The sequence below is a fragment of the Gymnoscopelus braueri genome (assembly GCF_963280865.1).
Source record: "Gymnoscopelus braueri genome assembly, chromosome: 8".
Lineage (NCBI taxonomy): Eukaryota > Metazoa > Chordata > Actinopteri > Myctophiformes > Myctophidae > Gymnoscopelus > Gymnoscopelus braueri.
Genome location: NC_137609.1, coordinates 24003697 through 24147066, shown reverse-complemented (window position 1 = coordinate 24147066; position 143370 = coordinate 24003697). Strand labels below are relative to the sequence as shown.

The 143370-nt window shown below is 40.7% G+C and overlaps 4 protein-coding genes across 5 annotated transcripts; 2 read left to right on the top strand and 2 right to left on the bottom strand.

Moving 5' to 3' along the window:
- Window positions 1–30993: 30993 nt before the first annotated feature.
- On the top strand, window positions 30994–72723 carry srrm3 (serine/arginine repetitive matrix 3; the record flags this gene model as incomplete). Its single annotated transcript, XM_080435288.1, has 13 exons — window positions 30994–31277; window positions 43608–43709; window positions 53508–53603; window positions 54601–54681; window positions 55478–55546; window positions 57941–57976; window positions 58197–58247; window positions 59289–59396; window positions 60321–60483; window positions 66128–66417; window positions 67618–67866; window positions 67977–68090; window positions 72341–72723. 13 exons carry the CDS (start codon window positions 30994–30996, stop codon window positions 72570–72572), a joined length of 1875 nt encoding a protein of 624 aa, XP_080291414.1. The 3' UTR covers window positions 72573–72723.
- A 3722-nt stretch (window positions 72724–76445) lies between these two features.
- Window positions 76446–83024, top strand: hspb1 (heat shock protein, alpha-crystallin-related, 1). Its single transcript, XM_080435650.1, has 3 exons — window positions 76446–77143; window positions 80067–80130; window positions 82130–83024. The coding sequence occupies exons 1-3, from the start codon at window positions 76537–76539 to the stop codon at window positions 82287–82289; spliced, it is 831 nt and encodes a 276-aa protein (XP_080291776.1). The 5' UTR covers window positions 76446–76536; the 3' UTR covers window positions 82290–83024.
- Window positions 83025–102017: 18993 nt separating this feature from the next.
- ywhag1 (3-monooxygenase/tryptophan 5-monooxygenase activation protein, gamma polypeptide 1) lies at window positions 102018–118320 on the bottom strand. The gene is made up of 2 exons (XM_080434576.1): window positions 118084–118320; window positions 102018–104213 (listed from the first exon to the last, which is right to left on the bottom strand). The coding sequence occupies exons 1-2, from the start codon at window positions 118168–118170 to the stop codon at window positions 103557–103559; spliced, it is 744 nt and encodes a 247-aa protein (XP_080290702.1). The 5' UTR covers window positions 118171–118320; the 3' UTR covers window positions 102018–103556.
- A 6729-nt stretch (window positions 118321–125049) lies between these two features.
- LOC308090519 (scavenger receptor cysteine-rich domain-containing group B protein) lies at window positions 125050–138528 on the bottom strand. Of its 2 annotated transcripts, XM_080435729.1 has the most exons (12): window positions 138409–138528; window positions 135360–135484; window positions 134157–134189; window positions 131973–132002; window positions 130927–131229; window positions 130655–130723; window positions 129178–129492; window positions 128954–129034; window positions 128554–128637; window positions 128014–128328; window positions 125790–125864; window positions 125050–125381 (listed from the first exon to the last, which is right to left on the bottom strand). In XM_080435729.1, the coding sequence occupies exons 2-12, from the start codon at window positions 135460–135462 to the stop codon at window positions 125065–125067; spliced, it is 1725 nt and encodes a 574-aa protein (XP_080291855.1). In that variant the 5' UTR covers window positions 135463–135484; window positions 138409–138528; the 3' UTR covers window positions 125050–125064. The 2 variants fall into 2 exon arrangements, with proteins under 2 accessions (XP_080291855.1, XP_080291856.1); XM_080435730.1 differs by lacking the exon at window positions 138409–138528 and having other exon boundaries at window positions 135360–135647.
- Window positions 138529–143370: the final 4842 nt, after the last annotated feature.

The following is a 143370-nucleotide window of genomic DNA, read 5'->3' as shown; positions in this document are numbered from 1 at the left end:
TATGATTATTCATATGTGTGTGTGTGTGTGTGTGTGTGTGTGTGTGTGTGTGTGTGTGTGTGTGTGTGTGTGTGTGTGTGTGTGTGTGCGCGCGCGCGCGCATGTGCGTGCGTGTGTGTGTGTTCTCTCATGTCAGTTTAGATCTACATTATGGCTGCATGATTATACTGCTGAAATGCTAATCTTGATTATCTTGCTAGACATTGTGATATGATTACTATATGATTTTCAGTCCCTATAACTTGGAGCAACATTATTATATATATTTTTGTCTTTTGTCTATCTTCTATCTTTCATTTTGAATATTGAACTACATTAGATGATAAGTTAAATGTAATAATATTGCATTGTTTTGATGATTATTGATTGTGGAAACTAAAATAAGGACATCATTTTACACAATTAATTGTGCAGCCCTGGCCTGATCTCATAGGTGACGTCCCTTTTGGTGTGTCAGTGGCTGCCCCAGAGTGCGTCAAATTTAATTGGATATCGTCGCTGTTGGGCAGTAACCTTGTATCTCCATAGTTAATCTTTCTCTAGTTAATGAATTTTCAAAAATAAGTGCCCTATTTTATACTTTGTTGCATCATTACAGTGTTGCACAAAAGTAGCAAAAATTGCTGATCTACACATCGATCTACATCGATCTAAATGCGCACAACGCATTGCATTTTTGCTGTTTTTGAAAGATTTTGAACATGTTTGCCTATAATGACAAATGACGAGCCCAAAATAGGATTGCCAGGTTGGACTAAGACTGTCTGTAAATGGTAAATGGTGCATTTATAGAGGCGATTTATCCAAAGCGCTTTACGATCTGCGTTATATTATTCACCCATTCACATACACATTAACACACCGCAGATCTACAAGCTCATCGCTATGAGCTTGTAGATCTGCTATTTTCTAATAGCTGTCTGCTGTCTGTGGATTTTATAATAACCAATTAAAAGTATTAACAAGAGCTTGTGACTAAATAATAACTACTTTGGATCCGTTGGACCACATTATTCTTTCCATATCCTGAATAGTAACGGTTTTGGGCGTACAAGGTTTCCGCCCGACAGCAACGATACCAATCCAGATATCTGATTGGATGCCTGGATGCCTTCATCCTCTGTTTGACTACAGAGAAATGATGCATAACTTCTTATCCTCAGTCACGTTCAAAACATTATTAACAATGTGTGCTTGAACTTGGCAAATTAACAACCCCTTGATTTTTCTATTGTATTTTGTTTTATTAAGGGGGTGTTAAGATCGAATCTCACAGTTAAAAGGGCTTTGGGGAACTGGGGTTTTATTGTTCGGCGAACAATACAATTTGTCCCTAATTACAAGGAAGTCCATGGACTGTAACATTCAGAATGTATGCATCCATGCCTAAGCCCTCACATTCTGCTTTTTTGTCTTTTTTTTCTATCCCTCAGTCAGTTGCAAATATATTTCTCATGGAAATAACACACACACACATACACAGTACACACACAAAATACACACCCAACACAGCAGTGACAAGTGCTGTGTTGTTTGTGAATTCGCATTTTAAGCCAACATGGAAAAAGTTTATATGTAGATTTTTCTCACAGTTACATTGTCAAAAGGCTTAACAGGCCCACATTGTTTATTTATTTTTTCCCATGTCCAAGTCCCCTTTAGGTCCTTCCAAAGTGTTTTAACATATTTTAACTTAATAATGGTCAGTACTAACTGGCTGAACCACCAGGCAACCCATATGCTGACATTTAACCAAGGCAACAAACCAACACACTTTAACCTCAAACCCTCAATCAGGTGAGGAAACACTCCCAAGAAAATGTATGCGTAAAGAGGTGGTGCCATGGTTTTGCACTTTTTCTGTTTTTCATCTGTCTATGAGGTTGATAGAACTTCATTAAGCCCCCTGGTGGTGTTTTTATGGTGTTTTATGTGTTCTCTGACTATTTTGAGTTTCTACCTGGAGGCTGAAACCATGAGGGTCAAACGTGCCAATAGAGAAACAGCGCTTTAGTGACATAGTAAAAACATACCCTCCCCCTCATTATCATAACACAACAGGTGTGGGCAAGAGGAGGAGGAGGGACTAGGACAGGTGGGTGGTGCTAAGGTGGTGGAGGAGGTGCTAAGGTGAGAACCAGGTATACTTAATGAACTGAATGCGTGTCCACATAAAAACATAATTTTAACAATTTCTGTACACTTTTGAAAAAAATCTTCCTCCTAGTATAACCATAATACCTAAAAAATCACTGAAAATCACGGCACCCCGTCTTTAAGAGTCACAGGCAGCATTGCTAGCTCTACTCCTCAGTCAAGTGCTTTGGTGCCCTGCATTATCTGTAGTAACTAGTCTCTCTTTGAGAGAGAGATTACAGGTAATGGACATTGATAGCGGCTAGTGAATTATTTAGAAGCTGTATCAGACAATGTCTGCTAGACACAGTCCCAGACAGGGATTTCAAACCCTGATATTTGACTGATATGGAAGTACAGGCAGAGAGATAAGATGGCATGCCCACCAAGGCGTCTATCTTCCACTTAATCAACCCTCTCCGTCTACAGGCAGCACTTGAGAGAATCTCAAGCCACTTTTTAAGAGGGTGAGCAGTATGGGAGATACTAACGTAGCTCTGACAATATCAGGCATAGAAAAGCATAAATATGACTCGGGTGACAAAACGGCTGTTTCTTTCCACATAAATATCTATCAACAATATACCTTTGTGAAGGTTAAGTAGAGAGAGAGAGATGTGCCGTTACTGAAAGAGGATCGGATGGTTATTTGGTGGATTCATTCTTGATAAATCTTCGCCTCAGCTCTGAGTGACATCCAACGGTAGGCATGGCATAAGAAGACATTGCTATTATCAACAGAGGACATTTGACTGACACCCGATACCGTCACTTCCTTTTATGTCCCCAAACATCTGTCAACATTCTGATAAATCAGGCCATAAACAATGACTCCCGATTTGTAGAGTGAGAGCATCGGCAGCATGGGAAGCATTTTTATCAAACCTGTGACAAGAGTTACTGTAAATTAACACTTGTGCTTCTGCTGTGTTTTGAAAGTCTAGAGGATGATGTAGCTAAAATCAAAGTTGCCAACATTGATTTAGTGATGATCTCTCTATTACAATTAATATTATTTGTGATTTAGCATTTCAGTCATGATTGGAAATTTTAAAAGATCTTCATGCTAATATCATAATACAATGTTCCCGGTTCGATTGCAGTTGGAGATCCGTGTTGCGTCTCCCCCCTTCTCTGTCCTTGGCTTCCAATCTCTCTACACTGCCTAGGGCTGTTCTTGAGTGTAAAACATTGTTTGCCTCATATATTCAATATTGATTTTACAATTTACAGCCACAAAATATAGGGCGGGGGCCTTGTTGAAAGTCTGATTTTGTAATCTACTATTAGATGTCATGAAAGTTTGGTGTATGTATGTATGTATGTACTGTATGTATGTATGTGTGTATGTACTGTTTTAGTTAAATGGGGTATCAACGCCCTCTGCAGGTTCATAAGCTCACTTCATAATGCGTGAAATGGAAAAAGAAAAACAGTTGGTGACAGAACAAGCCCTTTTATCAGCCACTCTACAGTCCATGACAACATGAAAAGGGAGCTTAATTTCCTGCCCAAATTCCCAAAAATAAGAACAGATTAGCCTGTATGAGTAACCTTCATTTTCTCCAGACAAAGTGAAACCAACCACTGTCTGTAGCTTACAAGGTCATCTAAAATTGGGACAATAAGCTCACTAACTACCTATCTAGCTCAGGTTGTTTTAACGCTTAGTTTCAGCCTCTCTCAGGCTTCATGAATACAGATGCTTTAAAGTTGAAAAATACCTTGATTTATAAGATTGTGTTGTGTCAAGGTTTGATTTACTTTTGTCACAAATATAACATGCCCATATATGGAGACCACTTTAAACTAGATTTATTTTTCTGGAGTCATGCTATCAGGATGTATCAGTCAGATTTTTCAGTTTCCATTCTGATTGGCTACGATTGGCTTCCAAGTGTTGCGGGTGGGGCCCATTTAGCAAAAAAAAAGAAACAAATCCTGAACACAGCATCCAAACTGCCCAGATATTTATTTTCATGTATGTTTCTGGGAAGGACTGGCCATCACCGAGATTGGGCGGACCAAATTGGCACCTATATGTCGAAGAAGAATCAAACCCTACACTGAAGAATCAAAGGTTTTATCTACAGTTTACAAGAGATGTGTTCATCATCATGGAAAAAAACATCTATCAACTATCAACTAACAATGTTTAAGATCAAACCAACCGATTAATTGATTGATAATTCAATTATGAGGGGACAGCTTGTGGCCAAGTGGCCATTTGTATGTCAACACAATTTTGGTGGTGCAAATATATATATATATATATATTTTGCATTGTATCATATTATAGAGCATAATAATAATAATAATAATAATAATAATAATAATAATACAATGCAAAGTCATTGTAGAGATGCCCAAAAAAAGTCAATCATTTGCGATGAAACAGAGCTCACCTGGCTGGGAGCTCAGCCAACCCAAACAACATATAGGCAATGCAAACAGCAGAGAGGTGATGAACATTCATGGCCCCCGGCAGCCGATTTCTTTTCCGGGGGAGAATGTTTGGCTTTATTGCTCCCTATGGATCTCTGCTGGGAAAATTACAAAAAAGCACATTGTTTTGAGGCGGAGGTGGAGGTATTGAGGTGAGAGGCAGTACAGGCTCTGATCTCCTCTGAGGCTGCTTCACCCTCGTTAAGCCATTAACACCGGGAAAGCATCTGTGTCATTTTAGATTTCTTTGGCTATTAAAAAATAGCAGACATACAAGCTCATAGCGCGGCACTCAATGAAAAGTTGTGCAAATCTTTGAATATATATATTTTTAAAGCATTTTACACATTTGAAACTCAAATCTTTGCTTCTGGGGGGGGGGGGGGTAGATGCGTTCCCGAACTGAATGGGTTAAGTCACAGGGCCGCGATAGCAGGCAGGAACTGTGGAGAGAAGATGAAGATTAAGTGGGACATTTTGCTATTGCTATTTGTGTTCAACCGAGAGCATTTGTCGCTGGCAATATGGAGCTACTATTTACCGGTATTACCACCAAGGCCTGCTTATGTTACCAATCTGATGAAAGAGACACACTGACAGCCTGTGTGTCTGTAAGCCTCTCGGTGCCTATAAAAGGTCTTTTGTTGACTTTCACTTTAAAGGGCTGTCATTTCAAAGTCTCGCTTTCGCGCAATAAGCAGTCGCTGGCTTTTATAGCTTCCTTAAATCGGCAATGTAGCATCTCATCCTTTTATGATGCTGTGCAGTGCTGTTATTGGATGATAATTGTTGTGGGTAGGGAGGAGAATGTGTTTCTCTTTTCTGCTTCTCCCTGACTTCAAGGTTACAGTTGGAGTGAAAGGAAGCAAACATGCTCCTCCTTGGGGATGGATGAGCAAAAGTGTGTCTTTAAGAGAACGTTTTCCTTTAGTAACCTATGTTATTATCTAACTGGTAAAATGCATGGACAGCGAGTCCTTTGGCTTTATATCAGAATGTATCATGGTCATGCACACCAAGGTCCATGCGATATGCATCATGACCCAACGAAGATGCTTTGACATTGAAACGTTGTCACGTTTATTTACCTGCACCCTGTTAATAAAAGAATGGCGAGTTTGTTCCAGTGCCTTCTTTCTTCATGCCTTACGAGTCCTGCTCCTGAGATGCACAGGAACAGCCTGAACTTGGCTTGAGGCGAGGTGGAACCCCCCATTGTTCCTACTATGCAATAATTGCAATAACGCTTTGCTACTTCCATACACAAAACAGTGTAGGGTAAATACCTACTGAACATCTTTTGAAAAGCTGGAAATCTCTGTCATTTTCCACTTTAGTTCAGCTTCATGGTCTTCCAAGTGAAATACGAAAAATGTAAAGCTTATTTTCAATTCAAGTGTCTGAATGTGAAAGTAAACCACACATATCATTGCACTGTTTATCTCTTACTATTTTCACGACGCCTGCAGCCTCCTGAAAGTGAGTGCCATTTATTGTTACCTGCATTTGTATGTTATCAATATTTTTTATATCTGTGACTATGACCGTTGCGCTGAATTCAAGCGCTAACGTCGATTACATTTGACACGGAACATAAATCTTACATGCAGTTTTCATCATGCAGTTACCGAAATATTAATTAGGCATACATTATTTTACAGTTGCAACTGTACCCTTCTGTTCTTTGTGTAAAGGGCCTGGCATTTTGAAATCTCATCACAGGACTGGTGTGGGTTTGATTGCTAATGCATGAATAGTCAAGACATGCCCTCTAATTAACATATGGTTGAAGAAATACAGGAATAAATAAATAAATAGGGAAATTATGAAATTGGGGCATGATTAAATATGAAAATGAATTAATAAAAAACGACATAGCACGATTGAACATAATGTGCAATGTGTGTTGTGTGAGGTTTAGCGCAAAATGTATTTCACGTGCCTTTTACTCTTTGATTGGTATGATGACAGTAAAGTTTAACCCTTGAGTAGGGCGTGCACCCAGCAGTGTGCCTCAATAATGGACTTTATGTAAACTGTACAACGTATAAGTACATTGAACATGGGGATAGAGGCCTACCTAACAGCCAGACCCATGAGCGATGTTTGGAAGTTTGGAAGCAGTTGGACTACTGGTCTGTTGTGGGACCTGAGACAACCAAATGCGCGCGCGCACACACACACACACACACGCACGCACGCGCGCGCACACACACACACACACACACACACACACACACACACACACACACACACACACACACACACACACACACACACACAGACACACACACACACACACACACACACACACACACACACACACACACACACACACACACACACACACACACACACCATTCACAGCAGCACCTTGGGCAAAGTGCTAAATCTGACCTTTATCAGCCAAGCAGAAGCAAGCGGCCCTTGGCCACCAGTGTGCACGGGGGTCCTTTGTGTCCCTCCTTCAATGGGAAGTGTCTGAGTGTCAACAGGCCTAGAGCTCTAACAAGGACCAGATGTGTGGCAGGCAGCTAGTTGGGCAGACCATGTTTAATGTCCTTGAATTTGACGGAACACTGTCAGGGACAGATTCTGAGGGACGGAGGTTGGCTTTCACTGATGGTCTCTCCCCACCTTTCTTTCTCTCTACATTTCTCCTCTGTGTTCTCTCCCTGCCCACACCCCACCCCATTGATTCATCCATTAAAACCGGGAAAGCATCTGTGTCATTTTAGGTTTTTGCGTTGGCAAAAACAAAAAGATTTTTGACATTTTTTTTTTAAGATTTTTGATTTTTTTTTTAATGATTTTTGGAAAATCTTTGAAAGTGTGAGAACTACTGATTTAGAAGGCATTTGTAGAATCGGCCTCATGTCTTAAAGGGTTAACCCTGCGGTGTAGAGCAGATCCTTTACGGGGGCTTATAGGAGTTGGCTGTCGGGGGAAATTTCATGCCTGCTGCCTTTTCCATTAGGGAGAAACTGTCAAGTCCACCTCCTTGGGGGCATGCTGGTAAAGTTCTGGAGCATGAACCCTATAGGCCCTTTTTAAAGCCTGTGCCATAGAGTCAGAGAGCCTGAACATGTGAAGTCAGGAACAACACAAGTTATTTAGTGCATCCAGTGGGCTTTGGGCAGTCTGCTTAAACCGACCTACAGGCGGCAGTGTTGATTTTGACAGCAAATTTAGATTTAGTATCAGTCATAGTCTTTTGAATAAAATTCCATTTAGTTTTAGTCATATTTTAGTCATCTGAAATGTTTTAGTTTTTGTCTAGTTTTAGTCGACTAAATCTACAGTTGATTTAGTTGATTTTGGCGGTGCCTTGATGGCGTCGTAATGGCTGATTTTACACTTGGTTGCATGCTGAAAATAGCAGATCTACAAGCTCACAACGCGTCGCGCTGTGACGAGTTGTGAGCTTGTAGATCTGCTATTTTCAGAGCGCAACACCCGAGCGCAACCTAACGATCTCTTCTCCACTTGTCCCTCACTAAGATTTTAGTCTAGTTTTTATTTGTTGGCAAAATAGTCAATATATTTAGTCTTAGTTTTAGTCATAGTTTAGTTTTTATTTAGTTTTCGGCAGTGAAAAAAGGTTGTCGACCAACATTTTTCGTCATAGTTTTAGTCGACGAAATCAACACTGACAGGCGGTCAATTATAACTATGTTAATAATTATTAATATTATATAGCAATAACACTACAAATGTTATTAGGCTATTGTGAGAGAGAGACAATTAGGAATAAGTCATTGAAAGAAAGAGAAATACCTTTGCTCCAGTTATCAAGTGTAATTCAATCCTACAGTATAATGTTTATATTGACTAGGCTGTTACCAAGTAGCCTTTCAATAACTCTCCAAAGAATGTCGGCCAGGGAGCTATAGCAACCGGCCAAGGAGAAAAAGCTGCCTGGATGGAGTGAAGATGACAATAGACCATACAATGTACACATTGGAACATGAGACATGGAAATGTCAAGCTTTTATCAGATGAAGAATCATCAGCACAGGGTCTGGAGGAGCTCTAGTATTATGGATTCATGGAGCACTTTACCTAGGTTTACCAGTCAGTATGCTACGTTCAGCCGAAGGTTTCATTTTAGATACACCACCTATATTAAACTGGTCTCATCCACACTTTCTTGAGTGCACGGAAGGGAAGTCCTCCCCATAAGATTTTTTTTTCAGCAGTGTGGTGCTACAGACGTCACAACTGCTGAGCAGGTCAATTTCCTAAGTGAGCCGGAAAAACCAGAAGAGGCCGAGGTTCGCTAGGGACTTTAGCCAGAGTGCCTGGCAGGAAACAGATGGCTACAGTCGGGGGAGGGGTGCGCAGACACACACGCAGCCTTGCCAGAGGATATTAGAGCAAGCCTGGATACACTCATCCGTTGTCCACCACTTCCCCTGGGATTAATAAGCCTGCCATGGTAGTATGCCCACAGGGAGAGTGGCGAGTCCGGGGACTCAGATGCTAGTGCTCCAAGAGAGCAATTCTACCACAGCTGGTTTCCCATTTTGTCTTATCATCCTGCCTCCTCTTTGGATCATTTTTCGATTTTATATTGTTTCTTCTACTTTTTAAAGTCCAGATGTCACAGTTCTGACAGTTTTTTTTCCTTCTTTTTTACACATAGTAACAGAGAGAGAGCAAAGAAAGACATTCAGATAAAGGTGAAGGTTGTGACTTTCCCATAGAGAGTACTTGGATCACAGGTGTTCATTGACCAGGATATGTGTATACAGTCATAGCAAACCGGGTGGTCTGCTTCATGCCAGGCATAATATGGAAGGAATACTTTTCCATCTCTTTTCATTTTTCTCACCTGCTGTCTACAGTGAGATTTACCGTAGGGTGACTTTACCCCCCACTCATAACCTTGGATTTCAAACAAAGGCTGTGGTGATGCTGCTTAGTGCCAGTATTGACCTTCTGGTCTATTGGACCTGGCGACATTTTCTCACATCACCTCTGGTGCAGCCAAGGGCTCTGGCTAACCTTTGAGGCGCCAAGCAATAGCCGTCTGAGGGGGGGGTGGGGGGGCTCACCTGATCTTTATGAGTCCTTTGGCTGTGTGTACACCCCCCATCCTGCCCACCTTCACTTTCATTCCGCTGAGTCCTGTAGACGCCATCTCGCCATCTTTAACTTCAGCCTCTCTCTGAGTTGACAAGCCAGGGTCACTGCTGTCCTCAGGTCCCCAGAGAGATGCCTAGTCTCCACAGCCTGTCTCTGAGGGTAGGGTTGCAGCAGGAGCAGAGTGTCATCGCGCGTGCGTGCGTGCGTGTGTTCCCTGTAACAACATAGTGGTCTCCTGTCTCTCTACACTAACCTGTCTGAAATAAAGCATAGAAATGCCACAAAAAAAAAATAATGCTATTGAATTGCATTATTGAGAACTACTGTTCTAAACCACTGTTCTAAATCCTAATAGTTTTCAGAAAATCTAAAATGACACAGGTGCTAGACCCGGTTTTAATGGGTTAAGACTCGAGACCCTTCCTTGGAGAAGGTTATTTGTACAGGGCCCTGTATTCTGCAGACGTCATTCAATACCTCCTGCCTCGCCTGGCAACACATCTCACCACAGATTATCACCAGTCTATTGCCGTGGATGGAGGATAAAACACAGAAAAGCTTTATTAAAGACAAGCATGTATGGTATAGTTTCTGTGAAGCCAGTGCAGTGTAGCCTGGTGGAGTTTCCCACTGCATAGCAAAGTAGTATGTACTGCCCCATGCCATCTGTCAGATGTGAAATCTGAGCAGGCACGGAAGACATGTGTGACAATACTGTCACAACCCCTGCAGCTTCACTCAGCTATGCATGGAGACCGCAGATTGAGATGTAAAAGTGCAGTGAGGAGGGTAATACAAAGGGAAGACGTGACTCTCTTGTTCCTCTTGTTTTATTATTTCACTCCATTCCCTCCAGGTGCAGAGTTGCTGTACGTGAGTCAATGTGTTGTGCAATTGGGTATAGTGCAGTGTGCAAGGAACTGATGACAGGTGGCCATTGTCACCCAGTCACAGAAACATATCTGTTGGATTGTTTTCATCCCTCTCCCCTTGGTTCCATCATCTGAAGTAGGACAGCCTTCACTCCTTTAACCCAGAACATACCTGTACTGCAAAGTGTCAAATCAACCCTGAGAGTGTTATTGGAACCTGCATCAATTTCTACACTCTCAGAGTTAAATTAACACTCAGGATTTTGCAATGTGCTTTTGGTTTTTCTCACAACACATGTGGCTTCCTCACATCAGGCTTGGATGAGATCAGAGACGATAAGAGAAGCTAGAAGTAACCAGGTTATTGACTCATTTCTCCATCAATCAATCTACTTACCTTGCTTTCTCTCTCCCTGTCTCTGACATTCCACCTTGCCCTATCTTTCAATCTTCTGCTGTTTTCCCCCTAGGCTCTCAATATCAATATAAATGTCAATATCTGTGGCAGATTACTTTTCTTTAGATCCAACTATGGCTCCATTAGCTATTTGTTCTGTAGCGTTCAGCTACCCTGTGTAAGGCTAGTTGCTATGTGCAGGGCAAATTTCAAGCTCCAATTCTAATCAAGATATCTCAAAATCTATTCTACCGATTGACATGAAACATGCTGAGTGCAATCATGGTGATGGTACCCAAACGATTGACCCTATAACAATTTCAGTGACCCCATGACCTTTTGTGTAGTGCCACCCTCACAGGGATGGCACTTTGGTCTAGTTGCCTGATTTATATTTGGTTGCGCATCGCGTCACGCACCACAAATAGCAGATCACAGCGTGTTGTGCTGTAACACATTGTAAGCTTGTAGATCTTCTATTTTTGGTGTGCAACACCAGCCCGCAACTAAGTATAAAACTTCTCTAAGGACCAGCACGGCTTCTAGGGGCTACTAGCAGAGCTTTTAGACCTTAGTCTTGTTCCGATTTGAAGACCTATTGGCCTCTCAAACCAAAGCCTTTATAAGAAGTCTTAATCAAAATAACACTTCTAGCAGGTTGACCACAGCTCTGTGGGATCTCTACCCAGTAATGTTAGTTAATCTCCTGATCTCTACTACATGTACAGTAGGAACAGAATACCTTCTCACCTTTATAGGATGTGAACCTGTTGATGAAAGGAAAAGAGGGAAAAATGGTAGAGAAATTAATGGCACCTATCAGTGGTGTAACGTAACTAAGTACATTCACTCAAGTACTGTACTTTTTACAATTTTGAGGTACTTTTACTTTACTGGAGTATTTCCTTCCTTCTCCAATACTTTTACTTCTACTCCACTACATCTCAGAGGCAAATATTGTACTTTTACTCCACTACAATTATCTTTAGTTACTAGTTACTTTTCAGATATAAATTATTACATTATAATACATACAGTAACCACTTTAGCCCCATTTTATACTTAGGCTATTTGAAAATAGACAATCTACAAGCTCACAACGTGTCGGGATGCGACGCGTTGACAGTGCACACAATAACAGTGCAGCATGGGAAGAAGGTGAGGTGCAGCAGCACACTGAGTATTATGTCAGCAATAGTTCTGTCCCTCTACTGAAAATACATTGCAGAGACAGGTTGACAGTTCCAGAGGTCAGTGAAATAAAAATGGTTATGCTACAAGATCATGCTGGTCATCTCTAGTGAGACAGGATTTACATGTACTGTACCGGCTTGCAGATATTTGTTTTTACATATTTTTAATATTCTATTTTTTTGTTGTGTGTTTTTGTTGGGGAATATACTTTCCCCCCCAAAAGTGATGCTTGCAGGCAAGCAGGCAACTTTACATAGCTGCAAACTGCATGATTGCTGCCTTGAGCACTTTTAGAAGTTGACAAGCTGCTATGGGAATTCCATTTCAAAACTGTGTATTGAGTGTTTAGCAATGAAATTATGATCTGAATCAATATTTTAGCAGTGCATCGATCAAAATTATGACTGTGGCAATTGCGTACTACGCATGACGACACACTCACCACGGCTATCTGCCAGATTGAAGTGACAGCAAACCTCAGTGATTGTAGGAAATGCATTTGGATATAATGTAGGGTTCCTGTAGCAGTTTCATGACTCCAAATGCAGTCCTTTTGGGTGTTAATTTTGTACCCTTAGTGAGTCACAGACATTCATCCATTATAAGTAGTTCATTTTAATCTTGTCGGTTAACGGTTAATGTTGGCTAACGCGGGTCGGCTATTGGTCATACATTTCTCTCAAAATGTGTGTCCCTAGTACTCCCTGATGGTTACCTAATAAGTACAACAAGCACACATTATAGCGAGTGTATTGTTGTTGTGTTTCATTATTGCCCTACTTTACCGCTCTTCCAAGCTCTGCTACATTTCTTTTTCACTGTACTGTTCTCTAATTAGCAGAAAATCAGCTCATTAGAAAGTGAAGGCTACAAGCTCCTTACACACTGTCGTGTAGATGTTCCAGATGTCATTGCTGTTACTGCAGCCATACGCTGTCGCTGGCATACCGAGCATCTTCCCATATGGACCCTATAGTAGCCTACCTGTTCTTCATTTCCTGGCCTGTCACACACAGTTGTCCAATTAGCCAGCTCTCTCGGCCATAGCAAGACTCACTTTCACACTCCCTGTCTGTGAAGGCCTTAGCATAGACCTATGTGGAAAAGAATCATGGAAAATGATCTACTCTAGTTGATGGATCACATTCAACAAGAACCGTGAAAGATTTCATAAATCTGATTTAGTAATTGCTTTGTAGTGTTCATTTAGATAAATTACCAATATAAAATAATCCCACAATAAGATTAGGACTACAGTGATAGATGATAAATATCAATATATATTGCCCAGTCCTACTTTAGCTCCATGGAAGCGAAAGTTAACTACAAATTCTGTTTCAAAAAAGCGATGTATAAACTGACTACCATTAACTGGCATGTCAGTAAAACAAAATCACTGAGAGCATTTAATGCTATTCCCTGAAATTACTTTGACAAAATGAGCTGTGTTCTTTATAGCCAGCGGCCCCATTTGATGTCTGACCAATCATGAATAATGATCCTCAGATGACATGACATGGTCCTGACTTTTCAGTGCTGAGTTTTATGTTCCTCTCCTCCTTTTTCATACTATGTGCTGAAGTCTTGTCACTTTATCAGTTTTGGGAAACGTAAAACTGCTCTTGATTTGCTTGCCTCGTCTCTGAAGGCTTTTGCTGTCTGAGTGCCATGACTCAGTAGAGAGGGAAAAAGGGAATTTCATGACCAAGTACAAGCACATACTGTATTACCTGGAATTGGTCTTCTGAATTTAACCCATCCTAAGAAGTTGGCAGCTACTGAACAGCACCCTGGGATTATGCCCCTAGCTCTCTCGCTCTGAGCAGGGCGTCCGCCCGTCCTGTGGTGGTGGAGGGGTTGAGTGGGAATTTACATAATTGGGGGAATGTAGGATTTAATCCATCCCCGCCGGCGAGGTTGATCTTTATATTGAATTAATCTTCATAGATCCACAGATATGATTAAATGGTATCATTACATAAATGGAGTGACTAGAAAGTGTAGAAACGAGTGACTACATGGGTTTTTGATATTTAGCTGGATATGTTCATGCAGACTTTATTCCAAAACTGAATTTCCACTTTGTGGAAAACGTTGCTGGTATTAACAGAAATCGCTGCAGTGATTTAAGGAGCATATTATATCTGAAAGGAATAATTTTATGCAATGTGGTAGCCTAATTACAGTAATCAGAGACAGAAGATGACTCAAGATCGTCGACTGCTTTATTGCCATGGCAACTCTTGCAAGGAATTACATTTTGTGAGAATACACTGAATGCCGCACGCACGCACGCAGGCACGCACGCGCACACACACACACACACACACACACACACACACACACACACACACACACACACACACACACACACACACACACACACACACACACACACACACACACTCACTCACTGACATGCATATATAATTATGATCATATGATTTCAAGATCAGTAATGAAGAGTGTGATACTGACATCATCAGATTGTGTATCATGCAGGTTGATTGAAATGTAGTCTCTCAAGCCAGACTACTATTCCACAATTATTGAATGCTATCTAGAGTCTGTAACTGCGCCTCCTGAGAGCCATGAACAGAAGCTGCCATGTGTTCGTCATTTCTGCTCACGAAAATATATTGTAAATATCTATATATATTCGTATATGCGTAGACTAATTTGATTTACAGTAGGACAAATTTACGCCACTGTAAAATGGAAGTAGGGTGGGAGGCGGACATCTGCTGTAGTTCCTTTGCATTTTCAGTTCCGTTGCACAGATGGAAGCATTTGTAAATTGTGTGAGTCAACAGTCTGTCTCGAGAGACAAATTGAAATGCAGGTTGTTTAATGAAAATACATGTTTGATTTCGAGCTTCTAGTGGCCTATTCGAGCCTCTATTTTGAGCCTTTAGTCGCCTATACACAGCAAAATCCTTTTACATTGACTGAAAATGTAAAAATGGTGAGTTAAATCAAAACTCTGTGTTGTTACAGTAGTTGCTCTTGCAGGCTTTTGTTGTCTTGCTGATGGGTATGGGGTTGAGGGTCTACGTGTGTGTGTGTGTGTGTGTGTGTGTGTGTGTGTGTGTGTGTGTGTGTGTGTGTGTGTGTGTGTGTGTGTGTGTGTGTGTGTGTGTGTGTGTGTGTGTGTGTGTGTCCAAGGCTAATCCTGTAAAGGCCGCTGGACCGACCGGGGCCAAAGTTTTCACATTGCAAAAGTTTTGTATTTTCTGAAAGATTTTACTTACGTACATTTTATCATGGAAGCCAAGGGGGTCAAGGTGAAACCTTGCCCAAATTTGTAGTCATACGTCATAGAAACATCATACTGTAGATGACTCGCATCATAGACTTGCCACATGAAATCCGAGATCCACAAGTGAGCCATGCCATTATTAGACCCCGTCTTGTTTTTCTTTTACTCTTATTGACCTTCTGCTGTGCAGCAGCCTCATTCCTATAAGAGGGCTCATCAAGCCCTGCAAAGAAACATCAGCAGCAAGTCACTGATGGCCTTTATTAGATCATTAAAGTACAGGCAATATAGCAGGGTCAATAAGACACGGCCACCCAGAGCACCTACTGTATGAACGGGGATGTGGGCTACATATAGTTTGGTTCAGCCTGACTGTCTGAAAGGAAATCCAATATCCTGTGACACAATGGTGGCCAGCCCCATCAGCTTGTCAAAGAGCTTGAGGAGAATGATTTTGTAAAGGCTGGACTGTAGTCTGTTGGGGGTGGGGGTGGAGGGTGGGGTAGCACATTTTGCAGTACATTGTTGAGATCAAGAGAGACACCATCTGTATGTTCCGATTTGTGTAATGTGAGTCTAATTATTCAGAGTCCAGATTGTTGTTTTTTGCTGTGTTTTTACCATTATTTAAATTGATTTGTTATTCTTTTATATTGATTTTGTGGGTGAGCATTTAGGCTAACAGCCTTCAGGCCTGCTAATGCTATCAATGAAACAGCAAAGTGCGTCATGCTATATTTCATACTTTGGTTTTGGCTTCATGTTACCATTTGTTGTGTCCCCAGCACTCAACCTTAATACTGAATACTATTACCAAAATTGTGTTGCAGCCAGTAAGACAGCAGTGAGGCTAGCTGTGTAAGCAGGTTGTATTCATACTGTAGGTCATGGATTATGAATACTATGTACAGCTGATCATTGATTATTCCTCACTCTCGTATCTGCAGATATGAATGAATATATTGTAAGTTGGTTGCTATAGTTAAGTCAATTTGAAACAATTAAACGTGAAATGTTAACTAATCACACAAATTAACCATTTATTTTTGTATGTCCCTGTAAATGGGTTTCAAAAGTCTCCACACCTGAATAAAATCTTTGTGACTGTGTATTGGTGGAATATACCCATACACAGATCAAAGAATAAAACACACTGCACACTTGCTCTATTAAAGACAATCATTTTAAATAGCTCGCAACGTTTCGGTCAATAACCTTCTTCAGGCATCATTTGAATTGATAATTCCTGAAGAAGGTCCTTGTACAAAACATTAAGAGTAATTGAAATAATTTTCTTTATTGAGCATTGAAGACAGTGTGCATTTATTTTTTTATTCTTTGACTTATAACTGGTTCGAAATATTGGTGTTTTATTGTAGTTGGAATGTTGGAATGCAAACTGAATAATTCCAGTTAAGAATAACTTAACTTTTTTTTTTAGTTTTTATCCCACGATTTTGTAACCCCTATTTTTTCACCCTAGTGCCAATGCCTAAGCGTGTAATCCTGGGCACTACCTTCCCTCTGCCAACCTAGGGAGGCCAGGGCCGAGCTCATGCCTCCTTCAATGCATGAGAGCCGTCTGACCTTCTTATCACCTGACAGGGGAGAGTTTCCCTGGTTGGACGTAGCGCGTGGAAGGAACACGTTATTCCAACCAGTTCCCTTCCCCTCCATCAGGCGCCCCGGCTGGCCAGGGGGAGGCAGTATAGTGACCAGGATTACTGCATGTTTTTTGTGAGGGTACCTACCCTAGGAGACACGGGGAGAACATGCAAACTAAGAATAACTTAACTTAATCGCGTCTCATTTCTCTACGTGCTAAATGACATAGAGCTAAAGTCCCTGGTGTAATTAACCAGAAGTTTCAGCTGATGACTCATCAGCATTCAATCTGCTATGTTTTTCCTCATTAATTTGTGCCTGTTCAGTTGCAGTAGGCGGTGGCTGCTGGTGGCTGGTGATTATAATAGAGGAAATATGTGGGTGGTAAACCTGTATTTAGAATCAGCCCTATGGCAGATGCAATGAAAAACAATACCTCTGTAAACTCCTGACAAGTTCTAATCCGGTGGGAAATGAAAGGTGCATCATATGAAACTCTTGAGAGTTATTTTCTCAGCTGCTGTTGTGGTTGCTGTGTGTTCTCGTACAAGTGGTAGGCTGTTAGTCAATGTTGTTGTGTGGGATGTGGGAAGTACATAAGGCTGCACTGGAGAATGTTCAGAGGCAGTGGAGGTGTAGGGCTGTGTGGAGGAATCTCAGAGGGATGCTCCTGCAGTCCGAGGGTGATTGCTGTGAGGGAATAAATGTCTGGTGGTAATTGACAGGCATCACTTTTTATCAGGGAAGCTGATCACTCCAGCGCTCCAGAGTGGCATGTCAATTAGGGGCAGCAGCAGCGCAGGTAGGTGGAAGGGGCGACAGCCTCCTTTCTGGGCTGCGGCAGACGAGAGATTCAAGTTGCTGCAGGCGCTGAATCTGTTCAGCCCTTTTCGTCTTTATGGCTGGCTCACATCAACCCACACTACACGGCAGACAGGTGGATAAGAAGATTACCTCTATCTCTCTCCATTTCCTGTCATCTGATGTCTTTAAAGGTATCATGACATTCATTTTCACTTTTTTTATTTTCAATGTTTTATTTGGGGTTTTATGACCTCAATTACACCCAAAAAACCTGAACTTAAAACATTCAGTGGATTTTCTGTGGTCTGGGGTTTTCTGAATAATTAGGCTGAAAAGTAATCTGAGCTTGGCCCTTCGACAGTGAGGTCACTGTCGAATAATCCCGCCCACTCTCCTCCTCGCCCCTCCCCTCCCCTATCCTTTCCTTTGGGGGGGGGCGGAGCAGAGGCGATGATTGACAGGCAAAATCCCTCACCAGCGACACCCGCAGGCAAAGATTTATTTTTTCATTGCAGTTGAAAAGGCTTTAGAAATGTGAGAGAAAAACACCTGCCATTGATCACTGGAATGGAATTTTCACTTAAAACTTTTTGTACACTTTTGAAGGACCAGGACAAAGACTTTGAATGTGGTGTAAAAGTGAATGTCATTAAACCTTTAAAGGATGTGTCATAAAGACGTCTTGTTGAGTGCCTAATAATCCAGGTGCTGGGGAATAAAAAATGACCTACAGTATCGCAATAAGATGAACAAAACTATTTTCTGGAGAGGAAATCTCTACCTCTGCCATAACATACCTAAAATACTTGTTCTGCAGAGGAGTGCGTGCACCATTGCTTTCTTGCTTCCTTGCTTCAAAGAAAAACCTCATGGTCAATTTTATGGAAATGTATGCAGTTAATCATGAATGGATAATTCTAGTTGAGACTCAAGTTATTAGTGTGGGCCATCAGGAGTAAGGGTTCCGAGAAAAATATGAGAAATCGTGTTGAGAGATCATGTGGATTTGCCACAACATATGGACTGCTGACAGTACACTACTCACAGCCCCGCCACTGGCGTGGACAGTCTAGTGTGTCTGCTTGACATTTGAGGAATTCTATAATTGATGGATGGTTTGGATGGAAAGAGCATGGGGCAGTCTAATCCGCTGTTCTGACATTTTGAGCGAGAGAGGTAGAGAGAGCGAGAGAGAGAGAGAGAGAGAGAGAGAGAGAGAGAGAGAGAGAGAGAGAGAGAGAGAGAGAGAGAGAGAGAGAGAGAGAGAGAGAGAGAGAGAGAGAGAGAGAGTGATTGAGGGAGGGAGGGGGGGGAGGTCATGGTGGGAGTAAATTGCTTTAACTGTATCCTCGGATAAAAAGAAAGGGTTTATTCTTTTTTCCTTATTAAATTCGACTGGCCAATTTCAGCTCCCCTCTAAGTAAGATGAACAGTCTCAATGAGAAGTTTAACTCAAGTTCTATAACAACTTGAAAAGAGAAAGTCCCAGAATTGGTTTTGTATCCCTCTGGGATATTATACTTGGGATGGAAGGTACTTTTTCTTTTTACCGCAGTTCTTCTTTGGGGCTTATTCCCACAAAACAATAAGGCTCAAAACTGAATCTGTAGGTTGGAGATGCTCTCACTGCCACATAAAGTCCAATTTGAGGTCTCTCTCTCAAAACACGCTCACAACGCTCGGCTAGTTTCGACCAAAGATCAAAGTAGTTGCTGAGAGAACAGTATGTCAAATTAGATTCCACCTGGAGGAATGAAGGACACACGATGGATTTTTTCTCCTGCATTTGATTATTATAGTACAGTATAATAGAAGAGACATTTCCAAAAATACTGGTCTGTCACTAATGCCTGGAGTACATCAGATGAATGTAGGTTTATTGATTTATTTTTAAGATTTATTTTTGGCATTCTATGTTTTACTTCAGATACAGTGAGAGAGAGAGACAGGAAAGGTGGCAGAGAGAGCTGGGTGACATGCAGTAAAGTGCCTCGTGTCGGATTTCGACAGCTGTGAGAAGGAAGTTCAAGTTCAAGTTATGTTTTATTGTCATTCATCAGAAATGCATAGCAGAACGAAACTATGTTGCAATGCTCCGTTAAAAACACAACAGTTCAAGACACCAACTAAAATATAATAAACTCTTAAGTAACTAGTAAAATAATTGAGACAAGACAATTTAAAATATAGAAATGTACTTGAGGTATTACACACGTATCCCTTAATCTCAATTGCACATGAAACCCTTGACCTAGAACTTAAGATATCACATAAACTGATATTGCGCATATTATATTAAAGTGTATTTCCAATGTGAATATAATCATGTATCAACTTAAGCTGATAAGTTGTAAAAAATAAGGAAGCGCTATTCATATGGTATGCGCCCTTACACACACCAGTGTGCCCCAAGTTTTATTGATTTCAAATGGAAAATTTCAATGCTGATGCATTGCTGCATTGCAGCTACAGTACATTTGCTTTTCTATTGTGATCTTACCACGATAGTAACATTTTATAATAGAAATAATGATACATTTATTGCAGAAAAAGGTCAAAGAAGAATGTATGTATATTGTTTGACCAAAGGCCATGCAAACTTTGCTTACCTGTGATATTCTCAAGTGTATAGTGGCATATATATGATTGTGTATTTTTATATGATATAATTCTTTGTTATGATAAAATGGCCAATACTAGCCTTAATTACGATTTTCTCCAAGAAGATTGTTACATTCTGTAATCAATAAACCCAATTATGGATGTGGGAAAGGAAGGGACATGGTCAGACAGACACTTAGTCCGTTTCTCCCCTGCCAGTGACCCTGCTAATCTGGTCAGCAGTGCAGTACTATGCTAATCACCTCTCCCTGGGGATGCTGCACACTCGTATGCAGAAAAGAACACAATACTGCACGCACACACACCCCTCGTATGGTCGAGTATGTGAGCTCAAGCCGTATGGGGGAATGAAAGAGGCTGCGGCATCAGCCAGCTGGAGCAGAAGAAAAACAGCCAGAGAGCAGAGAGGAGATAAAAACAGGAGTGCTTGATCCCCGCGGGGCGAGGAAGGGCAAACCACACAAAGCCTCATTCTGATGCCTAACGTGTTCTGGAACATTATCAACGCCATGCGCTGGGTAATGATCAGGGTTGGGAAAGTTAATATAATCCATTGCAGATTGCTCATTACCCTCCTAAAAGTGTAATACAGTATCAAAGTTCTCAATCATTTCTAAAACTAGGATATTGTATACTGTAGGTACAGTAGTATATGCACATTATAAAACAGTCAATATCCTAGTACAACACAACATGATAGTACTCAAAGTTGTTTGCTGTCAAGAATCTTTTACTCAAGTTCTTCTATAACACCAGTGAACGTTATCATGTTTTTATTACAAACCAACCGCCAAAACAAACTCATTCTTATGAGAACATCTTTGATTGATTGAATATTTTATTAGGCAAAAAATGTAAAACAGCACAGTTACATTTAAAATACTTTGTCTAACAGGTCCGTTCATAAAAGTCCTTGCGGACTTGTTTCCAATGAGGGCCTTGGTATTTAATTCATAGGCATATATAGTGGCACCACAGTTCAAATATCATTACAAAATAAACAGCCAAAAACAATATATAACACTATGTACAACAAAAAAAATAAAAAAGAGGGGAAAAAAATATGTACAAGAACAGGGGGGGGGGGTCTGCTGTCTAACGGGAAAATGGTACTACCTCCACCTTTGGCCTCCTGAAAGGTGATTTTTTAAGGCTCTTTTAAATGAGCCCAGCGAACTGCATTTTTTGAGGGATGGAGTTAGACTATTCCAATCCTGGGTGGCAGTGCTGTAGAAGGAGAATTTGCCCATGTTTGATTTATGGGTGGGTGGTACCAAATTGTTGTTAACGCTCCCTCTGGTATTGTGACTGTGGGTGTCGCTAACCTTTTGGAGGTATTTACTCAGATATGCGGGAATTGGGGGCATATCGGGCAAATTTGCATTTACAATTTTGAAGGCCAGTCCCATTTTTAGTTGTTTAACCCTGTCTTCCACCCTGAGCCAGCCTAGGCTGGCAAAATGGGTGGGAGAAAGGTGGGTCATGGGCCCCAATCCGAGGAGTAGCCGAATCAGTTTGTTTTGGGAGGTTTGAAGCTTAGTCTTCAGTGACACTGAGGTGTTGGAGTACCAGGAGGTGCAAGCATAGTCAAAAAGTGGTTGAATCAGGGCCCCAGAGAGGGTCCTGAGGGCCTGAGGGTTGACAAAAGAGGAAACTCTGCCCATAAATTTGGTTCTCTGGTTTACTCTTTTGACCACCTTTGTAGCCATGCTATCACCTGTCAGGTATTTGTCAAGTACACAACCCAAATAGGTAATCTCTTCTTTGCTAGAGATAATTGTGTCATCGACTTTGACCTTGAAATCATTTACATCCATCTGTCTGAGGGAATGTTTGGTCTCATTATCTAAGTTACCATCAACATTAAGAAATATGCAAAAATGTGATAGGCATTGAGGGAAATATCGCGTTTGATTTCACAATTGGTTATTTATTATTTGAATTGTAATTTTATTTAATTACCCAATTGTTCTTTGTAATAGTAGCTGCTTATAGTTACATTTACATTGTAAATTGGTTTCATACTGTAACTGTTAGATGTCCTTTACAACCCTACCAACTATATAACAAGACTGTATGCAATAGGTCATATTATAAACTGTACAGCTGTGTCTTTCTCTACATTAGTATACTTGCTGCATTGGAATTAGGACAGAAATGGTTTATTTCTGTCACACACTCTCTCTGTTTCTCCACAAAATACCAGCCCATCAATATCAATTGTCTATTTTTCACCCCCTCCTAGTATCAGCATTCAGCACCTATTTCTCTCTCTCTCTCTCTCTCTCTCTCTCTCCCCCCTCTCTCTCTCTTTCTTATATGAAATTAAATTAAATTAAAAAAAAATGTGTTTTTCACACTTTTAGAACATATCCATAATGGAGATATTAAAGGTAGCAAAAAAGGCCATTGCAGCTGGACCTTTAAGAGGTCAACATAACTGAGCAGTAGTTCAGAGTATGCTAACATTAGACTTGTTTATCTTATATGTGTATGATCCCCACATGCTGAATTATGTGGAATTGCTAGTGGCTCAACACAACAGAGTGTAGGGTTTTGGCCACAGCTGAGAGAGGGCATTTCCAGTAGTAAATGCTGTCTGCAGAATTCCCCAACATAGTGGCTCAAACAGTGGACTCCATCGCTCTAGTTTACCTCTGTACTTTAAGTCACTCGCTCTTCCTTCCTGTTAGCCGCAACATCTCTCTCAACTGCACTCAGAGCTCCATGCCTATATCAGCCCTGCACCACAACCCTAAAAGGTCCCACAATGGGAAAATAAGGGGGACCACTTTACAGCAAGTCTACTCTTTTCTTTTGTTGCTGGTATGATTCTGTCCCCTCTCTCTCTAATGCAGTTGAATCAGTGGTGGAGTATGTCTGGGCAAGAATTCACTGAAACAGACCAGCTAGATGCTGAAGACCTCAGGCAGTAAATCAATGCTTCAGACATGTTTTCTACCACACTCCTCTGCTATTTAGTGCTGCATGAGTGCAATCTGCTGTTGTATTCTGCATAAGCACAAAAAAAGGCATTTGTTTCTTCAAGCTCCAGCCATAGTAATTATATTCAGCGGAACAGTGCTGAGTGGCATCGAATGGGAAATTGCAGAGAGTCTTTCGAATTTGTGATCCCTCAGTCAGCAGACACTTAAAACACGGTCATGTGTCGCGTTGTGTATTACTGTTTCCCACCCCCCTGTTTCCCTTCCCTCGAGCCCGCTCTGCTCATTTTGCATGCACCCTCCGTCCCCGTGATAACAACAAAAGTTGACGCTGCTTGTTTTCCGGGCAAAAATACACGTGATCAGAATGAAAGGCGGACGACCTTGAGAGGAGGAAAACATCCTCTAGGTGCCAAACTGCTAAAAACAAAACACAAGCTTCCAGCCAAGGGCCAGATTATTCTGGAGAATGAGTGTGAGAGAGAGAGCAAGAGAAAGAGATAGAGGATGGAAAGAGAGAGGGAGGGAGAAAGGAGACATACAGAGTGCATGGGAAGCTTACTAAAAATCCAAGCAGTGAGATAGCAGCCCAGGAAGGTTTTCAATTGTTCTCCGTGTCAGTTTCAGTCAAGGTCATGCTCCCTGTTACTTCCACCTGGCAATCATGTTTGAGGTGCAGCCACCGTGCTGAGTGAGCTCCAATTATTGGAGCCTCGGCACTCAGACGCAGTGACCCTCCGCACATTGCAAGAGAGAAAAAGACACAGAAAAAGAGGTAGGTGGAGGAGAGATGGAGAGAGAAAGGAGAAGGTAGAATATGTAGCGTTGATAATGGGCCCCTGTAAGACCAATCCCAACCTTTTTCTTTCTTTCTGCATTTCACTTTGTGTATTAAATGGCTGGTGATTGGTATTTTTGTATTCACACATACAATTGAATGAAAAGTAGAAGCAGCAAGGATTCTCTAGCACAAAAACCCAAATGGAAGAAATATGCCAAGTATGTATAGAAAAAGGCAGAGTGACAGCAAAATATTTATATTTTATATAGCTCACATCAAAGCTGCCCCCACCCTCTCCACGTTTAAAACCACACTCAAAATCCACCTTTTCAGCATTCCCTACCTAATTCTAATCATCTATCATTTTTACGGGGCCAAAATCCGCCACTAACGCTTTGTCGGCAGAGGTCCAAAGTTCATGTGTAAAAAGTTTCATGCAGATTACTCAAAAGTCCCAGGAGGAGATTTTAACTATTGCAGTTTTATGAAAATTATTCATCTACACTTAAACCCAGGATTTTTCAGCTATTTGCGTGAAACTGTATCATCTGTGTGACCTCCTTTTTCACCGGTTCAGGTCTGTCGGTCCAATGGCTTCTCTCTACAGCATCTGCCTGACAACCGCAAGGTCGCCGGTTCAAGGCTCACTTAATGCAGACTTCATTTAAAGTGCATTGCAAACAACATCAATGAATACATGTGCAATTGTTAAAGATAACATGAAATGCTTATTTGAGAGTATTTTTTTTCAATGTATGACATACTTCATTGTGAAAATAGCCGATCTACAATCTCACAACTTTTCAGATAGCAACGTTTTGTGAGCTTGTAGACCGGCTACTTTCACTGGTTTCTGTTCTGAGGAGACGCACAATTTCTCTATCGGTAGATGGTTAGGGAACCAGTGATCTAGAGTAGTTAGCAAAACAGAGGCTTGGTCCATCAGGGACGGAAAGAGTTATATATATCAACAGACACTACCAGGGCTATCATATCTCTAGCTCAGTGAGAAGAAAGGCAGCCTGTGAGTCCGGAGGTCACTGGTTCGATCCCTGTCCCCGACGATGTGTTGAGGTGATCATGATTTGGCATTCGTAGGCTTACGCGTAGTATTTCTTGAGGTTAGGGGTAGGCATAGTTTTACTGAGGTTAGGGTTAGTGAGGGTTTAAAATGCTCATTTGTTAATTGCATGGTCTTCTTTCTCTCAAGTCTTCTATGTTTCTATGGCTTATCATTGCTTCTTTCTTCTCTCTGCAATCGCTGGCCCCGTATTATCGCTGCTTGCAGCTATATTTTTCTTAGTTCTCTTGTTTTTAACATTTAAACTAGTTTTTCCTAATAGTCGTTTTTATTTCGTTTGTTTTATAAAGCGATTTTGAGTACTTAGAAAAGCGCTATATACATTGTATGTATAATATATAAAATGTTAGGTGTCCATAAGTGCCACTAGTCTTGTTACACTGGACAGTACAATAACTGATTATTATTTTTTTTCTTCTTTTTTTTTATCCCACGATTTTGTAACCCCATTTTTTACACCCAGTGCCAATTGTCTATGTAATCCTGGGCACTACCTTCCCTCTTTCAACCTAGGGAGGCCAGGGCCGAGCTCATGCCTCCTTCAATGCATGAGAGCCTACTGACCTTCTTGTCACCTGACAGGGGAGAGTTTCCCTGGTCGGACGTAGCCCGTGGAAGGAACACATTATTCCAACCAGCAGTTCCTTTCCCCTCCATCAGGCGCCCCGGCTGGCCAGGGGGAGGCAGTATAGTGACCAGGTTTAATAATTGAAAGGTTGATGCTAAATCTCACTATTCATATTTGCCAAAAAGATTGTATAGTGGTACAATGGTACAATGATGCAATTATAGGTTCAAAGCTTTTCATTACCTTTCATTACATAAATTGTATTGGCAGCTCTATTTCACATTTCTGCAGTCCAATGAAACAAACATAGTGTCAGGGTTAAGTGTTGAACGAGGATTCAAATGCAGACACTGAAGGCAGCAGGTCAAATCCAGCAATTTATTAATAAACTCAAAAACGAGGCAGGAAAATAACACTGAACACACGGTAGACATACGAGGAACTAACAAGGACCACACTCAAACACAGGGTTTAAATAGACACAGGGATAACAGGACACAGGTGAACTCAACTGACAATCAACACTGGGATAGGCTCGAGGACTAAGAGGACACAGGTGGAAACACAGACAAATCACAAGACAGGTTAGACAAGGCAGGCACAAAACTACGGGGGCGGACAGGAAACAATTAGAACAATACTACAAAATAAGAACCAGAAACACTTCAAAACAAGACACAGAAATGCATATCCTGACACGTAGCCTAATGATCATGAAATCATAGCAATATAATGTATGTACATATATCAATATGCCCACAGGGGATAAAGAGTTGGTTGTTCTCACAATTTGTAAATGTCTGATAGATTCTTTTATTTTATGAGGAAGGGCCAACACCGGGAACTTTTTGAAGAAAGCACATTATAGTATCTGGATAACATCATATCGATGCTAAATCCCATCCCTAATGTCTTGTTAGAGTAATTGTTCCTTAAAGATGTCATCATCCTGGGGACACGATGACTGCCACGCTCTTGTTAATTGAGCTTCCAGTGCCCATCTATGCATGGCATGAAGCACCGCTGCGTGGGATGTCTGAGACCGTGTAACTGAGGGATTATATGGCACTTGCGCGGAAATCACAGCAGCTCTTGTGCACATTCTGCGAACGGCACTGTTGCACATTTGCTATAATTGGTGCCTAGTGTTGTTTACACTAGGCCTGTTTTGCCTTCCGAGGTGTGATGATGTCAGCAGAACACGCGGCTGCGGTGCCGACACAGCAGGAGCTACTGCGGCAGCATCTAATCAAGCAGAGATCAGCGGTTGCACTTGTATATGATGTGGGGAATAGACAACATAGGCCGTCCCGCAGAGGGACGGATCTATTTCAACTTCCCTGGAGAGAAGGCACAAGCAAATTACTGCTTTCTTTCCCATAGCCACTGAACAACATAGCTGCAAATGGAATATTGAATATACAATCCCATGTCACCTCTCTGCAATTGGAAATAACTGATGCGTGTGGCCTATCAACGTCACTCAGCATAGTGAACGATGACAAAATCTGGACGTGGGTCATGACAGTCTTATGTGGCGCTGCCTGCAACATTAGGAGAAAAGGCAGATGCCACCACTAATACTAGACTCCAGATAACCTTCAGTCCCTGTGGAGGACTCACATGCAATTAGCCATGGTTCTACCTTATCAGCCCTCTGTGACAAGGCTCCCCTTCTGCCGTGATTGTTTCATTACACAATTAAATGATTTAGTTGTTTTAGCTTGAGAGAGAACAGATTTCCTGTCTTCCCTGTGGGAAGAATAAGAATGTCTGCAGAATAATGTGTTAGCATAATGAGACGGCTTGACATCTACAGCATGGTTTAACAGAGAGTGATGCTGGGCCTAAACTATTTTAGGCTCCACATCTGGCAGTGTGGGGAATCACATTCTGAGATGGGAGGAGGATCCCCTTCTGCTAAATTCCTTGTGACATTTTCATTATTGCTGCAGCTTGTTAGAGGTCAGTTTCAGATCGGTGGACAGCGTTGGGTACATATGGCGGTAGCTGCAGGGTGTGAGTGTCACCAGCACTGACCCAGCATCCTAGACACGATGTCCAGGAAGCTTGCAATTAGCATGGGCTATGGCTCTCCCTCTGGCTGACATCCAAGCCTGAATTGCCCAGCACATGCCAAACACCAAGTACCCTGGGCTACTATCCATAGCACCATGTCAAGTTAAAGAAATCAGTAAGGCTACTGCGCAATCAAGAGCAAAATCATTGTGAATAACCCTGCTTGATCTTATCCTCTCATGTGTACTTGCACACATTCCGCACAAGGAATTGACAAGGTCAAATCGATGCCTCTACTCAACATGATAGTACTCTACAAATTATTAGATCACTGTGGGGTGCAACAGTTAATCGAACTAATTGATTTAATCGATTATTAAAAAGAAATGTTTTGAATAACATAATGGGGGAAATAGATTAACAATATATATTTTCTTTTTCTTTTAGGGAACAAGAAATGAGAAAATATAAGTTCTATATAGCAGCTTGTAAGCCTGCTAGTTTCATTATTTAATTTTTTTTTGTAGATAGGCTATTTTCGCATGACACCGTTGTAAAACAAAGTATAAAACAGTGCTTTTTGCAAGTGATTAATCAGAATATTCTATTTAGACGATTTTAAAAAATCTAGTAGGTGTAAAAAACCCACGCCTCTCGATATTTGATTAATCGAAAAACGATTCGATAGAATAATCACAAAGAAAATAATCGATAGTTGCTAGTTCCCAGATGGCTAACCTCCTGCATACCTGATGGTAATTGTAAGTTCCTTTTCAAAGAGAAGGGCTTTTGTCCTCTATGGGCAGTGCATGGTTGGCGACTGTGTGCCAATGCAAGCTTGTCATGGAATATTAAGTGCCAGTTTACTGGGTAATAGATTCACAGATGATGTCTCCCGCTGTCCCGCCACCTGTTCCATCATCAGCCATTGCATGTGACAGTTATAAAAGGAAAACATGCACATCATATTTATCCAGTCAAAGACTAACAATGAGTTGAAATGCTGGATTAACAGCTGGATGTGATGCAGAGAGAAAGCGACCATGTTCACAATCATTAGGAGAAAGAAATGATTGGATGGTAGCTGGGCAAAGGAGATTTGCATCCAGTGTCAGTGTCACCCGTCTTAGCTTTGCCCATGAGTGTCAGTGATGAAGTACCTGACGTGGTCTTTTTTGACTCCTCAGTGAAAAATGAAGCCATTAGTTTTATGGTAGAGGAGTAGTGGCGCTGGGCAGTGCTGCACTCAAAGCACGTCAAGGCCTTCCTTCCTCTCTCCCTGCATTCTCTACCCTGGCCAAACCAGGCCAATCTGTCTTAATCGCTGCTCAGTCCATGCAGCACTTTTACCAGATGACGTTTTATTCCCCAAAATGACAACCTCATCATTTCATCAGTGCAAGAGGCTGAAATAGAAAAATGTGGAAAGTCAGAACCATTGGATTAGATTTCAACTTGGGAAAAATAATGCATTGCTGGAGGATAAAGTCAACTGTTTCTACAATAGAAGCAATCCAATAATAGTGGGGTAGATTTATATACAACGTGTTTCTATCCACTACCCCTCTGATTTTGTATTATGTACTATAGGTTACATAGTACATACAGTACCTATCTCCGTAACCATGCACCCTATATACTTTATTTTATTTATTTATTTACATTACTGACAACCATTTCCCAAAGCATACAGTGGTTGTTTTTTATTTTCAAGGATCCCACCACCAGACAACAACTTGCATTGACTTGAAACTTGCTTGAGATTAGTACTCCAACACATTAAATATCATTGTAGGTTATTTTTTGTCAAAGTGAAATTATCAGTACATTTTAATGCATTTTGATTTGCATCTCTGGAGAAACAATTTATTTACAAAGTTCAAATGACTTATTAACCACACAATGATGTTTAGTCAACAAGTTCAACAACAATTTAATGACTGGGGTATCGCTTATCGATTATATGATTAATCAAAAAAGTTATGAAGCCAGTGTCATCACTGGTAATGCATAGTGACATATGGCCAAAATCCCAAATAACCTGTGTGTTTATGTGCGCATGCATGGGCCTTTGCATGTGTGTGTGTGTGTGTGTGTGTGTGTATGTTTGTGAAGGGAAATGCTCAGTTCAGGCAGAAACACTGCAACCTGTCCCGAGATGTTACCGTCAAACTGCTGAAAGCTCACTTGTCAGTTATGCCAAGAGCTCAGAGGGTAACCTCTGGGGGTAAAATGCTGAAAATGCTACTATTATTGTAAGATACTACTTGGGGACCAACGTAAGATGGGAACGATACTAGTTGGGAATGCATGCCCCACCCAGTTATGCAATACCCCTACCGTAAGACGTTAGGCGTTACCGTTACCACTGCTAGAAACGGGCAGCGTATCCCTGATATTGTCAGAAACGGCTGATGTTGTATTGATGACGTACATGGTCATACGCAAATGAAGTTCTATTGTACATGCTGCCACTTATATTGGCAAAGCGGCACACACATTACACAAAGCTTCGCCAGGCAATCAGTGAAGCGTAGCTGACAGGTCGGGTTGGCTAATCAGGGACGCCGGTGCCCACAGCAACCAAAACAAATTTCAACACAAATGCACACATGTGTACTCCAGCCTGTGAGTACACATACCGTATGTGTACTAACCTTTTATGTATAGCTGTCAAACAGCCAGTGCAGATTTTGCACACAACACTGTGAGCAATGACTGATATTTAATTTAATGAATGATGAGTGCAAACATAATACAATATATGTATATGTATATGTATATGTATATGTATATGTATATGTATATGTATATGTTTATGTTTATGTTTATGTTTATGTTTATGTTTATGTTTATGTTTATGTTTATGTTTATGTATATGTATATGTATATGTATATAATCTTACACACACACACACACACACACACACACACACACACACACACACACACACACACACACACACACACACACACACACACACACACACACACACACACTAAAATAGAGTTTAATTAAAGTGGAGTGCTGTCAATGTTATGAATGAATGGAAGAAAAACTATATTATCCACTGTTGTCTGACAACCAACCAACCTAGGCACTATCTATTCTAGGTAACATTGGCACATCTAACATCTCTCTGTTCTCCCCATGCGTGTTCACAGAGTTTAGAGACCATGTATGATGAGACGAGGGTGCCATCCCCCAAAGATGGTGCAAATGGGGTCCCCCAGCCGGTGGCCCCGGTGGCAGGGGTGGCTACAGGCCCAGGAGAGCCGGTGCTGACCCAAGTCCTGAGACCCAAAGGCGAGGAGGGCCAACCAGAGGAAGAGGAGGATGGGGAACCCAGGGCAGAGCCTGTCCTCGTAAAAAAGCCACACAGAGAGATTTTGGACCATGAGAGGAAAAGGAGGGTGGAACTCAAATGCATGGAACTCCAAGAGATGATGGAGGAACAGGGGTAAGACAATAGACACTGTCCTATGTAACACATTGTTGAAGATTTGTGATGTTTCAGGCTTTCAGCAAGTACTTATATATAGCAGGAACCGGTTATTTGTAGTCAAGTTGACACAGTTATGTGCACAGGAGCCAGCCTGAGCACCTGCCCAAGTGCCTTCACAGGAGAAATTGCTTTCTTTGGGTCTCATTTCTTTCTCTCTTGTCGAACCAAACAACAGCTTTGCTCTCTGCCCTGATCTCATTCAATACAAAGGCCACACCAGGTCATTTTGTTGCATTTTCCCCTCCTGATACCTGGTTTTAGGATGTGCCTTGCATGTATATCGAAGCCAGAATTCTTCTGGCTTTTCTATTAATCATACCATTGCTACTGTCTTTTTTTCCTTTTTTTGGTCAGTTTGTAAATTCTATGCTTTTTGTGGTGTGAGGTTACATTAGGGCACCTGCCCTCCCAAAAGTTTGTTCACAGCCCTAAACAGGTAGACACCTGTTTTTTTATTGGGAGTGCAAATATTAAATATTTCCTCTCTAGTAGAGACCGTGACTTTGGCAGGTACCCACAGGGATGCTGAGTGCTCAGGCAGTATCCAAATAGTACATAAACAATCTGATAACGTGCCAAAAGGCATTTTCATTGCACTGCAGGGAAAGGAGGGAAAACCTGCCCCTGCAGAGTAAGTTACCGAAGCCAAGCTCTTTATAATTGGTCTATACAAACATGGTTATTTAATAGCACTTCTGCTGCAGTGGCATAGTCAGAGCAAAGATTGGATGTGTGGAGGTTTGTAGTGGCTGCTACGATAACATTACCGTACGTCATATTGTCATGTAATGTCATGGAAGACATTGTAACATATTTGCAGCCAACTCTTAAACTGTCTGATCAGTGGCTCTGTTCTCCGGGTTGTGGCTGTCAGAATGAGGTTGTCATAGAGACAGAGAGTGAAGGACAAAGGCCCAGGCTTGTCGAGTGGGTTTCATCAGCATGCTCTGTCTCCTCCAGCCCCAAGTGAGGGAGGGCTTCAGTGTGCTAATGCTACGGTCATGGTGGATTGGGAATTGGTGTGGTGACTTGAGTCTACTCTAATCCTCACAGCTTCGCAATCTCAGGGATTCTCTCAGGCTGGTCTAAACAGAGGCACACGTGCACACACGCACGCACGCACGCACGCACGCACGCACGCACACACGCACGCACGCACTCGCACGCACGCACGCACGCACGCACGCACGCACGCACGCACTCACATCCACGCGCACGCACACACACACACACACACACACACACACACACACACACACACACACACACACACACACACACACACACTGCTTTATGGCTAAACAGAGCTTAGCCATAAAGGAATTGTGACCTTGTGTTTGTACATTGCAAACAAATCTGCTCATTATTATTTGTAATATTTGCCATACAGCACACAAAAATGTCAAAAGGGTGATAGTTCCTGATAAATTCGAATCTTGGAGTTTGATTGAAGTTAGGAATTTCTTTCTGGTTCATACTGTATGGTACATACATTCAGCCGTGTCAAACGCATCCCTTATGAAGAATGTTGAAACAGACCTAAGCCTCCAGCTCTGCAATGCAAAATATATGCCATTCAATAGATTTGAATCAATATTAATGCAAATCCAAGCTGATGGTTTATCTTCATTGTGATCTCTGGACTGCCTCCAACCAGTCCTTTATCTTCTCCAATCAATAATACTGTACAATTTCTACGTAGCTTAGGAGTCCTGGGGCTCATTCTGTGCAGGCTTTGAAGTCTGGTGCTTCTGCAGCTACGATTGACTTTTAGATTCAGCAGTTGGCAGCAGTGATCCATGCATATGGAATGGTTCACAGAAGATCGCACGGCCAGTAGTCTTGAAAAGCCATATTTATCTTCATTTTTACAAAGTATTTTTTGTGGCTATAGAACAGAGGCTATAGCTGTGGCTGGCCAGATGGACAGATTTCACCCACAGTATAAGCCAGTGTGCCAGCTGTCACCTTATGGATGATGAGCCCATAGGGGGAAATCAGAATCGGAATATTTTTTTGCACATAGGTAGAGGAATGTGTATTTGCGAGATTGTTACATTACATTGAAAGCGAGTAGAGTTATCTAGATAGCCGTAGATCGCAAATTTCTGTTGAAGAGATTTTGGTCTAGAAGGAAAAAAGTGGTACAAAAAAGTACAGAGCCAACTCAGGTCCAGTTAGTGTACTGTAGAGGGTTTAAGTGGTTATGTGTAAAGGAGCCATGTGTAGCAGTCCTGGTGATAGCTGCTTGGCATTTGGTAAGAGGTCTGTATGACCCTGTCCTATGCTCACAAGAGGGACAAGAAGAGGTTGAGAGAACACCTGAACTTGAAGGACAACGGTTGTCTTAATGTAAGAAGTGTATTTTGTAATTTAAAGGACCCCCTTGAAAACGAGATGGTCATCTCTCGGATGGAACGAAATCATCCTGTGTTTTAAAACGTTTTTGGGAATTAAGCACTTGCCTGCCAAAAACGTTTTAAAACGTTTTGTTTAATAATTAAAAAATGTTTAAAAACATTTCTAATTTTTTTTTTTTTTTTTTTTTTTTTTTTTTTTCCCGTTCTTCACAAAGAACCAGGAGATAACGCGATCCAAAGATTTGCTGCTCCATTCACTTCAATGTTAAAAAATAAACAGAGAACATTTTCAAAATTTTCCTGTGTTTTACTATGTATTTTTGAGTGATACATGCTATTTTCAAACATCAAACAACAAATGCCAACGAGGTCGCGATGACCTTGTTGACATTTTTTATACCACACCTGAAAACCCTCAGTGATTATCAACCATCAGGGGATCAGTCATACTGGAGATAAATATTCTGTGACTACTTGAAAAGGTAAGAAATCGTTAAAATGCAGTGAATGTGTTAAAGGGATAGTTCACCCCCAAATGTCTTTTCTTCTATCGATTAGTCACCCCATGGAGACTTTTTTGGAGATATTTTTTAGTCGCATTCCTAAGCCAAAAATATGATGACCAGCAGACTGGTAGGCGACACTACCGGAACTGCTGCCGGTCATCAAATTACTGGCTTAGGAATGCGACAAAAAAAAAGAAATCCATGAATTCAAGTCTCCATGGGGTGACTAATCGATAGAAAAACATTTTGGATTTTTTTTTAAACTATCCCTTTAAGCTGAGTCTCATTTGCCGATTTGGTTCAACACATTTATTGACCGCCCCACCACCCCAAATTTCTACTATGCCTCTAATGAGAAAATACATGCTTGGATAAAGGGATAGAGAGAGGGATAGATAGGGCAGCTATGTGCTAGGCATTAGACACAATTAAAATGGTGGCTGGAGCCTGTTTTCAGATTTAAGCTAGGATGCTCAGCCTCCACACTCCCCCTCCCCACCCTACCCACCCAGCCTTGGTGAGAGATTAGGCTAGGGGACAACACCAGCAGCAGTAATATACTCCCCTCCTCCCACAATCCACAGCCCCTTGATCCGCCTCCATCCTTCCAGGGCTGAGACCAGTATGAATAGTTTTGTCATGTGTGATGGCCTCACCATGGGAGCCAATTAGGTGGATGGCCAGCAATTAAAGGAGTCTGTTCATTTAGTTATACGAGGTCAGGTAGTACCCCTCCCCCATTTATTGGCACTTACAGTCAACTGCCTCAACGGGGATTCCTGCCCTGTTTTGAACATTAGGTGGGCTGGAAGCTATGTACCAGCAGCGGCCCATTTATACAGGAATAGGTGCTCATCTGTGTGAAACAGCTTGAGGTCTTTCATTACATTACATTACAGTCATTTAGCAGACGCTTTTATCCAAAGCGACTTACAATAAGTGTATTCAACATAGGTAGGGAACGAAAACTACTAATCACCAGAAGTCTTTAGTGCATTTTCTGCAAAAACAAGCAACCAAGAGTATACCTAGCGCTAAGGTAAAAGTGCAATATATCAGCTACCTATTTCCTTTCAGTGGCTGCCATGCACAGGATGAATCTGGCTTGCCAGGCGGCAGGTTTCCAGACCTGATATGGAAGAAACATTTCTGCAGGGTGTAATGATGACTGACCAAAAACAAAAGATTAACCTTTGTCCAGGAAATGATTCTCTATTGTTTGTACTGCATTTGCCTACTTAATGGAAATGCTACCCAGTGAGTGGTAGTGGGCCAAGGGGGCAGCTTCATGTGTAAGCGTCTTAGACTCTATTTTGGGGTGTTTTTAGCCAGCTAATTGAGCCATAATGACTGTGCATGACTAGTGCCCCTGTTGAGAGTCTTCAGCATTTCCCTAGCTCTGTAATGAGCTTTCTTCACAGAGCCTCACTCGCCTTACTCCACACACACTGTAAGCGGCGCCGATCCAGCACTCCTCCCACTCGTTTACTTCAGAAAGGCTTCACAAGTGGCGACATGAACCACTGTGTACAGTATATGTGCACGGCAGAGCTTGTGCATGCAAGAATGACAAGAGTGTTTTAAGTAAGAAGCAGGGGAGATACTTACCCTGCCTGCCTCAGAAGCAGACAGATAAAGAGGGTGTGACCTAGCCTGGCATGGCCAGACTAATATCACTGCATAGATAGTTAGTCTGTAATCTCAGTGTGGAACCTGCATTTCCAAGGGGAAAATAAAAAAATGCCTCTGGTGATAAACCCACCGCATATTTGCATACTGGGCCCTGATTGGTCCCTCACTACTTCGGAGGGAGTGAAATCCAATCACAACTGAGCGGTGCCAGACCAAATCTGCTGAGGGCAATTATTTTTTTGCACTGGCAGATTCATCTGGTTTCCAGGCTAGGTGTGACCACGGGCTGTGGAAAATTATTTAAAAAAAGTGTTGTCTTAAGAAGGAGCAGAAAAGAATAATGAACCATTAACAGATGCTATTGCTTCATGCACGACAGCAACATACTGTAGAGTCTTATCATTGTAATAGATGTACTGTATGTCCCTAGTACAACAGCCTAAACTTAAATAAAAGGGGAAAAGAAAATGACTCGACCTAGTTGAGCGCTAAATTGGGTACGCTTTGTGTGTGTGTGTGTGTGTGTGTGTGTGTGTGTGTGTGTGTGTGTGTGTGTGTGTGTGTGTGTGTGTGTGTGTGTGTGTGTGTGTGTGTAGAGAAGTAAATGAACAAAAGCTATATATTGTAGTTTAATAGCCTACACAGTTGAATCCAATGTTCAGTTAATTTTGGAATGACAGTCATTGTCACTGTCAGTCAGTGGAAAGACGAAGTGACACAATATATCACCAAACCGCTCGATCTAAGCCATTGTCCTCTCCACAATTGAATAAATCAACACCTGTTATGCTGTGTTGTCAGAGAGCGCATTAGGGCAAAAGGGAGAATGACCCACTGATACAACAGTGGTTCCCAAACTGAGGGTCGGGATCCCCAGGGGGGTCCCCAAATTATTTTGGGGGTTCCCCAGATGATTGATGATTAGCATTTTTTATCACTCAACAGTAAACACACCAACATACAGTAAGTGCATACAAGATATCTGCACATTTGTAAAGTTACAATTTTATGACTTGACAAGACCCTTTTAATACCAAATTGGGCAAATTGTCAAATATTACGTAAGAAAGAGGAAAACATTGTGAAAATAGCCGATCTACAAGCTGGCTAGGCGTTGTGATCTTGTAATTCGGCTATTTTCACCATATTTATCTGTGGAACGGGAGTCACACTACAGTAAATGTAATGCCTACAATTCCAAGTGCTTGTCAGGGTGGGGGACCCCCCACCCAGTTCAAATATGATTACTCTGGGGGGTCGCGGACTCGCAGCCTGATACGTTTGGGAACCCTTGCTGTACAACGTGGCCTCAAATGCTTGTTGCTGCTGGAGGTCAGAGTGAACACATGCAGTCTAAAAGAGAGGCAATGGCAGATTGTGGTCGGCCATTCATTGATCTGCTTACACTGTATTGATGATGAATAGAACAGATCTTTGTTGAGAGGGAGAGAGAGAAAGTCTGTTTTATCTCAGTTTCTCTCTCTCTCTCTCTCTCTCTCTCTCTCTCTCTCTCTCTCTCTCTCTCTCTCTCTCTCTCTCTCTCTCTCTCTGTCTCTCTCACTCTCTCTTTATCTGTGTCTATCACTCTCCATCCCCCTCCGTGCCATTTTAAAAGTGTAACCAGAAAATCTATGACTGAAGAGCGCATTGATCGAAAATCCTCTCCACTTGAGAGTTAAAGCCATTTTCCTATTAGGTCACTTTAATTTGGTCCCCGAAATAGAAATGTGGCATTTTTTCCCTTCTTGTTCTGCAGCCTCCCACGCTCCCACAGCCATTCAATCTCTCTAACTACACTGGCATTACTTTGACACTCAGCTCTTTGCGGTAGGTTTGATAGCTGCAGTGTTTCTGAGGGACGGCTCTTAAGTCAGAGGAGTGTGCACACGTGAACACACAATATAGCCTGAGTTATACTTAGTTGTGCACTGAAAATAGAAAATCTTTCTTTTCTTTTTTTCCACAATATTAAATACATTTACAAGGTATGCCAAGATGATCCAGTGAAACAATATTTGGTGACGGGCAATAAGGGAACAAAATGAGATCACAATAGCTTGCTTAGAAATAATGGGTAAATCTACACCAGGAGAGCCAAAGATGGCTATCTTGGCAGATGGAGTTACATTAATAGTACCTCAGAGATTGTATCAAAAATGTGAGAGCTTGGAAAATGTCCAGAACATGTGGGCCAATGTCCTGGGTGATTGGTGGGACCTGCCACACGAGTCGCTCAATTCTGGGAACGTTTTAGCAAGCCTAGCTTTGCTATATTGAACCCTATGTAATACTTTAAACTGGAGTCTGAAGCTCACAATGCGTCACACATTGACACATTGTGAGCATGATTGGCTATGTTTTATTTAGTATAACTCAGGCTTAACAGACACCACACACATAGTCGCGACCCCACTGAATCAATGACTATCAGTGTAAGGATGGTCGCTGGGCCACAACTATTAATTTCCCAGGATTGTTGGCTAATGGGGAAGTGTGTAGGTGCTCGGAGCTGTCTAATTACTTCAATCAGGTTCTTTAATCGAGGTGATTTGTCATGGCTGGTGCAGCGGGGAGCCCCCCGCTCTGATCGATGTTCCTGTCCCTCTCCATCCCAACTCACTGGGTCTTTGCATGCTGTAGGCATCAGTCCTAGCTAAATGGCTTTCATTTGGCGTAACACAGCTGACTCCGTCTTTCAAATAAGATGATCTGATACGCACTTGCACGTTCATGCCTCAATTTGCAATTAATTTTTATTTTAATAAAATTACCGCCTTCCTGGCTAAAGAATGGCAAGTCCAATTAGGCCTCTGCTCTACTTTGTAAGGAAAAGCTGATTGTATGTGGCTTTTACAGGTAGCACTTTTCACACTGTAAGAATACAGCTCAAAGTGCTGGGAAATACAGTGAATCTTTTTTTTTTTTAAACGAGCAATAAATTTAAAACTAAAACATAATTGTTCAGTACAATAAAATTACCCTATAAGATTCGAATTAAAAGCTAAATTGAAGAGATGGGTTTTCAACTGCTTAAAGATGTTTACAGAGCTTGCCTCCCTGATTTCTGGAGGTAATGTATTCTACAGATTAGGGGCAATGAATAAATGCAGCATTTTCTTCTGTGTTTTGATTGTATCATCCAGTAATCCTGCAGTAGAGTAGAGGACCTGAGTGCTCATGGGGGCATATAATATATGCCCCCATGAGCACTCAGGTCTTATGTTCTTATTATGTTCATATTGACCACCTACTTACTTACAATGTAACAAACATTCAGTACTGGAACCACTTGGGGAGGGAGAGCAATGCATTTACATTGGTGGGCTTAGCAATGAAGTGATGGAGGCAGGTCAGAGACGGGAGGAAGGGAAATGGAGGAGAATATTCTCTGAATAGCCAATACAGGCCTTCGTTCTACATTTTGACCTCTCTTTTTTGCTTTTTGCCAGGCTGTCAGCAAAGGCAGCTCCAGACAATAGCATCGTCACCCATCATCAGCACAGTGTGAAGACAAACGCTCTACCTCCCAGGACCTATTTAGTCACAGATTCACATTACCAATCCTATTATTATGTCTTCATAACCCCTATTTTTACACATCCCTTTCAGGGGCATGTTATGACAGACAGTAGAAAATAAACACATTGACAGTTAGTATAGTACTGTACAGAAGCGGCGAGTGGTTAACATATGGTGATGGCTCCTGCTCTGTGCATGGAAAGCAATGAATATAAAATCATCGTATTTGCCCTCCATTGTGTTGCCCTGACATCTGCTGTGCTGAGAGATTGCTGTACAGCGAGACCTGACAGTACTGTCACACTGGCTTGCTTCTGTTCTGTTGCTCCCCCCCCTCTCTCTTTCCCTCTCTCACTCTGCCCCTAATCACATTCACTGAGCCATAGCTCAGCTGATAGCATCCGGGTTTGAATACCTATGTATTGAAATGGCTGTATGCTCAGAGCAAGGCAAACACTCCTCAAACCACTGCTATGGTCACACTGAAATGAGGCGATTTATGAGGTCTCATAGAATTCATCTTGCATCCACTGGTAGTTGGGAGAGAGTGTAGATGGCTGAGGGAGAGTGTACGTTTCAGCACCTATGGGCGGACAGCTCCCTAGTACATTTATATGGCCTGTATGGCAGGCCAGGATATCTCATGTTACAGATGCGATTAAATGGATAAATGGATAGATAGACTCAAAGAGAGCCACGGTTAATGGCCTTAATGCTTCTCTTAAAATGTTAACTCTTTGGATATACGTCCAAATATATGTATTCTCTCAACTGCTGCTGTATATGCTCAGCTGTATGGTAGACGACAGCCCAAGCCTTTAACAAGAGATTTGCTGCCATGCAGTCACAATGTGACCGTTCACATTTCAATCCCATCGTTGCCTTTTATAGTCTGAATTCTGCTTGTCTGAGAGGGTGGTATCTTGCTTCTCCCAGGACGTTCACATCTCCCACCACCACTTTTTATCTCTGTCTCTGTTGCTTTGTTTTTAACTGACTATGTGCTGTAGAGCTATGGACAAGGAGAAGTGAAGAAAATGTGGTTATCTACTACAGTACAACGCAGCATACAACAGCGAAGGGCTCTGAAGTCACCCAAATTATATTGCAATAGAACAATAACATGAAAAGCGGCTTAGAGAGGTTTTGAAGTTTGACGTTTATTTCGCAATCATAGCATAATCATTTTCATTCTCTCAGTATGCATCTGTCTCCCCTTCCCTCTCCATCACTCATATTCTTTTAGTAGCTCTTTATAGCTCATTATCACAACAGACAATGAGCTCTGTAATTAGCTTAAACAGATTGTGAAGGCGGTGTGAATTTACTTGAAGAGCAGTGTGCAGTACAAGAATGCCATGTACTGTTGAATGATTTAAGAATTCCTGATTGGCTCCTCATTGTTCGCCAATTTACAATGGTACAATAATTAGATGCGAGAGAATGGCATTGAACAGGATGGAAGTAGTGGAATTCGAAAGCCTAATGTATAGTTTGTCATGCGGCCAAATATAAATTAGGCTGTTAATACAGACAGGATTTGGGGTGTTTGGGCTGTTTTCCACACACAGGTTTCAACACTTCTGGAGTAGCCAGCCTGCTGTCAGTGACTATGGCTTGTGGTGCTTGTGTGCACACTGGAGGTGTTCAGTGTGATCGATTAAGTTATTGCCTTAATCGATCACTGCCTCAAGTGAAGTTAGCCACAACAAAGCAAGAACCTGTTATTGGTTGTTTGTCGTGTTGGTGAGGAAGGAATTTAATCGTAATCCTTCATATTCACTTAAAGTTGCTCTGTCCAGATACACCATCAACTAGCTGACTAAAATCGAAGGGTGAAGTGGAAAATGGGAAAAATGCAAAGGGAATATTATAATGTTCCCAATAGCTTATTTAATATAAGTCCACAGAGTGCTGTCTATCTCAGCTGGATAGTTCCTGTTGTTATACCAGAGTTGTTCTGATGTAACGTAACTGTGCTGCTGTCCTACAGAATAAATCCTGACATCCAGTCAGGACCCTGAACAAGGGACCTGCCAGGCGTGGGAGGAAGTGACACAGTGAGTCATGAGAATGTCCTCAGCCATGTGTCAATTAAGTCAGGGCATGGAGAGTACCGTCATCGCCATTTGTTCCGAGTCTTGCCTGTGTGGTGTGGAGTAACACAAAACATCTGGCAGTGGAAAAGCGAAATTTTGAGTAATTGCAAACTGTTGTAGCCATTGAGGCCCGAGAAATTGGCTTGGAATAATACCATTCCTACGATATATAGTTCCATTCCTACGATATATAATTGTGGTGCCCACTATGGTCAGAAGAGATAGCGCTTTTGGCAGTGTGCTCTACAGAGGCCCCACAAAATGCGAGGTTTGATTCAATGTTGCATTTATTATATATGGCGTTTTTTAATAGGCCTCTGCCACTAATATTGGTCAAATACATTGTCACATGACACAACTAATTTGGATGAAATTGGTCCATTGGTCAGTTAAAGTTTTTGCATTTGTGATGCCCGCATGGATCAAACTGAAATCACTTTTGGTGCTGTTTTGAGTAGAGGCCCCTCAACATGCAATTTTGGAGTTGATTGGATGTTGCCTGTATGCATTTTATGTAAAATAGGCCCTCCCACTAACTTTGGAAGCCAGTTCCAGCTAAACAGTATTAAATACCAAAGGCGTATATGCTATGTTTTTATCATATGAATGTGTCACAATATTTGTCAAATTTAGACAAAATCAACTCACATCAAGACCTCATGGGAGGCTGATATTGGTGTGGAACTGTCTGATGAGATCTGGAGCGAGGGTTTGAAGAGGATTCACTCGAGCACAGTCAATGCCAGATTGCAGCTTGTCCAGTTCAAGGTCATGCACAGATTAAGGTCAAGATGAATAAAATGTATCCAACTGTTTCCGATACTTGTGACAGATATAACATCTCCAAGGGTACGTTGGGTCACACTTTCTGGTCTTGCCCAAGGATTTTTTTATTTTGGCAAAACATTTTTGCTTGGTACAGCAGAGTATATGGTTTTCATATCGAACCTGACGCACTAACTGCATTGTTTGGTTGCTCAGAAGCCTCTCTTGATCTGCCGTATTCTGTCCAGCAGACTCTTATGCTTGGCACACTGGTAGCAAAGAGAATTATTTTAACAGAGTGGAAAACCGCCACCGCTCCTTGCTTTACCAGATGGCTTAATGAATTTGTATCTTTGATACACCTGGAGAGGCTTCGTTGCAACAAACAGGACAGTCTGGCAACATTTGAATATATATGGGGTCCTGTCGTGACTCATCTCGACTCTGTGTGACTGCTCTGTTTTTATATATATATATTTTTACAAGCTCGATTGTTAATGTGTCCAATTGTATATTGTGGTCTGTTGTACTCTGTCTGCCTATACATTACCTCATTAAGATAGGTTAATTACTCATGCTTACACATTATAGTCTGGTGTTTGTTTGTCCTGTTGTGTCTTGTCTTATGAAAAAATCAATACAAATTAATAATTTAAAAAAATTGACAAAATCTGTAGGAGTAGCAGCAAAAAGTGTGTTTTGAGTACATATTCAAAAGGACGTAAACTCTAGTTAAGTGGAAATGGGCGTGGCCTACAGTATATGGGGAGTTACGTCTGGACCCAAGGAATTCAGTGACCTAAGGAATCCAGGGACATATTGATTCTACAACATACAGTATGGTCCAAAAGTTATAGGCCAAAATGTAAAGTGGGCTGTTATAGCACCGCCATGAGGCCGATCTGTGGTATTATTTTTTCCTGCATAGCACATCAGACTGTGAACCTCTCTACCAAGTTTGGTAATGAAATCTCTTACTTTTACTAAGAGAAGAATATTTGGATGGGAACTGACTCATTTTCAGATAGACATACAATTCAAAATGTAATGCGCTAATACATTTATCATACAAAATACAAAATACAATACAAAATCATATAGCTTAGAATACAAGCACACCATTCCGATGAAGCTGGTCGTATTCCATAGGATTGTTGCCTTTATTCCCAGGTACAGTACATTTCTTCCTTGGTCCATTTAGCTGTCTCTGTTGACAGTGCCTTCCTGGCACACTGGTAAAGAGACATATTTTTGAAACTAAGCCCAAAACTTATATAAACATTGCTAACAAGTAATGACATCCACGATTAATGAGTCTGCATGTTTGCCTGTGTGTATGTGTGATAGGGCTTGTGTGTGTGCTTTCACTGACTGTTGGTTCTATTTTCATGTTCATCTATATAGGTACACGGAGGAAGAGATTCGACAGAAAGTGAGCACCTTCAGGCAGATGCTGATGGACAAAGAGGGTGTGATCACGAGAGAGGGCTCGCACACACAACAACTGTAAGTTACACATGTTCATGTATGTGTGTGTGTGGGTTGGTATATTGGTGGGGTGAGGGGGTGGGGTTGTTAGATATTTATAGAAAATTTGAAATTATATATTTTTTTTTTGCTCACATCCAGCTGTCTACAGAACATGTCATCGGTACAGACTTGTAGCATGAGTAGTAGATGCAGGGGAATTCCCCATTATCTCCTAATTATTATTAAGTAGGTAATGCTTGATATTCAGGTTAAAAGCAGGTTGAAGCTTGATATAAAATTAAACATATAAAAAAACAATACAAGTGCTGTGTTATATTATAATTGGCTTATACAATCGTAACATCCGGATTTGATTTGCCAAATACGGTCACAAACGTAATATTCTGATTTAATTAGCCAAATCCGGTCGCAAACGTAACACCCAAATTTGATTGGCTAAATACGGCCACGAACTTAACCTCCAGATTTGATTGGCCAAGCTTCGCGTGATCAGTGCTACTCCATTTTCACGCCTGAGAATCTGCTATAACAAAAAAATCACATACTGTATGTTTGTTTGCTTAAACAATTTAACCCTATGCCAGCATAATGTCATCAGGTTATTTCAAGCCATGTTACGTATTAATCAACCAATAACATTTTAATATCAGTTCTAAACATTGCTAAAATATAGCGTAATGAGACACATGCTAGAATCTAGATTGACGTGTATCATTCCTCAAAAGCCTTGCTCCTGCATTCTGTACTCTAAGAGACCTTTTCCACTGAGGCAGGGATAGATTGAGTAGGTCAGATCTACCTTGGCAGATCAACCAGTTCCTGCTCTGACTACAGACTCCCTTGCATGTCAAAATGTCTCTGTACCTGTCGTTGAAATTGCTTAAAATGTTATCATATATATAACATTTATATATTTTTATAATAGATGAAGTAAAGAGATAATTTATTGCACGCACGCACGCAGCTATCATCAGGTTGTAAGTTGACTATTGGGCTCCTGAACCAGTCTGTCAATGTCTCTGTGTGAATGATTGAGGGAGCCAGTGTAGTGGTGGTACAGTAATAATGCGACCTGTTGTCTCCCAGCTAATGATGGATAATGACTCTGATGCTCCCTGTCACATAGGCTAGACTAATGACTCTCTCTCGCTTTCTTCCCAGCACCTCAGCAAGGACCTGACATTTAACTAGACCGCACTGTAATAACAAACGACAAAAAGGGATAAAGGAAAGGGAGAGAGAGACGTAAGGAGGGAGGGGAAGCAAGGGGGAGAGCATTGGAGAAAGACAAAGAGTGCTGTCAAGTATTTACACGTTGAAAGATAGTGTGCAACCGCTCATAGCCCAAAGAAAGAGAAAAATGTACACACAAGGGAGTTGTCTAAGGCAGCAGGTCATCATTGCTTCTAGGGGATGGTCCATTTGGAGTGGGCTGAGCTTGCCTTATAATACTGACACATTCAGCAAGACCTTGCTAGGGAAAGTAAAGTGCTGTGATAGAGATACTAGCACAGACTGGAGAATTAACAATTTACCACAGAGCAGTGGCAAGTTTTTGGTATTTTGGGGACTCGCCATGCGCTCATGTTGGAGAAGAGGCGCTGTAGGGGGTGTCATTTGCAAATCACCAGCCCACTGCAATTTTGGTGTCAAACCAGGACAGCACGTTTTTCCCTGCATATGTTTGGTATTTTGGGGACTCGCCATGCGCTCATGTGGAATAAGAGGTGTAGTAGGAGGTGTCATTTGCAAATAACCAGCGCACTACAATTTTGGTGTCAACAAGGACCACATTTTGTGCCGTCTGCCTCCTGCCCAGTGTATCGTGAGGCACGCGCTCACTTTAGCTGGATGATCTCCAAAATCACATGCACTACAACAGGGGTCAAAATTCCGAACTGTGCTACCGAAAAATCGTATATCTTCTCAGTCTTATACTTTATGCACCCGAAATTGAATCTGTGCAACCTCAATATGTACTTGCGAGCATTTGGTCGTCAAGTGAACCAAAGTGAGCGCTACTTTTCTCCTACCATCTGGACAACAAACGTGCCTTTTGAAGCTTACAGTTGGCACTCTGGTGCTCTGTAGCGTGGAGATACAGTAGTTTGCTCATTGGCAGAGTAGAGACATCACTGAACGCAGTATTACAGTATGCCCTCCATTATACTACGGGATTGTTGACAGTCTCTGTCAGTCCAGTTTCTACAGAGGCACACTGATTTATGGCAATACTACTACTACTAGTATTTAGGTTATTATATTTACATTGGCAATTAATTTATAACTTAGAAATTCAAATTATATTAAACAAATGGGCTGCGAAAATTATCAAATAAACACAGTTTAAGAGCTGATTGAAATCAGTAGAGAGGGTCTTTGTAGCTAGAGGCACCAAGAAATAAAGTTAATTTCAAGCCCTGCCTTAAGAGGTTATGCTTGTCTGTTTCACCTTGGTATGAATCTCTCAACCTTGAAAAATAAATATTTTAGTTCAGTATTTATGTATTCTAACCCACAACAGTTACATCCAATTAAACTGTTGTGCATCATGATGCATGGAGCATGTTGAAGGTAGGCATATACATCATTGATATAGATTTTTGTCTTCATAAAAGGCTTGCTGATTGGCAACTAAATAGATTATTATACATGCTGCCAGCCAAGTTCTGTTTTGCTTGTTGCTGGACATCATGGAACAATTGCTTACGTTCAGGTGCAAATTAACTGCTTTTCTTTTCTTGGCTTCCTGTTTGATTTTGTTTTTGACATTACTCATTGGGAATTACTTATTGACTGTTAAAGTTAATTCAACTTAATGACAAGTGGTCATTTGATTTGACCTACAACACACCCACTGACAATATTGAGCCTACATCCAACCCATTTGCTACTGCACTGTTGGTATTCTACCCTTCTCTGTACCTGAAAATATGCAAAGTCTGTCCCCATGCCCCATCTGCCATGCTTCAAGCTGAATCGTTTCCCCAAAATATGATCCATGTGATCTTGACACATAAAGGTGAGGCAACATACCTGACTACTTGAACCTTGACTGAGAGGCTGCAGTAAAATTCAGAATGTTAATTTACCGTGCCTATGCACAGCCGTGCCAATAACCACTCGTGTGTTGTTACTTAATTAACACTCCGGATTTGGCTGGTCCTGCCATTTTGTTAAGAGCACTCTTGCAGGGGAGAGAATGGTTCCTTGATCATGACACACACTATGGTGACCGCCTGTGTGTCAGACTGCTCAACTGGGGTTCTCAATTTACTCCAGTTTTATTGACAGGGAAGGGCCCACAACTTAATGGTCAAGTCATTAGCAATAAACACCCTGCAGTAAGCATGGCTGGGCCAGCTCATATCTCTGTTCACCAGTGCTCTTGTATTGATTTCTTTCAGAGTAGACGGGAACAGCGAGCGAGAGGATGTGGTGTGTAAGCCTTTTCAGAGCCATCTGAGCTCAGAACACCTTTGCTATTCGATCAGAGCAGGATCAATGTGGCCCTGGGCTTCTAGAGTTGTTCACTATCTGTTACAGACATTTCCTCATTATGAAAAGGAAATGTTTCCCCTTTCAACATATAAAAATGTACTGCTGCCCTTGAGGTAGGTTATATATTACACTGTATAGTAGGCCTACACATGCCACATGCCAAGGTCTTCCCCCAGGACTGTGAAATTGCTCTGCACAGCTCTGCTATATCTGAGCTTAAATTTCCAGCCTGATTAAACTTCCATCCTGCCACCAAAGCATCTCTCCTTATACTGAAAAGCATTCAACCCCATCAACTTAGCCAACACCCCCCTCGATCAGAACAATTAAATATAACTCCTAGCAGTCCTATCTGGGCATGGGATATGAATGAGTTGTGCTACTTTGTGTTGTGGTCCTGAGGAATACCATGACCATAGTCCATCAGGGGGAGCTGTCCTATTAGAAAAACTGCTTGGCTGCCTCCCCAGGGCCCATTCAGCACAGGGGCACTCATTCATCTGCCTAACAGGGATGCTTCCCTAATCACTACTAAGTTTGGGCAGATGTCTCCAATGTAGTGAAGCCTACAACTTAAGAGACAGAGACGGGGTAGCAAATGAGTGGATTTTTCCCATATGTATCTGCATTAAGGGCCACTAGATAGTTTCAAATCCTAGTAATTGCATGTGTGATTCAACAGCTCTGTCTTCAGTGCACCTCTGGTCATAAGCAAAGGGTACTGTACACGGCACAGAGCTGAAACCAAAGTAGATTTGCATTGTTTTATGTATTTTAAATGCCATCCAATTCATTTCCATTAAAAGCGAGAAAGAGATTCTCTGTCACGCCCTCGCTCCTTGAGGTTGTTCATTTTGGTATTCAATTGATTCAGCGTGTGTGGATTTCAGTTTTAATTTTTTTGTTGTTCAAGTAATGTTCTTGAGATTATTTCATGGCTGAAAATTAACGTGTGCGTGCGTGAGAGCAAAGTGAGGACTTAAGGTCCTTACACACTGGCGAATATGCGAATATACGCAAAATTCGGACTCGTTCCGAATAATTAAAAGACGCTTTTTCGCTTCTCGAAACTGATGTGGACGCTTGCATTGACTTTAGAAGGTTTTAAAAAAAAACGTATTTATTCGCATGAAGAAATCGCCCCGGTGTGTAAGGACCTTTACTGCTGGCAGTGTATTTGGCCACCCTGCTTGGCCCAGTGGTGCTCAGCCAATTAAAAGCTCTCTATTCCCTGCCTCTTCCTAAAAAACAGAGCCTTCTAATGGCCTCTGAAATTCAATGCCCCCCTTGCTTGTCTCCTCTCTCTTTTGCGCTCTCTCTCTCTCTCTCTCTCTCTCTCTCGATCTGTAGAGATCACGTAAAATACCCTGTGTTACACTGTGTTACAATACTGTACACAATACTTTGAATTTCCCCGTCATTAATTAACCTATAATATTATTTTCTATTTTGTTAGCTTTCCAACATGCTACAGTAGTTAAAATATTTGGCTTCTCGCATTATTATGATTATTATGATTATTATGATTATTATGATTATTATAGACACATCCTGTGTCAGCTAGACACAGGATCTGACACAAATTTTAACCTGATGGTCAAGATTCAATTTATCCCCTGAGCAAGCCGGTCGGCTCTATTAGCTCAATGGTAAAAATGCCAGCACTTGCGCAGAAAACCGGGTTCAAATCCGGGGTAGAAGAGGAAAGTTACATAGTGCTGCTTTAATGCTGACTTTCACAGGTCTCACTCAAACATGGCTAGGGCTCCTTTCAGATGTACTGTACTGTATGTTGTGCGTCACAGTCAGATTTGTCATAAAAATCAAACATGGCTTGATATAATCATGATGGCTCCGACTCGATCGGGAGACGACAGATTTGAATCCTAAACCCCTGCACACTACAAGATAATGTGTGCTGTCTGTCCGTGGTTATCTGGATAAATTATGCGCTGTCTTGGCCACAGGACCGGACCTAGCACAATTTGCGCCCCTAGACAAGCTTTCTCTTGCTCTCTTAATTTTAATATACATACACATAGCTGCAAAGCTGGCATATCTTTATATTTTGCACATTTCTCCCTTTCTTCTTTCCTCTAAACTGGGCATCTGATGGCATAATAGACCTTTTTTTCTTATCCATTTAGATTTTGTGTTGAAATTAAATACTGACATTCAAAGTATCAATTGTGGTTTATTTGGTAGCATTTCGTAGTGTGTGTGACTGTCCAACAATGTTGGAGAGGTGCGCTCTATGATGAGATGAGGTTGTCAGCCTACCAACCGCCCTGCCCCCGCTCCCCTCCGCAGCTCATACCTCCAGTCAGGCTGCAGGCTCCCAGTCCCATGCAGGCAGCAGACAGGCTGTAGGCTAACAAACACATCACAAGGTTAATTCACCCACACTGTTATGTGACTTGCAAATGAGATAGAATGCAGATTGTGCAAGTGTCATCATTCAGAATACCCCCCACCAAAAAACAAAAACAAACCCTAATTTCTTTTTATTTTATAAATGTCTTTAGTTGGCCTAATATAGGAGACATAGGCGCCCTAGACGGCCGCCTATGTCTCCTATATTAGGTGCCGGCCCTGTTTGGCCAAATTGGGGTAGGCCTATAGGGCTAATCAAGCTTTAAATCGTGTAGTCTGTTCCTGGCTTCAGTGTCATTATTCATGCCTGCTCGCTCTCTCTTTTCTGTGGGGCTGCATTCAGAAATGATCAGGATTCTGTGTCTGTCATCATTATTCTAATGCAATCTCTGCACATACTTGCAGCATGCAGAGACACTATGCTCACCATGCTATGGAAAGGCCAAAGCATAGTATTTTCACATTGTACTATCAGATTGAGCTGTCTGTGTATAAGAGCCCAACCGATATATTGGTTTAGGTGATAAAAAAATCGGCCATTATTTGACCTCAGTATTGACAATTATGCAGCCGATTTTTTTGATATATACCGCATATATAGCAGTGTGTTGGGTAGATCAGCTACCGTAAATTTCGGACTATAAGCCGCGACTTTTTTCCAATTTTTCGACCCTGCGGCTTATATAACGGTGCGGCTTATCTATGGATTTTTACAGCTAACGGCCACTAGGGGACCTCCTAAATCTATGGATTTTACACCCGCGGCTTATAGTCCAGTGCGGCTTATATATGTACAAATCATTCAATTTAGCTGCTGCGGCTTATACTCCTGTGCGGCTTATAGTGCGAAAATTACGGTATTTTAGATTTTTTTAATAGGGCTTGTAAAGTTGGCCGGATGGTCAAGGCTCCAAGAATCGACAAAGTCCAAGAACGTAGATTTTTGGTATTTTATTTACCTCCAAAACTAATAATCAGCCCCATGCAGGAGTGTAACAGTCAAGGTCTGAGGCAAATAATACTACTTCAAAATAAATACTGGCCACATACACTTTCAAAAACCAAAAGTAAGAAATAAACACTTGATAACTAAACTAAGGAAAAACAAAACAAAACCAAGAACTAAAGATACTGAAACAGGCAATGCCTTTTTACTCAAGGCCCTTGCAGCTCTCCCCTGGTGTTGTCTCCTTAACAGCTACAAGTAAACTGAGCATTTCACTCTGAGCATTTTTTCACTCTACAATTCCAGCCTCCCTTATATACCAGGTAAGACCCACCCACAATTAGTAACTGGCATAATCATCAACTCAAACAAAGCAAACCATGGCCCATGAGTTAGACTACGCAATTACAGATTTTCTGAGCAAACTTGAAATGCATTTCTAGGCATCAAATAATTCACAAAACAATGACCATAAAATTAGACAATACAGAAAATATAGAATAGCCTGCAACACTGGGTGCTGAACAGACACACCTCCCAGACAGCTTGATGACAGTCAATTATTAGAAGCAGCTGTGCAGTGTGTGCTTGTAATGTCCAGTTTTACACTGTGGAGTCCTTAGTGTCTATAGGGCACGGGTTGCCCCGTGACAGGGCTTAAGTGGTTAAATAAAATCAAGTTCAGTTTTCTGTATGTGTATTTTATATTTACATGTTCAATGTTCGAGGTGTTCTTTATTATTACGTCTTTTGTGTACAGGTAAATAAGAGTAAAATGTGTTTTACTTTGGTTCCTCAGTCACTGTAGCAGCATCAATAATAAGACAACTGGCTCTCAAGGGGGCGGGGGGCGGGGGAAGAGTTGTTTATTTTCACCATTGAGGTTTTCAAATCTGGTGTAGGACTGATTCAGCTCATCTGGGAGAGACGAGGTGCCCTTCACAGTTCACACTGCTCGTAGTGCTACGTTTAAAGTCAGTAATGATGTGCAAGCCATTTAGCACTAGCCTCTACCTCCTCCTTCCCATGTATAATTTTGGCTGTATTCAATGTTTTCCTCTAAGGCTGCAACTCTCGATATATTTCTTAGCGATTATTCTATTGATTACTTTTTCTATTAATCTAATAATCGAGAAGCATGTTTTGTAATATAGAAAATATATGTCAACAAATGGATTAACCACATAATCCCTATTTTATGCTTAAAACATTCTGAAAATAGCTAATCTACAAGCTCACAACGCGTTGCATCGTTTCTTTTTTACGTTTTGCCTATAATGACATAACTTATTTTATAAAAATTATTCATTATTCTTTTTTAAATATATTTTTGGGGTCTTTTATGCCTTTATTTATAGTGTGTAGTGAATAAAGACATAAAACAGGGAGAGAGACATGGGGAAAGACGTGCAGCAAAGCTCGCCTGGAACGGGACTCGAACCTGCAAAGCTAAGTGCCTGACTGTCAGGCTAAGTGCCCGGACCACTAGGCCAGCGGTCCGGGCCAAATTAATCATTATTTTTAACAATCGATTTCATTGATTAGTTCGATAAACTGTTGCTCACCTATTCTCCACAGTGCATAATGAGGCCTCTTTCTCTCCTCTTCATACCCCTATGCAACGTGTTAGCTATTATATCTGCCTACTGGCTTCTCACATGGTGCTATCAATCCACAGTTTGTCATTACTGTAAAAATAGATCGTTTTCGTTGGGATTACATCATCTGTGCAAGTTATAATGACATGAAAAAGTTGTTGTGAACTGGCAAGTTCATTGTATAATAAAAGTTAAATGTTCTTTTCATATATTAAAGTTTAACATGACATTTTAAACATACATACATATACTGCACAGTGTATATAGATATATATTAATTAATCAATAAATACATAATAATAATAATTAATAATAATAAAAAGTTATTACCCTTTTATTATTATTATTATTATTATTATTATTATTATTATTATTATTATTATTATTATTCATTCATTCATTCATTCATTCGTTCATTCATTCATTTATTTATTTAAAAACAAACAAAAATCCTAAAAACTCTTCTAAAACTAACTGGGAGCCAGTGTAGAAAAGCCAACACAGGAGTGATGTGTTCCTCTACCAGCACTGAGGATATAAAAGTAAAAGAAAAATACATTTTATTAAAATGGGCTAGAACATTTAAAAAAAATCTAAAATCTAAAATCTAAAACTCAAAAATCAAATATAGCACATAAACAAAGACAAACCAAAAACATTTGTGACTATACCTACTAGCAATGGCGGTGTTTGAGTTACACCAATACTGATATACATTTTTGTAATGCTACAGAAAGTGCAACAAGGGTAATTAACATAAATACTGTCATTGTGGCCAAATTATGGACACCATGCCTATAATCATTGTTTTTCTCGTTGTTTTTATATGTATATATTCGCAGACTTCACTTTGCTTGTTTGTTTATGTGCTAAAAGCATGATTTGGTAAACCTTCTCACTCCCAAATTGTCACATACTGACGCTTGGTCAGGACCCCCTTGGCATCACTGATTCAATTAATTGAGTGGGTAGCGCATTTTTCAACGTTCAGTCTAGTCCAAGTCACATGACTGATTATGTAATGCAGGTATGAAAGAGAACAAGGCGATGTTGCTATTAAAACATTTTAAACTGGTTTTAAACTAATTTAAACTAGGCAGCCTTGAGAAGAGGGCAGAGTGTCTGCTTCTGCTGACTCACTGCCGTTCTATTTGTGTAATGATAGGGTTGGAATCGCTTATGATCTGTCCTCGTCAATATGGTATGCAAAAGGCTGTCTCCGGCGTCCGCAATGGATACGAAAGGCACCTTGACCAAGTGTAAACATATGACAATTTGGGATTTTGAGGCCTGTTACGCCATGTAATGAGAGAGTGAATGGAATCGCTCCTTCTGATTTCTCGCTCATGGAGCACAAAAGCAGAAGTCAACAACCACTTACTCCTATGAATTCAGGGTCAACCACCTGCACTATGAGCACGAAGATGAGTACGAAGGTGACCCCGCACTGGTTGACTATGAGGAGGGAGACTATTATCGCAGTGACCACAGGTAACATGTTCACACTTGTACAGTACAGTACACGCACACACACAGGCATGCACGCACGCAGGCATGCACACACTCACTCACGTACGCAGGCACACACATAGGCACGCAGGCACACACACACACACACACACACACACACACACACACACACACACACACACACACACACACACACACACACACACACACACACACACACACGCAGGCACACACACACACACACACACACACACACACACACACACACACACACACACACACACACACACACACACACACACACACACACACACACACACACTAGCAATGTGCTGACAACCTCCCACTAACCAAGGTGATTAACTAAATCTGCCTTCTACCTTGTCACATACTATTATTTGTATAGAAGTGCTCTTCACATCCACCAAAAAAGCAGCAGTGGCTCAGGAGACAGCCTCCCTGGCTTTGTGTCGAAGTGTCTTTGAGCAAGACATTCAACCCCTAAACCTGAAGCACCCTATACTGTAGGTGGCAACCTACTGTCCCAGCTGAATAGTTAGGATGGGTCAAATGCAGAGAATGAATTTCCCTATGGGGATCAATACAAGTTCTTAAAAAAATTAATAGGTACTCTTTAAAATCCACATGCACTGTTTATGCTCAAAAAACATTTCACTACAGTGTTATCTGCTTGATGATGACACATACATACTTCGGAAAAGCATAAGTGTATGCATGCATTTCCTGGAAGTGATTTCCTGCCCTACAGTACATAAACGGATGTGTAGTGGGTGATCGCCAAGCAATTGGACGAAATGAGAAAATAGATGTAATTGATATGTGATTTGCCTTGTTATCAGTCAAGAAGGAAGTGAAGGTAACCAGAATGTTATTCTTCTGAGCAACGGTTATTATAATACCAGCAAAGATTATTGTAATTACAACCACTTCTCGCTCTGTTTCTCAACTTCTCCTCTTTCTCCCCTGTCTCATTTTCTCATTGTGGCGACCAATCTAGAGTGAAGAGAAAATCAAGCAGCTCACCATCCCCTCGCCCAAAGAAAAGGAAGAAGAAGAAATCCGGCCGACGGAGGACTCGGTAAGTGCATGCATGGCTTACCTGCTGATGATGTGTTTTAAGGGGAGGACTGGGAACAAAAAACTAAAACACAAATCAGCCCAAAAGTGAAAATGACAACGGCCCCATATCTGTCCCAAATTGACATAAATATAAGGTTTATAGGGCATAGCAGTGGCGGCCATTTTGTGGTTCCACAGTTACAAAGTCCATTAATTTTCCCCATAGACATTTCCGAAAATATTTATATTCATTATTTTAAGCCTGGAACCAAGCCTGGTGAATCATGACCATGAAACATCTGATTATGTGCCGCCACTGCTATAGCCTATGCAGGGTAGGTAATATACTGTACAGCCAAAGCGTGTCAACCAGCTGATCAGTCAGTCTATGAAAGAAATACAAACCAGAATGATAGGACCAGACCTCTGTTTATGTTTTACAGTCCAATGAGTCCATACAGTAGTGCACTGCACAGGCTTTTGAATAATGTCATAGTTGACACAGCACTTGCAGTTTTGAAATCTATGGATGCAGATCACCCCTGGGAACACAAATCAGGGCGGGAATATAAATGTCATTTACATAACAATAATGAAGTAGTTAGAGCAGGAAGCCAGCCAATTACAGCATCTGAGATGATTTTATCTCTGTCTGTCTGTCTGTCTGTCTGTCTGTCTGTCTGTCTGTCTGTCTGTCTGTCTGTCTGTCTGTCTGTCTGTCTGTCTGTCTGTCTGTCTGTCTGTCTGTCTGTCTGTCTGTCTGTCTCTCTTTCTCTCTTTCTCTCTATCTCTCCCCTTTCTGTGCACTTCTATAGATTTGACAGCTCCTCACCCAGTCGCAGAGAGAAGAAGAAGAAAAGCGGGAAGAAGCACAAACGAGACAGGTGTGAACAATTGTGTGTGTGTGTGTGTGTGTGTGTGTGTGTGTGTGTGTGTGTGTGTGTGTGTGTGTGTGTGTGTGAGTGTGAGTGTGTGGGTGTGTGTGAGTGTGTGTGTGTGTATTTTGTGTGTGCAATTAAAAAACGTCTCTAAATCAGAGAATAGTCTTGGACAGCCATGATGGACTCTTGTAAATCCGCCGCCCGCATGGATGAAGAATATACAGCATTGTGATGTACAGCACTGTTTGACCGATTTTTATGGGTCGCGAGTGAATATCCCTTTTTAGCTTTCTAAAAAAGGGATATACAAATAAACATAAAGTGTTTCTGCCCGATCTTTATATCTGTCCCACTAGAGTAAAAGGAAACGTGAATACACAGCGATCTCACAGCAGAATTAGAGTCAGAATCAACTCTATTGTCATATCACACAATTGCAGGTATAAAAGTTTTTTTTTTTTCCAAGCAGCACTTGAGTGAATGATATGGAATTTACAAGGGCACTCTAGGAAGGATATTAGAAAAGATATTGTGCCTCTCCTTTCATTATAGACTTATGGATTGCATTTAATACTTTTCCGTGGGGGACAAAAAATAATGACGCTTTCATTTTCCTATTGTCTTACCTCTTGTGCTGATGATGCAATAAGCACAGCCAGTAGAATTAGAGAACGAGAGAGAGAGAGAGAGAGAGAGAGAGAGAGAGAGAGAGAGAGAGAGAGAGAGAGAGAGAGAGAGAGAGAGAGAGAAGAATGGGAGGAGGAGTGCACTCTTCACAATTGCTTATTGTCGTTACCATATCCTTCGGCAATGCAGAAATGTTTGTTGATGAGAGCCCTTTCTCTCTCCCTCGATATTGACCAGGAGGTGTGTGTGTGTGTGTGTTGGGGGGGGGGCGGCGGGGGCGGGAGGGGGCACCAAATGAATCCCTCTAATAACTGAGCCTCTATGGGGGAAAGTGCAGCAATACAAGAAAAATGAGCCTCTCACTAAATTGCTGAGCATCACTGCGCTGCCTGGTTCTCATTTCCTCCCTCCCATCCATCTACAATCTACACACACTTAGACTCTCTCTCTCTCTCTCTCTCTCTCTCTCTCTCTCTCTCTCTCTCTCTCTCTCTCTCTCTCTCTCTCTCTCTCTCTCTCTCTCTCCATCTCTTTTGGATAACTCCAAAGACACTCTGCATTGCAGGTATTGTTGATGTATGAATAATGTACAAATAATACGAGGGGGGGGGGGCACTCAGGGTATCCGCCTTCCGGAGACATAAACCAGCCTCTCAGGCTGGAGCGTTAGCATCCCTGGCTGACAGTACAATCCATACGGCTGCATGTATATAACACACACACAACACACTTCCCTTCCCATAATAGCTCCAGGATAGGTTGACACCCATTGGAAATGTGTATCCGTCCTGCACGGGCCTACATGCTACACTTGTCCTCGTGGTAGCACTGGTAGTTGTGGAGGAATTGGACTACAGCACTATGAGGACAGAGGGTGGTGTCTCGGACATGAAAGACGGGAGAATAATGAGCTCTCCTGAACAAGGCCCCCTGCAGAATCCCCCCCCCCCAATTGATTCCCTCCAGTGGGGGGAACTGAGACTGCTGCTACAGCAGGCGACCATATACATTACAATGACAGCTTTATTACTCCTCTCTCACTGGGCCACGGCGAATTGACGCAAGACACTCACTCCACCTCCACCCTCCCACTGTGCTGCATGTTGGCAATGCATAAGACAGGAGTGGAAATTTGAAACATAAAGAAAAAAAAACACACACAACTCTCAGAGAGCAGTCTAAAACAGATCATCACCATGGCAACTGGAATGATGCAAACTAAGAGAGTGATGCAGAGGTGATGTGAGTTTAACACTGAAGACTTATGAATGGCTTGCTGACATGATTGAACGGGCAGGCTGGTGAATATCATGTCCCCAGACACTGTTTGTGTCAGGGGACACTAGTGTTGTCTAGCACCAGAAGGAAGACGTTACAGGGCCTGTAGAAAACACATCTGGATGCCATATTCCCCTGCAATAATCGAACCATGACCCGTTTATGCGAAACTCAAATGTAATAGCTGGGGTGTGATGATATTACCCACAATACAGAGGTCTGTAAATACGGCTCTGTCTTACTGGTGGTGGCACTGTGTTTGTTTTGAGCTTATCTGGAATATGACCTTAACCAGGGTTGTTGTTATTCAGAATATTCTGTGCATCTAGGAACTCTCACGTCAACATTGAAGCTTTTACTGCGTGTGTGAGTTTGTACAAGTACCTCTGTTTCAGTAGTTCAGAGTCATTGTACTGTTCATCACACCACACTACTGTTGCAGTCATGCTATTATGGTATTCATGGTTTTTGTTTTTTGTTTTGTCTTTGTAGATCTTCATCCGGTTCCAGGAGAAAGAGGAAACACAGGTATGTGAGAAACTGGTCTATTTCAGTTCAGCTTGACAGCTTTGCTCAGCAGACAGCTCGGGGCTTTGCAGAACAATGCAGAACTGACTTCAATAGCATTCACTATCTCAAAAGATCCTTTAGTCGAATACTCCACCATGAGCTGTGCCTTGAACTAGATGTAAGGAGGGGAACTTGTATATCAGATATTGTTGAACATCACTTATGACATGTCTTCCAGATCGGGCAGCCCAAAGAACAAACACAAGGACAAGAACAAGCAGAGGAAAAGGTAAGAAGGAAGATTCCTGCCCTTTCTTATCATCGCTGTCGGCAGAAACCTTGTATCTCTTTATAACAATTATTTTCATAAATGAATGCCCACACTCTCAATGCATAGCATCATCACATACTGTTATCGCAGTATTTGAAAGTTTTTGAAAAATAATCAAAATGTTTGAAGATTTGTGGCTCTAATGACATGCCCAAAATAGTCTCTCTGTGGGTTTTATAAATATTTTAACAATGAAAAGTATTAACAAAAGACTAAATAAGTACATTGGATCCATGAAAGTTAACGTTTTTTGAATGTACAAGGTTTCCACGAGACAGCGACATTATGTAAAGCATGCCCCCTTTTCTGCCAAGTAGGACTGTACCCAATTTATGATGCCTTCTGTATGTCAACGCTGCGTCTGAAAGAGATTATATTGGTCCCCTTATTGAGACAACATGGCCTATTTCCACATGCATTCAGAATAATGTTTGACGTACAGTACGTGTGTGGCATGAGGATGTGAGTTTAGTGGAGCTTTGTGTTCTTCAGAGAGGGAAGCGAACAATGAACGTGGTTCCTTTTTAACGATGGTCACAGCTGAGCAAACAGGATTGATGTTTAGGCTGTCTTAATTAGATACGTACCGTACTTTGCACCCATTATCTCCAGCTCAGACTCGCATGGAATGTTAAAGAAGTGCATCTTGCCATACTGTGCTTTAATGTGTGACATCATCTGGTCATCATGATTACTGTATGTATAGTATGTGTATTATTATATAGAGTGTATACTGTATACTAACACATAAAGCAGCCATGATGACAATTCTACGTATCACCATTTTCTCAGTTAAATGAACACTGAGAATTTTATTGTGTGGTATTGTGAGTTTATGATACTACATGAGATCCATCTCTCACCTATCTAACGTATGCGTGTGTGTGTGTGTGTGTGTGTGTGTGTGTGTGTGTGTGTGTGTGTGTGTGTGTGTGTGTGTGTGTGTGTGTGTGTGTGTGTGTGTGTGTGTGTGTGCATCTTGTGTTTGTCGTCCACCAGGTCCCCTGGTGACTCCCCCAGCAGGAGGTCTCAGCGCAGAGGCAGTTGCTGCAGCTCCCGCAGTGCCTCCGTCTCCTCCACCGGGAGCCCCTCCAAGTCTCCTACCAGGTATGTTAAAACATAGGCATGCTTTATACTGGTGGAAAGCTACGGGTCTTTGTGATTCTAATACTGTACAATTAGTCCCGAAGTCAGACAACGAGCAAACATTCACAAAGTTGCATCAACGCAGCTTCAAAGTTGAATTCTTCTCCACCGAAAATATTCCAAAATAGTGAAACAAACAATTTTGTTAAGGCTTATGGTATCTTCTTAAACGGGTGTTTTGATAAAGAGGATTAATATTATACAAGAAAAAATTTAGAACCACTGTTCTAAACCACTTTTCTAAATCCTAAGAGTTAGAGAAAAAGAAAAAAAACGTATCTTCTAATTGAAACCATGCACACATGTGCATTTAGTCAAACATTTTCAAGAACAGCATTCAATTTTCTTTGGATGTCGTGGCCTATGCTGGTATTTCCACCATTCAGTCTAATGATAAAGCAACCAACTCCAGTCAGACTGGTTGTGTCCCCTGTTAAAAATGTAGACTTGTCAGTCTCCTCGCTGCAATCATTTATCCTCAATCCTCGGGGGACAGATTACAATACAAATTGAGCTCCTCAGTGTATCTTATATAATACCCTCCATTAAATGCTCACAATTCTTTCTCCATGAACTGTTTCAGACTTTCCTCAAGGGAGCGGGCTGGCTGGGAGCAGGCAGAGGAGGAGTGTGTGTGTTTGTGCGGGGCAGGGTTATTATAGTTAACTAAATCCAGTGGTGGACAGTAACAACGTACATTTACTTGAGTTTTGTACTTAAGTACGTTTTTTGAGGATCTGTACTTTACTTGGGTATTTGTAATTTTGGACACTTATGACTCCCACTCCACTACAGGTCTCTAAACTATAATAACCTTGGTGGGGGGAGGGGTTTGTGGCTGAGGCCTATACTAAGTGGCTCTTTCTGTTTGTCCATCCTCCGCAGACTGATCTCCAAGCACAAGACGGACGGACACAAGGCGTCCAGCACCTCGCTGTCCCCCGGCCCCAACAGTCCGACGACGTGGCACAACGGGCACCACTCCCAGCGCAGCCGCAACGGCAAAGCCAGCAGACTCACCCACGGCGAGGCCGAGAAAGGACACGATGTATGTAATCTCCTCTGTTTCGCCAACCCAGTCCTTCCCCTCCCTATCTAATGGTCTGTACGTCTCCTCAAATGAACTTTGAGTTTTTATCGTATCTTACCTTTTTTTTGTCTTTGGAAATTTTCTCTTCTTTGATTATTAGTTATAGTTTATTTGTATATGTTGTGAAGAACTGAAGTGTAGATCACACTCCTGTCCAAAACCTGCTGCTGTTGCTGCTTTCTTTGTGGCACTCTCTGCCTTCTTGCATTTTATCTTGTGTTGTGGTTCTGGTAGCGGGGGGGGGGTCGGGGGGGGCAAGGGAGGAAGGTTCTTGTAGATCTGTTGAGGACAGGTCCTCTGAGTCGCTGAAGCAAAGCAGTAGTATTCTATGTGTACAATAGAAATTATGAGCAGCACTTATAGTGGTTAGTTTGAGCCAGGGACAGTTTACTACTTCAAACATATTCCCCCTGATAGTCCTCAGACTGGAAGAAATAAAAGAGTACAAGACTTTAAAAATCCCTTATTCTAGGGTTTGAAATGACTGATTAGTTATTAGATACTGTATACTGCAGATAAATCAGAATTAGGCATTGCTGCCTGTGTCAGGATCAGAGTGTGGATGTTGTGTTAAAATGTCTATGATATTGTGATACTTCTTTGAACTGATTAATCACAGGTGTGTCAGTCTCGATCTCAGCATCCTAATAACAAAAAACAGTGTGTATTTTAAGGGACAACCACGCTTAAGATTCAGAGTAGCATCACAGATGTCAGCTGGTTCTGCTCATGTATTCCTTTCTTATTGGCTTTTGGAAAGTACCGTACAATGGCTGAATTCATGCAATGCTCTAGGACATGTCCACAGAGTGACAAAGAACTGCAAGCAGTGCCCACTTTACAATAAAGCTTTAACTGCAAGCCATGTCGACAATACTGCCCCCTATTGCTATGATAATGTGATACATTTGTAATTCTTATTCCTTGATAACTATTCCATTGGGACGTGCTCTCACATTATGGCTCCTTTGAAACGTCAGATGTATGGTGTATTAGTGCTGAGCTAACAGTTATTGTGTTGGAATGAAACTGCCAACACTGCTAGCGAAACAAAAGATATCACGTAAACCAAAGGGCGAGCTAGTATAATAGTTTTTCACTGCTGAATAAGCAACCAAATGGACTGCAAACATCCTGTAGTCATGTTCTCTCCAGAAGAAATATTTAGATTTGCTGTCTCCTATTTCCTATTTCAGCTTGCATGTGTCTATGAGAAGGTCTCACCTGATCTCCCTCCCTCTCTCTCTCTCTCTCTCTCTCTCTCTCTCTTTCTCTCTCTCTCTCTCTCTCTCTCTCTCTCTCTCTCTCTCTCTCTCTCTCTCTCTCTCTCTCTCTCTCTCTCTCTCTCTCTCTCGCTCTTTCTAACTCTCCCTGCTTGTGTCATTCATTACTGTTTCTTTTCCGCTTTCTTAAGGATTTGAGTGGTATTTACCCATTAATAAATTCGTAAACTTTTCTGTCTTGTTTACGTAAAAAGCAGTCATATGCTTTGGAACTGGACCAAGTAGGTTAACTGGTATGTGTAATAGTTTATTCTATTCAATGCAGTTGTATTTCTTTCAAGCACATTTTCTGCTCAGTGATGTACACCTTTCTCCAGACGTTGAACAACTCCTGCCAAACCAGCAGGCGTTAAACAAGCTGACTTTGTTTTACCATGTTGATCTGCATGTTGCCTCTAGGTGGCAGTATCACGTTTTGTCCTTTGAGACAGTACATTTCTACTGTTTTTTTGTTCAAGCCAGTGGAGAATGGCAAGGGAGGTCTCTGAACAATGTGATGTTGATATGAGCCAGTTGTGTTACTACAGAGGCACAATTGATTGGCTCTAAACAGTCAATTTTCCATCAGCATCTTTCTCTTGCAAGGTAATATTACCACTCTTGTTAATCTCCACCAAAAGCTGGAATATCCCCACCCCACCCCCATATTTAGAAGTCTCACTCTCCCTGTTTTTAAGGGAGGATGGTTATGGCCATGAGGCCACAGACCTTTGACAGATCCTACTGTAGATCCAACAGTGACTTGGTCTATGCTGTAGCATCTCTGTTTAGTACTGTTTAGTATGGTTTAGTACTGCACGTAAAACAGCAGCTCTGGTTTTCTATACATCTCAATTTGTCCTCCAGTAGCAGTCCTTTTGATGATGAATGGTTGCTTTCAGACACTTCAGATACAAGTACATGGATTCAGTGCCATCGTCAAACTGATCAGGACAACTCATTTGTTAACACTGGTATTTTAAAGGGACCCAAGGCATTTTTAATGAGAGCTTCCACTTGATATTAATGGAACAATAGTATACTAAATTGACCAAACTTCCAAAAGGCTCCCTTTTGCAACAACCCCCAGGTGTGTTCATCAAAAAATAATTGCATTGAAGGAACATGGCCCAAAGACCAAGAGGAACACTCGAGAAGTAATATTGCGCTGTTGCTGAAGAATAACTTGGCTAAAGTGTGAATGGGGTCCCTTTCAAATGTACTGGTTGTCCAGTTGTCCATTCCAGCAGGGACTACCCCTCTGACACACCGCCCCCTACTGTATCTGTTCATCCGTGCCTTGTGTGACTCAAGTATCACTCCCCTTCGTCCCAACCTGCTCTTCCCCATTTATATTTGTCATCTGCCAGCTCTGCATGCCCTCCTCTTTCCTACCCTCCCTCACTCCGTCCCTCTCGCCTTTCTCTCTATTCATTCTCTCTCAATATCCTTACATTTAACAATTAACACAATCCACTTTCCTTTATCCTCTCCCTTTTTGATACAAATATGGCTGCATTTGTACAAGCGAAAAAGACAGCAAATCATGTAGTTTATAGGTCCATTCTGGTTTTCTTTTCTTTTTTCTTTTCTTTTTGTTTGTTTGTTTAATTTGAAATACTCCTGAAACCCTCATCACCCCCCTTCATTTTCTTGTATTTATTTTTCTTAGTATATATATTTTTCTCCTTAGTCTCTGGACGATTATCTAGCTTTGATACTAAAAGAGGTCATTGTCTTTTTCCCATTTCGCTGCGGAGAACATTCCTTTCTCCCTATTTTTCCTTTTTTATTCCTTTCCTTTCTTTCTCTGTTTTTGTTGATATTGCATACGTGTCACTGATTGAAATGGAAGGTAGGTAACGCTCTGCCTACGCACGTGATTTTTTATGCAGATGAGAATGTGAGAAAGCACCCTAGCCTGAGTGACATCAATGTTTCTCTTTCTCTTTCTCTCTCTTTTCTGTTATTTGCCAACAGTCTTCAGCCAAATTAATTTACTTCATCAATTATGATTTGGTTCTTTAAGATTGGATTACGTAGAGGTCTGTTTTTTGTTTTAGTTTTCTCCTTCCTCTTTACTCCTAAACTTCATCCTGAAGTCCAATAGCCCGCTCTATCTTCCAGGTCCATTTGTTATTTTTTCTTTCTGTTTTCATAGAATGCATTCCTGTTTGTTCAGCATCTCTCTGTTTGTTGGTGGATTAGTACATCCGTCTGAGTTTGTCATATTGATTTCCTCAACTCTTTCCAACAACTGTCATTAGCACCAGTGGTCGTGTGTTTCTTTATTATATTGCTTAGTTATTTTTCCTTTATAGTGGAGAAAGGCTCTCCTTTCTGTTCTTTTGCAAGGAGCAAGGTTCATGCTTTTGCTGTATATAAAAGCCCCGTTAAATAAGAAGCGCACCGGTGTCGTACACCGGAAATAGTAAATCTAAAAGTTCATAATGCATTGCAGCGCGATATGTGTTGTGAGTTGCCGCAGCAGCGCAACGCACTGTGAGCTTGTAGGTCGGCTATTTTTGGTGCGCAACCCAGCACGCAACTAAGTATCAATCGGGCATTAGTTTACCAGGCAGTACTGACAGGAAAATGTTGGTGCATATAAAAAATAAGTTTCTATATGAACAATACCTGCCCAGGAGATCTACCCATTAGTTGTGACCTACTAATAATGGACAATGTATAATCGTACATCACATACATACAGTACATTTCACGTTCAAAGCTGCTCATTAATCCCTTGACCTGTAATTTAAATGTGGGTTAAATTGTTATGTGTCGTTTTCTTTTATTGTTTAACAGGGCTATTTGGAAATTGATTTAAACCCATGCACAGTTTAAAATGTGACAATTTTGAGAGTTATTAACCTTCTTTTGAAAAGTATATTCAGGACCTCTGATCTTACACAAACGATATGTTCTTGGATGGTTTGTATGCAGCTAGTCTGACAACTCAAAGCACTGAACTTGCAAAAGGCCTCTTTCTGAAATAGTATAAAGCACAACTGTTTGTTCTGTTGTTACCTACCTGTCACAAAATGCAAATGGAGAAAGCAGAATAACAGCAAAATTATACTGAGACTTAGCACTAACGGATATTATGCAATTCCCTGGTATCTCCATAACAGTAGTTTGGTATTATTAGCAAATTAATGCAGAAAATTAATATTTTTCCCAAATATTTGAAGTTACCAGGGAGAGGTAAGACAGTGAAGGCTCATTTATACTTTGTTGCATGACTCCTTCGCTCAACAAAAATGTGACAAAGCATAAATTAGACTTAAGACAGCTCTATGGTTCAAAGTCCCAAATAACAACTCACAATACCACACTGAGGGGAGAATGACTCTGCAAACAAGGTACTGATCACTTCGCCTGGCTGATTGCCCTCCAAAGCTTAGCAAACAGGAGAGCAACTGGACCAGAGTATGTCCTTGACATGGGAGGAATACCCTGCACACTGTGGTTCTCCTCTTTACTTTTGAGTTATTTTCCATTGATTTCCATGCATTGTCTCATGAGTCACTGGCAAGGAAGGGTTTTGTGTCTTTTTCTCTTGCATTTTGTGAATCTAATGATGCACTTATGTTGCCCCACTTTTCCCCTTTCTTCATACCTTACCTACTAAAGGAGGGAATACCACTTTATTGGTAAGTGGATGTTAACCAGAAGGGAGTTAAACAAGAGTAACCATAACAAAAAAAGAAAATGGGTCGCTGTTCACGTCTCAGCAATTTTGTCTACAGGAAAAAAAAATCGACAAACAGAAAATTGAGTAGCAGACGATTTGTTTTCTGATTCGATTGATTCGATAATTGTGAATCTTTATTTTGTTCCTTCCATTTCTGTGATGTTCCGTCAAGTTGTCTACTCTTTTTGTTTTGTTTCATATCTGTTTTTGAACCATTACTTTAAAAAAAACCTGAAGAAGTCCTCTTTTTCTACTCTATCAAATCTGTAGCTCTCTACTTTCTGCCTCCGCTCTGATACTTCATTTGGTTCACAATTTTATATTTTCCCTCTCTTCTTCTTCCTATTTTCTTTCTTTCTTCCTTTTATTTTTGTTTTGTTTGTTTTTTGGGAATATAATTTCTTCAACTCATTATGGTTTTGCATGCCAAGTATTGCATGTGCTGCACCATAGAGGTCTATCTATAAGCCATATGGAGAAAACCTATATCTTTTTTTCTTTTAGATGTTTACCTTCTTTTGGCAAGTACACCGTAGCACTAAACCACCAATGTGAAAACACTCTAATGCTCTTATTTCTCCTTTTTTTTCTTTTTCTTTTCTTCTTCTTTTTGTTTGGTTTGTCGATTATGGTTTCTCCACAGAAGCTTCGCTCACTGACTGCAACCGTCCAGTCCACTCTTGTGAGAGAGCACAAAGCCCACAGCGCCCCCCACAGGAGCCAAGCGGGACAGACGGGCACAGCGGCAGACGAGGCAGGGGGTGCAGAGGGCAGACACACAGGCGTGGGGAGCTCCATATCCCAGTCTTCAGGGAAGAGAGGGAGCCAGAGAGGCCAGGCTAAAAGCTCACGCTCCCCCGCTCACAGCAGTGACTCAGCCCACTCCCAACGCAACCACACTCACAGGGGGAGGACGTCCCATCACCAGAAGAAGTACGCAGGACTACTGTGTTGGATATCGTTGCTGTTGGGCAGAAACCTTGTATCTCCATATTTCAACTTTTTATGTTTTTTTCGTAATTTAAAGGGATACTCCACTTTCAAATAAAATAAACATTTAAAAAATATATAAAAAATAAATGAAAAAAGTAATGGAAAAATCACGGCCCCCTCACGCATTAGAGTGTCCTACTAATGTGTGAGGGGGCCGTGATTTTGCCATAACTTCTTTCATTTTTTTTAAATATTTTTTTTTAATGTTTATTTTATTTGAAAGTGAAATATCCCTTTAATGCCCTACTTAGCAAAAATTGCTGAAGCTCACAACGCATCACAATGCAACACATGAGCTTGTAGATCTGCTACTTTTTGCTAATTGTTCTTTTTGGGTAGCGGGGAGGGTGGGGGGGGGGGTTAAGTCTGTCTGTGGGTTTTATGAATATTCAACCAATAAAGAGCATTTACAAGAGCTTGTGACAAAATAATAACTACATTGGACCACAAGTTATTTTTTCCATTTCCTGAAAAGTCACAGTTTTGGACATACAAGGTTTCCACCGACAGCGACAATATGATACAATGTATTCTTTTATTTACCCCGACATCTTCTTACCACTGACCCTTTTAGATTTGGCACTGAGAGGCAGAGAACGGCCATCCTATATTGAAATTAGCTCAAGGGAGGACGGGTGGGCGAGCGGGCGGACCTCTGACGTCATGCTCATGTCACCATGACCAGCCATAACCATATAAGGAGTTCCCAATGCAGCTACGCCCAAATATGGAGTGTGTTGTCTAACCTCAATGTGTCGTCATGGCATCAGCAAACAAATCAATCAGCTCCATATATGTGCACAAAAGAGAGCTTGCCCATATATGGGCATAATCTGATGACATCAGGGATCTCCATATATGACCATAAAAGGGACAAGGACAGACAGATACAGAGATCTGCATATATGGGCATACCAGCATGCCCATATATGGGCATATACTGATGACATCAGGGATCTCCATATGTGGGCATGAATGGGACATGGACTGACAGATACAGAGATCTCCATATATGGGAATATCAGTAGGATCTGCTGTGCAGTGCCCGAACTCTAGATGTGAGGGCTGCATAGCGACCCGAACCTCTAGTTTTTACAATGTACCATCTTTTATCCTTGCTCTCATCCCAATATCCTCCAGGACAAAGGGTGGACATTCGTCTAAGCGACACCACCGCTCTGGAAGGGGACAGGCGCACCATCGGAGCCAATCAGCATCCCCTGGACGGCACTCGCACACTTCAGGCAAGAAGAAAGGCGAGTCCCGGAGTGGGCAGAACCTCCGACAGCGTAGCAGCTCCTGGAGCAGTGGCCGCTCGTCCTCGCGCTCCGCCTCCAGAGATGGGGGCCCCAGCAAGGCTAAATCCCCACACAGACAGAACAATTCCAGGTGAAGCTTGATCCATTTTCAAAACATTTACCGTGATCAGTTGCCCTTTTTTTTATTGTCTTCCATGTCTGTCGTCGTTCTAATGGGGTTTTCCTTTCGGTGCCACCTAGGGAGAGAGACAGCCCTAACCACTCTGACGCTCGACGTCGCTCGCGAAGCTACTCGCCCATCCGCAAAAGGAGACGAGACTCGCCCAGCTTCATGGAGGCCCGCAGAATCACCAGGTACTGTGACTCCACTTTCTAGCACAGAGGCTCATTGTATGATAAGTAACCTGCAGTAAAGACTTTCCTCCAGCTGACTTCCAGGGCTACAGAAGCACTAATTGGAAAGGTGCCTCCATTTCTGGAATACTCATAAAGTAAATTTGGCTGCTGCCCTTTTCCTCATGCATGTGTAAAGAAGTAGTGTTGATAGTGTTAAGTATTAGTAGTGTTTAGCGTGTTGATAGTGTTAAGTATCGATAGTGTGAAGTATTAGTAGTGTTAAAGGAAAAGCAACAAGATGGCATCTGTTTGCGTCACAAATTAATATAATATAATAGTAGAATAGTAATGAAAATAATTCCCAATGCAAGTATACACTTAAATTTAGTTTTTAAGAGCAGAAATGGCACAAATCCTGAAGTCCCCCTCGACCCCGTCGGAAGAGCTCGAGTCAGAAGAACGCAACACAGGATGACGTCACTGTACTGAAATGTATTGAGAATTACAATATTCTACAATCTAATACGTAAATACATACATACATAACTTAAGTAACAAACATGACAAACATATGCCATCACACGTTATGTTTTTTAAAGAATTCACTTGACCGTTTTTGCATTATTCATGTAGAAACAACGTTGGACCTCCATGGCTCTGACAGGCCAGGCTTTTTTTCTGCCTTGCGGACAAGTGTGTGTTCATCCACTTAAGGCAGCTCTCACTCCAGGCCCTGGCAAGAGAGATGCGGCCTTCTACGGGCCGGCCATGGCTTATCTTCTACCCAGTTGCCTCCATTCATTCCAGGGCTGTAGCTTGCGTTCCAGCCTTCCACCGGATGATGTTAATTTAACATACTTTATGCACTGTGTTGCTGCTAACTACTTTTTTTCTGCTCTTTAAAATGTAGGTTCATATGCCTGTACCATATTGCCATCCTCTGTTTTAACCTTTATATGTTTTGTTACGATGCCTTTATGATGTAAGTACAACAGGTTACAAGTATGTTTAGTGAGCTATGAATGCAAAAAAGTGTTTGAATGTGGTGATAGGTACTGTAAAGCATTTAATTTGCATTTTAAAACTTTCAAAACCATCTGAAGCATAGATAATTAAAACATAATTTGCAACCAGTAAATGATTGTATTATTGAAAAGAAGAGAGCTCAGTCACACAGTAAGAACTTTATTATGAAGATATAATCACAAAAACATAATGATAAACAACATAGACAGAACATAGCATTACAAGTATTTCTGAACTTGATAGTGACAAAAGCTTAGCAGACAAGCATAGCATATAGCCTCAGGCCCTCAACCATAAAACACCACCATTTCATAATAAAACAATCTGCCTGATTTAAAATTCTCACCAATATTTCACAAAATGTAATGAGAAATACATTTCAGTGTTACACTTGTGGCAGATGCAGTTGATTAGTGGGCAGTGGGTGTAGAGGAACATGGGTCTGAGAAGATGGTCACAACTCAAAGTATTTGGACAGCTTAGATAATTACATTGTTACTTTGACGATCAAGTGTTACAGAGTCTGTAAGTTAAAGCGTGTTGAAGTTGTAGGACTGCAAATAACCAATCAAAATACAAAGATAGCTGAACATTTTTAAGTTTGAACTAAGTTTCTAGATGAAAGTATGAGTAGCTAGAGCGCCAAATAGGGGCAACAAAAATGGCATTTTTCTCAAATAAAATAAAACAATTGTATGATTTAGTTGACCCATTAAAGACCTAATAAAACTTTTAGAGCATACCAGTGGCCATAATGAGGACATTCTTAACAATAGATGCCAAAAGATTTCATTCACCTTTCATTCACCAGATTTAGAGACACTGATGCTAGTCTGTGAATCTAATTTAAGATGACGGCCGGATGGTGCATTACTCGTTTTAAACTGTACACTAAAATATGTATTTGAAAACATTTGAGAACAAAACATTTGTGAAAAACAGGCAATAAACATGCGAGCACTGCCTCTGTCTCTCCTGACAAGAGACAAACAGCTGCACTGGGTGAGCTGCGTGTCTCATCGATCCCGTAGCCCGAGGGGACAGGGTGGTCGGTTGCTACTGGTTGCTATTGTGATTGGTTGAGACACAACACGCCTCAGTTTTCACTTTGCAACTTAGCTGGCCAGCCAGCAAAAAAGCCATTTCATAACGTCTTGAATAATTTCTTCAAAGGGCATCCTGTTGGCTCAACAAATGCGTCAACAAAATTAGAGCATCCTGTTGAATGTCATCTCTCCTATACGTTTCTTTCATGTTGTCACTGTCCTGTTTTTTTGTTGTTGTGTTTTTGACATTTTGCAATGTAAAAATGACACTTTTATCATATAACGTTTGCACTTTCACAGGCAAGTGTGTTGAGATGCACATGAATGTGTCTCACTCTCACTCCAGTGCAAAAGGCCCCTCCCCGAAGTCAAGACAATGGAATGCTGCTGAAGTGAAGCTGCAGGCTTTAGTTTCCCTGGTAACAGTTGCCGTGCAGCAGGACTCTCTCTAGTCCATCTCCTGAAGCTTGGCTGAGCAGCCAACCAACAACAGACCTTGCCTGAGTAAACTTGGCCTCCTCCCTTCCATCTCTCTCTCTCACGCTTCTCTCTTTCATCTTCTTCCCCTTAATGACATTGACATGAATTAACACACACAACTCTAGAGGTACAATCCCTGCAGTGCGTATAGCGTACTAATGCTGTACAGTGGGAAATTTGATTTTAAGCGCTACCAAGGTTTATTTTACTGAGTAAATATGATACCGTTTTGGTGTGGTTATTACCATATTAACCTAGGCCATGGATTACATGGACTACCATACTCCCATGATAGACACTTACAGTGAAGCTGCATGACCTATAACTGTATAGAATCTATGTGAAATACATTGATCATAATTCACAATACCTTGATAGCGTTGCTATGTTCCTCTGCACTGTTGACCTCTAACACAGGTTCTAATCACAGCTAACAGCTTTTAACTTACAGGTAGCACTTCAAGGTCACCTACTAACAAAGCAATCTTAACAGTTTTCATTGCAGTGTGTATTTGAGTGCGTGCGTGCGTGCGTGCGTGCGTGCGTGCGTGCGTGCGTGCGTGCGTGCGTGCGTGCGTGCGTGCGTGCGTGCGTGCGGGCGGGCGTGCGTGCGTGCGTGTCAAATTCAAGAGGGTTACTGTACAAGCAGAGAAATGTTGGTCTGGCATGCTGTGCTGACTGTGCTAACAATAACAATATATAACAAAATAGTAAAACTGGATATATATATATGTTTATTTTATTTTATATATATATATATATTACGGGAGACCAGTCGAGGCAAAACCTTTTAGCTGAGCTTTTATCGGAGTATACAGAAAATGAAGGGGGAGTAATTCAAGAGCCAGATATACTGTATCGAATATGCAGTAAAAAGTATATACTGTACAGCAGGACAATAAAGACATTGTATGCTCTGTTTTGAGCAAAAGGCTGTTTGTATGTACGTGCGTGCATGTGTGTCAGAGTAACAGTAGGTGCGTGCACATGGTGTGTGTTTATGTGTGTGTATGCCTGGACATTTGCAGTCCTTTCTACAGCTTTTTCAATAACCTGCTCTCTACTCACTGTTACAATCAGAACACTACCACCTCTATGGACCTACCCTCTAATGTGCTCTCCACTGCCCAAGTCTTTCTTTGTTTAATTCCCTAATAGGATCAAGTATAAGTGTATTTACTACATTAACATCATTACATCATTCATACATACCTGTCTACACACTCAAAAAGGTTGTGGCTTTTCAACACATGCACAAATGTTAACCACTTATGCCCTATATATTCTTCGTTTTGCAACGAATAGTGAAAATAGCTCAAAACGTGTCGCAATGCAACGTGTTGTGAAATTCCAGATTGGCTATTTTAGATTTTTTTTTTAAATTTTGAAATCTTTAAAACATTTGGGGAAATTGTGATTTTTCTTTTTTCTTTTTTCTTTTGGAATTTTTTTGCCCATAATGACATCCCCATAATAGGGATCCTAGATTGAAAATTGTTAATACCAACATTGATGTGTGTTAAGACATACAATGTGATGGTAAAATCTTAACATTATTGCGAATGAGAAGCATGTATGTGTTGAAAACGACACTACGGTAAATTAAATGGCTGATGGTGAGTTGTTAAAGTGAGGGTTCTCTTAACACTAACACGTCAAGCTGTTCCCCTTTAGCACCGTGTTAACTCTGCAACTCCCTCCCATCTCTCTCCCCAGCGCTCGGAAACGGCCAATCCCCTACTACCGGCCCAGCCCGTCGTCCTCCAGCTCCGCCAGCAGCCCCTCGCACTCCGGCCGCAGTCGCAGCAGGAGCTACGACAGCTACAGCAGCTACAGCCGCAGCCGCAGTCACAGTCGCAGCCGGAGTCACAGCAGGAGCAGGAGTCACAGCCGGAGCCGCTCCCACAGCTACTACAGCCGAAGCAGCTATGACAGCCCCGGTTTCTGAGTAGGAGCGAGCGGCTTTACTTCGTCATAAGATGAAATATTTCTGTACGACCGTTTGTCATGTTTTATTTTGTTTTTGGTGTTTCTGAAAATCTGTTATTTTCGGCGAGTATGGCAAGTATGAATTAGGCTTGTGGGGAGAAAAAAGAAAGGCTTTACTGTGCACTGGTCGAGTCATTATGTAGCTCTTACTAAGTTCTTGGCCGGTCCACGGACTATACAGCCGACTTCTCTGCCGTGCCTAGTTTATAATCCGTGGCATGATGCAATCGAGCCATGTTGTTAGCTTGAAAACCACTTATTTTCGGCGAGTGAGACCGTTGTGCGACGGAGTATGAATTAAGCTTTAGATCTCGGTCTCTTTCTACTACAGAGCCTGGATCAAAGGGAGGAGAAATGGCTTGATATTTAACACTGAATTATCAATGTTATGTCTACAGTTGTAGTGCATTAATATACTGTAAGCAACATATTCAAAGAAATGGGTCATCATGAGACATAAATTATTTGGTTGAGCCTAAAGAACAAATTTGACCGTATATGCTGCTAGCACTTGGGCAATGTTCTTTCACAAAGCAAAACCAATCAAATCTCACTGCATTGAATAAATACAAATAGACAAGTGTTGAGTGCTGGGAGTCAAGTAGAAAATGAAAAGTGAAAAACCTAATAAAAAAGAACTTGCCTCCCCAACCCCCCACCCCCCACCCCCCCATACCATGTTGTCGTTTCCCCAAAGACTCTTTGACAACTGTTGTCATTTCCTCGAAGACATTGAAGCACAGAGATCAATGAAAGTGAGAACAAATAACAGTCAGCAATTGAAATAGGAAGGACAAAAAGGAAGTGTGTTTTATATGATAAAAGTTGTATGATATAGATTAGTCTGTATAGAGCTAAACTCATAGGTTCTGGCTTTGTAAACTATGCACTGTATATTCGATTTAATTTAAGGAGGCTTTTTTGATGGCATCTTAGCATGAAGCATCAGAGAGAGACTTGCTGTTTGTAGAATAACCTGGCCTCCAGTATAGGTTCCAGGTTGCATCCGTCTATCCTTCTGACCTAGACAGTATGTCACCTCTGCATGGAGGTGAAAAAGGACAGGCAAAAAAGAAAAAAAGAAAAGAAAAAAGAAAATCATGTATTATGTACTTCTACTCTCTTCCCTATTTAAATTATTATGTTGACTGCTATTTATGACTGTTTTGTGTGACCTGTACCTCTTCTGCAATGACTACGAGGTGTTTATTTATGAATATTCCATGTAGCCTTCTATAGGGGCTGCTTATGGTACTGTACAGGAAAAAAGGTCTGCAAAAAGAATTCATGCACTCTTGTGGGTCTGTTTCAATCATGGCTATTTATGAATATATTTATTTATTTATTTGTTTGTTTGTTGATTATCTATTTATTTGTTTATTTATTTGTTTATTTATTGTTTATTTATTTGTCTGTTCATATTTTTTTCCATGAGCTGTAAAGCAAGTTGATTTGCCTTGAAGGTCATATGGCTTCAATGTGATCTGCTCACATTTTTTAAATGTCTGTTTTATTGACTATTTTAATTATTATGTCACCTTTAATGACCAGTAAGTGAGGAGGGTGTAGTTGCATCTGCAGTGGTCTATGTGGCTGTGACATTCTGACTCTGAAGCAGACTGGAATGGAACAGAGTCTAAGCCCACAGTTTCTCCCATAACACTAACCTGGTGACATCCATGGTTTGTTCAAATGGTTGCTCTTGGTGAAAACTGCCATGCTGCTTCCTTCCTGTATATGGAAGCAAGGGAATTCAATTGTTCAGTGCTGGAAAAAAAAAAAAAAAAAAAGTGTTCCTCCACAGGGAGGAGTGTTGAATAGGCTAATACATATCTCTTCCTGTATATTCACAGCCAGTCAGCCATCAAATATTCCATTGTGTAACAGGCTGTCCCGTGCTTTCTGTCAGAGGTCCCCAGGTTACTGGCTTGTAGTGGATATAGATCTGATCTTATATAGCACAGACAAAAACAGGCTCTGTACACTCCTGCTGTGTTATCTACTTTACTGGCAAATAAACTAGCGATGCAATCAGGGAACACCCTAAAAGTCTTCCTTTCCATTTTGTTACATCTTTCATGCAGTGTTGCATTTCCAGTGTAACCAGAATGAACCCTACTATGATATTCAACCAAACTCTCTTCAGTTATACAAAGTACAGCGCTAAACCGTTTTTGATTCTATAAGAGTCATTATTTGTAGTGTAAATTATTATACCTGAAAATAAACATATAACACAATTGGAAAAATGAGATCCTCCTGGCGTCTTTCCTGGGTTTGTTTATGTTCATATACTTATGTTCTCTCCTGTGTGTGTGTGTGTGTGTGTGTGTGTGTGTGTGTGTGTGTGTGTGTGTGTGTGTGTGTATATATATATATATATATATACACACACACACACACACACTGTATATACTTACCCCTAGGGGGCACTATATATTATTATATTATTATTATTAATATATAGTACAGTATATTACCAGAACTGAAAAATGAACTTGGTGTGAATTTTAGGTAACCAAGAGCATGTCGTTCTTGCCTTAGTTACAAGAAGTGAAATCAAATCAATTTATAATGTGTACAAGTTGGATCTAAATCAATTATGTGTGAATTACTGCTCCTTCTTAGCTGAGACTAAATGCAGCGGTATGGAGTAATGAGGATGTTTTTGAAATTGAGAAACGCTCATGTGATTGCCACTGCTGACTATGTAGATGGGAATATACAGTACCATATCTGTGATGTAGACTAAATAAGTAAGGACAAAGCACCCATGTGTTAGATTACAGTAAGATACCAGTTCAACAGGAGCTAAATCACTCACATGGTTGAAGAAGTTTCCACTTCATCACATTGGCAATACATGTGATTTTCTCTCCATCTATCTACAGTGCTGGGGGTTATTACTTTCACAAGTAACAATGTCATATAACAGATTACAATTATCAAAGGTAATAAGGAATATGTAATATATTACATTTTTAAACATAACTTCCCCGACACTGTCTGTCTGTCTGTCTGTCTGTCAAACATTTGCTCAAATTCCCTTTAACTAATGATATTCCTTCAGAATAGTGTTTATTGATATTAACATGTAATATTGATTGCCAGCAGTTCCATTATTGACATGGAATGGCACTTCATACGTGGTGTGCCCACTAAAGACAGGGAGCAGATTGTATTTAATTTTTTAGAGATGGCTTGAAAAACGTAATACTTCAACCCTAAATTGTTGATTAATTCATTATTATTATTTTTGGATGTGTCTGGAAGTAGTTTTTGTGTGTTCTGTGTGTGTGTGTGTGTGTGTGTGTGTGTGTGTGTGTGTGTGTGTGTGTGTGTGTGTGTGTGTGTGTGTGTGTGTGTGTGTGTGTCTGTGTCTGTGTTTATGTGCATGTGATCTAATCTACAGTATGTTTGAACTGTAGTGTCACTGTCTGAGATTCCACAGCACACTTAATATCAGACTGCTAGCGTGGATGTGCCTGTATGTTTAACATTGTGTCCCATACAGGTCCATGTCAGAAACAGCATGTGTTTAGTCTTTCTGAGCCAAGTCTTGACATTCATATGTGATGAGTGGGCCTGCCTGGCTTACCAGCAGTCATCTAAATTCTTCTGCCTGTGCCTGACGTCCAGGGAGCGAATGGGAGGGGGGATTACAATTGGCATATCCCTTGGATTCCATTCTAGTGCTATGTCTGCTACAAATAGACATACAAGTACCTTCCAGAAATATCTTTTGGGGGGTGGGTTGGTTGATGACTGGAGTCAGATGGGAGGGCTCTGTGGGGCCAGGGTGGGCGTTGGTGTGTATAAAAGCTCCTAGCTGAGACACGGACAGCACTTTCGGAAACATTTCCTAAGAGGTCAAAAGGATTTTCTTCTGCAGCCAACAGCAACACTCAAACTAAACTTCCAGCATGTCCGAGAGGCGCATCCCCTTCACTCTGCTCCGCACACCAAGCTGGGACCCGTTCCGCGACTGGCATCAGGGCAGCCGCCTCTTTGACCAGACCTTCGGTATGCCAACTCTGATGGAGGACTTCCACAGCTTCCCCAGCACCCACTGGCCGGGGTACATGCGTCCCTCCGCCTTGGCCCCTGACATGAGCATGATGAACATGATGCCACAGACTTCCATGATGCCACAGACTCCCATGATGACACAGAGCCCTATGATGCCCCAGAGCCCCATGATGCCCCAGAGCCCCATGATGGGCCCCAGCGCTATGATGGGCCCCAGCTCTATGATGGGCCCCAGCGCTATGATGGGCCCTAGTGCTATGATGGGCCCCAGCGCTATGATGGGCCCCAGCGCTATGATGGCTGCCCAGAACCAGCTGATGGCTCAGAACCAGCTGATGGCCCAGCAGGCCCAGCAGGCCCGCGCCCTCGGCCGCCAGATGAGCACTGGCGTGTCGGAGATCAAGCAGACCCAGGACAGCTGGAAGGTCAGCCTAGACGTCAACCACTTCTCTCCTGAGGAGTTGTTAGTCAAGACCAAGGATGGCGTGGTGGAAATCACTGGTGAGCCCTCAGTTCTCATTCTGACTGCAACACACTAGACAGCTTCAGTTTCAATGCATGGCTCTCTAATAATGGCCTCTTGATCTGCATTATAGTCTACTAATAATTATGTTTCCACTCAAAGCATTTCTTTGAATGTCCAAAATATGACCAAATACACAAAAGCAGCCATGTAACGGTACATACATGTTTCGAGCTTGGTCCAAAACACTGCGACATACTTCAGTCAATACATAATGTTCCTTTAGTATTGCCAGGCTTCTCCGAGTGTGTCAGAGACATTGCTAGCAGCAACATTAAAAAGACAAGGAAGCATTTACAGCAAGGCACAAGGAAGGTATTACCACAGAATGACATCATCTCAAGATAACAATAGAGTCCCACCCTTATGAAAACAGGACTGGACCAGACTTGACCTAGGAAGGGAGTGATTAGTAATGAAAAGGTTTGCAGTACATGTACACATTTACTGAAAAAGGTTTCATTCAGTCAACTGTGAGAACAATACCCAAACAAAGTCTTTCACATATCGGTCGACTGGACAAAATTATTTGTTTTTATTTTCACATCCAGAATAAGGATTTGATACAAAAACTACACAAATGAGCACATAACCGAGAGCTGAGGGTATGTGCATTGTTGTGTGGTGAGAGAAGCGCCTGTCTGGTTTGGGGAGGGGCGGTATTTAACACTCCCAGGGGAATGCATGTGGGATGCATGGTGGTCCCCCACCCATATTAGAGTCGTCCCAGATTTGTGATACAGTCAGACGATTACATTCAGAGACTAGTGCAGATATGACTTGCAGCACTGTATAGGAGAAAGTAAACATAAGGCCCAAACAGTACTCTGTCTCCAGCACCCCTCCTCTCTCTGTCTTTCACACTTTCTCTCTCTAAACATTTTAGTGCCTACTCTTAAGTAATGGATTTAGATATGACTCACCCAGTCTAGTGATACTTTAAATGGACTGCTGTTTCTTATCCAGTTCCATATATCATCCTCTCTGCTGACAGATTAACTCTAGTGGAGGACAGTAGAGAAAGATAAAACATGTCCAAGAGGCCCTACTCCATTTATACATTGTATACCGGTATCTCATGTCAGTGCCAGACATAAATGTGCAGACATAAATCCTGACTTTTATTTTAACTCTGAACTCTTCAGAGTCAAATAAACATTCAGATTGTGATCTGCATGGTGCACAGTGGACCCATATTTGTTAGAGACAGGATCATTCTACAATACTTGGCCACTTGTCTGGAGAGCATACTGTATTTTCAACTAATAGCCCTTATGTAGTGGTTGAAAAGAGGTTTGCTCATGCCTGTCTGACACACAGTGGTGCATCTTGTTGAAAGGAGGACAGGTCCCTTAAGAAAATGGCCTTTATCTGCCTGTTGTGATAACAAACATACAATGTTATGTAGTGTGAGAATGAGGGTAGTATTTCATCACAAGCGCCATGTTTCTGTGTGTCTTTAGGAAACTAATGTGAGATAGACAGGGTCTGACTACCGGTGACCTTAGGGTGTGAACTATTTCTAGTTAAACTATCTTGGTACTAGACCTCTCCAGGATAGGGCTTGGTATTGAATTTCTTGGCATCTAACTGAAAGCATTTGCCCTGGAAATTATTTAACTATCTTATTTATTTATTGTCTCCACCAGGCTGAAAGGCATGGCGAGAGAGAGTATGTTTTACCCCCTGTCCGTCCGTCCATGTGTCCGTCCGTCCGTGTGTCCGTCCGTCCGTTACCAGCTAATCTCTGGCACCGTTGGCCCGGCCGCTGCGAAACTGTGCACGCACACTCCCTGGATGCCAATTCAAACTTTTTAGATTGGCCTGTTATAGTGCCACCAGGAGGCCGATATGTGCAAAACACATTTATTGATACTACTCCTACAGATTTTGTCCAAACATCACACAAAGGTACACAGTATCTCTATAGTCATGTGATCAACACGGATTTATCCGATTTCCCATATTCCATTTTGATTGCCTAAGATTGGCTTCCAAAGTTTGCAGGATTGGTCCGTTTTGAACAAAATGCCTCAAATCATGAACGCAGCTTGCGATTTCCGTGAAATTTCACACGCACATTTCTATTAAGCCGAGGAAGAAATGCCACCCTTTTCACATTGGCCTGTTATAGCGCCACCAGCAGGTCTAATTTTGCAAAACACATTTTTGGAACAAAATGCCTCAAATCATGAATGCAGAGTCCGATTGCAGTGAAAAGCCCTTGAACAAATGGCACCCTTTTCACATTGGCCTATTATAGCGCCACCAGGAGGCCACAATAACGTACCTGACCTGGCGGAGACCTGTGCTCCGAGGAGCACTTTTTCTAGTTCTACATTTATTTCATTTGTTTGTACTCCATTTTCTGTTGGGGCAGCAAGAAGATCAGACAGCTTCAAGTTGTGTTAAGTGTAGTTAAATACAGTAGACTTTATTCATACTGTAACTGTCATTTAAAACCTCTTCGTAATTAAGGTGTATTGTAGTATCGGATCAGTATTGATAACGAAGATTTTTGAACGATACTCAGCCCTACTCCAGGATATTGTAAATTCACGTGTCAGACAGCTTCAAAGAGGTATCGCCACCATAAGGTGTAAATTCCCCTAAGCCATGCCAACATGCATTCTGTCTCAAAGGAATCTGCCAACTGTACACAACAAAATCTCATATCATATGTATCTTATGTTTTATTTCAAGCTGTGAATCGTATTGATTTGTATAATCTAGTATTATTTATTTATTTATTTATTGCAATACAGTTGATCAATTTATAAAATGTCTTGTGCCAATGGTATGGTCTGCTATTACAATCTGTCACTGTGCATCACATGTCCCTATTTCATGTCCCTGTTTCATTATCCATGGAGTCAGAGTCTGTTTTCTGTGTCCACATAGGCAAACATGAGGAGAGGAAGGACGAACATGGCTTTGTATCTAGATGCTTTACCAGGAAATACACGTGAGTAGATTTCCTTCTTCATCGTCGTCTTCTTCTTCTTCTCCTTCTTCTCCTTCTATTTCTTCTTCTTCTTCTTCTTTTGTGCATCAACAAAATAAGAATGTGAATGAGATAGATGTACTGTAAATTAGAGGAAACTGAGAAATAATAGTTAAAATAATATTTAAAACTGGTCAAAACTAAAGTAATGGTAATGATTCCATAACAATGTAGTATACTTAACAAAAAGAAAAAGAAAACACATTTTCAACCATATTTTCATATAATTGGTACTCACTAATGCTCATAATAAGGTGGCACCATTTCCGTCTGGTAGGCTATGGACAGTTAGGAAACCTGCCTATGACATCATCGACAGGTTCCAAGCTAATAGCAACTACAGCTGTTCTCTGCCTGAAAGGTTAGCTGAAATAGAAGCAGTCTGAGACACAGACTGAAATGGTAATTGGTCCTATTAGTTATAGGACCAATTATATGAAGATGAAGGTGAAGTGGTCCTTTGATGCCAGTAAATGGATCAACTTTGCCTATTTCATGGTGGCTTCACTGCAGCTCTTCTTGATGGAATTAAATTTCTCGGGCTTTCTCAGGCTCTTTGGCTTGGCTGCTGTGAGTGTCTTTAGAGTAGAATTGGTCAGGCCTGTCTGAGTGTCACACTCTGAAAAACATGCTGCAGCCTCCAGTCTCTGAGTCTAGCTTCACAGGACTCTGCTGCCATCCTGGGGCCATAGAACCCAATGAGAGCTGCCAGTATTGAAGCTTGTGTGGCATGAAGGGTTTATGTTAGTAGCACACTAGCATGTTGTTATTAGCCATTTTATCAGTGGTGGAAAAAGTACTCAAATGTTTTACTTAAGTAAAAGTATCAATACTGCAATGTAGAAGTACTCTGTTACAAGTAAAAGTCTGGTATTAAAAATGTACTTGAGTAAAAGTACAAAAGTATTGGTATCAAAATGTACTTAAAGTACCAAAAGTAAAAGTACTAAAATGTTTGAAAATAGCAGATCTACAAGCTCAGCGTTGCGACGTGTTGTGAGCTTGTAGATCAGCTATTTTCAAATAGCCTAGGTATGAAATAGGGATACAGTGGTTAATGTATGTTTTATAATGTAATGTATTTATATCTGCAAAGTAACAAGTAACTAAAGTTTTCAAATGATTGTGGTGGAGTAAAAGTACAATATTTGCCTCTGAGATGTAGTGGAGTAGAAGTAGAAGTTGATTGAAAATTGGAAATACTCAAGTAAAGTACAAATACCCCAAAATTTTACTTAAAGGGGAATTTTGGACTAAAGTTTTCTTACCTTTTCTATGACGTTATGATATCTTAGGATGAATGGTACAGTAGAAAAATTTCATAACTCCACCCCTGAGCCGCCACAGCTTAAAAGGTGCGCGGATAGGCCTTAGGTTAGATCACATATTTTAATAGCTTTTTTTTTTTTTTTAATTGGTGAGATCTGACGTTCATAGTGACAGAACACTATGCAACCAAAAAAAAAAAAAAAAAAAAAAAAACAGACGTCTCGCTAGACGAGATTGAAATCTCGAGATTTCAATCTCGTCTAGCGAGACTTCTGTTTCTTTTTTTTTTTTTTTTTTGGGGACAGTGTTCTGTCACTATGAACGTCAGATCTAAAAAAAAAAAAAAAAAAAAAAAAGCTATTAAAATATGTGATCTAACCTAAGGCCTATCCGCGCACCTTTTAAGCTGTGGCGGCTCAGGGGTGGAGTTATGAAATTTTTCTACTGTACCATTCATCCTAAGATATCATAACGTCATAGAAAAGGTAAGAAAACTTTAGTCCAAAATTCTCCTTTAAGTACAGTACTTGAGTAAACGTACTTTGTTACTTTACACCACTGCATTTTATAGCACAAGAAACACTGACTAGATGTTCTAGATTAAGATTATCAACTTGCTGTTCTCGAAATATCCAGTGCAGTCATTAGTAGTGCTTATTAATCTGAATGATGTTGTATCCCTCACGTTCAGACTCCCCACTACTGCTGACGTGGAGAAGGTGATCTCCAGCCTATCCCCTGAAGGAGTGCTGACTGTGGAGGCTCCTTTGAACAAATTTGCTGTCGAGGCCTCCGAGATCTCCATCCCTGTAACAATGGCCGGCAAATCTGATGTGGTGACGTCGGAATAAATGCATTGAAGTCTCTCCATGTTACAATGCACACATGCCTTCAGACACACCTACAAAAACATATGACTGATTATAGATAGCCTATCTATAGGTGGCTTCATGGTATCACTACCAGTACCACAGATGATTGCTTCCAGTCATAAAGATGACATGTCCATAATGTCAAGACCATTGAGAGAAAGATGAGCGAGGACACCCCATGTGTGCAAAAACCCTGTCTTTGCACACATTTTAATTACACTTTTTATTTGAATCTAGAACATCTCCATTCCCCACCCACAACTCTCCCCCCTCTCTCTCTCTCTCTCTCTCTCTCTCTCTCTCTCTCTCTCTCTCTCTCTCTCTCTCTCTCTCTCTCACACACACACACACACACACACACACGCACACACACACACACACACACACACACACACACACACACACACACACACACACACACACACACACACGCGCGCGCACTCATTCATTCCAAAAAGTGCTTGCTTCAGCACATGTCTCCTCTCCTGACACACTACAAACAACAGCAAGGGGAACCACAGAAGGACTGATATAATATTATATGCTGAAGAACCAATGTACCGGGAGAGGATACACCCACATCACCCTCTTTGTCTGGCTGCAGACAAAGAGAAGTCCCTATTGCCTCTAAGAACTGGGGAAAATGTATATTTTCATCCCAAGTTTCATTTGGAAATGTCATTAATTCAAACATAATAAAGAAGAATTAATTCACTGGGTCTCTTGACTTTTTTGTTTTTACTGTAATATGTAGTATCGAGTTTTGTTTGTACATTTTGTACATTTTTGTTTGTGTAGGTTAACTAATGACATGTTTTACAACTAGTAATATTTAAACAAACAATACAGCCATGGTTACAACTTACAAGTATCCTGTTGTAGAAAAACGGAATACAAATACATTATCTTGACATGTATATATATATATCAATTAGTCCATAAGCAATATCTATTTCTTCAATTTATAAAAAATCTTCACAAATTTTATATAAAAAAATCTCTCACGCTAAGCTGGTGTAGGCTAAGTACTTTTTTCATAGTAGCCTATACTGTACATCTCTGTTGCAATATCAACAGTATGGAGGTTCAATCAGTCCAATACTAATTTCTCATTATTGCCTCCTTGATTGTGATCAATAATATCAAGATTCTTGGGTCTTTTAATAACACACTTTTTCTTTTGCAATTATATCTTAGCCCATGTCATTTATTCAGTGTCCCTGTACTATCTGGCAACACTGTCAGTGGCCATTACATTTGAATGGCAGGTCTGAACAGACATAATAATAATAATAATTTATTATTATTATTGGTTAACCATCATACAGTCATCTCAAAGTCAGTTCAGTTCATCCTCAAGCGGGAGCTATGTGCTCAGCAAAAGTATCATGCCAATCCACGTTTTAATTACTTAGTAGGCCTATATTGTATTAAGTGCAAAATGTGGCTTTTAGCAGTGGTGGAAAAAGTACTATATTTCTTTACTTAAAAAGTATCAATACTGAAATGTAAAAATACTATTTTACAAGTAAAAGTCCGGTAACAAAGTTACAAGTCCAAAATGATTGGCATCAAAATATAGGCCTACTTAAAGTACCAAAAGTAAAAGTAGGCTACTCATTATGCAGAATGTCCTGTTTCACAAGGTATCATAATTATGTATAAAATGTAATAAAATCTTTTGAAAATAGCAGATCTACAAGCTCATAACACCATCGGCATTGTGAGCTTGTAGATCGGCTATTTTCAAACAGATAAAGTTTAAAGAGGGCTGAAGTGGTAAATGTATGTTTTGTAATAATAATTCAAATCTAAAGTAGTTACTAAAGTTTTCAAATAATTGTAGTGGAGTAAAAGTACAATATTTGCCTCTGAGATAAAGTAGAGTAGAAGTAAAAGTATTGAAAAATGGAAATAGGCCTACACCAGTAAAGTAAAAGTACCTCAAAATTGTGCTTAAGTAGGCCTGGCCTACAGTACTTGAGTAAATGTACTTTGTTACTTTCCAGCACTGGCTTTTAGATAGACTAGGCTACTATAGGGAAAATGCCATGGTGTCCCTAGAAACCCCACATGTATTATGTAATCGTTTGTGGTTTATTTATGCGTCTTAGTTTGATTGATTTGATTGATTCAACTCTGTGAAGTCATCACAGCTGCTCCTCATTAAGGACCAGCGCAGTGAGTGTTTCTCTCTCCTGTTTCATCATTCTTCACCAATAGGTCTAATACCTAGCTTTGTTTAATGTTGTGTATAAATGTCTAAAGGTGAGTGTGCTTGTGTGTTTATTGTTGTAGGCCCGAAATGAGTGATTATTATTATGGTTATTAGCCCATACAGTCCTTGTATTTGCAAATAGGCCTACAGTAGTATTTTGTTTTACTGTCAGTAAAATAGGCTATTTGGTGGTATTTTGATTTATGGGTAATTTAATCTCATTGTTACAAACCACTCTAATGCAACAACTAAAGCATTCTCCTTAATTTAAAGGGATATTTCACTTTCCAAAAAAAAATTGGTCATTTTATCGTCTACTCAGGCCTTTGTGAACCCCCCAGACCGTTTTTAAGTTGCTTGATTCAGTATTTAGATATTTGATATTCATTTTAACAGACACGGCCCCCTCCTATACAAACCCATTGTAACTTCAAACTTAATTTTAACCATGTTAGATTCATCACAAACACCCGTCCTTGGTTCTGGTGACTCACCCTGCCCTCCTAATGCGTGAGGGGGCCGTGTTTTTCCGATAATTTTTTTCATTTATTTTAATAAATCTTTTTATTGTATTTTATTTTTTTCATTTTCCAAAAAAAATATTAAAAATAAACGGGAAAAAACGGCCCCCTCGCATATTAGGGGGCCGGTATGAGTCACCAGAACCAAGGACGGGTGTTTTTGATGAATCTAACATGGTTAAAATGTAGTTTGAAGTTACAATGGGTTTGTATAGGAAGGGGGCGTGTCTGATTAAATGAATATCAAATATCTATATACTGAATCGAGCAACTTAAAAACTGTCTGGGGGGCTCACAACGGCCTGAGTAGACGATAAAATGACCAAAAGTTTTTTTGAAAGTGAAATATCCCTTTAAGCCCATTCATACTTCATCTCACAATGGTGTCGTCCGCCGAAAATAGCAGAACTACAAAGCTCACAACGCATTGTGAGTTAACATAAGCTTATAGGCTTATTTTAACCACAGACCTTATTTTCTGCATAAATCAAAAAACCTATTGCAAAGAAGCATTACATCTGGCAATGGACCCCATTAAAGTCACTTCTGGGTTTACAACTGCAAACTATAGTTTGTTTGTAGTCATAAAAAGTGTGTTGATTTGTGGCGAATCCAAATGAAATGGGTTAAAATACTATAGCACTGTTGTTCAGAAATCTAAAAAGTGTTAATTTGAGATTATCTTGTTGAAAAGCATGTGTGAATATGATCCTAAACCTTTCTTTACGCCACAGCTTATTTTCCTAAATAATCCAAAACCCAATGCAATTCAACTGGACATCTGCCATAGCCCATAGCAAAAGTAACTTCCCAGTCAGCCTACAAAAATACAATAAAAACCAGTATATTTATCTCAGAAAATATTTGTAATTAGGGAATGGCAGATACTGTCTAACTAATTGTATGTGCAATTTACTCTTTCCTGTGGTGTTATTGCCAACTGTGTCCTGCAGAGGGCACTGGGAGGCTTTTCTTTGAGTACCAACGCATCCTCAACCAGTTGAAACCTGAAGAAGAAGACCCCTGGCCATTCTTCTGGATGTTCGCAAATGTCGTCTTCATGAACTTATACGACAAAGCCAACATCTCCCGCTATAGAGGTCTGTTTCTCTTCTCTTCTCTTCTCTTCTCTTCTCTTCTCTTCTCTTCTCTTCTCTTCTCTTCTCTTCTCTTCTCTTCTCTTCTCTTCTCTTCTCTTCTCTTCTCTTCTCTTCTCTTCTCTTCTCTTCTCGGCAAGAATTACATTTGTAAATAGTGAAAGGAGTGTATTTCCGTTTTAAACACCTCCAAAGACCTGTCTTGCACTGCATGGCATCGTACTCTTAAGACAGTGCTTCCCAACCTTTTTTCTTGGAGCCCCCAATTCTTAAAGCTGAGACCCCCCACACATGCACACATTGTGTTTTTCAGACATACTTCTCCTATGATGAATAGAGAAAATAGCTGCTCGACAACCTCACAATGTGTCACATCACAATGCGTTGTGAGCTTGTAGATAGGCTTTTTTCACAGTTTTTGAAACTTTTTGAAAAAGGTTTTCGTATGACAAGTTGGCCTGATATCATATTTAGAACGTATAGGCACACAGTGGATGAAATCTAGTTATGATTTTGTGAAACAACATAAGCCTAATACAGTCTTTGTACTACCTCCTCCATACAGACAAGGATCACCTGATCAGGATTGATTCACACATTGGATCTCTGAGGTGAGCAAGTTGTTTTACAAAGGAGGTTGTTTGGACAAATGGATGATTCCACTTAAAATCTTCCTTGTGGAACATGCAGATATTAGGGAATTGGCTCAGATGGCAGAGCGCGAGCTCGCTTTGCCTGGGTTGGACCAATGCCTGCTGTCAAGCAGCTGTACTTTTCAGTTCGGTCATTCAAACACTGGATTACATTTGTGAAGTTGTTGGCGCTGTGCTGCTTACCTCAAAGACACAGTAAGGCTTTTGCCAATTTTAACTGGTTATGCATAAACGTAACTTCAAGCAGATGCTAACGTGCTTCTCTGCCAACTGCAACATATTTTCATGTCAATGTTGGAGCCATTAGGTCATGTAGGTCACCTAATGGCTCCAACATTTACATATTCTTGCAAGCATGAACAGGACGCCTGAAATGAACCATAGACCATTTCCAATTTACATCATCATCATATTGCTTCCTCTCTGGGCTAGTGGGCTAGGCATGCAATGGTATACTGTAAAACGATATGCCGCGTTAGTATCTAACAGCCATGGTATTGATATCGTAAGACTTTCCATGCACACAGTAGGATATATTATGCACAGCGGAGTGCTGTCTGGTGTGTCTGTAGGCCTACCAGTGATTTGGACACATTTTCTTTACCAGTTACCATTAGTCCTTACCGGTTAATTAACCATTACCCGTTAAGAATAAAATATACTTTTTAGAATGGACGCATGTCTGTGAATCACTGATCACCCGCCAGGATTGTGTTTTTGGTGGTTAAACTGTTAGTTACACAGTAACCCAGTATATACAAATGTGGCTGGGTAAATGTAGTCTTTGGTGAGTACCGGTAAATTATGAAGACCATTCCGGTAGGAATAATTAATTTCATACATACTGCTTCTGGGCATCATCTTAGGGGTATAAAAGGACCTTTGTACCAAAAAATTTTATAATGATAAATTAACCATTTAACCATTAGTATTAACCGGTTACCAATTTCTTAACGGTTAGGCCTACCTGTTAAAACGGTTAACCATGGCCATCACTAGCCTGTACCATTTACAAAGACACACATACACGCGCACGCACGCACGCACGCAGTGCACGCACGCACGCACGCACGCACGCACGCACGCACGCACGCACGCACGCACATGTAACAGAGTGGTTCATTACCTCAGCCTGATGGCCTGAAAGTCTAATATCTCCCCCGAGCGATAGGGATATCCCTTTGGCTTAGTGGTTAAGATGTTGGCTTTCCACGGGAGACCCGGGTTCGAATTCCGGGCGTTACACTGGTGCCGTGACCCGGATCGGGTTTCCCCGTGGGAGGAGGTCAAAAGGGGGGTGAGTGTAACAGAGTAGTTCACTACCTCAGCCTGATGTCGTGAAAGTCTAATATCAACCCCGAAGCGATAGGGATATCCCTTTGGCTTAGTGGTTAAGTTGTTGGCTTTTCACATGGGAGTCCCGGGTTCGAATCCTGGGCGTCACGCACGCACGCACACACACACTTTGCTTCAATTAAGCAATATATCTATCTTCAAAGAAAGGCACTTGTTTGTTTTTGATGGGCCGCCATAGTACAATTAATTTTTTTAATATATTTTTAAAATGATAAACATAAAAAAAAGTGTTTGATACTGTACTGTAATATTTCATACCATTGCATCCCTACTGGGCTCCTGGAAATTCCACTGGCACCATATTCTACTGTTCTGCATATTCTATACAGTCAGTCATTGAAACCCTGCAATATTCGAAAAACTAATGATAGAAATACAGTTGTTTTCCTATGCACTACAGAAAGAAGATGGTTGAATCAATGTATTTATCTATACTGGACCACCATTGGTGAAATAATCTATGGGTGAGCCACTTGAAAACATTGGATGCCATCCATTAAGATTCATCACTGGTAAGTTATAACTGTGACTATCATTTGGTATTTACAGTATTTATTTACAAAACTTTACTGAAGAAGCACCAGCCCTGTACAAGACTCTTGACCGTAAATATAGACTTTTTTTTATCATGCTGTTCTCATCACCTCTATCGTTTTACTTTATTTTATCATGCAGATTTCTTTTGTATGATTTATTTTTATATAAACAGAGCTCGCCGTCGCAGAGGGCAAGAGTTTACCAACATAGAATAAGCTGTCGATCAAACAGTCCCTGGGCTTTACCCCCCCCCCCTCGTACTGTAGTATCAAAGCCTGATGGCCTGATCCACGTCTTTTCAGCCCAGCTGACAATGTTATTCTCAAGGCTGAACATCATCCACGGTTATCACCTGGTACTGGCTCACCATATGGATGTGCACAAAACCCATCACCAAAGATAGGACAATACTGCCACTGCCATCAAAAGTAGCTACTGACTTCCAGAGAACCCGTACATCATGGTCTCTCACCAATAGTTTTTGGGGATAGGGATCGCCACACCTGGCGTTCCATCAGTCACCAGGGAGTCGCACACTTCCAGGAGCAGGCCAAAGTGGCGTGCACAGAGACATCAGCGTGTTGCAGGGAGTGGTGTAAGTAAATTTACTCAAGTACTGTACTTAAGTAAAATTTTGAGGTATTTTTTACTTTACTGGAGTATTTCCAATTTTCAATACTTTTTCTTCTACTCCACTACATCTCAGAGGCAAATATTGTACTTTTACTCCACTACAAGTATTTGAAAACTTTAGATTTTTATTATTATTACAAAACATACATTAACCACTTCAGCCCTATATACATTTCAGCCATTTGAAAATATCAGATCTACAAGCTCACAATGTGTCGCAAATGCGACGCATTGTGAGTAATACCAATACTTTTGTACTTTTACTCAAGTAAATTTTGAATTCCGGACTTTTACTTGTAACAGAGTACTTCTACATTGCATTATTGATACTTTTACTTAAGTAAAACATTTGAGTACTTTTCCCACCACTGGTCATCAGGGACTCTGATGACCAGGAGCAGGCCAAAGTGGCGTGGACAGAGACATCAGCGTGCTGCAGGAGCCCGCCTCTCATGCTGATTACATCTGCCCCACATGTGACAAACCATGCAGATTGAGCACATGCAATTGGCACAAACACAACCCCCCACAATAACCCATTTCAAGAGCAGCAAAGTCAGCATCGAAATTGATGGACAGCCATAAGCAAGCAAGCAAGCAAGCAAGCGTGTGCGCCAGTTGAGGTTGGGTTGAGTTAAGAGTAAGGTCGAGAGAGCATCAGATATAGTGGGTGAGCGAGAACGTCTGTGTTTACTGTGTGGAAAGAGCTGGCAGAGCGTGTGTGTAACAGCGAGGCTGCCTCCAACCGTAGCAAAACAGAGTGAGAGAGAGAGAGAGAGAGAGAGAGAGAGAGAGAGAGAGACATCTGTGACCAGGGTTGTGAGTTAAATAAGCCGGTCTGCCAGACTGCAGATGGATATTTATTATTTCTGTTCGTCCCAAATACACATTTTAGCACAATCCCAAATGCCTAATCTTGTGTGCTTCAGAGGCAAATGTTGTACTTTTTACTACGCTGTAATTATTTGAAAACTTTAGTTACAAGTTACTACTAACATACATTAACCAATTCAGCCCCATTTTCTACTTAATTTACTCAAAAATAGCCGATCTACAAGCTCACAACGTTGTGAGCTTGTACATCTGCTATTTATGAAAATGTTATGAAAAGTTTGCATATTTTGAAACAAAAATATTAAATAGTCCATTCATAATGATTACTTTTACTTTTGGTAGTCCTACTTATATTTGGTATATTTTTGGCAGCCAACACTTTTGTACTTTTCCTCAAGTAAAATTTTGAATACAGTACTTTTACTTGTAACAGAGTAATTCTACATTGTGGTATTACTACTTTTACTTGAGTGAAAAATCTGTACTTAACCATTAAGGAGGGCATGTGGGGATGGCTCTTCCTAGCCTGGTAAACCCTCCCTCCGGAAATCTCATTTCCATTTGATTTCAGGAGTGAAATCAAATGGAAATGAGATTTCCGGAGGGAGGGTTTACCAGGCTCTTCCACTGCATATGCCGGCAATTTATGTTAAAGGTCCATCTCACCCATTTTAATCCTATCGTCATGTAATTGGTCATTTTGAGAAGAGAAGGCACCATTTCTGTCTACTCTGTCTTTGTCTCAGAGGAGGGCTGTGGACAGTTTAGAACCTGCCTACCAGTGACATCACCAGTAGGCAGGTTTGGTCATTAAAACAAGATTTCTAACTTAAAAAAAATATGTAATGCAAGAACAATGGCTTCTATTTAAGCATGCTAACTTTCCAGGAAGAGAAAGGCTGTAGTGTCTTTTAGCTTGGAATCCCCATAGATGATGTCATTGGACGGCAGGTTTCTGAACTGTCTCTAGCCCACCAGTGAGACGCAGAGTGAGTAGACGGAAATTGTGCCATCTTATAAATGAGCATTAGTGAGTACCAATTATATGAAGGTATATGGCAGGCTACACTGTCATAGTTAACCCATTTCTGTTATCCTATAAGGTTATTTTTGTTCCCACAAACACTACAAGGTAAACAATGTTTTTGAAATAGTATTACTTACAGTATTCATACTGTGTACAGTATGTTGCAGCAGAAGTAATGTGTGAGAAATTGTAATAGTTATACTGTAGCTAAAGACCTTGTGCACACTCAGCACCTGCTGGGGAAGAAGTCCGCCAAGAGAAGACATCTTTGGAGGATGCGTTTCAAAACGTATAGGCAACATATTTTGGAACCAAAGGTCTACATAATCTGGCTGCCAAAATACATACCTTCTATATAAGAAAAATGGAAAAGCTTTTTACCCATACAAGCAACCATTATGGTGTTTTTCCATCTCATTTTGAAACAACAGTTCCCATCATGGCAGGACCTAAATGGCCACTTGTATGTGCTAATAGTCCTTCAGTAATGTTATTTTTGTTGGACTGACCATTGTTTAAACATGCATGTATGCTCCCAGATTTCTGCAAACCGCCAGCAGCAGTGACAAAAAGCATGTAACATACTATTTTAAACCTGTAACTTTCCTCTTCTACCCCGAATTTTAACCTACGCAAGTGCTGACATTTTTACCATTGAGCTAAATAATAGAGCCTGCCTGCTTGCTCAGGGGATGAATTGAATCTTGACCATCAGGTCAACATTTTTGTCAGATCCTGTGTGAGACATGACCTTTGACACAATCTAAATGTCTCAATGGAAGAATACTGAGACAAAATACAACCACCCCAGCTATATTAAGTTATTGTATTAACACTAGAGGTTCGGGCCGCTTCGCAGCCCTCACATCTAGTAGCCTGGCCCTCACATCTAGCTATGGAGCTATACTATTATTGCAATTGTTGCGGGCATGCACATGGCCACATATTTAATGACAAATGCGATGCAACAACAGAGGACGCACTTGCAGACTTTTAGTTTGTGTGGGCAAGGGTGTGTTCCTATGAGTGGATGTCTGCCTGGTGACAGAACACACACATAAAGATACACACACACACAGAGCAGCTTCGCACGTTGTGATTGACAGAGAGAAGTTGCGGACCCCCAGCGAATGGTTTGCGGGGGTCTCGCGGCGCTGTGCTCGGCTATGCTGCCCGAAGATGTGCACTCTCTCCCAGGCAAGTCCCAGCTAAGCTATGTGTGCTAATAACAACAGCTAAGCTACTGTATGTGTGCTAATAACAACAGGGTTGCAGTCCCAGCCAGGCTAGTCCCAGCTAAGCTATGTGTGCTAATAAGAACAACGTCGCAGTCATAGATATTAGAAACCTAGATACCTCATTGGCCTCTGCAGTTCATTGGGGCGACTGGTATCGCAATACACGGCTCTTCCGCAGGGAACCTGTCACTCAAAGTGACTACTGGCCAATCACAGCGCTCACAGCGCGTTGACTACTGGCCAATCACAGTGCGTCTTTTCCGGGACTTGTCAGTGCAATGGTTCTCAACCAGTGGTCCGGGAACCACCAGTGGTCATTGAGGGGGTTCCAGGTGGTACCCAGCTAAATGATGGAGAGTTGATAACCAAATGGACCCTTATAGATCTTTAAATCTTGAGTATAACATTTCACACTCCCAAGAGTGAAATTGTTAAACATCTGCATTACTTACTAAACAAGTACACAATTAGAGAACGTAAACAATTGTTATTTTGACAACATCTTATCGAACGATAACATATTCTAAGTTTTGGGTGTGAGAGGCTAAAGCTTATCAAACGGTGTTCCGTGACTCAAATGCTGAATAAATAATGGACCTTGATATGAAAAAGGACCATGTCTCTTATTTGAATTTCACAAATAGAGTGTGGAGTTTGCCAAGTTCCAACTAACTAGATGCTGCGCACAGCTGCTGCCTCTCAAAGGGTTAAGAGCTGGGTTACAAAAAGACCCGCCCCCACCTGCCTCTGATTGGCCTACCGAACTTCCGCTTCTGTGACGCACACGACAGCCCTGCGGAAGCAGGAAGCGCGCCCGAGATACGAACGCTTCAGAGCCGAAGGAGGCGTCTACCTTTATATGTCTATGGTCGCAGTCCCAGCCAGGCTAGTCCCAGCTAAGCTATGTGTGCTAATAAGAACAACGTCGCAGTCCCAGCCAGGCTAGTCCCAGCTAAGTTATGTGTGCTAATAAGAACAACGTCGCAGTCCCAGCCAGGCTAGTCCCAGCTAAGTTATGTGTGCTAATAAGAACAACGTCGCAGTCCCAGCCAGCCAGGCTATAGTCCCAGCTAAGCTATGTGTGGGGGTCATCCCTATGTGTGCTGGGACTATTGCAAGGGGGACAACGATCACAGGACACGATAACAGCAACCCGGAAGTCTTACCACTACGCAAATGTAATAATAGATACTCTACCATACAGATTGGACAAAATTACATTTTATTTGTAAAAAAAAAGTTACATAGTGACGCTTTAGTGACGCATGTCACACAACAAATATAATGGGGGGAAATGTGGATGTTTTGAATATGTAGGGGAAATATTATTGTTTTGTTTAGTTTTCCCCTCAAAGAAGCTAATGAATAATACATATTTGTAGCCATATGGGACAGTACAAATGCCCTAGATGCTATTTATGCCTATGAAATTAATAATGTATATAAACCAATACCTTCTTGACTTTCATTAAATATATAATATTTTATCCAAAGGGGTGTCCCCTTGAATTTTTGTTTTGTTTTAACAGCTCTAGAGCCTGGACCATGGCAGCCACACTAAGTTTAGGTTATGATTAGGGACTGGGTTAGGGGTAAAGATCTTGTTTTGGTTTCTTCTGAGCTCCTGACAGCTTAAAAGTGTTTCCTTTACCAATGCTGTGACGGTTTCATATACCACTGCCCATACAATATTGGTCTGCTATTGACTAATCTCTCAAGAACAGATTCTGCTCTCCGCTTGAATCTGTCGGGGGGGTTCGTCATATCGGCCTACAAGTGGGCGTGCCTTCAGATCAGGAAGCAGGCCGCGCTTTACCCAATCAAATGTAGTGGGCGGGATTTACGTGTCTGCCGATCCTTCCCCACTAGAAACAAACCGAAACTCATTTAACAATAGCGTCCTCGGAGCAGACAAAACCACGGAAAGATATTCACATTTTAACTTGCTCTTTCATCATAGAAACAAGTGGGCTTATAACCAAAACGATCCATGTTCTCTGGGAGAAGTGGTGTTAGTGTTCCGTGTAGAAATATTGTTAGTGGGAATGAAAACATAGTCGCACCATTGGAAGTGGTGACCAAAACCCCGGTTTCCTTGCGCACGGGTGCTCCATTTTGCCCCCAGAGCTACAGTAAGTGAAATAGTAAAAAACAGCAGAGGGCGCTGTTTTTCCTTTTTTATTTGGCGATGGGTTCCCAGATTGGCTATTGACAAGCCCAGAACATGTTTCAACAGTAGTTCTCCAATTCCTCCAGTAGTTATCCTCATTCACCTCGTGTTATCAGAAGCATAGACTTCATTTTTGTTTTCATTTCATCTGTTTCTGGAGAAATGTTGAGACTAGTACATCTGTACAGTACACCGTGGCTGGTTGTTTTCAGAGCTTTCCCCCCTCCTCTGTCAACCTCAATTCTTTCAACTTGCATGCCAGCCTACTAATGCACATGCTAACTCCACTCTTGACTCCAAAGCTGCAGGGGCATGCTATTTATAGAGAGCTGTGGTATGCACCGAGCTTCCAGCATGTTGTATAGTTACTCTGCATAGATATGTAACACTGGCACATTTCTTGGTTACAAAACTATAATACTCAGCCCATGGCAATTATTGGGCACATCACTGGAACACCACTACTACGCTATATTGCTATATTGGGCAAGCTATGGTATTGCTTAAATAGTCCCTCAATTAAATATAGTTTTACAAACAAAAGAAAACAAACATCCATGACTTATTAACCATGCAATCGTGTTTACCCAACACTGACTCATTTATTCTAGTAGATTCAGTCAAATCTTTATGACTTAGGGTAAAATGTCAAATTTAGCCACGGTCCCCGGATCCCACTTTGAGAACCACTTCTATACAATATATGCTCAAAGCTATAAATAGCCAATATGTATTGACACCGGTATGGTGTCAATACATATTACATACACCACCTGTTTTTTCACCCATAATATGAACTAGTTCCCTACTCGGGAACGATGCAAGTTGAAAATGCATGCCTCACCCAGTTATGCAATGTTTTATTTATGCACATATTTGGAGATTTCTGTATCTGTCTGTGTTCCTTTTGTGCCCATGTATGGAGTTCTCTGATGACATGAGTATATGGCAGGGGTCGGCAGCCTTTCTGAAATTAAGTGGAATGTTTTCTTTTTGACTGACAGATATCTGTATCTGTCAGTCCATGTCCCTTTTATGCCTATATATGGAGAGTCCCTTTTATGCCATTATGGAGATCTCTGTATCTTTCAGTCCTTGTCCCTTTAATGCCCATATACGGAGATCCCTGATGTCATCAGTATATGCCCATATATGGGCATGGCCCTTTTGCGCCCATATATGGAGCTGACTAATTTGCCTCTCGGGTCATCTGCAACGTGTGTGGCGAATTAGAAGTCGTTCGGTGCAACGTTTCTCGAGATACGTGGATCACAGAGGTACATACGTGCGTACGTACAGAGATTCCTTGCATTTATCGTAATAATATATGCAATAATCTACTACAATGAGTTTGTTTGAGGTTCAATTTCAAAAGCAGTGGATGGCAGGAAAACAGGTTTAAAACAAGGCACCATAGCATTTCAACTTTCCCTCTCACATGAATCAGTTTCCTTCGTTTAATGTTGGTCTAAATTATTCATACCAGTCCTCATCAATCCAGCGGCTATTCAACCCTGAGTAAGTGCCTTGTGGCTACTAGTAGCCCCGGTTTGTACTGTTTTTGACTGACAGCCCTCGATTAAGGGGCGTGCACTTCCGTTTATATTTATACCACCACCTAGGAAAGCGGGCGTGGCTGTAGCAAGGGGGCGAGCCTAAGGCGAGCCTAAGGCCAAGGCCTACCCCCCCCCCATCCTTCATTTTCCTCTTTTGTATATATATATTTTTTTCTCTCTTCATACCAGTAACCTGAAAGCTGATTGTATGACATTCTGTATAGTAGTGTGTATATCTGTCTGTCTCTTATGTCATCATGATTTGTGTGCATGGGGTTCTCATCTTAAACAAGCTGCGTGCTTGAGTTCCAGTTTAGTAGACCTTGTATTGTGATTTTGTACTTCCATGTACTGTTATGTACTGTCATGTACTATTCTCATGTCTTACTAAATAAACTACATCAATCAATCAATCAATCAATCGGTGTGCCAGGGTGTTATATTTCTGTAACGCCACTAGATGGAGGCTGTGGGCCTTGTGGATCACAGGTCATGTTGCAGAATGTGCTTGTACAGTCTTTAACACATCGTCGCCTTGCTAAACTAATGGCCTATGTCATTTTTGAAAGTTTTTCAGGAAAAAAAAAACTGATCCAAAACAAAACTATATGATATTTCTTAATCATTTCACCCAAAATGTTTATAACAAATTATGACTATTTAAATAGAAATAACACTGTCTGTCAGTTATGTAACATAAGAGATTTAAATAGGATTAAATCTGACTTAGGCCAATTTTTTTTTAATGGCCTAAATCAGTAAATAATTTGGCCTAAGTCACAAAACCATGTGACTTAGGCCAAAAAAAAAGCCTATTTTGGCCTAAGTCACACTAGGGGGTTAGGCCATTATACTAAAAGGGGAGTGAACAGCATGATCCTTTTCAATTAGGAGATGGGCGATTTTACCAGAGGTGGCCAGTGTCATGAGGAGCTGACTTAGGCAAAAATATAATTTTCCTCAAAAAAATGACTTAGGCCATTAGTTTAGCAAGGTGACAACATTTGATTGATTGATTGATTGATTGCTGTACTTTATTTAGTAAGACATGAGAACAACAGTACATGGAAGTACAAATTCACAATACAAGGTCTACTAAACTGGAAGACTCATTCACTGCCAGAACTTTTTTATTTTTGCGTTTGACAAACTGCCAGAGATTTTTCATAGAAAAAGAAAGTACTCAGGAGCCAAGATACAAAATGTTTAAGTTTTAAGTTAACAAGGAAGTGGATTGGAGTCTAGATCTTCAACAAATCATATCTCCTTGGTCTTTAGGTTAAAAATTAAATAAATAAATAAGAAAAAAAAAAAAGTTTTAGTCGTTCTTGGCAGTGGGGGCTTAAAGGACAAAAGTCGTTTTAGTCGTTCTAGGCAGTGAATGAGTCATTAAGCACTGAGCTTGTTTAAGATGAGATCCCCATGCACACAAATCATGATGACATATACAGTAAGAGACAGACAGATATACACACTACTATACAGAACGTCATACAATCAGCTTACAGGTTACTGGTATGAAGAGTGAAAAATATGTACAAGAGAAGACAAAAAATGGGGAGGGGGGGGTAGTTTAAGACTTAGACAGGGGCCATTTTCGAATTGCATTGAATTGATTGAGGCCAAGAAGTAGCCTTACTAGTTTGTTTTGAGATGTTTGGAGCCTTGTTGGGCGGTGTAGCCGCCCCTATAAGTGGGGTTGGGACACCTCATTAGTACATATTTGCTGTACTGTGATTGGCTCATTAGTACACCCCTAGCTGTACTGTGATTGGCTGACTCTATTGGCTGACTCTATTCAGCACTGTGATTGGCTAGCGAGACACATGATGACATTAATAACCTATAAATAGGACTATGCACTTCAAAAAAACCATTTTTGTTTTTAAGTGAGCTTCCATCACTGTGATGACCACTGTGATGACCACACCGCCCACTTCACACTGGGTGTGATTTTTTTTAAGGCCTTGGTGGTGTTGTGATACCATGTAATCTGTGTCATACACTGTGTCATACACTGAGTCATGTGTCATGTCAATGTAATCTGTGTCATGCACAGTCAAATGTTTATATCCAATTAATTCTTTTTTGTGTACGCCAGGCCGGAAGGCCGGAGACTGTTTTCGGTCCGGTGTGTGTGTGTGTTTTTCAAATTGGCCTCATGGTGGCGATAAAACAGGCTGCTTCACGTTTTGGCCTATAACTCTCTACATACAATAATTTTCCTGGATTCCTCGGATAATGACCATAGGCCACGACCATTTGTACCAGACTACATTTTCGTCATTTAATGTTTTATTCAAAACACACTTTTTGCTACTACTCCTAAAAATGTTGTCCAAACCTCACACATATCGGTACACATTATCTCTGGAGTCAGAGATAGAGAAAGATGTATCAGTCAGGTTTTTCGTATTCCATTCCAATTGACTATGACTGACTTTCAAAATGTGTGGGCCTTGGGAAGGAAACCAGGCCTGTCGGAGACCTGTGCTCAGCGTTGTGCGCGTTTCTAGTTCTTCTTGGCCAGATTTCCCAAGGAAGCTCTAATGTTATCAGGAGACAATGTTTGTGGGACTGCTCAGACTACAACCACACTACACAGATAGTAAGAACACTTGTTTGACTTCAAATATGTTTCTGCACTCATTTTAGGCTATTCTATTCTCAGGTCTGCACTAAATCATCTCAGGTTTGATTGGTTCATTGAATACTTTATTAGTCAGAAATGTAAACGGCAGAGTACAGAAAGACATTTTGGCTAAAAGGATAACACAAAAAAGTCCTGGGGACTTGTTTCCATTGTGGTCCTACAGTATTTATTCAATTAATTAACATAGCAAATTAATACATTAATACATGTCATCAACAAATACAAAGGAGAAAAAACGACTGCAGTGAATGACATCTCCTTTCGATGGGAATTAAAGGTGGCAACATGATCATCAACCAGCCTAATCAGTATTCCTCTTTTCTTTCATCACCCTTGTTGTAAGAAACTAATCTATCTATAAATTCACAGAATCTGTGTGTGTGTGTGTGTGTGTGTGTGTGTGTGTGTGTGTGTGTGTGTGTGTGTGTGTGTGTGTGTGTGTGTGTGTGTGTGTGTGTGTGTGTGTGTGTGTGTGTGTGTGTGTGTGTGTGTGTGTGTGTGTGTGTGTGTGTGTGTGTCTCTCTCTCTCTCTCTCTCTCTCTCCTGGGTATACAGTGAACAATTTCAAACTTGGTGTTTGTGTCTCAGAGGACCCGAGGGTGTGCAGGGCAGAGTGCAAAGGGGTTATTCGACCGGACCAACGGTTTTGGAGAATCTAAATAATTGAATCTGTGAGTGTTGGGGATTTGGGGTCATACCAAAGACTATAAAAATGGGACCCAATGCCTCCCTGCTTGGCACTCAGCATCAAGGGTTGGATTGGGGGTAAGTCCCTGCGACATACTAGCGTCATGTCCAGGGGGTGTATTTGTACATCATGGCTGAGGAATGTACTTGTACATTTAGGGAGCTAGACTCCTGCCCTATGGGCTACATGGCTCGGCAAGGCCTGTCCTTTTGTCTGTGTCCTTTTTATGCTCATATATGGGGATCCCTGATGCAATTAATATGATGTCATAGTACTGATGTCATTGCCTCCAAGTATGATAAGGTTCAACGGATATTGCATAACTGGAGGGGCATGTGTTCACAACAGGTACTGCCCAGTTTGAATGTGAAAACAAATATTTAGGCTAGGTGTGTATATGAGAGAGAAAGAAGAATTACATTGAGATACAGAGTTACAGACAACGAAGGGAGAGAAAGAGAGACATGAAATAATTGGTATTCAAAATTAATTTAATTAACCAGCAGCTTTATTGAGCCATATCAGTGTAGCATTTCTTGTAAGAGAACACATCAAACATCGACAGCAGGTAAATTCTTTAATTGAGGTACAGAACTGAGAGCTCAAGTCATATCACCTTACCTATTTTGATATCTTCGTATTCTTCCTTGGTAGCATTTACTACAAGTGTGAAAGAATGACAATATTGAGTTTCAGTAACATTCAACTCATATTTTCATTGCACGGTTGGCTCTTGTATGTTCATGTTGTGTTATCTTTAATCCAGCTTCTATGACAGGCAATGATCAAAAGCAAACAATGAAACATAATATTAAAGCAATCAGTTGATCTTAAACAAATACTGGTAGGTGAAAAGCAAAGTGATGAAAACAAAGACAAGACATAATATACAAAAATAAATAAATATTAAATCATCAATAACTTATTTCTGTATCTTGAGGCTGTTGTGTGCAGTGTCCTGCTGACCCAATTGTTGGATTTTACAACTTAAAGGGATACTTCACTTTCACATAAAATAAACATTAAAAATATATATTTAAAAAAAATTAAAGAAGTTATGGCAAAATAAAGGCCCCCTCACACATTAGTAGGACACTCTAATGCGTGAGGGGGCCATGAATTTTCCATTACTTTTTTCATTTATTTTTAATATATTTTTTAAATGTTTCCCCGTTCCGAAAGTGAAGTATCCCTTTAATACACAGAATGTTGAACGTTAGTTTAACTCAGATTTGACTGACTTAAGCCAGTGTTGTTGGCTTGAGGATAATAGGTAACACACTTGTGTAATATCAGTCAGTACCAATACCGTCAAACTATTTGTGATGATTTTATGACAAATGACATCAGGTGTGAGTAATCATTGATCTAAAGTGCAACATCTTTTAAATTGACCCCTTTGTCACCTTGTGCATCCCACTGCCCTATAGCAGCCCTATATAAAGATATTTAGACAATATCTATGTAAGCACAACTGATTTCAGGTATATTTACAACAACATGTGTACGTAATGTATTCACAATTATACAGTATACTATATAATTGTATCTATCGATCTATCTATCAATCTATCTATCTGTCATATCTAATTTATGTACCTAGTATTAACTATACTGTATATCTAATCACATCCTTGTTGTCTCTATAACTGCATTTTAAATGTAGCAAATTTACTTTTCTGAACATGAATACTTAGCCTAACTATTTGATGACCAAATCCCATTATAGTTCCTCACCAGAACAAACCTAGAGATGACTATCCAGGGGTTCTTTGTACAATAAACTGTGTTGGGGAACTATTTTTAATTCAAAGACTTAAAATAGATTTAAGACCGCTTCAACCCCTTTGTTCCAACTTGGACCTACATGGAACCACTAATGATACCACGTAGAACCAGGTTCTTCAGTAGTTGTGCTGCTCACAAGTGGTTTGAGAACCACAAATAGATCTCCATTGTATTATAATGGTTCCATGTAGTGCCATGAATGATTTTGTATGAATTGTCTGTTTCTTCAGTGACATTTCTTAACTCATGTGGATAAACAGTGGTTTGAATGGTTGTTTATACAGAGTTGCACCAGAACTTGCAACATTACATTCTATCTAAATAGCAGCTATATCAGCCAAGAGGGTGAAAGCTTCAAAGAACCACTTGGTTCTTTATTTTGGTGAGTTGGTTATATCATAATTACGGTATCATGAGGGAAGGTTCTAAATTGCATGTTAAAATTGTTTCTACTGTAATAGCACCAATAATATTTGTCATGATTATGTACCAAATTTAGTCTGACTTTTGTAGACTTTAGACTTTAATCTAGTTTGGAAACATTTAATGTATCTTGATTATCATTATTTGACTCAAAATTAACTGCTAATGGGCATCTAAAGGAAGCTAAAAAAAACAATAATGGTCCATATACAGGAAACACCAATTCAATATTTTGATTACATTTTTTGACTAAAAGATCAAAAACACAGCAGCGTGCTGATCTTTTTCCCTTAGCAAGAATTGCATGTCACCATAGCAACGTCCATAACAGATCAATTTATTGTTAACAATCACTGTTTTGGTATAGCGTACTTCAGCAAATGGAGTAAAGAAAACACAGATTAAAAGGTCTTGCTAACAATCCAATAAAAAGAAATAAATAGAAAATAATCAGATTAATGTCTAGTAATTCCATGTTCATATGAATACATAACATCTACAGTATAAGTTAATAAATTCAAGCTACTGTATAAATACATCACAGCATGCACGATATTGTATTATGGAGAATATTGGAGCAGTTATCATCTTACACTGAAGAAACAGTATAATAGGCAAGTGCATTTCTTGACCAATAAGAAACGTAACACAAAGAAAATCCACAAACCTCAAATCTGCTTTTAGATCTTCCATGTAACATTGCATTTGCTCTGTCCACAAATTACACTTAGTCCACCAATCAAGTACTGTATGTGATTCCAGTCTACCCTGTGCCATTTCAGAAATCCTATTGATAGTTGTGAAGTTAGAGAAATAAGACAATTAGGGCTCTTAAGTGTTTGGTGACTTGTTTCAACAATTTCCTCCCAAACCAGATTTTTTTAATTAGTAATTTCCATTGCTTTTGGTTTGATATCAATATTTCAATGAATGAAATGGTATCCTACAAACATAAAAGAGCCAATAGAAATGGTTATAGTAACGACAATACTGACAATAAGAATTAGGTGCCCCAAGACAGTTAATTTATTTAATAAAAAGCACATCAGCACATGAGAGGAACAAGCTGCACTAGGCTTACTCCATGAACTTGTATTTTAGTTACAGTATGACTGTGACTGAGCTGGACACATACCTGACACAAAGCAAACAAAACGTTTGTATGCATGTTCAAAACAGAGACAACCTGCTTCTCACTCAAGGACCATGGTGCTGTGCATCCAGATCCCATGTTGGTACGTCTCTGGTTACTTGATGAAGTTCGGTTTCTCCGCAACCTCTCTTATTTCTACAACTAATTCGCACACACACACTCTCTCTCTCTTTCTCTGTCTGTCTCTCATTAAGCAAGGTGATGACATTCAAGGTTACTCTTAATTTTCTTGTTGCTCAAGCGTCAAACTTGATATTGAATGCTCCTCCCTCACCAAATACAATAAGACAGCTCAGCTTCATTTGCACAATAAGAACAGTCTATGCCAGTGTGAAGGTATTATTACCCAGTGGCCACACTGTGAAGAATGACATACCCCTTGCTTCTAAGTGGTAGTTTGGCAAATGTCACAGAGGCTATCAAGAAGGATTTTCGTTCGTTCCTTTTTTTAATCATAACTTCACTAACTAAAATTGACTGCCCTCCTCCCACCATTTATTTCATTTACTTTTAATTTGTGGAAAAATAAAGAACAGCGGCCGCATTAGTATCACCAGCAAAAGTGGCTGCCGATGCTCCATCAGCCCCCTTTTTTGTTGTTTTAATTTCTAAGAACGTTTACTATTTATTTATCATTTTGTTGTCGTCATTATTCGTGAGCGCGTGTTGTGTGTGTGTTTTGGCAGAAAGAGGTCTTGGACTTAGTTGTTGGTTTCCCCCCCTTCCTCGTCCTGCTGGTCGCTCGTCCACAGTGTTAGGTTGTCTCGTAGCAGCTGCATGATGAGTGTGGAGTCTTTGTAGGAGTCCTCGTTGAGGGTGTCCAGCTCGGCGATGGCGTCGTCGAAGGCGGTCTTGGCCAGGTGACAGGCCTGCTCGGGAGCATTCTGGATCTCATAGTAGAACACGGAGTAGTTGAGAGCCAGGCCCAGGCGGATGGGGTGGGTGGGCTGCATGTGCTCCTTGCTGATCTCGTGGGCCTCGCTGTAGGACTTCTCAGAGGACTCCACCACTCCAGCCCTCTTCTCCCCCGTGGCCACCTCGGCTAGGTAACGGTAGTAGTCGCCCTTCATCTTCAGGTAGAACACCTTGCTCTCGTGTTGCGTCTCGTTGCAGCACTTGATGAGGAAGTTGTCCAGGAGGTTGAGGACGTCCTGGCACACGGCCTCCAGCTCTTTCTCGATCTTTTCCCGGTAGGCTCGCACCATCTCGATTTTCTTCTCGTTGCCGTCGGCCGACGTCTTCTGCTCAATGCTGGAGATGACGCGCCAAGACGAACGCCGTGCCCCCACCACGTTCTTGTAGGCGACAGAGAGCAGGTTCCTCTCCTCGTTGGATAGTGCCTCGTTCAGCTCCGTCACCTGAAGAGAGGACAAGGAAGGACGCATTGAAAGGCGTTACAAGGATGTCATCTCATTTACTGTTTTCTTTTTCTTTGCAGGCTGTTACCATGCAACAGCCGGGCTACGCCATACTGTAGCAGTAATAAAGTTGTTACTGATTACTGAACCAACACTTTAAGATAAGTCACCAGCTGTGAGACAGAGTGACAATGATAAGAGACTCAGGTGTAGAAAAAGGTCTTCTGTACCCATGGCCACTACCACTGCATCGAGCAGGATGCTGACATCATCCCCTGAGGTTGCAGCACATTGGCTTTCTTCTGCGCTGTAAGCTTTATTTATTCATTCATTTTGACAGTCCAGAGTCTGGAGGATTTCATCTATTCTACCCCAAAGGGAAAGGCATCTTCACACACCTCAATATACAATAAACATTATAAGCAGTATGTATTTTATATGTATCATCACACACACACACACACACACACACACACACACACACACACACACACACACACACACACACACACACACACACACACACACACACACACACACACACACACACACACACACACACACACACACACACTGTATGTGAGAGAGAGAGAGAGAGAGAGGGAGGAGAGATTGTCGTTTCCCTCTCCTTCTTTTCACTAGGTCTTACTTTTGTTCACTCAACCAAGCGTTGGGTCACTCACTCTTCCAAGAAGGATGTTGATGAGTCATACCCTGGCCTATAATTATAACCCTATCCCCATAAGACAACACTCGCACTTCTTTTTTCTTTCTTTCTTTTTTAACAAAGTAACTTTAACCTGTGGGTCATATTACATAATCCACTTGTCTTGATAATTCCCCTGAGACTCACTTATCAGCATAAGAACTGACATTACAGTGCCCCTGATATGGGTAGGGCCTCATTTCTTGCTCAGGGAAACTGGCAGTGATGGATATAGCCTGAAATTAAACCAGTGATCTTTACATCGTGACCTTCTTTGAAACAGTTGCGTATTTACCGTGGTCAGCACTTTTTCTCCTTAGTTTGTTTTGCATTATGACTTTGCTTTCTTTCCTATGACCAATCACTTCAGATACATGCTTCTGTTGTTGTTATGATGTCATACATACAGTAGTAGTTGTTGCAATACAATCATGAGTTGACTCCTTTTTTAAATTGTTGTGTTACAGTTAGGGTTGGGATTCGGAACCAAAGGAACCGGAGGAACCAGATCCGACATTGAGGAACCGGAATCGGTTCCATCACATCTGGAACCGTTACTGGAACCGGTTTTATCACACTGTCAGAGCTGCTATGTGGACTGGAGAGTGTACAAATGGAACCAAATGGTTCCATTTGTACACTCTCAGAGTTACAGACCTGTAAGTCAGGGTTTCTATTAGCCGGTATTTAACGGCCGGATTAAAATGTTTAATTGGCCGTTAATTATAAACATCACCGGCCACTGTGGCCGATTGGGAAAATGCTGTTATTTGGCTATTTTATCATTTAAGACTATTATTAATATTATTATTTGGATAAAGTAACACAACATTGCATGATTGCAATACGTAGTTTACAACCATTAAAACCTATCATAATGGTTTGACTCCCGACAGCCTGCTGCTGCACCATCGTACAGCCTATTCGTTGTACGATGGTGTCGCGCTTTGAAAATATCAGACCTACAAGCTCACAACGTGTCATAAGGCGGCGCGTTGTGAGCTTGTATGTCTGCTATTTTCCGTTACGCAACACCATCATACGGTGAAGCACAAATCAAGCTTTATACAGCTAGAATATGAACCAAGCTGGACCCAATGGACGATAATAAAACAGGGACCCGAACTCGTATGGGTTGTGGATATTATACAAGCAAGCACAGTGACTGTCTGTCTGCAATGGATAAAGAGGGGAAAGTTGGTGACAGATACATTGCAGGCAACTGAAGCAAGTAATCAAGGTCCCATTGCGCCATCATTCATGATGACATAATTAACATTAACAAAGCAAAACAAAAGCTGTAGGTTTTGCATATTAAGTTTGAATGAGATGTAAAGCCCAAAACATATATTCATTTGTTTATAGTTCACGCACGGCCACATTATTAAGTAATTTTTTGGCAAGCGACATCTCTGCATGATGGAGTAGATAGATTATTTAGTTAACTATAAAAACAGGAACAGATTGCATCTGTCAGAAAGAAGAAGAAAGAAGCGCAGTGCTAACGCAACGAGGTGTAATTATCAGTTGGGTGCATGTATCTGCAAACACGCATGTGATGTTAATTATAATATGGCAGATTAATTTATTCTTTGGCCGGTAAAATATAATCCTGTCGGTCAAGTTGGCCGGCCCAAAAATTGCCTAGCGGAAACCCTGCTTTAAGTGTCCATTTGGAATAGAGGTGGGGGAAAAAAAATCAGTGAACGAACGATTGTGTTCACGTTCATGGCAATGATCCGTTCAAATGATTCGTTCACATTCTCGTTCAGTTGCGCTTCCGGTCCTGGTCGGAGCGCATGGGCTACAATATGCATGCAACTTTGTGCATCAGATCCCACTGACATGTCTGCAGAGAAACACAGCACTGTCATTCACGATCTAATTGCACCATCTTCATTGTAATATAATAATGTGTAGAAGTAATAAATAGCTACAATATATAATGTAAAGTTATTTTTATTGGTCGATAATTATTTGCACAAATGCAATATTTTATACAAAGCAGCCTAAGTCAGTACATGTATGTGTGAAATATAAAGGAAACCATTAAGGAATCAGAATCGTAAAATTAGTTACTGTAAATTATTAGTTACAGTATATACATACATCACAGCAATACGAGTAATCAAAGCATTTGTGTGTCCATCTTCAATTATAATGTTGCATGGTGACTAAAACAAAAAAACAATGTGAAAACAACGTGTAATTTCTCCTTCCTCCTGCATATGGTAAAACCCAACTGTTTCCTCTAGCACATTACTTGTACTGTATACTAGAGAGGCATCAGAGGGCAAAGAGCAATCTATCATGCAATCTGCTGTTTCCATGGAGACCACAAAATCTGCTTTGTCTTTTGAAAGCTGGCCTATCTCTGCTGGTGACTTTGGGCGCAACCTGCAAATAGCACGGAGACTGACATGGCTATGGGATAAGACGTGGGACTGGGGTGGGTGGGTGCAGGGCATGATAACAGCTGTCTTTCAATAGGAAAAAAGTAATTTAATATTTAAGCCAGCTTGAACATTGGTCTTCAAGAGCGTAGCAATGCACAAATGGTAAAAAAGCTAACAAACATGTAAAATGATCTATATACAAAGCCTGAACAAATGTTATTGTAAATTTGACTGAAAAGTCCATCTCTTCATTTACAAGCGTTCATTTTACAGCTGCCATAAATTAAATCTTGAAAAGCAAATTTTACAACTGCCATAAAGAAGATGACATAAGTACTCCTGTCTTGGAACAAGACAATATTTAATTGCATAACAAACACACTTAGGAGCACAAGAGAAAGCTTGCCTGACACAATACTGCATGAACGCACAGTGCCACAGTACTAATCGTGTAGCTATACTTTGCTCTACATTTCTCCAAGCCACATCCTGATAAATGACAATAAGCAATATGTAACATAACTGTAAAATGCTGCCCAGCAATGTACTGTAGGTCAGTGCTAGAGTACTACAGAGGTCAGAAAAACAAGCCCTAAACAACCTCGCTGTAAAAACATGGCCGTCTTTGTTTTCGGGGGCCTGCAGAGTGTGCAGAAAGCCCTGACGGAAGCTATGGTGCAGGGATGACAATAGGGCTCTGTCTGCCCATAAAGCTCATCAATTGCGCTGGCTCTCTCGTGACTCATTCTTACACAAGGCTGTCAACTTCCAAAGAGTTGCATGCTAATACAAATAAATGCCAGGAAGGACAATCAATACTTCCCCTCTGACAGATCTGTTTCCATTCATATCAACAGCCAGTGATATCTTAGGCTTATACAGTGTGTATATATAGTACATATATTACAGTGTGTGCTTTGAATTAATCCAAGTATTCTATTCTATTCTAAGCACACACACAGACACACAGACACAGACACAGACACACACACACACACACACACACACACGCACACGCACACGCACACACACGCACACGCACACACATATTATAGACGTTAAAGTTCAGAGACTGATAACAAGTCCTTTTTCCGGTGTTTAGAGGCCAAGTGCATGCCATTTGATTTAGTCGTCAGCTCGCCATTTATCTCTCTGTCTTGATTTACTTTCCTTCCATCTTTGCAATCTTCCTGGTCTTCATGTGTCTCTGTTAAAGTGATGTGACAGCCCCCCTCCCCAGCCTGCCCTCTTTCAGGCTGCAGAGCACAAAGGCGGCATGCACTATCTGACGTCATGAGCAGTGTGAATAGGACTGGCTTGTTAAGCAAGGGACAGTATGGTGCTGGGGTACATACAGTAGCATAGCAGTGAGTGTCATAGTTAGTAAAAGTGTTCAGTGCAAATGTTCTGCCTTGAAAATTGCTCTGTTTCTGCTCTGTTTTTCTGTAAAGCTGCTGCAGCAGGGTTGTGACATTTGTAAAAGGTATAAAAGAAATGGTTTATAACTTGTAGGGAATTTAAAAGATGCTCAGAACTAGACTAGCTTGTTTTAGGCAAGACAATATACAGTAAAAAGTGAAGGTAACTGAAAGGAGAACAGTGTGTCATGTTACTTCATGCTCACTGTATCACAAACAACCATACATAATAGCTGATAAAACTCTAATATTAAATCAAATGAAATACAATGTTTATTTTCAGCAGCGCCTCAACGACTTCCCCATTTTGTCCATTTTATGACTCCCACTTCTCCCCTGTACATTTAATGTGCAAATAAGTGGGTAGTTATACTTCCCATTGCATTCTCTTCTATGATGCCACAAAGAATCACATTTTCATAATATTATTTACTGTTTATTACATAACAATTATATACTGTAATTCATAATACATATTCATTGGTGCCTGTGATACATTCTGAAGTAGCTCACATTTAAAAGGGTAAGGCAGGGCACACAATTATGCTTAATTCAACCTTCCAATATTATTCTATTCTATTCTGCTATACTGTATGTTTTGATTTACTCTATGCACATTGAACCAGTAAACCAGTATTAACAGTGACTTTGCCACAGGGCCAGTACAACAGTTAACTGCCTGAATGACTGGCTCGCTAGCTAACATCGTAAGCAAACTTCCTTGTCCAATAGTATGCTGATGTGTAGTGAGTTGGATTGGGGATATTTGTGTGCAATCATGGAAGGTCTATCTGACTGATCACTAATCTAAACCATTTTACAGAACATCCAAGTTCTCATGTCAATATTTTATCTGGATTAGATAGTTAACTTGAATATTGCTGTCAGACATAAACATACTGTACCACATATTCTTCATATAACTTAAATTAGCTTGCATTGCTGAAGATTCAGTCTGTGTAATACTTTCTTTCCCAAGTTTCTAATGGACTCCCCATCCACAATTTTAGCATGCTCAAAAAGTTTCACTGTAGAGTGTGTGTGTGTGAATTGTTAATATAATATAATAATTGTTAATATACATAAATAAATAAAATTCCGGTATGTTTCCGGTGCCTGCGTAATTTTGGTGTGAGTGTCGGTGCCAGACAATCGCGACTAAGATACAAAATAGTGTTTAGAAAAGTTGTAAAAAAACACGTTTATGTCGAAAGGTTATTGTGAAATACTTATCAGTGAAAGATTTATTTTTGAATTACTATTCTAGGGGTTCTAATCCACCACGGTCAATCCGGCTTTGTCCAACGTCTATACGAACACAATTGGTCCATATGTCCGGGGAGGGAAGCCGTGGAACTTTAGTGGGAACTTTAGTGGGAACTTTAGTTCCTATGGTTCTATTGTGAGGATGACATGTGAAAACCAGACACAACACTTCCCAGTGCGATCTCTGCCGAGAGCTCATGGAGTTTCACGTTGGTCAGCTCCAGCTCTCTTAACACAGAATGCTTTGGGAAGTGTTGTGTTTGGTTTTCACCTGTTCTCCTCACAAAAGGAACGGTATGATTTGCTTTAAATATCAGCCATGTTATCCTTTAATTTCTGTGTAGCCTAGACAAAAGGTTTAGCTTACTTGTAGTGTAACATGCCTCTTTGGTGTTTTTGTTTTACATTGGCATTCATTACAACTGCATTGAAGTTATTGTATATATATGAATCATAAGACTGTTCATAGATCACAAACAAGTTAAAGTTATTCATTCATTAAACCATTCATGAAGAAATATGTGTTCCAAATGGACCATTCCCTACATTGCCAATCTTGTATATGAATTAGGTTGAGCTGCATGGCTAGATTTTTGCTGGTGTGATAAACCTACTCCTTTTGCTGACCAAATAACAAACAAGCTGTATAGCTAGTCAGCAGTACATTGTCTATGCTGTGCAGCCTAATCAATAGCCAAATTTAGATCCAAGGGTATGGTGGTTATGTTCCTTCATACCTTAGCCTGGCATGAAAACAAATATCAACAAAGATTATTGACAATTCATTGACAAAATCTGCAAAACATTTTTTGGCCAATAATGATCATAGCCTACAGTGAATGGTGCTTCGATTCCTGCGATATGTACTGGACTTCTAGGTCAAAACTCGGGAAGACTATGTTCAAACTGAGGGTGCTGTATAAAGGACATTAAATCTACGATAAAACAAAAGTCACTTAACACAAACTTGAAGCTCTAATGATGGTCAATATTTAAATGACACACACACACACACAAAAAATACATTATAGTTTTAGACTACATTGTTACATTGTGGGAATGCTTTCCGCAACCATGATTATATGAAAAATTTATTAATATTTATACAAAAAAAAGACAAGATATCCCATGGATAGAATCTGTACCTGCAATATAATGTATATAATAAAAAAGTATAGATAGGTCCTAAGTGCAATTCTTCCATGTTCAAGGCCACCTACATATGCTTGGCAGTCCAATTGTGCTTATTGCTATGGACACCAATGCATCCTCATATTCAACAAACATGTCACGGAGGACTCCGTGGACTGATTACTTCGTGTTCTGTGTTTGACACAGCAGCACAGCGTTGCTATGAATGGAAATGTACATTATACAAATTATACACTATATTTCTATGGCCTGCAGTGAACTTACTATGGATAAATACAGCAGATATTAAGGCAAACAATATATATACTGTGTGTGTGTGTGTGTGTGTGTGTGTGTGTGTGTGTGTGTGTGTGTGTGTGCGTGTGCGTGTGTGTGTTTGTGCGTGTGTGTGCAGCCTGATCTCACAGAACACGGTGAAATAGCACAGAATGAAAATTCCGTAATTAGACGACTAGAAAACCCGAAAAGCTGTGCATATGAGCCGCGAATCCCACAGTGAAATAACACGGTTGCAACCCGGAAGCAGAGCAGTCCCCCACAACATGATTCTGTGCCTATCGGTATATAACTGAGTAGGCGCTGAGTAGGCTCAAGTGAACGTCGCAACGTTCAGCACGGCAACTCGCTCGCTTTAGCTCGCTCGGTGGTGCTTCACGTGGCCCCAGTCGCTTGAGACTGCGCGCCTCCGACATGGTCCAAAACGTAACAAAGTCAACGGAGGGGATTCGTGGCTCCTATGCACGGGTTTTGGGTTTTCTAGTCGTCTATGTACGGTCAATGTCAATCCGTGCTATTTCACCGTGTTGTGTGAGATCGGGTTTGTGTGTGTGTGCGTGCGTATGTGCGTGCGTGCGTGCGTGTGTCAATATCGAAAACAACGACGAGACGGCCTACAGAGCCGAGGTTGGAACATTGACACAGTGGTGCCAGGAGAACAACCTTGCTCTCAAAGTCGATCAAGACCAAGGAGCTGATCGTGGACTTTAGAAGGCCGGAGAGAGAGCACGCACCTATTCACATAAATGGTGTTGCAGTGGAACAGGTCTGTGGCTTCAAGTTCCTCGGAGTACACATTTCAAGGGACCTCAAGTGGGCCACGCATACTCCGTCGTCTGAAGAAGTTCGGAGTGAGCCCCCGCATCCTCAGAGCGTTCTACAGCAGAACCATCGAGAGCGTCCAGGCGAGTGGCACCACCGCCTGGTTTGGCAACTGTACCACCACTGAACACAAAGCACTACAGAGAGTGGTGCGAACAGCGCACCGCATCGTGGGAGGTGAGCTTCCCCCTCTCCAGGATATACACGAGAGACGATGTGTGACTAAGGCTGAAAGTATCATCAGGGACACATACCACCCCAGCCATGGTCTGTTCAAACCGCTGCTGCATCCACGGCCAGGCAAACGATACTGGAGCATCAGGAGAAATACCACCAGACTCCTGAACAGTCATATCTAGCAGCAATTAGACTGCTGAATCAAACAGTTCAAGTAGATGCTTCTTTCCACCATACAAATCCATAAAGATAGACAAAAACTCATAAAACAAACCGACATCGAACGCTGCCAGCAACACACGGCATGACAGGGGCACGGTTAAAAACTGTGTGGCTTTCCCCCATTGCACACCTGGCCACAATCATCCCTTCCCAGGTATAAATTGGTATCCACCACCTGTGGTGCTTATAAAGCCACACCTATGCACCATGAATAAACAAAACAAAACAAAAATAAACAGAAATTGTATTTTGGCTCCAACACTAGTATTATTTTTACTTTGTAAATATTCAAAGAGATAGGTCAAATATTGACTGTCACTGCACTCTTTTTTGGGGGGACGAGTTCTGTCTTCAAGGGATGGAAAATCCAAGCAAATACTGTAAACTAAATTGCTACCCTTTGACCTTGTAAACTTCAAAACTATACTGTTTTTGTTCTGTGTTGTTGGATTGTTTTCTTGTTGTGTGTTGTGCTTTGAGGACCCTTCGCTGCATCTCAAGGGGCTTATCCTCTAGTCAAAATAAATACATAATTTGGACAATTCACTATATTATTTACCCAAATAATTACCTTTTTTATTAAAAACTCATGGCGGCTTCACACTGGATCCGTTTGAATCAAACCGTTTCCGAGTACGCTTGGCTGGCCAGTGATGCTTGCACACAGTGATGCCCGCACTGTTCAAACCTATCAACCATTGAGTTGCTCACTGCTCAAACGTCCTGGCATCTGCATTATTAGCATTAGCTTGTGGTAATGAGTCAATGGCGAGTTGTCACATACAATCAGGAGGATCAAATGACCAGTGCTCCTTTCCAAAAGTTGAAGTTTTTCCAGCTTGAAGTGCCCAGGGCGCTGCACTAAAAAAAAAACGTCGGGAGCGCGATGGTCGCCGCTGGGGAGAGGACCGCACCAGCACGTCTTTATCATAGAAATACATGGAAGACTGGCGCTGCCAACTCAAAAGGCGTTCTATGTGGGCACAGCCCCTTACTGATTAAGTCACTGAATGGCCCACCCCCTTACTGATTAAGTCACTGAATGGCCCACCCCGCCCCCATCATTGTGATTGGCTGAACAAACCAGCCAGTTTCACTATGGCAATACATCACGATATGGTCGCGAAAAGCCATTGCAGCTGGTCTTTTATTCTGCATTGTTGAATTTTCACAGCTGACTAAAGACACAGAATGACCTTGATAAGGTTGTAGTAACAGAACAGACGAAGAAAGAAGAAATGTTATGCCTTTCATATTTAAATGAAATGAACCAATAAAGTTTTCTTGGATGTAAAAAATTCAGACAATTCAACAAATCCAGAAACTTTATATCAGTGGAGTAAATGGACTGCATTTATGTAGCACTTTTCTAACCCTTCAAAGTGCTTTACAATTTACTTAACATTCACCCATTCACAGACAATCACACCCCGATGGTGGAGGAAACCATGCAAACCCTTGCAACCTGCTCATCTGGAGCAGTTAGGGGTTCAACGTTTTGCTCAAGGACACTTTGACACTTAGCCAGGAGGAGCCGGGGATCGAACCTGGAACTTTCGGATTCCAAGACGGCCGCTCTACCTCCTGAGCCGCTGCCGCCCCCTAGTACCAATAGCCCTGTAAAGTTTACAGGTTTCTCACATTGGGATGGTGTTGTTAATGATCACTAATATGAAGTTGTTCAGTAGCACTGTCCCTTACTAGACCACATTATCTTGTTAGAATTCTTACATAAACTAACAAAGATTTAGGTAGAGGGCGGCTAGACTGCTAATGTAAATAAAGTTAAAGGTGGGAGCTGAGATAACTGTGTTATTCAATCATCTCAAGTCAATCAGTTCTGTATTACAGGCATGTCTACAAGAAGTTTGTTCATTAATATTTAGTCTGTTATTGTCTGTTATCATTAATTGTTTACATTAGGTCTAGTAAATCATTTCATTTTACTTTATTTTATTTGCACACATAAGACTACATATATATTCCAGTTAATGAAAATGTAAGATGTCAGGAGAGGTCAAGAAGCAGGGCCGGATCTAGGCATGGGCAAGGGGGGGCAATGCCCCCCCAAATACCCTGACTGCCCCCCCCAAAAAAATCTTAATTTTTTTTTTTTTTTTTGAATGTTACATTTATGTCATGATATGAAATGTGAGCTTACCATATTCAAAATAATCCTTAAACATATTCCATCATGTATCATTGCACAATTCAAATAATCCTCTGCCCTGATTTTCCATGGGCAGTGTTGCCAGATATTGCGAGAGAAAGAAGCCTAGGAAAACAAGCCCAAAAGAACAATAGGAAGCAGTAATACACAAACAGCCGAAAAAAAAAGGTCTAACTGTGCCAAAATACATATTTTCCTACGCATTTGGGGGGTTTGGGGCCACCGAAAACCCCCCAAATGGTTTTGGGCCCCCCCAGCATTTATTAATGCCCCCCCAGTTAATAATTTCTGTATCCGGCCCTGTCAAGAAGCCACATGGTTAAAAAAAAAGAAGCACACAAAATTTGCAGAAAAACTAACCAATCAATCAATTGAGAACAATCCAATAAAAACAAAGAAATACATGAAAAACTATGTTTGTAATTGTCAAGAAACAAAGAAATATGTAATATATATATATATATATATATATATATATATATATATATATATATATATATATATATATATATATATATATATATATATATATATATTTATATATATATATATATATATAATATATAATATATATATATATAATATATAATATATATATATGTCAAGAAAGAATTAGACATTACTTTTAAAATGTTCTTTTAAAATGTTCTAAAGATAACACTCTTGATAATGTGTACTTTGGCATTCCGTATCTGTACAATACAGTATCTAAGGGAGTAGCCCACTGGCCGTTTTAGTTTGTAGAAAGGAAGCTGAAGTCAACCTCTTTAGTATTATATTAATTAATTTGCAAATTCAATTTTAAGAAGTTGCTAAACGATGATAATAAGGAAAAGTCAAGAACATATATTTATATATAAACACACATATCTAATGAAGACTTATGTCATATACTGAAAATATGTATTGGGACAGAGGCCTTGTTAGAGTTGGAGAGTTCCCAGTCTTAGAAATTGTCTTTGCAGCATATAATGTTTATGAAGGTTGGAGGTGTATTTGCCCAAACAATTTTACCAGAAATCAAACACAGATAAATCATAGAATATCAAGAATATATTTCCAATTTAATTTCTCATCAACTAAAATGCCTAAGAAATTAGTGTGAGAGACTTGAGAAATCTACTGACACTCTAGCATAAATATACCTCCTGCCCCTTCCCTCTAATAAGAAATGTTACTCTTTAATAATGGAGGAGAGCTTATTGAGGTTAAACTAGTAGGCTATTTGTAAGTCAGTATGTGACTAAATCATATTGGCATCATCAGCAAGCAAAATGGGAAAAGAAAATGTACAAACTAATGACTAATTTCCATTGGGCGGTTATGTCCATGTCTGCAGTGGCAAGGGATTCCCCTCAGCTAATGGGCGAGGCAGCAGACACACCCCATTGCCCACTACTGCAGAGAGACTGGCTGGGTGAGGGGCAGCCCTCTCTGACTCGGCATAAATCTGAGGGGTGGAGCCAATCCCCCTCTGACATTACCCCCACCTGGTCCTAGAGAGCAGGAGTCACTGGCCTTATAGTCTATACACACTGACAGCAGGCCACAAGATTTTACTTGTTGAGTTGAATTTGTTGTAGCCAGAATGACACACTGTATCCCCTGCTTGCTTCCTCCTCCAATTTAAAGGAACACTTCTCTGTGTATTAACCCCAGCATCCGTATTGTGGAGAAACCTTTTGCTGAAAATAGCAGATCGACAAGCTCACAACGCGACACTATTGTGAGCTTGTCGATCGGCTATTTTCAGCCAAAGCTTTCCCCACAATAACAGAAAACAGAAAATACACTAGTATTGAGCCCTGAGGGACACTGGTTACCCATATGGGGTTTAAATGGTTAAGGCTATTCCTTTCATGGTGGACGACTGGCAGCATTGGCCTTTTCCCGTAAAAGAATGCAGATATGAGATCCAGGCCTTAGTCAGACAGAATTGCTTATCTGTGTCAATGCAGTAGCAACCATGATGTATGGGAGGGTAATGACATTGTCAGTAAGCATCTATGATCAAATGCTGGTTATGAATTGGTGCACTACTGTGGTGAGGCTACTGCATCTTGGCTGATGCTGCGACACGCCTCATATGAAAAACCTGCTCAATTTGCCGAAAGAGGTCGAGGATGCGAGGGTGCAGTTGTTACACAGCATCATCGACCACATAGATAGACCAACACGTCAGCTTGGAAGAAAAAAAATAAAGGTGGGAAACGTAGCGTTCACTGCAGTATGTGGCAATTACAGAACATTCTGGTGAGGTTTCCACTATAACACCCACGTCTGGAAGGTGAATGGTTCAAATATTATAAACTGATGTTGCGCAAATCGATTGTGATCAACCTCCTTCAGACAACGTTCCTTTCACAAATGCGCAGTGTAGGCTAGCTTGGAGGGGGGATTCGGGGGGCCGATTAACTAATGTGTCTTCCCACAAAATAAAGATTAGAGTAGATAATGTCTTATACCCTCTGTTTCTAGATTAGCATCTTCTAAAACGGAACATGGCCATTCTCAGCCTACGATGTCACTCGTGGTACTGGTACCACTTGCCTTGTCCTCTATATGCGCATCATTTGACGTTATTATAAGCCTACAGTAGCTGCTTCTCTCCTGGCCACAATATTCATCTTTACGTTAAGCGGTTGTTTTTCTTTCTTCAGATCAGTGGTTAAACCGAGTGTTGTAATGTCACTGTGAATTCCTTCAATCATTTAACAATCATACAGCCTGCCTGCTGTTTAAAGCAGTCTGGCAAAAGGCACCGCCCCAAGATCAAACCGTCCGCATTTACCCCTCAGTCAACCAGTTCACCGCAGTACATCGCGTTAAATAAAACAGATACAATAGATAGATCATGTGGTTCTATGTAAACGTCTACATTAAAAAAAATATTAAATATTACACGGAACGTCTGATGCTCCAAAAATATGAAGCAGATGCCCTCCTATGGGGTTCCAACTGATGTTGCTTAAATTACATATTAGCAGCACGTTTGGCAGTTCAAAAATGATGTGTTCCTCATGATTGTCATCTTTAATGATAAGTTTCATACACCAGATTTATTTGACTTTGTCTGATTCATCCAACAGCCCATGGTACCCTATGGAGACAAGCTAACTGTCTATATGTAACAATACCGTGCTCCGATATTTCTCAAATTTAAAGCATCACCATATTAAAAAAAATAAAAATAAAAATATTGATGAGGTAGATGATAATAAATTGATTCAGAGGATCAAAATGGTCACAAAGGTAGCCTACTCACCGATTTCATGGCAGCTGCCATATCATCATATCTTTCTGCCTGTTCAGCCAGCCTGGCCTTCTGCACCAGTTGCTCACGGTCTACCATTTTAGATGTCGTTTGTACAACGTGATCCTATATTTTCTAGCTATAAATGTGATTCTATGTTTTATAGTGCAGTGTTAATGGCACCAGGTCTTGTTGCTGCAGCTGCTGCCTGCTGTCTGCGCGTGGCGACGGGACACCCCTCCCCCTCCGAGCACTTTCCCTGGATTGTGTCACCACCCAAAAAGGCGTGTCCTGGCAGAGTGATGTAACCGATGTAACAGCCCTCGTTGATAGCATAAAGGGTTGATATAGCCGATATAATCGACGCATCCCATAGCCCAGAGACAGGTTCGCGCTGTGATTGGCTAGTTGCTCGTTAGGCAAACGCTTTACAATGTGTACAGTATTGGTATCAAAATGTACTTGAAGTACCAAAAGTAGAAAGTACTTATTATGCAGAATGTCCCATATGTCACGTTCAAGTTTTCAAATGTATGAAATGTATAAAATCTTTTGAAAATAGCAGATCTACAAGCTCACAATGCATGCATTGTGAGCTTGTAGATCGGCTATTTTCAAAATGCCAAATGTACTATTCAAGAATATTGGGTCACTTAATTTGTACCACACGATTGCTAAAAATGTATTGACATATTAGGCAGAACTAGAGTTGTGCTGAACTTTTAGATATAATTGGAGTTATCACTGAAGATAATATATCTACACATTAAAAAATCTCAGAGAGAAAACTATCTTGTCCAAAAACAGTAAATATATCACAGAGAGAAAAATATCTTCGCAAAATTGCAAAATACAGTATTTGGGCAATGTTGCTAGGCAACCAACTAGCCAGCCATAGCTCCACAGCCCCTCCAGGCTATGGGACTGTAGTCAATGGTCCAGAGCCCAGTATCAGTAAGCAGTTGAATCAACTGCTCAACCAGAGTTAGGAAAAGGCATAGTATAGTCTGGTGTTTTTATGTGATGCATTAATTTCCGATAACGCATCCGCAGTAGATTTTCCGTACTCACCTTCACCCCACTCTTTGAGTATTTGCTGGAATTATGTCTAATCTACTACGGTGGTTTGTAAACCAAGATGATAAAAACACAGCTTTCAGATGGCATTAAACAGCCTTCCTGGTAGAGCAGCAAGCCATGCTCCACATTTACATAGCAGCTGTTTGGGGGTGAATGATTTTGTTGGCTCCGCCGGATCCAAAAGATTGTTGCTGGCTTGCTGCTGAGATGTCTGGCAATTTGTGGAAGTCATATAGCAGCAGTTTATCCCTCAGAGAGATATGGCTACAGAGGAAAACCATGTCAGCTGCTAGATGATGTAGTAGCCTATCAATGACTCTCTGACTGACTGCACCCTTGCACATGAGTCCAGTCAAACAGGAATTGAACAATTGCAAAATAATCAAGCAAACAATGTAATTAGTGCAGAGTCACTCTTGCTTTTGTCTATATGCCTATACTAAAACTGTTATTCCACATGCAAAATGCAGGAAATTAACAGCAGCAGTCCAGTCTGGTCCAAAACAGTTCCCCTGATGGTGTCGCTATAGCAACCATCTAAAGTTAAAGCTTTGAAGGGTCATTAAACTCAGCTGTACCTGCTGCAGCTTCCACTAACAGTGAGGCCCGGTCAAAAGAAACATTCATACAATCCATCACTCAGATTATTTCATAAACTGTAATTCAATTATAACATACATAGCCTATTTTCAGCAAGTTGCACACAATTTTCAACATATTATCTTCAGACCTCACCTCCCCCATTAGAACTCTGTGGGAGATTTTCATTTTGATGAAATATGAATCCATACAAGGCACATGGCACATAACATCTGTGAAAATGCTATAGCCTACACTTTTACTGTACATTCTTGTTATATAAATACCAATCTGTTCATAATCTGCGGCTGCCTCTGGCATTGAAGGTTGTGACTTCAAGTCTAGAGTTGTGAAAATAATATAAACTTCTTCCTCGTTCTTTTTCTTCCACTTCATCCTCTTCTTCTTATCTTCCTCGTCCTCCACAACTTATACATTTGCCATCTCGTCATACTTAAAGTACTTACAGCTAAGGGTTGCTATATGGTGGCTCAGTGATTAGCAGTGGTTGCCTCACACACAGTAAAAAGGTTCAGGGTTAAGTTTGAACCCAACTGGGCCTTTCTGTGTGGAGTTTTATTTGTATTTATTTTTAGACTGGTGACGTCAGTCTCCAGTCTCTGTAAACAACCTCTCGGATTGTAGGTGGAGTTAGACTGATTTAGAGGCGTGCACTCGCGTTCATATAAATAGGGGTGTGTGGAAAGGGGGCGTGTTTGGTTAAAAAAAACACTGTTTCTGTAGCAAGGGGGCGTGTTTGCTAAATATAGGGCTGCATCGGGTCATGTTGGAGCGCCTCAGTGCGGCTGCAGAGTTCATGTGCAACCTCTTACAGAGAGTTCTGTGGCAAGGGGGCGTGTTTGCTAAATATAGGGCTGCATCACGTCATGTTGGAACGCCTCAGTGCGGCTGCAGAGTTCATGTGCAACCTCTTCCAGAGAGTGATATTAGAGACACTAGAAACTCTCGGACCTGTGTCTTAAAGTAGGTGGCAAATGGAGTCTGTATGGCTGAAGATAAATGAACACATGACATCGGTGGGAGAGAGGAGATATTGTGTGCTTTGGACAAACAGCAGGTGGTACTGATGTTTGTTGTGTGAAGCTTGTCAGAGTGTTTGTGTTGGAGCGCCTCAGTGCGGATGCAGAGTTCATGTGTAACCTCTTCTAGAGAGAGATAGAGACACTAGAAACTCTGCTGGAGAAACAAAACAAACATACAACATCAAACTACAAACTCCAGGTATGTCTGTTAAAAGACCCAAAATGCTCAAATATTAATATGGCACTGGCTCTTCTCTTGTTGCACAAACGTAACGTGGTCTATACTGAAATCTTTGCAAATGTAGGCTGGATATGACAAAATATCTAATATATTTTTGACATAATATATAATATATTTATATATAATATGTTTTCATCATGTGTATCGTTGATGAAAATGTTGTACATTGCATGTCTTATGTTAATGTGGGGAAGAAGTTAATAATAACAATAACATCAGATGATAAATTTCTCATGTGAAATTGCTGTATAACATTACTGTAAAGGCCCCCCAAAGGCTTGTTTTTTGGGGAGAGAAATACCCAAAATGCTCAAACATTAAAGAGCTGGTGCCATATTTTTGCACTTTTTCTGTTTTTCATGTGTCTATGAGGTTGATAGAACTTCATTAAGCCCCCCGGTGGTGTTTTTATGGTGTTTTATGTCTTCTCTGACTATTTAGAGTTTCTTCCTGGAGGCTGAAACCTTGAGGGTCAAACGTGCCAATAGAGAAACAGCGCTTTAGTGACATCACAAAGCCATACCCTCCCCCTCATTATCATAACACAACAGGTGTGGGCATGAGGAGGAGGAGGGACTAGGACAGGTGGGTGGTGCTAAGGTGGTGGAGGAGGTGCTAAGGTGAGAACCAGGTATACTTAATGAACTGGAGGCGTGTCCACATAAAAACAACATTTTAAATATCATGGCACCCCATCTTTAATATGGCACTGGCTCTTCTCTTGTTGCACAAATGTAACGTGGTCTACTCGGCACTGAAATGTTTGCAAATGTAGGCTGGATATGACAAAATATATAATATATTTTTGACAAAATATATAATATATTTTTGACAAAATATATAATATATTTAAAAACAAGAAAAAAGTTGTTATGTTTATATTTTTATAATTTTATAATTATTTTCTGCAATTTCTACCTCAGGTTAAAAGAAAAACCTTGTATGTTTACGTTTTTATCATTTGTGCAACCCATTAAGGCCATGGATCCCCATCTGAAAAGGTTTTGTGCCAGGGACCCCCAGAAGAGAACATTTGTCTTAAAAATTCAAAAGTATAAAAGAAATGTTCAAATACTGCACAAAAATAGCAGATGTACAAGCTCGCATCACAGGTGAACTGGTTTTAAAGTATTTGGTATTGTACAGTATGGTCAAGTTGGACAATATAGCTCTGTTTTCATCATGTGTATCATGGATGAAAATGTAGTATATTGCATGCATCACAAAAAGGTGGGGGCGTGGCTGTGGAAAGGGTCGTGTTTGGTAAAAAGGGTCTGCAACGTGTCATGATTGGTTGCCATGTCTGCTTATTGTAAGCGACATTGCCCTTGTTTTTCTGTGAAGGTGCTTGTAAAGACTAGTGGTTGCGGTTTGTCCCTGTTTCTAAAACGTTGTTGATATTTAGTATGAGTTATTGGTTGATATATTGATTCTTGTACCACACCTCCTCAAGTCCATCTGTGATTATTACCAAGATGTTTTACTGTACCAATTCTTAATAATTAAATATTGAAATATTACAGAATCCCAATCAATTGTAATGTAAACATTACAAATGTAATTTAAAAATTCTAAACAACTTGTTATCACGTAACTACATATTCTTGTAACTCATGTCATTACCAATGCTGGCCAAATCAATCAACTACATGGCAGAAAACACAAGCATCACACTATCCACATGCCTGACCTGACCTCGAAAAAAAACACCTCCCACAGACATACAGGGACAGTTTCACACTGTTGCCAGTCTATACTTGACATCTATGTCATACGTTCTTGTTTTATTGTAATTCTCTCTTATTCATTCATCACTTAGCACCTGATGAAGTGTAATGCTGAGAAGAAGAAAAAACAGCCCTTCACTCTTCTTTTCTCATATGGAGTGAGAGGTTTAGTTGTTAATTTTTTTTGTGTTAATATCATTCTTTGACTCTCTTGCTTTCTTTCTCTCACACATATAGCCATGCATTTATGTATTTCCACTTAGAAGAAAATGTTACAAGCACACATTTCAGTTTCAATTTAATATTGAAGGTTCAGTAGAGTACATTTACAAAATCATGGACCAGTAGCATAGGTCTTCACAATACAAAATACAAAACACAGTACAGCAGTTCTCAGGGGTAGAAGTAGCAACATATCCGCCATACTGTATGGATGCCAATGATAGCAGAGACAGACAGCACAGTATTTTGCAAGCCATTTAGCCCTTTTGGGTATCCCACATTTTGAAGCCCTTTTATGACCAACCTGTGAGTGTGCTAGGCTGCCAAATATGAAAACAAGTAGTGCACCTACTGAAGAATCAAGCTCTGAGATGAGATTTAGGCGTGGTTGGTATTTAACGACCGTGGTCATAAAGGCTTCCTCTAGGCTTGAGACAAAGGTGCAGACTACCTCTAAAACAAACACTTTATTGACCACTACAACATCTGGTGTATTGGCAGTAAGATGTGAAAAAAGTGCCTGGTTTGCTACTGCAGACACAGGCACGCACGCATGTACGTACGCACGCACGCACGTACGCACGCACGTACACACACATAATGAAAAACGTCTACAAATCAGAATTGCATTATGCCAAATTTGCACTGCAGTGAAATGTATTACCAGCAAAATATATGCATTATTATAAATACATAACAGCTCACAGTAACATCATTTAACATTGGACATCCATCCAGATGCTGTTCAAGGCCACTTTTGTGGATTTCAACAGAATGGTGTAGGCTACATAGATTTTTTGGGAATCTTTGCGTAATATTATTTCTATAAGATTGCTGCCATTTTAGCCCACTCAGTGTTATATACATAATATCTGGCCTAATAAAGTCTGCATTAAGTCGAAGCATATTTTCAAACCTGAGAATTGTGCCAGTGGTAGGACCTAACCAAGTAATTATGTGTATTTTAAATATTATTTGTTTTGTTCCCAACCAATGTTTCCCTCTGTTATGATAATAATTTTAGATCATTCCTGAAGTGTTTAGCTTAATTTTGTGGTAGTAGTTCCTCACACATTCTGAATATTAAACATCTATTATCACAAGACTGCTAGCTTGAAATGTTAATGTAAAAATCCAAGAACAAAAATATACATTTACACACGTTATTTTTCTCATGCAGAGATCAAATGAAACCTACCTAGAGGTACTGTACACATCCTAGACAAAATGACAAATTTGAGACCCACCCATTTTATAGATACGCCGCAAAAACTTAGATTGTTTAATCTACTTTTGTAAACTGCAATGTGGAAGAGGAATCCCACTGATTATTAAGATAATGTTTTACAATTTTAACCTATAGAACATGGTATCAGGTGCTCCATGAATGGAACAATATATGCAAGATAAAATGATGATTTATGCTCGCTACTGTACATAGAGAAAGTTTATGATGTTCTTTCAACATAACCATTTTTGTGGTGTTTGGGGTGGTCTGTGTGACTAGAACCACTCATAGTTTTATTAAGTAATAAATAAAAACAAGAAAGAAAAATGAATTCAGTTTGCAAACACGAGCATGACTCACACTGACCACCCATTTGCTTATAGTTACTGGCAAAGAGGACTGACGTTGTCATAGCATTGCATTTTGTGCTGGTGTACAGAGGCTAGTGGGGATGACTCTTAGTCCTTTTATCTAAAGAATGAATAATTGATAAGCTTCCTCCAGCATACCTTACTTAATCATCAAAGAACTCACTTTCACATCATGGCTGGCATGAATGGTAAATATTTTAGCAATTTAAAAAGAAAGGAGAGACAGAGAGACAGTTAGAAGCTTTGGTTTCCATTGTTTATCAAATAAAAATGTGTACATTGTACTTATTATCATATATATTTATAAAGTGCTTAATAGGAATAGATAGTTATAATATGTAATTATATATTGTTATATTAGTTGTTTTGTTTATTTTCTTATTTTTATTGTTGGAGTCTTCCGGCATTGTGTGAGCTGTTATTTACATAATGTATACAAGTCCCGGGTTGATACCCCCCACTTTCAGTTTGTAGTGGAGGTGGGAGTGTGTTTCTGCTGAAATCATGACACGGAGCAGGTGACACCAGCGTCTTCAGTATGGTCACAGTTGTGCACATCCCTGGATATATGGGAACACTCCCCAAGTGAGGCCTCATCACCACTACACTTGAGATTGTCCATGAGGATTGTTCCTGTGCCTGGGCCAAAGTTGGCCTCTTTCCAGGCTTGTGTAGCTTCTCCACAGCCAACTTTGCGACACACAACCTTGGCATCTGGGAGGTCCCAGGCATCATCGCACACCGTGCCCCATTCGTTCCCAGAGAAGATCTCCACCCGGCCCTCACAACGATGCAGGCCACCCACTAGTCTCACTGATCCTACGCAAATATAGAAATAACAGATATTTACGTTCACCTATGGTGCAACTCAATAATACTGTAAGTCTTAGTTTCAATTTTTTTAGTTCTGCCTTTAATTCAATGAAAACATTCTTTTGTAAAGGCTTTTTGAACTTGGGATTAACAGTGGCTCGTTCTTTGGATAATAGACTTCCTCTCCAACCGACCACGTAAATTCTGTCAGTGGAAATATCTCTGATCAACTTACTATTAGTACAGGAGTCCCGCACGGATGCGTTCTCTCCCCTGTATTGTTTTCTTTGTACACAGATCATGATCTAGAAATAATGCTTTAGTTTGTACAAGTATGCTGATGACATGGGCTTAGTTGGACCGTTATTGAAGGGACCAGAATTGACAGTTTATCATTGAAGATTCATGGCCTACCATCAAGGATTGGTGGTGCAGTGGGAATCCTCTCTGTTGCCCCAAAGCGTGTATCGTGAATGCTGCCTTGGAAGGCTAGAGGAAGCAGAGGGAGATAATCATAATTAAACTCTGGAAATATAATATACAAAAGCATAAATAAAGCTGTCTCTACCATCGTTTCTCTAGTGATCAAAACAGTAATCCTTTTACTATGTCTTTGTAGAGCCATTATGTATAACATATGTGGCAAATTTGTAACATAACATTTCCAACGGTTTTGCTATCTTCTATGCAATTTCAATTGTGTCCCATTTGCCTATTGCCTCTCCGATTAGGAAAAATAGCAAAAGAATTATGATAATTGATTGAAAGTTCTGCCCATTATATAATGGAATATAATTTTGAATACAGATATATTTTCCTTACAACCTTGAAGTATTCGTGTGCTATACATTTATTTTTATCTCCACCAAGCCAAAAGGCCAGCAGGCAGAGATTATGTTTTCAACCCTGTCCGTGTGACCGTCTGTAATACAGAATCTGTATACAACTAATCTAGGACACTGCTGGACCAATCGCAGTGAAACTTTGCATTCACACTCCCAGTAGGCAGTAACCTCCTACCCATGTGGAGGTTATTCAAGTCGGCTGCCATATGACGCCATAACAGGCCACTCCTCATTTAACTTTTTCTTCAAAACAAACACACTTTATGCTACTACTCCCAATACATATTCTGTCACAAACCTCACACAAATTGGTACAAATATCTCTGGATTCATGTGATCCGCATGTATCATTCAGAGTTTTCATATTCCATTATGATCGATTGGCTATGATTGGCTTCCATTGGCAAAAATCATGAACACAGTGTCCAGTCTACCCCATATTTTCACATCCACCCATAGGGCCTGCCACAAATGCTACAAATGTCACTGTTTGTTGCAGAAACGTGACCCCCCCCCCTTTTTTTCACTGTGAATAAAATCTTAAAATAATCTTAATAAATAATCTTAATAAAGTCTTTCTTGTGTTGTATATTAGCTTTTCAGGGGCTATTGTGTTCATCAATCAATGAATAGGAATAACAAACTGATAACATCTATTTTTATATAAAAATTATGCCCCCTCGCCATTTTCAACTGCCCCCTTAGTCATTTCATCCTGGCGCCGGGCCTGGCCCACAGGCACAACACCAGAGGGAGCTCCACTGATCTCATGCCCCCCAGATTCGGCACAAACATGGGGATGAATTCATTCTAATATTATGCCAGCAAAATGTGGAATACCCTACCACCAGCCATCAAAAAGTGCAACTCTCTACCCTCCTTCCAAACCGCCATAAAAGAGCACTTATCTGCAATTTGCAACTGGACCTAGACAAGTCTTCTAGCTTGCCAAAAGAAATGACCCCCCCATTGATGATTTATTGTATAGTATTGTACTTTTTAAGTGTTATATGTGTTGATGAATTTAATGCAATGGAAACAAGCCCTCATGGGCTTTTTGTGTTATTTTGTGTCATTTAGCATTATTGTATAACTGTATCTCTGTACAAACTGTTAATAAAGTATTCAATCAATCAATCAATCAAACACGCACACACCACATTATATGACAATGACCGTCAAACAGGGTTTTGATACTACTTACCACTTGCCTGTAATTGCCTTAAAAAATGTGTGGGTGGGGCCTATTTCTTACCCCAAAAAGCAATATCATGCACACAACATCCAATCATACCCCAAATACCCATATTTCCCCACCACAGTTTCCTCGTGTCCTGACGGCTGCACCCCACCCAGTCTGGCGCAGATAGCTGCTCCGAGGAGTGCACTTTTCTAGTTCATTCTTTTGTCTTACTACGTTTCTGATTCAGCTTTAAAGAATTGAAATTTGGCCTGCAGGCATCCTGTGATGCTGATCAGCCTTGATCCTTCCACTCTATTTTGTATGCTCTCTGGGCTGTCTGCTCATCAATGTACTGCAATCACACAGTGCAAGGAGATAGAACAGGAGAGAGGCTCATAGATGAGTGAAGATATAATAACTAAGGGGTTGACTAACGAGGATGTGTGATTGTGTGTTTGTGAAAGAAAGAAAGAAAGTAAGAAAGAGGCTGCCAGTGTGGGCATGTGTTATACTGTACTGTAAATATCTATAGAGCTGTGCATTGTATTATGTGCTCAAATGTAGCCTATTATAGCTTCACTGTCTTCCTGTCATGGAGGCTCAATCTTACGTTGACATATGACTCCAGCATCCTCATGGTGGCCACAGTTGTGCTGACCCCATCCCAGGTGGAAGCAGTCAGAGAGCTGTTTTTCATTGCCCTGACAAGCTACATTGTCCAGCAGCGTACGGCCTGCCCCATAGCCAAAGTATGCCATGGACTTAGCAGCAGTGGCCGGGCCACAGCCCAGCTGCCTGCACACCACGTTAGCATCGTTCATTTCCCAGTCGTCATCACACACCGTCCCCCATTCATTGCCGTAGAGGACCTCCACGCGACCCTGGCAACTACTGTTTCCATTCATCACCCGAATGGTTGGCCGTTCTGCACATCAACAGAGAGAGAGAGAGGGAGGAGAGAGCATAGCAGTTTTGGATAAAAGGGAGTTAACTCTTTTCACTCACTGGTTAATGCTTTGATTAAGCACTCTATTCAAGGATTATCTACACTGCCAGTCTCTTTTGATGGAGAATGTGTACTCTAAACTTTCTGGTAGTGTAAAAACAACCACAATAATAGATATAGATTATGTAGTTTATGCAGCATTACCTTTTGTTGTCATTGCAGGTGTGGGATGAGCTGTTGTACTGTCTGTGACTGTTCCATCAGTGTCAGTTTTTGTTTCCTCTGTTTCTGGAAGGGGATGCACAAGACAGGACACACTTGTCACTCAATAGACCACACTGGACTATTGTATGTACATATTCACCACCACATTTTCATGGCACAACTGCATCCATTGTGAGATATTGGGGGAGGAAATAGCACTCTCTGCTGGTTTGGGCTTGAAGTGCAGATTGGGGTTGTGTGCAGATGCCCAACTAGTATAGCAAGCGATCGTTTAGACGAGATGTCAAGGAAGTCAAACAAGCTCATTTAGTTACAAACTGTTTCCATGATTAACGCAATAGACGCTGATGTTAATGACAGATGTTAACTGTTTTCTTACCTGCGGTGCTCATGGTTAAATCAAATGTTCTGGAACTGATGGATGTTCCCAGAGGTGTCACAGTACTGGTGAAAGTTGAACCTTGAGAAGGTAAACAATAATGTTACTATATCACGATAATGCTTTTTCAAATTGTATTTATGCATACGATAGCAAACATTGGAGAAGAGATTCTGAGAAATCTACGTAAACTGCCATGCACTGTTTATTTTTCATGTCTTTACCAGAGCAGAGGACCCCAGCATCCTCATGATGACCACAGTTGTGAATGCCCCAGCCCAGGCTTTTGCATTTGTGCAGCTGCCGTTCATTGCCGTGACAGTTGACATTGTCCAGTAGAATCAGTCCTGTTCCATAACCAAAGTAGGATTTGCCGTATGCCGAGACAACATGGCCACAGCCTAACTGTTGACACACCACCTCAGCATCGTTCTCCTCCCAGTCATCATCACACACTGTGCCCCAGTTTCCCTGGTAGTAGATCTCTACGCGGCCCTGACAGCCGTCCTGTCCACCAGCCAAGCGGATGACGCCATCTCCTAAACCAAGAGAGAGGGATTTATCCATACATGCTCCTTCCCTGTGAGACTCATGTTTATCTAGAAAACATGTCTGTCTTACAATTTACAATATAGGCATTTAGCAGATGCTCTTATCCAGAGCGAACTACAAAGTTTAAGATCAGAGTAAATTACATTAAGATCAGAGTAAATTACATGAACCCTAGTCAAGTAAATAGAGTGCAAAGAAATATATTATGTGCTACAAAGTAAGAATACCAGGTAAACATAAAACCTAGCATCTGTCTAAACAACACGCTAAAATAACATACTTGGCATTTGTGTTCAATTAAACAGTATTAAACAGTACTGTATGTGTCTATCTAAAATAACCAAGCCAACATACTGTGCATCTGCACGTGTGCAGATGCACAGTATGTTGGGCTGGGTTGTACACACGTGCGTGCACGTGAAAAGGTCAGGATGTAGCCCTATACAGTTATAGCTATAGTAACGTCGAGGTGAGAGGAAGCATGTGTTTTGAGCATAGCACGGAGCGCAAATGTTGTCACCTCATTTGTTTAGACTGAACAAAAGCACCTTTATAGACAACAGTAGTTCTCATGTAGCCATCACATACATTACAATAGCTTTTTTTTATAGTAAGGAAAGCATGGATCTATGTGACATTGGTACTGTACATTCCCAGTGGGATTTAATGAAAGAAAGTCCGACGTCACATTCTCAGTGAATTTGGTGAATGCTGGGTGTCTCGTGACCCACTTGGGATTAAAGAATAAAACCAAATAAAAGGCTGATGACAACAAAGGCTGACCCAGCAAAGAATAAAAATGTCCTGGAATGTTCAGGATGCTTTGAGGTGCTGCACTGTTTCCAGGAGACACTTTCAACCAGTATAGCCTACAGTTTTATCTCCTGTTGTTTGAGAAAAACAACAGGAGATAAACCTCATCCCAAAAATACTTTTTGGGATGAGGTTAGTATAATTATAATGCCACACTTGATTTTGCAACAGTGTCTGGCACATTCCTAAATGAGGCATAATGACCACACATTCCTAAATATTTAACAAAAAGAATAGTGTATGTATTATGTCTTACATTTGATATATTTTCATTAAAGTGTAAGTGCTCTAACAAAATCTTAATTGACTTGGTCTCATTTAGATAAAGCCACTTACTTAAACCTGAGTTTTGCACTGGTGTGGTGATGACCTCTCCACGAGGCTTTGACTCCATCATGGTTGCATCTGCCAAAATGATAAAGAAACAGGAATGTTAGCACTTCACTGGTGTTCACGTTTCACATCACTATTGTTAAAAAAGGTATGAGCCACCAGTTCCTCAGCCAAGTGTAGGGCTCTAAATTATACTTCGGTGTACTACAGTCTTGCTCACCAAAGATTTCTGATTTAAGTAGCCTACCCTATGTCATTTCTGGTGAAGGCTTTACCTTTGCATCTTACAGAGACATCTTCAAAGTGATAGCAGTTGTGGACACCCCAGCCTTGGTTGCCGCACTGGCCAAGGTTTGTCTCCCCTCCTTTACAGTTCACATTATCCAGCTGGATCTGTCCTGAGCCCTGACCAAAATGGGAGCTGCTCCCCACTGATGCAGCCAGTCCACACTCCAGCTGTCGACACACCACGTTGGCATCCACCATGTCCCAGTCATCATCACAGACGGTGCCCCAAGTGTCATTGAAGCGCACTTCCACGCGACCCTCACACCTGTTACGGCCATGTACCAGTCGCACTGCATAGGGATGAACGAGATAGTCATCAGTGATGGTTTCACTGCAGTGTCACATTTCAGTCCAAGGCTACAAATGTAATTATTTGTGATATCACTCGTTAGAATCTAATTGCTAAATTATGTTTTTGGTAGATTTTTTTAATGTTGATAATCTGGAGCACATGCTTCAACACAGATTTTCATGAAAACTGACAATAACGTTTTATCTGATCTTAAACTGAAGAAATAACTCAAATACTCAAAAATATTTTTTAATCATTTGATTTGTCATGCATATCATATGCCATACAACAAAAAAATCTAATGCTAAGGGTTATAAAAGGTGTACTGTGTGTGCACATCGTGATAGTTTGTGTTAGGCTGGGAAAATGTGAAAAGAGAGGACAGATTAGCATGGCTGTAATGATAGCTAATAGTGACAAAAAAAAATCCTTTTAGAACAGGTCTAATCCCTTTCAGCATAAGAGACAAAATAAGACTGAATAAGCCACATGACTCCATAGACCAGAGACAAGGAGATGAAGAGGGAGAGAGAGAGAGCACATAGAAAATAAGTAATTGAGGAGATTAGGGAAATGGAGAACTGGGAAAGTAGCCTTGTTTTTGAATGCCCCAGGCCCTGATTTAATATGTTTACTCTCTCTTTTCCTGACACTCGACTAGGTCAGCTACTATTGTCATGCATTGGACATGTAAATATGGGTGTGTGTAGGTGTGGTGGAGGTGACGGAGCTCGTGCCTACCTTCATAATGCGTTGGTTCCGGGTTACTGACTGAAATAGGAGGGAGGAGGGGACATGAGAGAGTGAGTTAGAGACAGTGTAGTCAAATTATTTGTTGAAAGGAGTTTCTTGGCCTTCCATAGTCACTGTGCTCTATATCTACTATATCTATTTTCCTGTAACCCTACACCCTGATTGAACACAACAGGGAGCTTATTTACTACGCTGTGAAATAGAAGAGAAATACGTTTACGTTACGCTTATTACTGTGAGAACTGTTGCATTATTGTGTCAGAGACAAATTACTGATTCTGATAGTCTCTATCAAAACTGTGCTCTGAAATGCAGAACTCTTATTTTGGTGCACCACTTTTAGACTCCATATGACCAAACTAATTCAAAGCTAATTAGTCTGGCAAGTGAATCGATGACAAATGCCTTTCTTACAAAACATAGTGTGTATATAAAACTAGGGAATGCAAGACTCTGCTAAGGTCTTCTGTCTTGAGATAGGTACTTTAAAGTGTATGGGGGATAATTTAAAGCTTATTTTAACAAATAACTATCTATAGCCCATTCTTGAGAATTTGGACAAATCATGTTCTACCAATAATTTCAAATTATTATTTATTACCACACTAATTTGAAAAAAAGTTTGGTGAAAATATATTCTTAAAGGATTTATATATATGAATTACATAAGATTTATACAATGTTTTCATCTGGTTTCCTTTTTCTTTTTTTCTTTTTTTAACATCTAAACATCTCACTCTGCCAGAAAACACCCTTGTCTAAGACAAGGATTCACTTCAAACACAGTGTTAATAGCATAAAAAAAATCTAACCATGTGTATTGATAACATAGGTGTAAGAATTTACTATTAATATCAACTTTTTTTAAATGTGTTTTTTTGCAAAAGTTTTTGCCCTTTAAAGTTGTGTCCAAGATCATTGTCAACTCCGTCAGATTTCTACAAATACATAATTTAATCAGGCATAAACAGGTTTTAGCTATATTCTAAGGGCTCCTGTCTCACTTCCCGGTTTAAAAAAAGGCGGGAAAGCTGCGAAAGCTCTGGTAAGCTTTGTATTTTTTGATAAATGCACTAAATAATATTACTATCTGGTGTGTCCCAACCATAACATGTCAACTCCGTCAGTCCTTCTAAATCCAAACTAAATAAAAAACTAAATACAAAAAAAGTGTTTTCTATTAGCATTAATAGAACCTAAGCAACTTTGAAAAATAAATTGTTAACTCACTACGACTGTGCTGTGGAATGAAAAAAAACATAACATTTTGTCAACTCCGTCAGACTCCGTCAGATGTCAACTCCTCAGATATGCCATCTTATGGAGTTGACATCTTAAAAAATAAACTGTGGGAGGTTGGTCCATTACATGGCTTAATGGTCAACACTTTGATTGTTTAAAATATATTTTCCCGGCATAATTGAAGAATGTATAACAAAATAAATAAAAATAAAGGTTTTGTCCCGATTATCTAGAATGGGATGTGTGCGTGTATGTGTACACACACACACACACACACACACACACACACACACACACACACACACACACACACACACACACACACACACACACACACACACACACACACACACACACACACACACACACACACACACACACACACACACACACACACACACACACACACTCTCTCTCACTCTCTGTATATGAATGGTGTTAATACAACATAACCAGCACATGTGCAGTGGTCTCCCTACTCCTAGATTTAGACCTACTGTGTACACCACGTACTGGTTCACAATGAAGGTGATGAGCACAATATCTGCCCTAGCCAAGCATTTCCTCTTGTAAGAGCGGTAGAAATTTGGTCTCCCTCGTGGGACACCTAGGTTCGAATCCCGGGTAGGACATGAAACTTACGGATTGCAGCTTTAATACCTGGAGTCAGTGGTATTGGGTTGCAATGTCTCACAAAGACAGCAAGTGGGCTTTTCTGAATATCACACCCAATGTAGGTCAATTCACAGGCTTCCCTCATTGTGAATGTTTTGTAGCAGTTAGTGAAACCAAATGTATACATGAAAATACTTGAGATGTTTTTTGTGTCACATGGAGGTTCTTTCTTTGTATATTTAGCAGTGATGCAGGGTAGCACACTCTAGTTCCTTTCCTAAGAGGTTCCAGAAAATATGACTTAATAATACTTACTGGATATGGCTCGTCTGTTTACGTTTACATCTCCTGAAATCAGAATACATACAGTATGAACATGTTAGTCACATCCACACTTGGATACCCATATATCAGGAAACAAATAATGCATCTGTATTAGTACATTTGACTACTGTAAGTAGGCCTACACATGTTCTCTTTATGGGCTAGTGATCCATAATGTCCACCGGAAGCAGATTCTCTCTACAGTATATCCCTTAAAAACAACGGAATGGCTTTTCGCTGCCCATGACTGGTAAACACTGGGCAGACAGTGACTATGAACACAAAGGCGCCCATCTACAGGGAGATCACTTAGCAGCTACGCCCGGTTCTTCAGCTCTATTTAGGCCTTATACACGTGTCTCTTCACTGGCACACAAGCTCTATCTCATGTGTCACATTCTCTTCTCACCAGTTTAGGGCAGTCACTTTCAAAAGTCTTCTTTTTGAAACTCACATTTTCATAATAACTTTCTTGTAACCCAAAACTGGTGGGCTTGCCCACAAAATGTACTTTTTGTGGGCAAGTTTTTAGGCTGCTGAGTCACTAGAGAATAATACATTCTATTTAGTAATGATGTACCTATAGGTTTCACACAATTCCATCCACTGAATCTCAAAACCTATAAATTAATCTAAATTGTATAATGTTTCATTGTCCAAAATAGGGATGCCAGGTTGACAGTGGTTAAAATAAAAAATATGTGAGTACATTTGCCTCTGAAAAAATGACTGTGTGTGGTTGTCACAAAATCCCAAGGCACACCTGGACTCACAGCACACATAATGTGCCTCAACACACCGTTTGGGAACCACTGCAATAAACAAATGTATATGTTTAGGAAAAACACTGTATCTCATGTTTGTTGCTTAGAGATCCAAAAATACTAGTCATGGAAAGTTCAACAGTTTTATCATCAAATTGCTTTGATTAGCTTATCACCTCAATAGTAATCCAGTTGACAAAAGTCAGCTACGGTTTTGTAAGATTACATTGTCACATTTCTCGAATAATTTCAGAATTAAACTTAAACTGTATTAAAATAAAACGTTAAAAAAAATACTCTGACAGATCTGACAGAATCCCCAAAAGGCCAAACCGCAACAGACAAGCAGGTTTGGCCTAGTTGGCTTTGATTGGTGGTATACTTTTGGGGAAAAAACCCACAAGTGCCTCTCCACCTGCAACCCGCTCACCTTGTTGCTGCATCATACTGAATGCCACCAAGAAGAGTGTGCCCAGCAGGGACACCAGGATCCATGAAGTGACTGGCTTCGAGCACCAGCGCTGGCCTTGCATGGCTGCGTGACAAACCGTTCACCTGGAACACACATTCAAAATCAGTCAGTCACTGTCTTTGTCCATCCATCAGATTTCCTCAAGTCCTGAATTGTACCCTTTGCTTTCCTCCTTTGTATGGCTTTTATACAAAACCTAGTACACCCTCTTACTGTTGTGCTACTGCTAAGCAATAGTAACTCATTTCATGCTTGTTCAGAGTATTGTGGTTCAGTATTGGATTGTTTTCTCTGACGGGACCCTGCTGCCTGTTGTGGTAATAGCTATTGATGGAAGTTTGAGGTCAGGGAAGTGAAAGTTGTGGTGTACAAAATAAATCGTTTCCAGAGATCATGTGATGCACGGGGCTGAAACTGGTGTGTGGCGCGTGATATTTTTGGAGAGGTGTAAGGAAGTCATTCCATATGACCACCTCCCAAAGTGTACCACTAACAACAACATCCCATTTACTGGATCTTCTGCTCCAACTGCTTAAACACTATTGCCGTGACCATTAACCCATTAAAACTGGGAAAGCATCTGTGTCATCTTAGATTTTAGCTATGTGTATGAGTGTTAGTGTCAGATCAATCTGGGAACCCATCGTCAAATAAAAAGGAAAAACAGCGCCCCCAGCGTTTTTCACTTTTGCATCAAGCGTAGCTCTGAATCTGTTCTTGAGAGATTAGTGTCAGATATACAAGTGTTTTCGTCAGATATACAAGCTCATAGCGCGTCACTTCGTGTATTTTTAAAGCGAAAATGTTTAATTCAAATCTTTGCTTCTGGGGATCCCTGAAACAAAATATTTTGAGATGGGGTCCACAGCCAAATACATATAATTTTGAGGGTCCTTGACATGAAAAGGTTTTGAGCACCACTGATATACAGTAGCAACATACAAACTGTAAGTTTTTCAGAAAACTGTTAGGATTTTGAAGACATTTGTAGAATCAGCCTCAGGTCTAGATCTATTACTATACTGGACGTGCTGCACAAGATGGCTACCATGAATGCATCATCCAGGTAGCTGCAACAGTGGCCCAAATCAACCAAGACAGTACAGGTCCTGAGGTCCTGTCGTGCTCATAAGTTAATGATAGGGATAGCAGAGGACCACATACAACTGATGAGTTTGCATTTTCGTCAAGGTCAGAGTGGCAAGGGCTTGTTCTCCATGTACAGAAAGGACGCTGTTTTATGACTTTGGAAATTAGATTCCAGGGGATTTCCTTTAGTTGGAATTCATTGGCAATCACTCAATAGCCAGGCAATAATATTGTAACCAGACACTACTGCACATTATACACATCTGTGAGACATTCTGAAAAATATGTAAACAGTGTAAATATGTAAACAGTGTAAACAGTGTAAACAGTATAATGTAACATTTGAACAGTACTGTATGTACAGTATAGCTTCTATTATCTAATGATGCATTTTCTAATGAAGTCCTGTTATAATGAGAGCACTATGAATCGATGTCCAATATCAAATTGAATAGGAAAACAATGAGTCTTGTCTGACAGGGTTATCTTAATATTTCTAAGTTATTATTCAAAACACATTGTGAGTCTATATGGGACTGGGGTTTTTGGTTGTTTGTCTTTTTGCACAACCAGAATCCCCCCTGACCTTACACTGGAATGTGTATTAGGGGATGATGAGGGGAGAATTTGATATTGGCCCCTTGAGATAGTGGACATTCCGAGCCCAGTGGGCACAAAAAGACATTTCTGCTTTCAGTGGTCCCCATCCTCAGGCATAAACGCTGCTTCCTGCAATCTGTCACTACAACCCTCCAAAACGCTTAGGCACCCGATGACACTGTAGGGGCGCCTCTCGTCTCCTCGGAGAGTAGGAGGCAGGCGGGGGCCGTGTCAAAATCCAACTTCCTTTTTAGGGAACTGTACAGTATATGTACAGTTCATTTTAGTGTCTTTGTTATGGAGTCAGATATAATGCATGTCCACATACCTAGTCTAGTAGAATAACAGAGGTTAGTGTTGTGGACCCAAACAAACAGTTATGACCGTTCAACTTTGGCCGGGAGCAGTCATTTGTGGCAGGCTGTTGCATGGGCATAATAGATGAAAGGCAGAGGGCCAGAGGCCATAAGATAGGTCATTGTATATCCAATTGGGAGTTGGGGATTTTAACACCGCCTGGGTACTCTAGCATCACGGCAGTTTAATTTGCACGCTGTGCTAACAAACCACTCCAAAGTCTGGGACAAATGGTTCAGTTATGAGAGATGAAAATAATCTAGTCCCCAATGTTGTGTTTTTCAATACTCCATTCATAGTGGGATGTAGCGCAGATCCGCCGGGGAATAATGTCGCCTTTTGTGTCGGCTGTGCTTCCCCTCCCTTCTCTCTTCTCTACACTGAGAAATAGCTGAAAGATCTCAGCCTCACAAAAATACCCCTTAATGTCTGAGATAAATGAGAGAATGGCTGTCACTTGCTTAACAAGGAGGATCCCCCACCCCCATTTTCCCATTTAAATCACTATCATTGCTTCTCTCAACATGTCTATCCCACCCGCATCCTTTTCCATAAGCAATGTAATCCTGGTTTACCTATACTGTACTGTACCAATTGATCTTTTAATGTGTAATATGAAAATAATAGAATAGAGGAGTCCATATATATAATAGTAAAGAAAACTAGGGAAAATATAATTCCAAACCGAGAATATTCATTTGTTTGAGACTATATTCATTCAAATTTAAATACGTTGTTTGGCTGCTGAACATCACCATACTCTTTTAAAAACATATTTATCTTCAGCTTTGTCATATTATCAGCTCAGAACCTCAATGAAAAGGCTGAATTCAAAGAGATTCCCTATCACTGACTTGAAATTAATCCAGGTGTTTTCATTGATATTGTGGTAACACTTGCTCATAAGGGGTACGTAATAAACAGGTATGGCAAAGCAAAAACAACAAGAATGTATACATACCTGTTGGAAGATAATTTCTCTACTGCCAAGGTAAACAAACAAAAATTAGATATAATAAAGTAGGTGTCCTCTGAAAACAGATTCAAAAAGCAAATTGTCCTTGGAATTCAAACAGTGCGTAGTTTAATTCCAAAAGTCACACAGAAAAATGAAAATCTGCACAAAAACGTCTCATCCAGATGTACATGTACGAGGTCTTTCATGTCCTTAACCCTCTGTGGCTATAAGTACTCGCGTCAGAGCGATTACGATTACGTAAAACAATAAAGACAACAGCATTGTATGTTAATATCCTAACGCCCCGTAACGACCTATGCTTTAAACAGGCAGGAGGGAGAAAGACAATGAAGGCCAACCCTTTACAGGTACCCCAGCATCTCCAGTTTCAGGTAGCGCTCACAGAAGGTGCGGTCCTGCTCATCTAAAGGAGTGTACACATTCATAGAGGGAGACAGGGCAGTGACCGTGATTGTGTGTGTGTGTGTGTGTGTGTGTGTGTGTGTGTGTGTGTGTGTGTGTGTGTGTGTGTGTGTGTGTGTGTGTGTGTGTGTGTGTGTGTGTGTGTGTGTGTGTGTGTGTGTGTGTGTGTGTGTGTGTGTGTGTGTGTGTGTGTGTGTGTGTGTGTGTGAGAGAGAGAGAGAGAGAGAGAGAGAGAGACTGTGAGACTCTCCCACACAGAATCACTCCAAAGCAACAAAAAAAAAGCAACTGAGACAGTTGGGGGGTGGGAGTGCTTAGCACTAAATACCGCAGACATCCTAGAATTCTGAGACTATAATCTTCTGATTATATTCTCAGAGAGTAATGGACTAAAACACAGCAATGACAGTACCTAGGAACCTTGCATTGTGATGGTGGTAGGCTTAATTGTTCAGCTTTGAGCTACAATCAGAGGACATAATATCATGCCTGACACATGTCAATATAGGTCACTGTAACCTGTAAGTGCTCCTCCAGTACCTTTGGACTACAAAATGAACAAGACGTTTTTTTTCTGGAATTTATTTGAAGATCAAATAAATATTTTTGATATCAGTATATTCAATATTTTCTCACCTAATCTTAACTTGTTAACTTTGTTTTCTGAAACAACCCAGTTACAGTTAATCCCCTTTAGAGGAGTCAATAGGCTTACTGTGACCTAAAGTAGTGTAGCCTAGACACAATATCGTTCCCTCTATTATTGCATGTCTTGTGTCAAGAAAAGGCCCCAGGCCTCTTTGCGTGGCGCAGCAGGCTAATAGCGATTTCCTTCAAAATACTAATCCTTCCTGAGCTGCAAAGCAACATGCAGGCTGCTCATGACCATTGTTAAAATGTGCAAGGTGCAATTCTGGGACCCTTTCTGTGGTGTGACCTGCATCATTGGATAAGTAAAAAGATGGAGATTCTGTTACATTGAGCTAATCCTATAATCCTCCAGGATGTCCTCCTACTGTATAATGTGCACACATCTTAGGTTTTGTAGCTGCTGTGACTGCATGCCATGCCCAGTTATAATTATAATAATGTACAGTATGAGTTTGAAGCCAGGGCCATGAGCTATCATATGAACTGAAATCTGTAGTTTTCACAAAGATGTTATGGATGGCAGAAAATATGTAAAATAATGATATATACTGTATCCCTCCAAAGTGCTCAAAGTGCTGCATACTTTCCTTATAAAACCAGGTTATACTGTTAATGCAACATAATAAACAAATAACATTCACCCAAATCCTTCCCTGAGTGAAGCACCTGTAACCATGATTCTGTGAAAATGTTGTCAAGTATTGATTGGCACAAATATAATGAAAACAAGTGTATGACATTTGTGATCGTACCAACAGTTGTGCAGACAATATTCTGTTTTATCCCTTTTGCTAGTATCTCATCCAAAGGTGCTTGATGGAAAGAAAGTACAGTGTCTCCTCTGTGACATGAAGCAGTCATAAGCCAGTGAGTGCTGTCTGCCAGAGACATCCCTCTTGCATTTCCGCACGCCTGTCTTGGGAGTGTTCACATGTTGCTGGATGAATTCACTGGTATTTCTTGGATTAATCCTCGACAATGATGATTAGATAGTCAGTGGGGATAAGCTATACATTTGTGTATAGGAGGACTCTTTGTGAAAAGAAAGCTGTGAACAAGAAGCATTCTGAAAACCTCAAATATATCTTAGCTTTGGGCTTCATTAAGATAAGTAATACATATATAATAGTTAGACATAAAATAAAAATGTAATAGTTGGATATGTACAGAAACAGAATGGAGCATGATTCATTCCTGAAATTACGTAAAGATTCCAGCCCAAGACGTTTATTTAGATTGATCTCAAGGATTACACCACCTGCGCTTCTTCTGTGCTTAAAGCTTTCTGAAAAGGTGGCTTTGAGCTTGTAACAAAAGACTATAACGAAGAAAATGGGCCAAAGGACTTTCTTTTTCCCCCACTTGAAGATCAGGACAGAGACATGTAATCTCAGCAGCCATTCTGATTTTCATTGTGTTTCCTCTTACTCAACCCTCTTGAATGCCACGGTTTGCTAGAAGAGTTATCTAATGGCTTATTACCCCAGAGACCTACATAACTGTCATACTGTACATGCATGTGGAGACCCCTTATTATGTCATGTGTGTCACAGAAGTGGGATAGGGAGTTCAGTACAGTATGTTCTCCAAAGTTATGCAAAACTTGAACTTGAACTAAATACCGCTCTGTGACATTCTACCACTTTTGTTTAACAGTTCAAAGTGGGTCATACAGGCAAGAAGCAGGCTATTGTGTATCCTACAGTAGTTACAAATTTGAAATGATCATAGTTCTGATACTGATACTACTACCCATTCTTTAATCTTAAAAGTGGTGTATAAAGAAACTGAGTTTCACTGGATTTTCATTTGTGTACTTTTTGTACAAATGCTAGAGGACAATAACATGAGCAATAGCATGACAAGCCACACAATGAAACAAGGGGGAAAAAATGAGAGTCGCATGTCTTTGAGAGGAAAGATCAAATGATAACACGTCAGCCTCTAGTTATTTGGCTGTTGTGAAAGAGACTAAACTTACTAAATCTGAATGATCCATAAATAGGTAGTAATTAGAGAGGATGTCCCATCATGTATTCAATATCACTGCCATACAAATGACCCTAGCAAAGGTAGTTAGGGGAAGAATGGGGTAAGTTGAGCCATGGGTAAGATGAGCCACCCCATGAGTAACTGTTTTGGGGTAAGTTGAGCCTATCTTAAACCAATGAGAATTTCTTAAAAATAAATCTTACCCCATCACTTTGCAGGGACTTCACAAATACATGTATTTGTAGATGTTTGACACTTTCTTTCCTCACATTTTAATGCGTTTGTGAATACTGTGCCACTTTTGCATTATGCAGCACTACAGTAGCCTATATGAAGTCATGCCAGCAGATCTGCTGCATGTTAACAGTGAGCGAATGGGAATTAGAACAGGAGTGACTGAGGGACACCTTCATGATAAGAAATAGCCGTATGCTAAACCTGCCATTGTCTCGCTGTCCGCATACGTTGCTCTCTTTCATTGTCTTTGTCACACAGCTACACTTCAACATACCATAGATCAGTGGTTCTCAAACTGTTCAGGCCACGACCCCCAAAATAATCATATTTGAAAAGGCCTTTATAGTCACTTTAGAAATGAAACTCTGTATGCACTTACACTGCATGTTGGTTTGTTTAATGTTGAGTGAGAAAACAATGTTGCACATTAAGCAAGCAAATTATCTGGCCCCCCCCCCCCCCCCCATCATTTGGTTCCACAATTTGTGAACCATGTAAGCCATAGACCATTGGTTCTCAAAGTGGAATCCTTGGGGGGGGGGGGGGGGGGGTTCCAGGGGGTCCCCAGCAAAAGTAGTTAATGTAGCAGCAATCATTTTAACCACATCCATTTATACGTTGGCTATTAAAATTGGAGATCTACAAGCTCACAGCGCATCAATTTGTGCCACGCTGTGAGCTTGTACATCTGCTATTTTTGAAGAGTTTTGAAAAATATCGATATTTTTTGGAAACTTTTTATTTTTTACATAAATCTTCTCTTCTGGGAGTCCCTGGCACAAAACATTTTCAGATGGGGGTCCACGGCCAGAAACATATCAATTTGGGGGTTCACGGCACCAAAAGGTTTGAGGACTACTGCCATAGATGACTGAACTTTTGGTATAATAACTTAGCTAAATGACCAGAGCTCTGTTGACACAAACACCACCCAGTGGTCAGGCAGGGTTACACTTTGTGCTGAGGTGGATTTGGCAACATGATATTGAAAAAATATGCAGCATACCTTGGGGGATTTATACATTTGACTAACTTGGCAAGATACTGAAAACTCAGGAAGCATTTTATCAAAGGTTTCTTCATTCCCAGGTATTATGTTATACAGTACTGTACATTCCACCTGACCATAACCTGGCATGAAAAGGCATGAAAAACTGTTGGTTTGTCACAACCATACCATAGTTCAGCAAGTGAGTCTCTTGCAATCAGTAGACTCACTAACAATAATACCTTTAGTGGCAAAAAGATTTGTATGTTTGTTTCCTCTGTGAAGAATGTGTAGGCAGTTATTAAGCTAACTTAAAAAGAGCCCAAGGCTCTCCAGTCAGGCAAAAAATTATAATATTTAAAAGCCTTTATTTTAACATCATGGCTGGGCAAAGTTTAACCAACGCGTTACAGCTCCTAATAATAATACCACGTTTTTTGAATATTGTAAATTGTTGCTGTCGGGCGGACAACTTGTGTGTCTATGACATTTTAGGAACCTGTGTTCCTATAATCAATATACAGTAGTAATTATTTAATCACAAGCTTGTGTACGTTTCATAATAATAATATAATAATAATAATTATCATTATATTATTACCCTTAATATTTTTAGTTAAAATATATAATAGTAGCCTATAGCCTATTAATAGTACTGCTAGTAGTCACTGCTA

Excerpts from the sequence above, each read along its gene's own strand:
- hspb1 (XM_080435650.1), top strand. The coding sequence starts at position 76,537 with ATGTCCGAGAGGCGCATCCCCTTCACTCTGCTCCGCACACCAAGCTGG. Across the intron at positions 77,144-80,066 it reads TGGCGTGGTGGAAATCACTG|GCAAACATGAGGAGAGGAAG; the intron begins GTGAGCCCTCAG and ends GTGTCCACATAG. Across the intron at positions 80,131-82,129 it reads TGCTTTACCAGGAAATACAC|ACTCCCCACTACTGCTGACG; the intron begins GTGAGTAGATTT and ends CCTCACGTTCAG.
- ywhag1 (XM_080434576.1), bottom strand. The coding sequence starts at position 118,170 with ATGGTAGACCGTGAGCAACTGGTGCAGAAGGCCAGGCTGGCTGAACAG. Across the intron at positions 104,214-118,083 it reads TGGCAGCTGCCATGAAATCG|GTGACGGAGCTGAACGAGGC; the intron begins GTGAGTAGGCTA and ends TCCTCTCTTCAG.
- LOC308090519 (XM_080435729.1), bottom strand. The coding sequence starts at position 135,462 with ATGCAAGGCCAGCGCTGGTGCTCGAAGCCAGTCACTTCATGGATCCTG. Across the intron at positions 134,190-135,359 it reads CAGTATGATGCAGCAACAAG|GAGATGTAAACGTAAACAGA; the intron begins GTGAGCGGGTTG and ends TTCTGATTTCAG. Across the intron at positions 132,003-134,156 it reads AAACAGACGAGCCATATCCA|TCAGTAACCCGGAACCAACG; the intron begins GTAAGTATTATT and ends CTCCTATTTCAG.